Source organism: Vicia villosa, linkage group LG5 (assembly GCF_029867415.1).
Source record: "Vicia villosa cultivar HV-30 ecotype Madison, WI linkage group LG5, Vvil1.0, whole genome shotgun sequence".
NCBI lineage: Eukaryota > Viridiplantae > Streptophyta > Magnoliopsida > Fabales > Fabaceae > Vicia > Vicia villosa.
The window spans coordinates 142656861-142800610 of record NC_081184.1 but is presented as its reverse complement, the minus strand read 5'-3'; the positions used below and the strand labels follow the sequence as shown (position 1 = coordinate 142800610).

The 143750-nt window shown below is 34.5% G+C and overlaps 13 protein-coding genes and 1 long non-coding RNA gene across 20 annotated transcripts; 10 read left to right on the top strand and 4 right to left on the bottom strand.

The window, feature by feature from the left end:
* The first annotated feature begins 1099 nt into the window (after nucleotides 1-1099).
* Nucleotides 1100-4155, top strand: LOC131607616 (phosphoribosylformylglycinamidine cyclo-ligase, chloroplastic/mitochondrial-like). Its single transcript, XM_058879595.1, has 8 exons — nucleotides 1100-1718; nucleotides 2277-2371; nucleotides 2467-2568; nucleotides 2666-2725; nucleotides 3128-3300; nucleotides 3381-3483; nucleotides 3570-3728; nucleotides 3891-4155. Exons 1-8 carry the CDS (start codon nucleotides 1403-1405, stop codon nucleotides 4059-4061), a joined length of 1179 nt encoding a protein of 392 aa, XP_058735578.1. The 5' UTR covers nucleotides 1100-1402; the 3' UTR covers nucleotides 4062-4155.
* Nucleotides 4156-13686: 9531 nt separating this feature from the next.
* LOC131602868 (uncharacterized) lies at nucleotides 13687-17609 on the top strand. The gene is made up of 8 exons (XM_058875088.1): nucleotides 13687-13809; nucleotides 13924-14171; nucleotides 14334-14445; nucleotides 15175-15336; nucleotides 15566-15612; nucleotides 15787-15889; nucleotides 16641-16707; nucleotides 16799-17609. The coding sequence occupies exons 2-8, from the start codon at nucleotides 13980-13982 to the stop codon at nucleotides 16845-16847; spliced, it is 732 nt and encodes a 243-aa protein (XP_058731071.1). The 5' UTR covers nucleotides 13687-13809; nucleotides 13924-13979; the 3' UTR covers nucleotides 16848-17609.
* A 109-nt stretch (nucleotides 17610-17718) lies between these two features.
* LOC131602867 (ABC transporter G family member 5-like) lies at nucleotides 17719-20027 on the bottom strand. Its single transcript, XM_058875087.1, has one exon. It carries the CDS (start codon nucleotides 19896-19898, stop codon nucleotides 17949-17951), a length of 1950 nt encoding a protein of 649 aa, XP_058731070.1. The 5' UTR covers nucleotides 19899-20027; the 3' UTR covers nucleotides 17719-17948.
* An 8837-nt stretch (nucleotides 20028-28864) lies between these two features.
* Nucleotides 28865-35227, top strand: LOC131602866 (histone deacetylase 14, chloroplastic-like). The gene is made up of 9 exons (XM_058875086.1): nucleotides 28865-29019; nucleotides 29206-29444; nucleotides 30475-30549; nucleotides 31052-31153; nucleotides 32281-32352; nucleotides 32522-32578; nucleotides 33212-33463; nucleotides 34391-34572; nucleotides 34693-35227. Exons 1-9 carry the CDS (start codon nucleotides 28977-28979, stop codon nucleotides 34991-34993), a joined length of 1323 nt encoding a protein of 440 aa, XP_058731069.1. The 5' UTR covers nucleotides 28865-28976; the 3' UTR covers nucleotides 34994-35227.
* Nucleotides 35228-37422: 2195 nt separating this feature from the next.
* LOC131602865 (uncharacterized) lies at nucleotides 37423-40932 on the top strand. Of its 7 annotated transcripts, XR_009284157.1 has the most exons (6): nucleotides 37423-38057; nucleotides 38664-38734; nucleotides 38823-39069; nucleotides 39540-39579; nucleotides 39851-39957; nucleotides 40448-40926. It is a non-coding gene; the product is annotated as an uncharacterized LOC131602865 (long non-coding RNA). The 7 variants fall into 7 exon arrangements; XR_009284154.1 differs by adding an exon at nucleotides 39667-39723 and having other exon boundaries at nucleotides 37423-39069; nucleotides 40448-40932; XR_009284155.1 differs by having other exon boundaries at nucleotides 38664-39069; nucleotides 40448-40930.
* A 5141-nt stretch (nucleotides 40933-46073) lies between these two features.
* Nucleotides 46074-47085, top strand: LOC131607615 (NAC domain-containing protein 104-like). Its single transcript, XM_058879593.1, has 3 exons — nucleotides 46074-46321; nucleotides 46505-46728; nucleotides 46821-47085. The coding sequence occupies exons 1-3, from the start codon at nucleotides 46156-46158 to the stop codon at nucleotides 46992-46994; spliced, it is 564 nt and encodes a 187-aa protein (XP_058735576.1). The 5' UTR covers nucleotides 46074-46155; the 3' UTR covers nucleotides 46995-47085.
* Nucleotides 47086-53161: 6076 nt separating this feature from the next.
* On the top strand, nucleotides 53162-56438 carry LOC131607614 (cation/H(+) antiporter 15-like). Its single transcript, XM_058879592.1, has 3 exons — nucleotides 53162-53639; nucleotides 53759-54757; nucleotides 54876-56438. The coding sequence occupies exons 1-3, from the start codon at nucleotides 53430-53432 to the stop codon at nucleotides 56205-56207; spliced, it is 2541 nt and encodes an 846-aa protein (XP_058735575.1). The 5' UTR covers nucleotides 53162-53429; the 3' UTR covers nucleotides 56208-56438.
* Nucleotides 56439-58989: 2551 nt separating this feature from the next.
* On the top strand, nucleotides 58990-70428 carry LOC131605637 (uncharacterized). Its single transcript, XM_058877972.1, has 11 exons — nucleotides 58990-59142; nucleotides 59247-59369; nucleotides 68363-68444; nucleotides 68549-68767; nucleotides 68880-68970; nucleotides 69058-69184; nucleotides 69301-69404; nucleotides 69492-69612; nucleotides 69700-69870; nucleotides 70042-70101; nucleotides 70183-70428. Exons 1-11 carry the CDS (start codon nucleotides 58990-58992, stop codon nucleotides 70426-70428), a joined length of 1497 nt encoding a protein of 498 aa, XP_058733955.1.
* Nucleotides 70429-76711: 6283 nt separating this feature from the next.
* LOC131605636 (uncharacterized) lies at nucleotides 76712-78533 on the top strand. Its single transcript, XM_058877971.1, has 5 exons — nucleotides 76712-77108; nucleotides 77210-77403; nucleotides 77461-77707; nucleotides 77777-78412; nucleotides 78520-78533. The coding sequence occupies exons 1-5, from the start codon at nucleotides 76712-76714 to the stop codon at nucleotides 78531-78533; spliced, it is 1488 nt and encodes a 495-aa protein (XP_058733954.1).
* A 500-nt stretch (nucleotides 78534-79033) lies between these two features.
* On the top strand, nucleotides 79034-80881 carry LOC131605635 (uncharacterized). The gene is made up of 4 exons (XM_058877970.1): nucleotides 79034-79244; nucleotides 79334-79889; nucleotides 79959-80194; nucleotides 80304-80881. Exons 1-4 carry the CDS (start codon nucleotides 79034-79036, stop codon nucleotides 80879-80881), a joined length of 1581 nt encoding a protein of 526 aa, XP_058733953.1.
* A 38426-nt stretch (nucleotides 80882-119307) lies between these two features.
* LOC131602864 (small ribosomal subunit protein eS12-like) lies at nucleotides 119308-120685 on the top strand. Its single transcript, XM_058875084.1, has 5 exons — nucleotides 119308-119418; nucleotides 119509-119553; nucleotides 119842-120139; nucleotides 120271-120336; nucleotides 120423-120685. The coding sequence occupies exons 2-5, from the start codon at nucleotides 119546-119548 to the stop codon at nucleotides 120480-120482; spliced, it is 432 nt and encodes a 143-aa protein (XP_058731067.1). The 5' UTR covers nucleotides 119308-119418; nucleotides 119509-119545; the 3' UTR covers nucleotides 120483-120685.
* A 3966-nt stretch (nucleotides 120686-124651) lies between these two features.
* Nucleotides 124652-126774, bottom strand: LOC131602861 (uncharacterized). Its single transcript, XM_058875082.1, has 3 exons — nucleotides 126368-126774; nucleotides 125179-125317; nucleotides 124652-125089 (listed from the first exon to the last, which is right to left on the bottom strand). Exons 1-3 carry the CDS (start codon nucleotides 126737-126739, stop codon nucleotides 124905-124907), a joined length of 696 nt encoding a protein of 231 aa, XP_058731065.1. The 5' UTR covers nucleotides 126740-126774; the 3' UTR covers nucleotides 124652-124904.
* A 200-nt stretch (nucleotides 126775-126974) lies between these two features.
* Nucleotides 126975-130649, bottom strand: LOC131602863 (ras-related protein RABC1-like). The gene is made up of 6 exons (XM_058875083.1): nucleotides 130417-130649; nucleotides 130275-130343; nucleotides 129928-129993; nucleotides 128763-128884; nucleotides 127894-128022; nucleotides 126975-127600 (listed from the first exon to the last, which is right to left on the bottom strand). Exons 1-6 carry the CDS (start codon nucleotides 130550-130552, stop codon nucleotides 127493-127495), a joined length of 630 nt encoding a protein of 209 aa, XP_058731066.1. The 5' UTR covers nucleotides 130553-130649; the 3' UTR covers nucleotides 126975-127492.
* Nucleotides 130650-133954: 3305 nt separating this feature from the next.
* Nucleotides 133955-138517, bottom strand: LOC131602860 (mitogen-activated protein kinase kinase kinase 3-like). The gene is made up of 11 exons (XM_058875081.1): nucleotides 137932-138517; nucleotides 137255-137575; nucleotides 136788-136875; nucleotides 136574-136636; nucleotides 136289-136449; nucleotides 136127-136202; nucleotides 135630-135689; nucleotides 135417-135524; nucleotides 135097-135321; nucleotides 134728-134831; nucleotides 133955-134611 (listed from the first exon to the last, which is right to left on the bottom strand). The coding sequence occupies exons 1-11, from the start codon at nucleotides 138327-138329 to the stop codon at nucleotides 134347-134349; spliced, it is 1869 nt and encodes a 622-aa protein (XP_058731064.1). The 5' UTR covers nucleotides 138330-138517; the 3' UTR covers nucleotides 133955-134346.
* Nucleotides 138518-143750: the final 5233 nt, after the last annotated feature.

Here is a 143750-nt window from a genome sequence, read left to right as displayed (position 1 = left end):
GCTTAACATAGCGCTAAATTTGACCCGTATCGGAAAATGGTTGATTATTTGACAATTGGTTCAAGACCTTTGAAAACTTGTTGTGTAGAGGTTTTGATTCTATCAATTATGTGATGAGTTTTCATTAACTCTTGCCTAAGTTCATTATTCAACCCTTATTGATCATTAAATTTGAGGATTAACTTCTAATCATTGACTTCTAACTTAATTTTATGCTTCTTTTACCATTTTGTGCTTTATTTTATTATGCCTTATCCATTATCATGTTTATGTTTATATTTCCGAAATATAGAGGTATTTTGAGGTTTTCATCACAGGTTCCTAAGAAGACATGAGGTCTATAAAGAAATTGTCTTATTGAATAATGAATTTAAGTTGGATAGGTAGGGGTGGCAAAACGGGTCCGACTCGTTGGACATGTTCGTTTTATCCGCACTTTTGTGCGAGACGGACTAAGGTTTTAGGCCCTTACCCTCTAGTTTGATCGACTCGCCCTGTCCCATTTTTTTATGAGTGCTTTTGGGGACATGTGCATTAACATAAATTATATATTTTTAGACTTAAAAAGTGCAATACCCGCGGGCTTAGCCCGCTCCACCCTCATTTTTTTACGGGGTGGGTTAAGGTTTTAGGTCCATACCCTCAACTATGACCGCCCCGTTTTCTTACAAGCTTTTGCGGAACAGACATAAATGAGACGGACATGCTCGTTTGTCACCCTGGATACAAATTGTATTAAATTTTTTATTTATTTCTAATAAAATAAAATAATAAAGACCTTACATTGAATCCTAATATTTGAATTAGTTGAGAATGCTGAGGGGGCTTGACCCACTTGATGCCAGAGCTGTTCCCCCGAACCGGACTAAACCGGTGGTTATAAACAAAAAAAAAAAGAATGCTGATATCTATGACATGTTGGCCAAGATTAATACGATAGATTTTCCCATCTCCCATATTGATAAGGAAGGTAATCAGTGTGCGGATCTCCTTACTCTTCTAAGGCTTCAGTTTCTTTTTCCCACTTAATTTGGCATTCGTCGCCCAATTTTCTGCTACCTTTGTTAAACCACAATTAGTTAGATTTGTTTAACTTTCGTTTTGACGGCCCCACTTTTTCCTTTCATCTTTTAATATTATTCGGTAATTGCATAAATAAATAAAAGTTACTGATACTCAAATAAATTGAATCTCCGTTTGATAAACGCTACCATACATACCCATCTTCATCTCAAAACTCCCACTCTCCGCCGCTTTTTCACCACACCACCATCCATCTTCTCAACAGCCGCCATCTCTCCCTCCCGCCCTAGCCATCCATCTTCTCAACAGCCGCCATCTCTCCCTCCCGCCCTAACCAACCTAGGGTTCTCTCCTCGTTCTATTCCATCGCTCTTTAACAATGACTTTCGGAGCTTCCACTGAACTTTCAAATTACCTTGCACTACCATCAGTTAGACCTAATTCTCGCAAATGTCAATGCACCGCCGGAGTCACCTTCACTTTGCACAATGCAACAGCCGCTTACAACGGCGTATTATCAAATTTGAAGTCGAATAGGAACGATAACAGAGTTGTTTCTGTTAGGGCTGACGGTAAAGGTAAAGGACTTACGTATAAAGACGCCGGTGTTGACATTGATGCCGGTTCTGAACTTGTTCGAAGAATTGCCAAGATGGCGCCAGGGATTGGAGGCTTCGGTGGTTTATTCCCCCTCGGTAACCCTTTTTTATATTCGACAAAATTTGATTTTTTTTATTTATATAAATTGTTTACTTTGTTGAGTTAGTAAAAATTGATTTGTCTCTAGAGATAATTATTGCCTCAAGCTAAATTTTGGAGATTTTGCATATATAATGATTAAGCATCAATGTGCATGCGTTCATTTTAGGATATGTTTGGATTGACTTATTCTGGTTTATTCACTGACAAAGACCCTTGCAAGTTGCAAGACTATTTGAGGTGTTTATAGAAACAAATTATGAGATGTTCATAAGTAATTTTCAGTTTATTTCTGTAAACCCAGGGTTAAAGATAACTTATAACTTAGGCAAATATATTGACTTTTTGTTATTATAGAAATGGCTTATATATAAGCACGAAGGCGATAAGCCCTTAATTTAGTTGTTAATTCAAACGGGGCCTTAATCATAAATAATTTTAATGCCTTTAAATTCAATTTTCGCCACCATGGAAGTAACCAAGCTCTCGATCACTTTTATTTGTTTAGTTTCTTTTTGTTGGATATTGATTTGGCTTGTTTTGATTTTGAGCAGGTGATTCATATCTCGTTGCTGGTACTGATGGTGTGGGGACAAAGTTGATGCTTGCTTTTGAAACTGGCATTCATGACACTATCGGGATTGATCTGGTAAACTTTTTGGAATGCTGATTTTTTTTGTTTTATATACTGGAATTGTATTTCTGTTGCTTAGGGAACAAGATTAATTGTTGTTTTCTGTTTAGGTTGCAATGAGCGTCAATGACATTGTTACTTCAGGGGCAAAGCCTTTGTTTTTCCTTGATTACTTTGCTACTGGCCACCTTGATGTGGATGTTGCTGAGCAGGTAATGGGTGTGCTTCTTGCTAATCTGTTTTGTTTCAATTTGAAGTTTCATTGTGTCATAAAAATGCTTATTCCTTATTTAATTTCCACCTTTTCAGGTTATAAAAGGAATCGTCAATGGTTGTAAGCAATCTGATTGTGCTCTTCTAGGTGGAGAGGTATTGAAATATTTGTGCTTTTTTCATTATCAGTATATAATTGGATATCCTGTAGTGTAGTTTTGCCAAGCCTCAGTCTCTGACCATTAAAGTTCTTGTTTTTTGTAAGCAATCTAGTTAGGTGCTTCTTCTTTTATTGTGCATTACTTATAAGACATGTTCAATTGGTTCTTCTTGTTTTATTTCCTGCTTCTGGAATCTAGATTTATTCTAATTGACATTTTGTTCAATCCATGTTACATTATTGCAATCTTACATTGCCATAAAATATATTAAGCTCACAATTAGCTACACAATCTCTTATCTCACATCCTCAGCTGCGTGTCAGTATAAATATGGATGAAGATAGTGTACTTTTCACATATCTCCTCTCGACTTTCATTTATTCCGTGATCTTCTCAGACTGCAGAAATGCCTGGTCTATATAAAGAAGGCGAGTATGATCTCAGCGGCTGTGCTGTTGGCATTGTAAAGAAGGAGAATGTAATCAATGGGAAGAACATTGCCGTTGGTGACATTATTATTGGTTTGCCATCCAGTGGAGTTCATTCTAATGGCTTCTCACTTGTAAGAAGGTTGGTTTTCTCGTATGAAATCTATCAAATTTTATAAAATTATTAGTTTTTGAAATGTACTAATATTAATATCTCAACAGAGTGCTTGCTCAAAGCGGGCTTCAATTGAAAGATAAACTTCCCGGCGGTGACATTACAATTGCTGAAGCTTTGATGGCTCCAACTACTATCTATGTCAAACAGGTCATTTATCGTTCTTTTGGCTTTCTTTACCTTTTTTTAACTCCCTTCCCTTTTGATCGGTAAGACAACTTTTATTCTTGAAACAGGTGCTTGACATAATCAGCAAGGGAGGGGTAAAGGGAATTGCCCACATCACCGGTGGTGGTTTTACAGATAACATACCTCGAGTTTTTCCCGAAGGCCTTGGGGCTCTTATATATGAAAACTCATGGGATATGCCTGCAGTGTTCAAATGGCTTAAGGAGGTAATTCATATTTCTTACTTTGCCTGAAAAAAACAAGTTAGCAGAGTTAACAGCAAAGACTTTGTTCTTAATTTTTTTTTTGGTCAACAGTAATATATTTTAAATTGATCTGCAAATATTTTGGAGACAATATTGCACATAACTAATAACCTCTCACATTAGGCTGGGAAGATTGAAGATTCTGAGATGATGCGAACTTTTAATATGGGCATCGGGATGGTCCTTGTAGTTAGTCCAGCGGCAGCGAATGAAATTCTTGAAAACAGAGTTGAAGCTGGTAAAGCTTACCGCATTGGTGAAGTTATAAGCGGAAATGGTGTAACCTACAGTTAATTCAGTATAAGATTTAATTATGTTGTACTATCTAATACTTTTGTAGAAATTTTCTGGTCAGAGATATGAGAATTTTATAATTCATGTTGGTTTATCTGGACCTTAATAACTTTCCGTACATAAATGTTAGTTACAGAACTAGCAGCAATTTTGTGGTTTTGCAGGTAGTTGAGTTGTTAGTGAAACATTTTTGTTTTGCTTAAGTGAAATTCATTCAGGTTTAATGCTCTCATATTATGTGTGTATGTAAACCTAAATTGGAGGTTTTTTTCTCTTCCAATTCTAGTTAGTACTCTTATTAATAATTAGAAAACTGCTACAATGTTTTTGCACTGTTTTCTATTTTTAAGAATATGTAATTTTCTTGATTCCTATTTGTGCTATATGTCCCAATGAGAACAGTGATAATAACCTCATTTGTTGTGTAAATAACATTTAATGTATTTGGTTCAATTTATGGATCTAATAAGTACTTGATTCCTATTTGTGCTATATGTCCCAATGAGTACTCATATTTTTGTATAAATGATCCTTCACAAAGCTTCTTGGTTCACTCATTCATCACTTAGGTGACTCATTTTGAATAACATCTCAAATGAGGGTATTATTAATCATTCTATAATAAGATAAACTTGTATTTTATTTTTCTCTCAATTGAAGGAATTTGATGCAACAATACGGGTTTAGTAGAATTTAATGAAATTTCAATTAAATGAAGTATAAATATTGTTATTTTAATCAGTCACCTATCAATATATAAAAAGAAGAATAATAATTTATAACAAAGAAAATTCTTAATATTGAATCCAAATCGAAGAAATAGAAAAATACACAATAAAATATTGAAAATAAATAAAGTAAAGTATATTAAATATCGTTAACATAATGAAATCAGTATTTTTATATGAGTTTAAAGGTAGTGCACTGACAGTGTAAACAAACTTTACACATTCGTCCAATCAAACTCTTTACACTTGCCATGTCATATTAATTTTTTTTAATTAAAATTGTGTTTTAATTGGATACATGGTTGTGATTGGTTGACAGTGTAAAAATATTTTACACTGTCAGTGCATATCCCTTTTTCTCTTTTTATGGCTCTGTTTGGCATGCCACTTTTTGAGCTTATGTCTTATAGCTTATAGCTTATAAGCTCATATAACAATAAAAGACCTGTTTGGTAACCGTCTTTTCATTACGAGCTTATAGCTTATTTTACTAGCTTATAGCTTATTTTTCAGACGCTATTTCAAATAGCGTTTTAGCTTATAGCTTATAGCTTATCATTTTTTCTTCCATTTTTACCCTTATTATTTTAATTAAAATCCACTTTTACCCTCTATAATTTATTTTAATTTAAAATAAAATAATTATATATTAAATGTCCTTTATGTCATTTTAATTAATCAACTAATTGAACCGCTAATTTTACCAAACACTTCAATCAACTTATCAGCTATAAGTCATCAGTCATCAGCTATAAGCTATAAGCTATCAGTCATCAGCCATCAGCCATAAGCTATCAGCTATCAGCTAGCTTATCAGTCAACCGCTATTTTTACCAAACAGAGCCTATATCGTTTTCTCGGGAATTTTAATGCGACAATACAATTTAAAAGCAATTGTTATTATTTTAAGTAAATGAGGTTTTAAAATTGTTCTGAAAGTTGTTTCATAAGGTAAAAACGATATCAAAGTAAAATGTATTATAGCCGTCATAAAATGATTAGTTATACACATTTTATTAATCATTTCATATTATTACATATCCCTCAATAACATTATCCATGTTTAAAATAATTTTGTGATATTAAGGTACTCTTATTATTTATTCAACGATCTCTCAATTTAATAAACAATGTGATTACATTATAATTTGACTGTATGTAAATATCAAATCTAATATTATCTCTAAAATTTAGCTTTTAATAGATGATCTTCTAGGTCTAAATGTTAAAAGTGATTCTCACCTGCGTCTATGTTCACAAATTATGTTATAAACGATCAAGACATATTTTAGCATAAATATATATTTTTGGTCTAAACCTAAGAGTGCTTCTCAACATAAGATTAGATTGACAACCATGATCAAGACATAACCGACAATATACACAAGTATAAAGATCGATATGATTGAATAACTAAAATAGGTATAACGACACGATCATAAATAATACATATATATCATAATAATATACAAATCTAACTACAATAAAAAAAAAGCTTAACTACTTATAACAATGATAAAATACAGAAGGAGTAGAAGTAGAACGATATCATATAATCTCTCAATCTTTTCCTGAATCCATTTCAACATGCCTTCGGCATTACAAGTGATTTAGAGATATGAAATATCTTCAAGTTTGTTCTTTCGTTCTCTTCAAAGTGGGAGAATCTTAAAATGATCTTGTTTTTTTGAGGTAAAACACTTGATAAGGATTACATTCAAAAAACTCTAGTTAATTCTCTAACAAGTTCTTGTTTAAATGTTTAGTCCATTTGTCTATTTTTCATTAATAATTTGTTTTAAGAAATGAAATGTTTTAGCAAAATGACGCAAGACCAAAATAAAGGGGGTGCAAAGAAATATCAAAACCCAAAGTCTCCCAAGGCCCAAACATACCAAGAAAGCTGAAAAAGCACCATTTAGTCGATTAAACCTAAAAGGTTAATCATGTAATCCTTTTAAAATTCAAAGAGTGAAGACCCATTTTGGTCCCTCACAAATATTACACGAGTCAAATTAGTCCTTCACAATAAAGTAGACCCAATTTAATCCCTTATAAAATTTAACCAGATCATATAAGTCCTTCTGGAATATTTTTTCAAATCGGTTTTTTCCTAGTTTTAAATTGTGACTGAATTGCCACGTTGGGTTTTATTTTATTTTCATTTTTAAAATTTTTATTTTTAATTTCATTTTTAAACAATTATAAATTAATAATATAAAAAAGTTAAAATTGTTTCTTATAAGGAGTTGAACTCAGGCCCATGTGGTTAATCTTAAACAATTCTAAATTTAAAATAAAAAATACAAAATTTGTATCAATATGGTCTCGAACCTAAGTCTCTTCAGATTAAATGACGGTCAATTTAATAGAGTAGAAATTGATTTGTCTATTTGTAAATGATAGTCACTTTACTAACAATAGAAATTGATTTGTCTAATTGTTATTGATAGTCACTTTACTAACCGTAGAAATTGATTTGTCTTGTAAATGATAATCACTTTATTAACAATAGAAATTGATTTATCTAGTTGTAAATGATAGTCACTTTACTAACAATAGAAATTGATTTGTCTTGTTGTAAATAATAGTCACTTTACTAACAATAGAAATTGATTTTTCTAGTTGTAAATGATAGTCACTTTATTAACGATAGAAATTGATCGGTCTAGTTGTAAAGTGAAAATCATTTAACTTGAAGGGACTTAGATTTGAGATCTCATAGATAAAAATTTATGTATAAAATTTGTTAATATTAGTAGAAATCATGAAAATTACTTATTTAAAAATTACTTTATAAGAAATAATTTTGGCTTTTTTATATTATTAATTGATAACTGTTTAAAAATGAAATTAAAAATAAAAATTAATTTTGTATCTAAAAAAAAAATCCAACGTGTCATTCCAGTCACGGTTTAAAAGTATGAAAAGAACCGGTTTAGAAGAAGGAAAAAACCGATTTGAGAAAAATATTAGCAGAAGGACTAATATGATCCGATTAAATTTTGTAAGGGATTAAGTTGGGTCAATTTTTTTGTGAGGGACTAATTTGACTCGTGTAATATTTGTGAGAGACCAAAATGGGTCTTCACTCAAATTCAAATTTTGTACCAAGTAATTGATTAGTAACTCATAATCGATTGACATTAATGCCTTAATTGATTAAAATCCCATTTAGTCGATTAAAACTAGTCTATAAATAGGTGAGCCAAATTCTCTTCTTCTTACCCTATATCAAACCTTCTTTTCATTTATTCATTGTCTTCTTTCTTTGCGTTCTTATGTTCTTTGGCGTTGTTGAGTACTGTTTTAGTGTTTTTCATCATCATCACTATAATGGCACCAAAGAGAAATTGAACCTCTGACAGGTCCTCAGACCCATCCTACGTCTCAAATGATTTATCCTTTTCAAGTGCAAGAAGAAAGGTTTCTCAGAAAATTTGATGCTAAGAATCTCACTCCAACTCACTTTGTGGATGAGAGTTTCGATGAAAATTTCAAAATTTTCAATGCTTTTGTTCAAGCAAACTTGAAGAAATTCATCTATAATAAGCCCAAATATATGTTTCTAGAGCTGACAAAAATATTCTACACGCATCTAAGATACAAAGATGGAATCATTCGAACTGGGGTATATAAGCAAGAAATCACTCTTTTTATGGAACAATTTTATACTATTTGTGATCTTTTTTGCTCCAACTCTTTCTACAAGCCAGAGGTTCCAAAATTAGTTAAATATTTTGACTACCCTTTCTCCTATCAATATCTTTTATCAAATTCAAATGAGGGCCACAAATTTCCCCTCGACCTGTATTCTCATCTAAAGAAAATTTAATCTTGGGCAAGTCTTAAAAAATGATGTTATTTAGACTAGGCTTCTAGAAAAACATGTTAAAGCTAATGGGCTAGCCGGTTAATCTATCATATGGTAGAGAGCTGAAGAAAAGGGAAGGTATGGTTGTCATACGATCACTTGATTACCAAAATTTTGGAGCATTTTAGATTTGATCTAGAATAGGAAAAGTCGATGGAAAATGCAATCAAAATAGGAAGTCACTACCTAGGGAAGATGCCATATGATCACCACAATAGAGTCCTAGTGCAGAGGGGCATTAGAGAATAAGGAGGTACGCAAAGTCAACAAGCTCCAACTCAGGAACTAGTGCCCCGACAAGGAGGACTTTCAAATTTGGAGGATTTCAATTATGAGCTCCCTTGAGCTCCACCTACTGAGTCTCTCCTCAACACCAACATCCAGAATCAACAGGCTCGCACTAGATTGCAAAATTGTACAAATGCCACTATTGATTACATGTCTTTTAAGCTTGTTGAAAGCATAATGCCTTTGCTTACTGAACTGTTTACTGATGATGATGAGGACTTTGAGTAATAGTTATCTATTGTGCTTGTGTTGTTTGCATTGTTTCCTTCTTCTCTTTCTTTTGTTTTCGCTTTCAATACTTTCCTTTTGTAACTTTTTTCTTTTCCTTAACGAATGATGCATTCTTTTGAACCTACTTTCCCAATGAAATTAATATTGATTTATCTCTTAAATGATTAATTTTGATCCATGTACTTACTCTTTTTATATCTTTTTGTTTTCCCACCTTTTTGATGATGTCATAAGGTAAAGGTATACTCTTTGAGGGAGTAAAATATATTTTCTTTATTTGAGAAAAGAGTTTAATCACTCTAATATTTTATGCATCTACTTTCTATTTTACAACCTTTCAGAAAGATGCATTATTAGATGGTCTTGTTGGTTTTGATGATAACAACACCTTATGTCAAACGAAACTCAGTGAAGTCTTTATCCATCAAAATGATTCAACGATCAAGATATTCTTTACGAGGTTAAAATCCAATCCACCTCGATGATGATCATACCTTATGTCAAACAAAAATCGGTGAAGTATTTGGTAACAATTGTCCAACAATATATGATGATGGCATCCAATCAAGAAGTTATCTCATGGATCATCAGTTATAAAAGCAAAGTTCCTTTAAAGTATTAAGTCATTTATAAATCTAGCAAAGGTATTTGAAGCTCCAAAGGTGTGAAAGAGAGAAAATTTCAAATCTCGCCTGATCCTACGCTTAGCCCGTGTTTGATTGATCACTTAAATGTAAAGGTATAAAATTAATTCTCAAAATACTAAGGTAGCCTATACACACATACACTCAAAGACTTTTTAAAGCCTATCTTATTTTACAAAAACACATGAAAACCTTTTTATACGCTTGCTTAATTGATTAAGGACTTGTTTAATCAATTAAGAGTGTTTTTTTTACACTGGTTAATTGATTATTATATTAGGGTTAGTCAATTAACACATTTGTAATGCCTCTAATTGATTAGATAAGCCTTTAATCGATTAATGACGGTGGAATTAAAAAACTTTCCATATTTGACTTGTCTAATCAATTACTAGTTAGGGTTATTCAATTAGAACATAAAAATCCCATGTATAATTTCCTTTTTGAGCAAAATATTTTCCCATAATAATGAGGTTTATCATCATTTCAATTTACACAAAAATTAGAATTTGAAATCTTTTTTTCTCACTTTCTACTCCCTACGCCTACTTTTTCTATTCTTTCATCAAAGTTGCCTTAGTACCGAGAGGTTGAAAAATAATTGTGAGAATCTTGTTGCATTTGTGTTGTACTAATACAATATTATACTCAAGAGGATATTTTATCTTGATTGAATTAGATAAACAGGTTATTGTGTTTCTTGTCTTTTATTTTCTTTTGTCAAGTTAAGTTCTTGACTTATTGCATAGAGAGGTATTTTTGCTGAAGATCATTTATTTTTGTTGCCATTATTATTTGTCTCCACACATCAAATTTCTTGATGTGATTGAGCCTTTCAATTTCACAGCAAGTTGCACCCACTGAGGGGCAAAGAGATTTTGTTTTCAAGTGAGTACCATGGATTCTAAATGGCAGATTGAGAAGTTTTCTGGAGACAAATTTTTTGGGTTGTGAAAAGTGAAGATACAGACCATTTTAACTCAAGAAAAGTGTATCGAAGCATTAAAGGGTGGGACATCGACGCCAACATATCTAACATAAGCTGAGAATACCGAGATGGTGGACAAGGTCATAAGTACCATTATATTGTGCTTTGGGGATAAAGTTCTGAGGGAAGTTTCCAAGGAGAAGACATCGACTTCGATGAGGCCAAAACTTGAATAATTGTATATGACCAAGTCTTTTGCTCATACGTTGTGTCTGAAATGACAACTCTACTCATTTAGAATGATATTTAACGTTTCAATAGTGAAACACTTGGCAAAATTTCACAAGATCATTGATAATATAGAGAATGTTGAAGTGAAAATTAAAGATGTGGATAATGCTATACTTTGTTGAACATATTACCCATATACTTTTAACACTTCAAAGATGTCATTCTTTATGTTAATTAAAGTACTATTACTTTGGATAAATTCTATACGACTGTGAGATCCAAATAATTTTCAAATGTGAGAGATTTGAAAATTGATAATAATGATGGAGGCTCGTGTCTTAAGAGGAGGACAAGAACATATAAAGATGTCCAAGTTAAAGAGGCTTGACAAGTCAAGGTTAGAATGCTTTATTTGTCAGAAACCCACCACTTCGAGAGGGATTGTTCTGAAAGGGAGGAAAATAAATATTTTGTTCTGATTGATGTTGCCTTTGATGAGGATAGTTATGCGAGCATTGGTGCATCAATGGTGTCAAGTTTGGAGACTAAAAATGGTTGGGTAATGGGCTCATGTTACTCTTGTCACATGTCTCAAAGAAAATAATACTTTGAGACTTTGAAGTTGTAGGGAGACAGAGTAGTTCACCTTGGTAACAATAAGACTTGCAAAGTTCATGTTATTGGTATAATTAGACTTAAAATGTTCGATGGTTATGAGTTTCTTCTTTACAACATGAAATATGTTCCAGAGCTCTCGAAAAATATTTTTACCCATTAGTATGTTTGATGATCTAGGCTATTACATTAGAGTTGAACATGTGGCATCGAAGATTTCACATGGTGAAATGATAATAGTTAAAGGCTCTAAAATATGTGGCTTATATATTTTATAAGGTTCCAATATTGTTGTTCATTCATCATCAGCTAATGAAGACTTTTATGAAAAGAACAAGCTATGTGATTTGAGGTCAAGGCATGGTGGATGCCTAAAGGTTGTTTCAAATAACTTTAATGAGTTTTTGCATAAGGCAATGGATAAAAATGCATTTTACCATTGAGTTGTCATGCATTTTCTAGGGTAAGGCTGATGACAAAGCAACTTGCCTAAGCGACACATATTCATTAATAGGAGCAGTGTTTGAAATACCTATGGATGTTTGGAGTAGGAAGACTATTAAAACTTGTTATGTTTTGAAGGTTGTTAAATCTTTGTTTATTGATCAAATCAAGCCAATTCATCTTGATGGTAGAGTTTTGGATAGTGTCTTCAACGAATATTCAAGAGGTAGAAAATGTTATGAGCTGTTAGAAATGGAGCTTGAAAGAATGAAGTTAATCAATCATAGATGTATTACGTTTAGCGATTCCCGCGAGGAGAAGATGAGTAAAGACATGAGGATGTAGCTTTTAGAAACTATGGTGGAGAAGACTCATTTTGAGGCGAAGGTTCCTACTATAGATACTAGTAATAGAGAGAAAATATTATAGAGACCTCTGGTTATCATTTGACTATTGATAAACTAATGAGGTATATGTACCATCTAAAAGAGAAGAACAAGCTGACCTTGAGTGTTATGCTTTGAATGTGGCTGAAGAGTTGTAAAACTAAAAAATAGAGAGGTTTAAGGAGGCATTAAAAAACAAGTGGAGTCAAAGATGGTTGAAGAATCATACTTGTGGGTTTGTTAGACTTCTAAAGCAGAAAATGGTAATTGAAAGCAAATGGATGCAAGTGGCAAAATCAAGGTTCAAGCAAGGGTTGAACTTGATATAAATTATTCAATAGATGTTGAATTAGTCGATAACAGCAAGATGGTTGATGAGTAAATTAACATCCTCACAGTTTGAAGTCATAGTGAAGATTGTTGAAGTATGCCTCAAAACCTTTCGCGATGAAGAGAAATCAAACACGTTTCGAGATTGCATAAACTAAAAATTAGTTTGGAAGTCGACAAAGACGACATAACCCCAAGAGAGGATGATGGCGGAGCCACACCATCAAGGTGGTCGCTGGTAGCAGCGCGTCAATGGGTTCGGGTCCGACAGAGCTCAAGTCCGGTTGTCTTTCATGTGTATTAGACTCATTATTTTGTTTCAGAGATCCGTTCGTTAATGAGTTATGTTTTAGACGTGTTATGGATATATTAGATTTCAACAGTTATAACTATGTATCTCTATCCTTTTTTATTTTAAAAATCTTCAGAACTTTAGAGCCTAAAATATGAAAAAGAGTTTAGAAATCTTAATGGTAATTTTAGAAAGACTGATAAATTTTTTGTTTGGATTGATACAATATGATGAAATGAAACAGAAGGAAATGGAATATAGTTATGTTTCATTGTTTAGATTGATTAAAAAATGATGAAATTATGTGGTATCATATGAAATGCATTCCACTTTATTCTATTCCATCACTTTTCATCATTTTTGTACCCTTCGATTTGAGCAGAACGACATCTTTATTTCATTCAACTCCGTACCGCTCCGTTTCATCCCGCTCCGCTCTATTTTGCTCCGTTCTTTTTTTACGTATGTATGGCCTTAAGAGTGTATTATTAAAATTTGGAAAAAGTAACTATATTGAAAAATACTTCTTAATTTCATTGAATAGATTCAGAAATAAAGTAAAAAATATTTGTTTATGGAATTAGGATAATAATATTCTTGTAAATCGTAATTTTTTTTAACAACTTTTAAAACTTTTAAAAGTATATATAAGTAAGGTCTACTCATCTTCCGGCTTCTTCCCTCCTCGAATCGTACTGTACATCATTACCTTCCCCAATTTGTGTTTTCTCACCTTAACACTAAACTATTAACATCGGTAAGCCAATTATAACTTATTATTACGAGAATCAAAACCCTAGATTTTTATTTTTCGATTCATTTCATATGTTACCAACTTCAACATGAAGCTTTTTTCTTGTTTCTGTTACAGTGGAACAATCTCTAGTAGCCAGCTAATGAATCTTCACTGCATCAATTTATCTGGCAATGCCGTTTCAACACTTTGAACCAATCTTTGCCGAACCCAAACTGGAGTTGAAACCTCACACTTCTTCCCCTTTGCGTCCTTTTTTGTTCCATGCTTATGCTCCTGATTCTTCCCACTTAGTAATTCATGTCACTGATTTCCACTCTCATACTTGGGAAGCTCATCTTTCTGTTTCATTGCTTGAGGACATTGTGAGTATATTCTATCACCATTTCTTCATCTATTTGGTTATACTGTGCCAAAACTTTATTTTTATTCAAATTCAATGCATTTTGTATAATTGATTTTAACTATAATTTGTGAAAGATCTCATTTTTATTCGTAGTAGTAGTCACCTTTTGACCTTTTTGCAGAGGGATATTATTGGAATCGGGGGCTCTTGGTCAGAGTTTATTGATTATTTTGTAACTTCTCTCAAGTCAGAAGATCTCAAGCTGGTTCTTGAGGCAGATTCAAATTCTGATGGTAAACAATACTCTTATCACTTCTGCTTTTTGCTTCTATCTGATGAAATTTTTTAAGTCAAAATGATGTTTTGTAAGTGTGAATGAATTGACTTTCTTCGGAGAAGTTTGAATAGGAATTATGAATTGATGAATACTATGAGTTGAAATTTGAATTAATTAAAATTTGCTGTATAACCTCTTGTGGAATGCATGGAGTTGGCTGTACTCGTTGAGTTGTCTATATGACAGTTGCATCTTTGTGGCTCTTATGGAGATGGTTTTGATGACATTAATTTGAGACCAGTTTCAACGAACAGCTTAACTAACGCTTATAGCAAAAACAGTTATCGTATAAGTGTTTATGTACAAGCTATTTCTATAGCAAAAGATAAAATAAAGTCAAGTTGTTTTCATAGGCTGTCCTTGAGAGCTTATGGACGTGTCACAAGTTGTTACTATAAATTCTATCAAGTTGTCTCACAAGTGTTTATATGTTAGTAGATAAGCTCAAATAAGTCAATCCAAATAGACTCTTGCTAATTGCTTATTGAATCTATAGTGTTGGGTTAAAGATATTATAATGTCCTCATCAACTTATTTTGGTACAAATATCTTATGTGGACGGGCCTCTTTGATATATTGCAATTTATAAATTTTGTGATGCTTGCCATACTATTTGTTTTGAGGAATCATTTTAGGGAAGCGTACTGATTGTTCACTCCCATTTATTTTGTGTTACTTATTTCAGGCGTTAGTTCTGCTAAATTAATTGCTCAAAAATCAAAAGGAATGCCTCTTATTACCATTCCTCTCACCAAACTTGTGGACTCCAGTGCTAGTGAAGCTGTATCAAATTTATCCTTGGGCCTCTTTAAGGCATTCAAAAGTATAAAATGTTCTCTTGTAGATGGTTAGATCCTCCTCCTTATATTATGTCAATCTTTTAAATCTTACGAAATGTCTTGATTTCTGTTTGGTTCTTTCTAACTATGTTCAAAAAGTGAAATTTTATTAAGTTGAATTACTAGGCTCTATCTTTAGATGAGCCTTCCACAGACGTGTGCAACTAATATATAACTTCAATTGGATCTAAATGGCCCTATGCCGGTTTTAACTGTTGCATCTTTTTGTGCCACCAGTACAAGAACGCTCTGTCCAGTTGACAAACATGATGGCGGCTGAGAAGGTACAATATCCAAATTGAGTTGAACTATTATGCTTGGGGTATTTATTTTTATTTGGTTGATTTCTCAAATCATAATTTTTTGGTAGGGATTCCTGGGAGTTTATATGCTATTTTACTTCTTTTGAGTTACTCCCACCATTATCTTATTATGAGCACTCTTTTTCGCTCTACCAGGAAAGAAATGAAACCACACAACTGGATCGACGACAAAAGTTTCAAAAAATTAGCGACTCAGAGAAAGCAGGTGTTTATAATAATGGGGCGCAAAACTCTCCAGGTGTGTTATGTATTATGTCATTCAGAGGGTTTAAGATTTTACTGATATTCTGTGGTATATGTGGTAAATCTATATTATGAATTTTGTTCACAAAACCAAGAGTGTGTGAAAGAGATACCATATTTTACAATCTCTTCAAAATAGGGAAGAAATAGAGAAGAAATGCTATTTGGTTACTAATTTTTCATTTGTGCCCCTTGTTTGCTTTTAATTTAGTGCTATGTTAAGGGGCATTCTTGTACTTTAGAAAATAATCAACATTTCCCGCTTCACTATTTCTTTTCTTTTTCTCCTATATCAAACAATGCCTCAAATTTTCTTTATTTCTCACATATCTCTTATCACACTCTCCCTACTTAGTTCTCTCTTCACTTCCTCTTTACAACCAACCATTCCGTAATTAACATATTTAAACTATCGAATTTGTCCACCATTTTCTAGATCTGCATCTATTTCTGCGTTTAAGAAAATGATGACTACATTAGGTCTATCTATTGTGTGTGAAGAAAACACTAACCAAAGGTTAACCGGAAAAAAAGAAGAAATGCTACTTCTAGCACCATTTTGAATATATTGTAACATGAAAAATAATATCCGAGCTTCTGCTTCTGTTTTATTGGAGCTTCTGCTTATATTTTAGTGTTGTTCGTTAAGCAGAACTCTCTAATATGTGTTAAACATTTTGCTTCACCACTTTATATTTTCAAGGGTTAATGAATTTATATTTTTTCATGTTTCTGTTGACTTGCAGGTAAGCAAACAGCTCGGGATACAGGTGCTGCAAAAGTTAAGAATCGTGCAATGCCAGCATATCGTAGGCAAGTGTTCTTACTATCTTGCAAATCATAATTCTGGTAACACATTGCGGCTATTATGATAGTATACTCACTCTCACTTTTTTCTTTGCAGGGCCAAAGTAAGAGGGGCTGTCTTGCGCGATAGTGATCCTGAGTCTTAGTCCTTAATTTAAACCTGCTGTTCTATAGGAAGTTGAAAGTTTGTCAAGACTCTATGTTTATTTCCTTTTCAATCTATTACCTTGTACTATTTATTGTATAGAATGGAAATGACATATTACTAGTTAGTCCGGTCACATAAATTTCACTTTTTCATTCTCTTGTCAATTATGCAAATGAAAATTGCTCATTTGATGTTTGTTCCCCTCTCTGCCTGTTTTGGTTTTGGGTAATCCTAAATTCTCCAACTACTGAAGACAATTTTGTTTATGGAGTCGTTGGACACTAAATATACACACCTCTTCAAACGAAGATTCAAACGAAGATTCAAATCATTGTTCGTTGCATTTGGAAAGATTGGTCCCGTCTGCCTGACTCAAACTCCTTTGGTAAATCTAAACTAATCTTACATTATGATGATGAGCTCGTTTTAGTTGAAGCTATTGACACAAATATTTTTCAATTAAAAATTAATGCTTTGTTTGTTCAGTTTGAGTATATGATAAATCTTGTTTCTTAAAATATGGGAGAAGGTAGAAATTTGTAATAAGCAGTACTCCACCCTAACTTTTAAAAAAAATCAGAATTAAAAAAATATTTCTGGTTATCTTGAGAAGTTATCACTTAAAATAAAATACTTATTCTAACTATAAACCACTACAAAAACTAATTCCTATTTTAAATAAAACCCCTAAAAAATAAATTACTTTTCTATACCATGTTACATGTAGTCACATTTTCAGTATAATGGCAAAATCACATTTTAACTGTTCTTTTTTGAGAACAAAGCTGGTGAATTGCCAACTAGCCTGAAGTGAAAAAGAAAATTAGGAGGGCTGAGATGAAGGAATCTTGATTTAGAAGAGAAAGATAATAATGTGAATTAAAGAAATCATATAAAAACAAAAATCCAACACAATAATATCATGTTAGTACAATTTGTTGACACTGGCAGAATCTACAATTCTTTACACTTTTTTTGGTTGATATTATCTTCTTTGGTTGCTATCATAGGTAAAATCCAAGACATGTGAACTCCATAGAGAGAGAAAATGAGAAAGAGAGAGAAGGAGTAACAACAATTCACAAACTCACCATAGCCTCTAGACCCTTCTCTCTGAGCATTTGTATCTCAGAATAACATAAGAAATGAATCTGTAAACCATGATGAAGCCAACAGTGACACCAACATTCTTCCATCTGCTACCTTCCCCTCCATACCCTTCTTCTTTAAGCACATCCTCTCCCTTCATCACACATGTACCAAACATGTACTCCAAACACTTTTTTGAATTGGAGAACTCATTGATCAGAAACCCTTCAAAGGGATACTTAAAAAGTGATATATAATGCATGAAAATCCAGTAATTAGGAATCTCATGGTTTGATATGAAGTAACCAGAGAACAAAAAGAAAGAACCTATAACACCATTAATCACTGAATTTCCAACAATGAAATTAGGCACAAGAGCACTGAAACACACCACAACTGAATTAGCTGTATAAAGAATAAGCCATATCAGTAACAGAAAGTGCAGAAAAGCAGTGAAGTTTGTGTTGAGACCAACAAGCCAGTATAAAGGAACTGTGAACAAAATGGCTAGGATTAGAAGAAATGGCAAGTAAACTAGTCCATTTGCAATAGCATAAGACGACACGCGGTAGCTTCCGCAAGATGTTTCTTTCATGAGAATTTCCCTTTCTTGTAGAAAAATTGGTAGAGCTTCTATGCTGCTTGATAACAGAAAGGTTAATATGAAAGCAAATAGACCAACCTTTTCTTCTGTTCCTTTTAGATCATCTTTGAGGTTACAAAAGATTGATCCTAAAACTAGTCCTGAAATTAGCATCTGAATCGTCCTACATGCAAATAGCTCTCTTGTACGAAATATGTTTTTGGAGAATCTATGAGTTAGAATCATAGTTTCTCTCAATCTAGAATTCGCAAAATCATAAGTGAAATCCACTCCAGTTCCTTTATTATTGATGGTATCTTCATCAATTACTTTAGATTGTTGAAATAGCTGCTGCAAAGTGAACTTACCAATTTTACTCTCACCTGGTTGTTGTTCATTATCAGCACCTTTCTTCTGTTGCATTGTCCCTTGCAATAGCCTCGGTGTTTCGGTTTCCACCTGACATTGTTGTTGCTGCTGAATTATATCAATGGAATCAATAGCAAATTCAACTACATTAACATGAAGAGGAAGCTCTAGACCCATTAATCTCAAATTCAAACTCAGTAAATCAGCACTTCCATGATGTAGCACAGAACCATTAGCCAACAACAACAATGAATTGAACAGCTTCACAATTCTGAAACCAGGTTGGTGAATACTTAGTATTATAGTTCTTCCCCTAGTTTCAGCCATAACCTTAAGCATATCAATAATTTGCAAAGCTGAAGTACTATCAAGCCCAGAAGTTGGTTCATCAAGAATCAAAACTTTTGGATCATGCACGATTTCTACACCAATAGAAACTCTGCGCCTTTCCCCGCCTGATATACCTCGAACTCGATCGTCGCCAATTCTAGTCCCAGCAACATGATCAAGTCCAAGCTCTTGAATCAGTAACTTGACCCTTGAACATAATTGTTGTTGAGGAAGTTTCAGCCTTAGCCTTGCACTGAACATCATGGTTTCTTCAACCGTAAGTAAGGGAAACAAGGTATCCTTTTGAGTAACATAACCTGATAGCTTTCTGAACTGAGATTTTTCAACAGGTTTCTGGTTCAACAACACTGACCCTTTTTGTGGAGTGTGTTTACCTGCTAAGATCTCAAGTAGTGATGACTTCCCAGCTCCACTTGGTCCAACAATTGCCAGAATCTCCCATGGTTTTGCATGAAAACTCACATTCTTGAGTACACGCCTCACTCCACTGCAACTTTTTTCACCTCTTGTTCCTTCTTCCTCATCTTCTGTTTCTTGGCCATTAGTATTATCTAGCTGTGGTGATTTGCTGAAGATTTTAAAAGGATGTTCTGTTTTGTTTGTGTGGATCTTGTAGTTTATGCCAATGGCTTCAACCTCACAACCTTGCACCTTCATTTGTTTCACAGGTTGTTTTTTGTTTCTTCTTTCTCTCTACAATGGTTGGTTTGGTTTGCAATGACACTGAGGTCCTCGAAGTTTGTATATAAAAGTTCACGTGCATTTCTTGCTGTTTCTCTACCAATTTTATATATTTTGACACAACACAAGGATGCTTGTGTAAATTTACTAATTACTATCAATAATAACTATTACATACTAACAAAAATAAATAAAGGATAGTCAATACTATGAGTGATAATTTTTTGTTGTTTATTGGAGTATTTTACATTAATCAGAACAGTTTAAGGATACTAAATCAGCACTGTAAATGGTTTTGGTGTCATGAGAGAATAGTAACATTAGATACTGATGTGAAGTTAGGATTCACTCATAGCACTATTCTTCACCTATGTCTAGGTGTCTCTGAATTTTTTTTTATAATCAATTCAGAGTTGCTATTCATACACTTAAAAACTGACATCGTATCCTACACCACCCAAAATACATTAAGCATGTGTATTTGTTTGTAACAAGAAAAAGGAAAAATTAATTAAGAAACATGATGAAAAAACAAAACCGTATATTTATACGGTGTAGGTGTCAATTAACAATGTAAGAATAACATTTCTCTAATCAATTTCATCCCATGTCGGCATGTTCAAGTTCAAGTACAATTTTTTGTTAAATATTTTACCAAGTACAGATTTTTGGTTTACTGCATGAAAAATGATTACTCCATTGTATTGAATGTAGAGATTAGAAAACTAGGAAAAGCTAAATCATGTACTCCAATTCTTCTTAGAGTCACAAGTATGGAGAGTGAGAAGGATTTGGGAACTTGTGAAGTGGTGGTGGTCCCTTGGTTTCTCTAGAGGGGAATCAAAACCCTGTTAAACTATGAAATTTGATAAGTTCATCAAGTATCATCTTTGTCTTCAAGTTCAAGGATCAACTACATGCAATCACATCTTCTGCCAGACACATGTTTTTATTTTGGACTTCTTGATAAAATCATTTTCACAATAATACTAGTATGATCGCGCGCACAAATACAAATGTCTATCATATTTCATCACGGAGATACACACAGGAGTAATAACTAGAGATCCTGAATTCAAATTCTATAAACTAACCCGATTCACCGAATAAATTCGAACAAAACATAGTAATAAAATTAGCCAATTAATAAGATAATAATGGTGATAAGGATGAAAAATCCACACAAAAAGTTAAAAGAACCCGTGAGTTATTTCTGTGGTGAATATTATAGACCCCAAAGTTCTCATTTTCCATTTGCCAACAACTTATTATCACATATAGTATAGTATTACTAAAATTGATAACAAACAAAATCTAGTTTGATAGATAAAAGTGATTGAAGAAAAAAACACACTAAGCTAGCCCGTGAACTCTTTCATCTTTCACAATTCAATTATTCAACACCTCCAAAGAAAAAAAAGTCTTCACAATAAATGTCTCATCCATTCTAAATTACTTAATAGTATTGTATTTGAGTTTTGTTTTTTATTCATTAAGGAAGTTTGTTTAGTTGTGCATTGATGGTCCAAATGAATCTTCCTGTCTTTAGTAATATCTTTTTATGATTTCTCCTTTTCGCTTTCCTTTCTCTTCCAATGATGGGAAAATGCTTTGGCCTTTTCTCTTGTCTTTTAGTGAGAAAAATGTGTCATGCTTTTCCTATGTAGGATGTGATTCTCAATACGATTAATCTACTACGATTTCCCTTATTCACATGATCCGATTTAAATCAAGAGTGCAAGCAAATGTTTCTAGATGCATTATGTCCTTTTTTTTCTTCTTAGTGAAACATTTCACTATATGAATAATCAATAGGGCGAAACATCTCAGCAGTGAATTCATTTGTTGTTTGTTTATCTCTTAGTCCGGGGACTAAAATTTCATTTCTTAAAAGTGGGCAAGTAAAATGATGTGGATTCGAACTCGCGTTTTCGCGTTTTTGCAGTCGGATGTCCTTACATAAAAGTAAATTCATTTGGTGTTTTTTTAAGCAAAAAATTTAATATAAAAAAATATTTTTTTGTTAGAAATTTTTTTAATTAATTAATTATAGATGAACATAATCACTTATTTATAAGCTTTTCTTATAAATAAATTGGTCATTATGATAACTCAACAATATATTGGTTGAAAACCTAGATAGGTCAATCTCTTATCTTTGTTCTTTAATTGATACCATATTTGGTCAATCACATAATAACGGTTATGATTTTTCTCAATCTTAACAAATAAATTAGATGATTAACCTAGAATCTTTTATTATTAAGGGTGTGTTTGGTTTAGAAGAGAAGTTGTAAAGAGAGAAGTAGGTAAGAGAGAGTGAGAGAAGAGAGAAAAATGTGTGAAATAGAGTAGATTTTAAGGTTTGTTTGGTATAAGAGAAATATAAGAGAAATAGAAGAGAGAGAAGTGTACTTATTTTTGAAAAGACATAAATAGCCTTAAATAAAAAATAAAAAAATAAAAAATAATAATGGTAAAGATAAGACAAGGGGATAAATAAGGAAAAAGAGAAGTATGTTAGGCTTTGTTTGGATTGATGGAATCGGATGGAGCGGAGCGGAATGGAATGGAATAAAATGATATTCCGTTGTTTGGATAATTTAAAAACGGATGGAGCGGAGCGGAAAGGAGTGGTATGGATTCCATTCCATTCCATCACTTACCACCATATTCCTTCCCCTCTGATTTGGGCGGAATGAATAATTTGTCTTATTCCGTTCTAAAATTTCCAAACAATGGAATAGTACATTCGTTCCGCTCCGTTCCACTCCGCTCCATCCCGCTCCGCTCCATTCCATTCCGCTCCGTTCATTTCGTGATATCCAAACATACCCTTAGTGTTTTCTCCAATTTCTTCTCACTTTTGGGGTGTGTTTGTTTGGAGAGAAGTTGTGAAGAGAGAGTTTGAAAAGAGAGAAGTAGGAGAGAAATGTTAAAGTTATGTTGTTTGGAATGCAGAGAAATAGGAGAGAGAAACCAGAAAAACGTGGGTCCCACTCCTTTTTCTAATCTCTTCTCTTGTGTAGAGAAATAGGAGAGATACTCTATCTTACCATTTATACCCTTTATCCTTATGTTTTGTATTATGAGTGGTAATGACCAATTGAGACTAAGATGCACTAAAAAATTAATAATGTGATAGCGAAACCATTGAAAACAATCTTTAATTTTAACAAAAAATATACCGAAACCACCACTTTAACATAATCAAAATATTAATTAATTAATTAATTAAAAATAAAATATTACAACAACTCCATAAAGTAATAATATAATTAATAAATAAAATTATTATAACAAACATTTTTAGTATTTGTTTTTTTTTTATTATAAAGAATAAATTTTTGAAAAGGGTGTTTTTGTCAAATCATAAAATCTTTAAACTTCTCTCTTCTCTATTTCTCTAATCTTTCTCTTATACCAAACAATACTTTAAATCTTCTCTATTTCTCATATATTTCTTTCTTCTCTTACTCTCTCTTATCTATTTCTCTCTTCTCTATTTCTCTTTACAACCAAACACGCCCTTAGAGAGAGAAGTTAAAATGGATGGGTCCTACGTGAATTTAATCACTCTTCCTTCTTTCTCTGCTCCACCAAACAGGAGAAGTGTGACACACTTCTTTTCTTACTCTGTCGCTCATATCTCTCTTGCCTCTATTTCTTCTGTTCCAAACAAAGGCTAAGAGTCCCCGGTCGTCAGGTTTTAATGTTAAAGTTTAAAATTTATATAAGAAACATAAGAATTAATGTCTAAATATGTGTAAGTAAAAGGAACACCATTGCACCTTGTGTATTATTGATTAAGTGTCTCAAATTTGAGCACCGATAGAAAATACAACTAAGCTATTATTTTCAAGAATAAGCTTTACTAGAGGTTTTTAGAGAAACAAATTTAGAGAGAATAACAACTTAATTTTCTTATAAAGGATTAAAATCGTTGAGTTTTAAGTTTGAAGTTGATCAGATGAACTTGATGGCTTTTTACTATAGATGGTAGCATTAAGCATGTACTAACAAGTATCAAAGCAAATCTTCAAAGATGTGAGCTCAAATGATGCTTCAATAGGTGTAGTACAAAGTATTTAACGATCAGCGTGTTAAATGAAAATTTTCATATTCATATAGACCAGAGGATCTTTACTCTTTATAGAGGACATATTTTCTTTAATATTTATAAAAAAAAAATTCTACACATGTAACAAGCATTAAACAATAAAATTATTCTCTTACATTTTGTTATCATCAAAATCAAATTTAAGAATATTATTCTTCAAATTAATATTGGTTCAACAATCTCCCCCATTTTTTAACCTTTTAAGAGAAGGTAAAAATTCCAGAGACTCATACCAACAATCTCCTTCTAATACTATGTCATTGAAATAAAAGTAAAATGTTTATGTAATAATAATATTTTCCTTATAAGCACTTAAAGACAATCTCTTAAAAATACATTTAAAATGTAAACAGCTAAACACACATTTAACAATTTACTTGGAGAAAATTATTTCTCCATTTCATCAAATGCTTTTCTCCCACTTTTATCTAAGATAAAAAGTGTGTAAAAGATATTTGAGAAAGTTACTTAGATCTATTATATTAAGTTAAATACAAAAAACCATAGAAAAAAAACTTGACACAAAATAAGAAACCCAACAGAAAAACAGGGGAAAAAGTTTAATTAAAAAAGATAAAAAATCAACTTAGGATAACATATGTACTTAAATAAATGAAATGATAAAATAGATGAAACAATGGGTATCCTCTATGCTTGAAGATTTTTTTTAGGTTGAAGTTGAGTGACAATTTTGTTGATCAAGTGACTCCAAATATAAGAGAAAAAATTGTGATATTTGAAATTCATGATTAATTCATAAAAAAAATTATTATTAAAAACATTTATGTTAGTTTCGAAAAAACATAAAGAAGTGACAATAGAATGATATAAAGAAAACGTAAATGAAAATAGATACACAACAAAAATAAAGGAAATAATGAAAAATAAATATATAGGAGATATAGAAAGTGACCCACAAATTTATAGAGGTTTGACCTAACTATTATGCTTATTATTCTTGTCACTTAGAGTTCCCTCTTACTGAAATCAAACTTGAGCATTTGCACGATAAACTCATGAAACTTTAATACAAACACAACGCTTTACACTGACTTATCTTATCAATCTTCTCCATAGCTTTTTTCAGATTTAACTTGCAACCTTTAAATCTTTTACAAAAATAATTTACAAATGAATCACACTCTTGAATAAAGAAAATTAAGCACAACACCAATTACCTTACAACTCTCACAAGAGTTTTTTCGGTCTTTTAGCTCTATGACAATTTTCGTGAAAAAGCAATTTAAAAATAAAAAGAGATTAAAATAAAAATAGAGAGATTTCTATTCATAAATTTGGTGTGTAATGTCACGAGGAGAAACCTCCTTTACATAAAAAATTGTTTGGCTCAAAAAGAAAATAATCCATAAGTCAAATTAATTGATTTAATCAATTAAACCTAATTGGTGTTAGACGATAGGACGGATCTAGAAGAGGGAGGTTGAATAGATCCCTTATTTAATTTGGGCTTTTAAAGAAAATGTTTTTAAATAGTGCGAAAGCTCCCGGAATCAAACTCGTCTAAAACGATCCGTTATTGGAAGAATCGGATATGCGACACCGAATGGAGTAAAATTGATGAGATTGAATCAATACAATATCTACTTAATCAAATGCTTAAACAATATCACTAAGTACTTATTACTTCCAATGACTTGTTTAAGATAAACTCAATAGTTTGTGTGTTTGTCAATTTATCAAACACTTGGTGTGCAAAATCCACCAAGTCCAGTTTTACTTAATTGATAGTGATGATATGAACTAGATAAGAATCAAAATGAATGTTGTGAATTTTTGAAATTCTTTTCAATCACTATAAGTATAGTAAAACATATTTAACAAGCTCAACCACACAAACTTTAGCAGTTGAAAATAAAATTGCCGAAAAGAAAAATAACACATGATTTGTTTTGGCAGTTCCCCTTGTCGTCCTCGCGTAGGGTACGTCTGCCCCCAATTCTAGAATATAGGATTAGGATATATGATATTAAGTTGCAAAGTTTTACAAGATAAGAAATAGTCACCAATACTCAATTTACAATTGATGAATTATGAAACTATCCTCTTCTCTCCCCTAGATTTAAGATGAACCAAGTGTGCCAAACTCTTCGAACAAACCTCCGGTTACCGCTACTTGTTTGCATGAACACAATGTTCCACAAACCTTTCACTCGAATGATTTTGAAATTTAGGAGTCAGTGAGTCGAGAAAAAGTTTATCGACGTGCTCACAATAAGAAGAAGCTCGTGTAGTCGAGTTGCTATTCAGTGTAGGCTTAACTTTCTTTGGAGCACCCTTTGGCTTTACCGCTTGAGAAGGCGGCTTCATGTTGGTTGTTTTATGATATCCAATCTTCCATAATTGTTCTTTGATGTGGAGTTTTATGTTGTCATCGGCCTTCGAAAACCTCTCTTGTATCGCTTCTAATTCCGAAGTAATAGAGATATTCGATTTTTCTCCTTCAATGCAACCATCATCATCAAAACTAAGTTTTTTCCAATGAGAAATAACGTCGTCTATTCTTATTGGCTCACCTAGTTTCATCTTCTTAGCAATAACACAAGCACACAGGAGGCCATATGTTTTAGAAATAGTGCAAAAACATTTTGCGCTATTGGAACCTACGGTTTCACCTCGTTTGGCCTCGTGGAAAATATAGTTCAATCCGGCCCGAGACACATTGCCGATCAAATGAGAATAAAAAAATGTTGTCCTTAAAATGATGTTACAACACCATAATGCTCAGACCAAATGTGGTTTGTATCTCATTGTGTTAGTTTTTAATCATGAGATTTACTGTGTCCCAATCTCGACACAAGTCACCCTTACTATTAGCCAACTAATTTTTCAAAATAGCACGTGCCGTCTCAACTCTGTTGGTGGTTGTATTCTCAAGGTGTCAGACATTATCAGTCTACGCACAGGCAAACTTTTCCTTCATCTTATCAAGAATGATGCTTTCAACATATTTCACTAAATCAGGATACTTTTCACACACTTTCCGAAATTGAATGACGGAATCGGCGTATAATTCTTTTGTCGAAGCATTTACAATACGAATCCATGCATATATTATTTGCTCAACAATCACACCGGACTTCACCGATTTTCCATCTTTGGTCTCTACTTGTTTCGTCCCTACCGCATGTTTAACCTTACTTCTCACATTATATGTTATGTGATATCGAAAAAATAATGCATTAGAAGAAGGAAATACCTTTGCCACCGCATTCATGAACGCGGTATCGCTGCCCGTAACAATTTCCTTAGCCATCTCGACTTGTTTCTTCAAAAGTGACCGACACACCTCTAATGCCCATGTAAAATTATCCTTTTTTTCGCACTCCAAAAAAGCAAAACCAATCGCATATGTCTTCTTGGTGGATATAACACCGACCATCTCAAATAACAGAAGTCTATACTTGTTGGTCTTGTAGGTAGAATCGAGAATGAGCACTATCGAAAATGTGTTGAACAACTTTATCGAATTCGGATGAGTCCATAAAATATCTCGGACCGTAACTCCATCGTTGCAAGTTCTGTACCGTGACACGTATTTGTTATCTTCCAACAATTTCAACAGTTGTTGCATCTCACTTCGCCTTATTATTACGATACTGAATGGTATACACTTGCCTTATATTTGATACGTTGTCGGGTTCCTTCCGTTTCAATATGGCAAGTATATTTTTCGGATGGACAAGATTCAAGGACATGTCACTAATACATGCCTTCTCTTCCGGTTTGAGCCGACATACACTAGGATGACCTTGTAAATTTGTGCACAAATCATGGTTATGCTAACCACAAATAACACTAAATTTCCACTTCTTGCTAGCCAACATATAACCACGGATTTTAAAAGGACACTCACATTTTCTAGTACCCGTGTCGTCTCTTTTAAACTTCCTTAAAGGAGTATGGTATTGTCGCTTCTTTCGCGCAACATTTTTACAAATGGGTTTCTTATTTATGTATCATTATCATATCTTCCTATCACCACACCAAAACCAAGGTAGTTGCATTCCTGCGAATCCATGTGAGCATGCTTTCACGATCATCAAATTCTTGCTTGTTATTAAAGTCAACGCCGACATCTACCGCCTTTACGACGACCCTTTCAACATTCGGAGAAACATCGACTAAAGGAACTAATTATCTTGAGATATTATCTGGGTGCACCATACCTATTTGTAAACAATAGCACAAATAGTACAAAATCACAAGACTGCTAAAAAAACAGCACATACATGTTCCGTAGATGCATCTCCGGAACGTATTCATCTTTAACGCGTTCCATAGATGTACATATAGAAGCAACATTACATATTTTGACTTAAACTTGATGCATAATATGAGCAATGCAATGGACAAAGATGAATATTTACCTGAAATTCAGTCTTCTCTTGCTCTCTTTGATTTATTGCACCAAAAAGTTGGAGTTTTGGAGTCAAATATGATATTGATGATGTAGGATTTTTAGATTGTGGAGATGTTAGTGTTGAAGAAGAAAATCAACAATGAGAGAGTGATCATGTTGGTTCAAACTATATCAAATACTTCCGTAAATACATCTACGGAAAATTCTGGCGCTAAGCCATTCCATAGATGTACCTACAGAAAAATTCCTGAACTAAATTAATTTGAAATTTTCCTAACGTTCATTAGTTTAAAATACTTCCGTATATATACCTTCGAAAAATTTAAATTTTTAACAAAAAAAAAAAAAAAACCTTCGAATGGGTATCTACAAAAACATGAGACATTATAATTTCTCTAAACTAATTTGACACTTACTACTCTTTTCCTTAATTTGCATTTGGATAATCCACAGTTTATGCGCGCCTTAAAAATAATAACAAAAAAGAAGAAATTTGTTTTTGCGCTGGCTGAAATTGTGGTTAACTGAACTCACTCATCTCTTCTCCTCCGCCATGCACCTCCACAGCCTTCCTCGCTCTCCTCCTTTCTCCACCGGTACTCTCTTCTCTTTCTCTCTCTGAACTCGCAGTTTTTTTTCTTACTATTCTATTACACAGACGAGGGTTTTTACTTTTCATAACGCCAATTTCGCATTCCGCATACTACATCAAAATTAATATCATGCTAAACGAATTTATCATTACCAAAATCTGAAATTGTTCTTGCGGTATGATTTATCAGGGAAAGCTATCTTTCTCCTTGGTCATCATGGAAGCAGATGGAAGAGTAATTATAATGGATGTGAATTGGAAACAAGACTCTTCCGCAATAATCGTAGAGACAAAGGCGCGAAGAAATGTTTAGGAGCGTCTATATACTGTTCTAGCGATGTTCCGAATGGTTCTTCTCTACCTTCTATTGAGCAATTGAGTAATGCTCGAGTTATATATTCCGTTGCTCCATCCATGGGCCACAACCAGGTTATATGCACTTTTTTGACCTCTATTTGTATTGATATTGTTTTTGAATTCGAAATAACTAAGTTGTTTTCCCCAAATTCTTTTAGATCACTTGATTTTTTATGTTTTTGCATACTTCATACTTAGCACTACTGATACTTAAGAGTGAAGTAACAAGCCGACGTCGTGTCTGGTTTTCATATTTTTGTCAGTGTTCATAAGTTTGTTTATATGGGAATCGTGCATTTCTACTATAGTACTCATATTTGCTACTGATGTGTTAATAACTGTGCACTGCTATGGAGATATTTAAAAGGAAATAAAATTGAAGGGCTGATGATGATTGATAACTTATCATGTGTATTGAGATTTGTTGGAGAGATCTCAAGCAAAAACTTTGCTCAAATGTAAGCTTGAGGTCTGTCCAAACGATTTCAAAACAGACAGTTAGTCTTAGAAACAATTTTTTTTAAGATAAATGAGAATGCATAGCATGGCTATGGGGTGGGAGCGGAGGAATTGTTTGTATAGGCTGTGGAGATTAAGTGCCTTCCTAATGGCAAAAGAATGATGAAAGAAAAAGAAGCAGAAGTAAAGAACATCAGCTTGACTGAGCTCTTAATGTCTTTGCATGTCTGGCCAAGATAATCCACTTAAAAGTATCATGAATACAAAGCGACATAGAAGCCAGGAGCATCTTTGAGACTTTGACTTTTTCTCAATTGTCATTGCTGATGATATATATGGCGGCATTATCCATTGCAAATAAATTGTGCAAAACTCCCTAACTTCAATACTAGTGCTAATTTCATCTACAGGCAAACACAACACATGCACCCATTTCTGGGATTCCTTTGTTACACTTTGCTTTTATGAATCACAGCTCTCTAAATATAATACAGCTGATTATTTATGCTGTGAAATTATCTTATTCTTTTTGCTTCTTTTGGTTAGAAGTACTATCTAAGAGTATACATGTTGTCACTTGTTTCTATGTCATATCATATTATGGTGATTGGTAATATTAATATAGCTATTCTACTTATGACAGGAGTCTCATCCAGAATCACATTTTAGAGTTCCTGCAATTGTGAAAGCTTTGGAAGAAATGAAACTCACTTCCAAGGTACTAAAACTCAAAGGACAATGTTTTTATATGTTTTGGTGACATGTTCTTACGGTGTTATTTTTCTAATTTTAATATTATATATAGGCATTGGCATTTGGTAACTTATTTATGTCTAAAATTCACTAAAAAAAGAACTGTTGCATTCAAATATTGGTTTCAAATTTGAACACACTAAAAGAAAGAATTCACTAAATAGATTACAAATTTTCCCAGTTCAAACATAAGCTATTTTATTGTCCAGAATATATCACAATATCCTTCTTTTTTTTTTAATTTGAAATATTTTATATTTGTTTGAAAGACAAATCAACCTTCATGAGCAATCTGTGGCTATAGGTTAATGCACATGATTCAGTAAGAAAAAGCTTGCCAGTTTTAGAAAAAGACCATCTTATTTGGACAATTTGTGTTGCTGTATTATGATTAAACCATACTTTAGGGTTACTAAATAGTAATTAGTAAATATTTTCATTTCCATAATATTTTTTTAATGATTCAGTTCCGTGGCTCCGAGGTCATTGAACTTCAACATTTTGAGCCTGCTTCGACCGATGACATTGCAAGTGTGCATGCAAGAGCCTATGTTTATGGGCTTGAAAAGGTAACGTTTTTTGTTAAACAAATTTCTCTGCTTCATTCATTTCATGTTGAGTGGCTGCGTTTTGTAAATTATGGTATTTTTTAATTATATATTATTCTTTATAAATTGTGCTTAGCAAAATTGTTATTTTAGGCAAAATTACTCCGAAGGTCCCATAATCTCGCGCTTCCTTTAATGCCCCACATTTCTATCCAATTCGCTGTTGTACTTCCAGCAATACACAATACTTCAGAAGAATTAGTTGGTTAAAGAAAAGAGAAATAATGGTAACAGAGAAAGAAAGAGCCGCACAAAAGTGCGGCAGCTTGGAAAAGTTGACGAGAAGTGAAGAGGCCGTCTGCAGCATCTTTCTTTCTGGTTTTCGATATTGGTTATCAAAACCATTAACCATTTTTTCCTTTTGTGTATTGGTAGTCTGGTTCCGGTACATGCCTTATAGTGTACCCGTATCATCCACCTAATTACTGATTCCAATGGGGATGGGATGATTACTCTTTGCAGAACTAAGGATGGACCCAAGGAGTTAAGTGGGTCTAACCTTATTAGTTTGTCTTTATTGTTCATAAAATCTATTAATCAGGGTTGCATATGTTTCTTTAGGAGAAATAAGAATGAGCCCCAAATAATATAGTGGGTTAGGCCTTATATTTAGTTTTGGTTAGGGTATATAGTTAGAGAAAAAATATAATGAGTGGAGGAATTTCAGTTATCATATTAAAGGAGAGGCATGCCTCTTAAATACCAGGTGATTCCTTTCTTTTTTTCCTCTGCTTTAGCAGTAAATTTTCCTATATTCTTTCTACAATTCTAGGGTCTGAACCATTGGCTATCAACTCTATTTTTCCTATAACGTTTGCTTCTGAATCAGTTTCTAACAATTCTTTTACTCCATGCATGGTTTAATTATGATTTAGTGCACAGTGATGTTAAAACATCAAAGGCCAGTGTAGTTATGCTTAAACACTACTAATGTCTTCTAAGTGCTGGCTAATTTTTCCTTAAGTATCCTTGTTTAGTTCAAAGTTTCACATCACTAGCCATTCATTATTTGTATATTAATCCGATTTTACCATGACACTGAATTCATGTTTTGAAGTTTGACATTTTCCTCTTCTGAATCTTTACAGGTTATGGATCAAGCTTTGGAGAAGGGCCTTATTCTCATTGAAGGTTCTGGACCAACATATGCTACTTCCACTGTTAGTACTACAAGCTTTTTCTTGCTTTCCCAAGCTCAATATCAGCAGAAAGTTATTCTATTCTAGTAACTTTGTATTAGTTCGTCATGGTAGAAAATACAATTATTAAGTGGACTAATCGTAATAATTCCCATGTTTTTGCATGCTTATTGTGGTATTCATGGTGCAGACCTTCCAGGAGTCAATAGTAGCAGCTGGTGCTGGATTAGCCTTAGTCGACTCAGTGGTGATCTCTCAACCTGGCATATCCATCTCTTCGTGATAATCTATGTGTTTGTTTTGGGTTGGGGTAAGTGAGTGGGGACGGATATGTACAACATATCTGCTTCTAGTAACTATGTGCATATTGGAAACTATTTTTGTTCTCGGTTAGAAATTTGGGTGTTCGGTTTCACAGAATATTGACTGAAAATGCTTGGTGGCAGTGGGGAGTCGCCAATAAAACAAATTTTTGAAAAACAATTGTGTATTTAGCTTTTTAAATGTCAATACATTCTGAGTTGTTTGAGATTTAAAATAATTATCGAGGTACTTTTAAGCTTAAGTTTTAGAAACATGGTATCAATACCTCTATAACCAAGTGTTCAAGAGTTTGCTTCTTGCTGCCCTATTCATCGTAATTAAATTGTATTTTAGCACAAGGTGAAGGTCATGTATATTGGCCAGACTTCAATCCCAAACTGTTTTCCTGTGACACAAATGTCTTAAGAGATATGAACACATTCCAAGGCCTCCACCTAATAGCTTAAGCTTTTAGGATTGTCGGTCTTTGACATAAATGTTTCGAGAATTGTACAAAACTAGAGATTACACTCATTATTATGATATAAATTTCTCTTATTCAATTTCACACGTTCAGGTTGCAGCTTCAAAGACAACGAAAGATCCACCTACTGGTTTTGCTTTGATAAGACCACCTGGGCATCACGCTGTTCCAAAAGGACCTATGGGATTTTGCATTTTTGGAAATGTGGCCATTGCAGCTCGTCATGCTCAGCGTGTTCATGGACTGAAGCGCGTGTTTATAATTGACTTTGATGTTCATCATGGGAATGGAACAAATGATGCTTTCTATGATGATCCAGACGTATTTTTCCTCTCCTTCCATCAAGTAAGCTACAAGTTTTGTTAATAGCTCTGATTATATTTTCTTGTGTTTCTTCATTGGTGTTCTTAAAAACCATTCACAAAAGGGAAATAACAGAAAAAAGGTAGATGGTTTAATATCCCGGATTCTTTGAGAGGTCTGTGTGTACTTCACAAAACTCTACTCAAAGCATTTCTCTCCTTATTCTTCCCTTCTTCCCCTCTATATTCTCACTCTTCTCTGTAGAACTCACTTCTTTCCCACTTCCTCTTGCAAGCTCAGCATTTTGTATAGGCTCAAACGTTCAAACCCACGGCATCCATATTTTCTTCAATTTTCAACATATAGATAATTTTCTTCATTTTCCCTTATTATATCCATGTTATTGTAACATCTCCCTCATATTTGATTTAACTTTAAGCATATATCATATACTAATATACTCAGAAGTGTACTAAGAAAATAGTAAGGAAAACATTCACACAGTCAGACAACATAAACTAGCATTCATAAATTACATTACGTAGAGAAGACTTAATCAAGTATCTTAGCGTCTCTATTCCTTGCACCAAATTCTTGCCTATTAGCATGTAGAATAAAAATCAGACACATTACCCCCTCCACACTATTTGCACTAGCACATACCACTACCAGCATACAAAATGATAATATAACCAGGCTTACGACATTTGGAAGTTCTGTTTTTTCAAAATGGTCCGTATAAGAGATTATGTGAATAAATACATCAGTTATAAGTGTGCTAAATATAAAATGATAATGTAACCAGGCACATAACATTTTGAAGTTCTGTTTTTTCAAAATGGTCCTGTGTGGGAAGGGGGTTGGGTAATTGTGCAGGGAAGTAGATTATGTGAAGAAATACATGAGTTATTTGTGTGCAAAATACATTTGAGCCTTGTTATATTTAATTACTTTAATTTAATTGCTCAGGATGGAAGCTATCCAGGTACTGGTAAATTTGATGAGGTGGGATCTGGGGATGGTGAAGGAACCACACTTAACCTGCCTCTTCCTGGAGGTTCAGGCGATACCACTATTAGAACTGTGTTCGAAGAAGTTATTGTACCTTGTGCTCAAAGATTTAAGCCAGACATCATTCTTGTGTCTGCGGGGTGAGTTTTCTTTGAATCATTGTCATCAAAGCAAAGATGGAATAAACAATTTCCCAAGCACATAAGTTCTTGCCAATGTTGTTTTTACATTTCAGACTTTCATGCGATTCTGTTTGTCAGGTATGATGGCCACGTGTTAGATCCACTAGCTAATCTTCAACTAACAACAGGAACGTATTACATGCTTGCGTCCAGTATTAAACAACTAGCAAAAGACTTATGTGGTGGTCGATGTGTATTTTTCTTGGAAGGAGGATATAATCTCAAGTCACTTTCATACTCAGTGGCAGACACATTTCGTGCTCTTCTTGGGGACAAAAGCTTAGCATCTGAGTTTGATAACCCAAACATTTTGTATGAAGAGCCAACAAAAAGGGTTAAGCAAGCACTTCAAAGGATAAAACACCTTCATTCCCTGTGATGTAGAAAATCAAAACCTTACATTAAAAATATTATTTTATGTGGGTTCCATCCCAAGTTGATGTCTATTTTCCTTGTGAGTGCATTGTCCCACTTGTCACATAGTGACATAGTTGAATCAAATCCATCATTCAAGATTGCTGTGGTTCTTGAATAAGAACTTCACTCTTTCCATAACACTTTTCAATATAACCTTATTTTGTTAAATGATTATGACAAATTCTTTATCTGAAAACCAATTTTCTTATATTTCATTGTTATTAAGTCAAAGGATATTCTCATTCCAAAAACACTTGAGAATTTTATACTTGAAATGTATCATTTTTTTTCTTTCTTAAAGCCTTGCACATCCAAAAGTTATTAGAGTATGTTTGTTTCAAGTATGCATTAACATGTTTATTTCAAGTATTTAAAAGTTACTCCTTAATACATTTTATTCTGATAAATTTTATTCACACTTGGTTTCCTATATTTATTGATCATTTTAATTTCTCTTACCATATTTTTAAGTTTTCTATATCTGATTATGACTCCCACCATTTTGCATGAAAGAGCCAACAATAAATAGTGAGCAAGCATTGCAGATAAAACAGGTTCATTCCATGTGAATTGTGATGTTGAAAATAAAAACCTGTGATGTCAACTTTGTCTACCATTAAAATTTTTATTGGGGTCCCTGCAAAGTATATGAATTATTGTTGTTAGTATCGGAAATGATTCAAGTCTAATTCTTTTAGAGTGTATTTGGATGAGGTAATTGTGAATTTTTAAGGAATTTAAAATTCTAAGCAATTTAAATGATTTAATTGAAATCCATTTAATTTTAAATTCTTTTGATTGGATGGAGTATTAAAATGATTCATTGTTAAATTTTTTAGATCACTTTTATAAATTTTAAAACTTTTGGGTTAAATTTAAAATATAAAAATAGGGACTAATTTGCAATTTTTGAAAATTTCAAGGGACCAATTTGAAAATTATTAGAGATTTATTTGCAATTTTTGAAAATTCTGGGGGTGAATTAAAATTCTTCATAACATATAAGGACCATCTTGCAAAATTTAAAAAATATTATCATAACAATTTAACATATAAGTTATGGAGCAATTTCAAATTCTTTATTTTTTAGTATCATTTAAACTTTCTTAAATTTAACGAATAAAATATTTCATAAATTTACATCATTTTAACAAAATTCATATTTGTTATCCAAACTATGGATTTTGATCAAGTCATTTTAAATTCCTTCAAAAAATTATTTTTCCTCAGTAAAATGTTTTATCCAAACACACTCTTAGTCTCTATTCGAATTATTTATAGACATTTTCTTAATTTAAATTCGACTCATTTTAAGGATTGCTCAATTCACAAATAAATAGAAGTCAACTTATTTTTAGATATTTGATTTTTAATTTTTTAATTTTTTTAAAATATAAAGATTGAATTGTATTAAAAATTATTCCAAATATCAATGTTTAAATGATAGACATTTTAAGGGTATATATTAGCTTTCTTGAAACCTTTTGGCTCTGTTTGGTATGACGTGTTTTCGAGCTTATAGCTTATGTCTTATGTCTTATAAGTTCATATGATAATTTAGACCTGTTTGGTAACAGTCTTTTCATCACGAGCTTATAGCTTATTTTACTAGCTTATAGCTTATTTTCCAGACGCTATTTCAAATAGCGTTTTAGCTTATGTCTTATAGCTTATTATTTTTTCTTCCTTTTTTATCCTTATTATTTTAATTAAAATCCATTTTTAACCTTATAATTTATTTTAATTTAAAATCAAATAATTATATATTAAATATTTTTTATGTCATTTTACATTTATAAGTTAATTGAACCGCTAATTTTACCAAACACTTCAATTAGCTTATAAGCTATCAGTCTCAACCATCCGCTATAAGCTATAAGTCACCAGCCATCAGCCATCAGTCATAAGCTATAAGCTATCAGCTAGCTTATCAATCAACCGCTATTTTTACCGAACAGACCTTTGTCTATGCATATATACGTGGTTCAAAAATTTAATTGCCTTCATTTATACTATCAAGCTTGTAGTTTTATGACAAATCCAAGTAATTTCGTCTCTCCTTTTTACAAGGTTAAATATTTTTCTAACCAATCGTTAGTTGGTCCAGTGGTGATTGGCGCTGGACTTGGTAGGGAGAACCACGGTTCGATCCCCCGCAACTGCGATCGTGCCAGAACTCAAAAGCATAATTCAAGGAATTTTACATCAGGTTTTAAAATAAATTGATGTGAAAAAATTTTGATTTTGGGATTTTACATCAGATATTTAATGGAGTTGATGGGAAAAATAACTCAAAAATTAAAAAACCACTACACGGTGACATTACCGTAAATAAAGTAAAATATTTTATAAGGGAAAAGTCTTTTTAAATGGGCTTTTCCATCGGTCCAATTAATACCCGATGGGAAACGTCTTTTTGAAAGGGCTTTTCCGTCAGCCCAAGTAAAACCCGATGGGAAAAGTATCCCACTTTTTCCACTATTTCCAACTCGTTTTTCCACAGCGTCGTCCTCCTTCCCCGTCCTCAACCGTACCTCCGCTCCGACCTCCCTCCGCCATCGTCTACCGAACCAACCACCGCCTGCCTGTTGCCCCCTCGACTGAACCACCGTCAACGTCGCTCGACCGGACCGTGCGCGACCAAGACCACCGTCAACACGTTCAGCCGGACGGCGCGCGAACCAAGACCGCCGTCAACGCGTCTTCAACATTTTCCAGCCAGCCACCATTCCCATTCCAGGTATCGTATTCAACTCAATATGCAGCACCTTATTCACGTCACAACCACGCCTACAACCATCATAATAAATCAACACCGAGCAGCTTCAACGCTACAAACGTCAACAAACCCAACATCGAACACCGAACGTAGTGACACCGCGATTCAACTGCTCGCAACATACATCAACGAAACTGTTTTTTCTGAATCAGATATGAGATGAAGTAGAAAAAGAGAGAGGACCGAATTTGTGCGTACCTGGTATTTTTAGCCTCGCCAGAAAACCGTCGGACGTAGCTCCGACGAGGTCAGTACTTTTTGTTCAACATTTGGTTTGATATCATTGTGTTCCTTACAAATTACTGAGTAATAACCCCTTATTAATTGTATGAAACCTTTACTGTACACCATTTAATTTCAAATCTGAAGTTTAGGGTTTATAAGTTTAAATGTAAATTGATTGATGTTGATGTGTTGTTTGAATTTTGTTGATATAATCATGGTAAGGACCTGAGAACGATTCAGATTTTGTTTTGTTCTCGTAGAGGCTGAGAGAATTGAATCGAGTGAAAGAGAGGAAGCAGGGAAACAAATTCTCTTTCGTTGAAATTTATTGTCAACTGCAGTCATTCATCTTTATTTAGGGCTTCAAATGGTGTTTCTAGTAGCATTGAGAATTGTGGAGGATATTATGGTTTTACTTGCGACTTTGGTACAATGTCTAGCTCTCATAAAAGCTTAAGTTTTGAGTTAAAGTCAGGAATGGTTTTATAAATTTCTATAAACATCCTTTTGTTTGAGCTCTCTCTTCCTTTAAAAATTATGCTTCTTATCATTGTGTCTTTCCTTTCATATTTTTTCTTCTATTATTTGTTTGAAAGAAGATTTTTGCTAATGACATGTTACCTATTAGGTGAAGTATCTGTGGCTCCTTTTTGATTTGGTTGTGGGTCCTGATAAACTTATGGAAAATGGGCCTTACAAGTGAGTAGGCTTATATATTTACAATTTAGTGGCTGGTCTTTTTATGCTATAAAATTAGTTGCTTCTTTTTCTGTTTGTTGTGAAACAGGTATGTATTCAGCACTGAAGGTCATTTATTGCCTACTACTCCTCAAATCTTTCTTGTGAGGGAACATTGTTTATACTATGGGGCTTATTGTAGAAGTGGTGATTTGAGACAAACTTAATTTGTGTTCGAGACAGAGAGAGAAAAGCATGAATCAGATGATAGTAGATTTTATGGGAGCTGGACTAAATCTTCATACTCCTCAGACTACACTACTTCTGAAGCAAGTGCTTCTTCTAGTTTGATCAAGGTACTCTATACTATTTTCTCCCATCATTGTCTCTCACGGATTCATGTTCACTTCACTTGGACCTTATATTTCTCTCCTTTCACATTATTCATCTTATTCATTAGCAAGCAAAGTAAGACCAATTTCAACTACTTGATTGTACTTTCTCTTAAATACTCAATTATGTACGTGGTTCACAAGAAACAAGTTCAAATGATGAAGTATTAGACATTGATTTCGAAGTAAAGAACAATTGTCTTTCTCGATTCGGTTTCTTTGATTTTGATGACCAACTCGTTCTCTTTTAACCGCTAAGTTGAATTTCATCTTTGAAGAAGGAGCCAATTCGATCCCGACATAGATTTCTCTGGATTTTTTCCATACTTTATCGATTCAATCCTTGGTCAACTCAGTATGATGTTTGAATCAAAATACACGTTCATTTTTTTACTATGTTTTTAAACTTCCCTTCATGATGCTTTGCAAATTAGGTGGAATGATATTTTGCTCATAGGGCTCTGTCTCAATCAAGTAAGTTAATCACAAAATCTATCTCTATAAAAAATTTAGGATTTGAGATTATGATTTATTGTATTTTAATTTAATATTTTTTGTTAGTTGTTTGTTTCTGTAGCAGCTGGTATTGTGAGTTGTTTTCTTTCTTATTCATCGTAGGTACTAGAAATTTTCATTGTTTTTAGTTTAAGTTTGATGTGATTAGCTTCCCACATGCTCTAATTTCAGTTTGAATTGTTATTATTATTTTTTTCAATTGTTATATTTCTAAATATTTAACTTGCAGATTTATAAAAGAATAAAAGAAATGGATATGCTGGTTTGGATGCTAGTTTAATTGACGATGATGCTTTCAAATTGGAAACTACATAAGATACATATGATATATGCATAGTAAGGCTTATAATAACTTGCTGCAACAATTATTTCATATATCTTCTCTATTTCATTCTTTCTCAAATTTTTGTAATTTGAATTGTAAAAGTTGTTGACTAAATTAAATCAAGCCTAGAAGATATGGTGCTATTCTTCATGATTAAGAAAATGCTTCCATTGGACCCTTAAAAAATAATATTGAGATCTATCTTAGTCTTATATGATAAGACTAAGCATATACTTAGCTAATAAGATAGAGTTAGCTAGTATCACCACCACTGTTTATTTTAAACCGCCATTTAGTTACTTAATTTACAAGGATTTGTTTTTTTTTTAAGCCTATATAAATCGACATCCAAACAAGATATAGTGATATCAGAAACTTGAATAATATTAGTAGCGAGTTATTCATTCTGTTCATTCTCTTTAGTGTGCAAAAGAGTTTTTATTATATGTCCCATTAGATATCAAAAGTGAAAAGTATTCATTTCTCACATGTATATTTCAGGTGATAAAGTTGTGAGGCTTACTAAACTTGCGAAACTTTCGTGTTTATATCACTGAAGAAGTCAACGAAGGGGGAAAATAAATTTTTGTTTCGAGCTAGTCTTTTAACTTTGGTGTTGTCTGCTGATGTTAATTAGTGTTATTGTTTATTCTCAGCAAATGTAATTTTGGTGTTGTCTTCAGAAGCTACAACTCGTCTTCTCGTGGATTCATGTTGGTATTTCAAGTGCGCTAAAGGACCTAAATGTTTGGATATTTGTTTTGTTATTTTGTAATAATCCACCGTGTGTAAACTTTCTTATAATTTTGTATACTTGTGTATCTTAGTAAAATTTGAAGAATATATATATATATATATCTTAGCTATTTGGTGCAATGAAATTATACCTGGTTAGAAAAATATGAAAATAGTGACCTAAATGTGATCGGTTAAAATAGGAAAAATAGTTATTATACGCTTTAAAGAAGGAAACATATTACATCGGGCAAAATAGAAAATTGATGTAAAAACTTATCTATTACATCGGGCAAAGTGGAAAACCGATGTAAAAACTATCTATTACATCGGGCGGACAGGACAACCGATGTAAAATATGGCATATATTTTTTTTATAAAATAATTGCATTATTTTTCACATCAGACATCTGAATTCAACCGATGTGGTATGTTAATTTTTCACATCGGGTCTTGACCCGATGTAAAATGTCTTTGACTTATTACATCGCCTGGCTTTACATCGGGCCCAGGCCCGATGTAAAAAGTACTTTATGCACTAGTGCCAAAAAAAAAAAAAAGTTTAAATATTTTTCTAAGTGTGATTTTTTTAGTTCGACTATTGGACATAACCCCTGTTATGTGTGATAAAGTATTCGGAGTTTGAAATTTGTGGTTCGAAGTGGATATAAATGGAGTATTGAATTGGGAGAGAATATTTCATATATCTGTTGTATGATAGTACAACATTGGATAATCCTTGACCAACTTAAAAGTGAATAATCTAAAAGTTTCATCTATGTTGGTTAGTAATGTCAAACAACAAAACTTAAATTTGATTTATATTCTATTTGGGGGCGGAGAAGCGACGAAAGTTCTTAATACTCTCTTGTTTGAAGTTATTTAGGTAGATAAGTTTGTGTGGAAGTTTGAAAAGAATAAAAGGTTTCTAGTGCGTAATGTATAAAATATGCTATTTATATTTCACATCTAAAGATCGGTGAGAAGTGAAAGATTTTTTGAAAAATTAAGACTCCTCAGAGAGTTAAAAAAAAATTGTGGCGTTTATGTAGGAATTGTGTATAAACTAGAATGTGTTTACAAAGGTGTTTAGTGTCCTATTTATTGTGGTGTATGTGGAGAAGGAGTTGAAGATGTTAAAGCATCTATTTTTACATTTATCCAAGAGTATTGAATGCTGGGAGAAAATGGAACTATGACTTATGTTGCAGCAGCTGCTAAATGATAACGTCTCTCTTGCCACGATATTATTTTTCCCGTTTTTGCAAGTCTTAAATCAAGATCAACAGACCATTTTGTGGAGTATCTGAAATGGTTGGAACAATTAAATCTGGAGCTACATAGAAGACTATCCAAACACTATTTGTAATCATGCTTCTTATTTGTTATTAGGAAGGAGGAATGTCCAACAATTTTGATCGAGCAATATCATCCAAAGTCAAAGATTTATGTATATTATTTGGAGTGAACCTTCGGCTGGACGTCTCAAATGAAATTGATGCTTCATTTTCTAATTATTGTAACAAGGTAGGAATAAGTGTTTGCATAGATGGTGAGGACAACTTGTTGCAACTTGAATGGAATAGTTTTCACATATTACCAAGGTTGATATATGGGAAGTTTTACACTTTCTGTCATCTACCAAATGAATACATGATCTTGATTTTGATGAAGTGGATTTCGAACAGAATACTAAAAACGCATTAAAAAGTGTGAATAAATTAATGATGTTAGTTCATACTTTGGCATAGATGATCTCATCTCATCTCTTATTAGTTTTCACAATTTTATTAATTTATCAACATATATTATCGTATTAGTAATAATGAAATAAATCTTTTCCCTCAAAGAAAAAAATAACAGACAGAAATACAAAGCATGACCTCACCATTTTGGATGAAAAGCCAACAAGAAAGGGTTATACAAGCCGCATAGTGAACGACTAATAAGTATATGTAGCTTTTTCTCTCACATTTTTAAATTACGTCCTCCGAAATTTCACTTTTAATGTTTTTAATTTATATGTGGATTATAAGGCTTATACAAGCCGCATAGTGAACGACTAATAAGTATATGTAGCTTTTTCTCTCACATTTTTAAATTACGTCCTCCGAAATTTCACTTTTAATGTTTTTAATTTATATGTGGATTAGATACATTAATAGTCAAATAGTCAAATGTGCTATAAAAAATAAAATTTGTTTATAATAATGATAAAAAAATGTACATTGTTTAAATTTTACGATCTAGGGAGTGTTTTTAATGTTTGATTTTTGTGTTTTTATTTTATCAATTATTAAAAAACTCAAAGTCCTTTAAATTTGAAATCTACTAAATTGTGTTCTTTTCGTATCAACTTCGTTAAATCTATTATATTTTTCAAGTTTCCAACTATTAAGCATTAATTAAGTTAATATATAATTGTTAGAATCTTGATTTTTTTTTTCTTTTCTACTATTCGTGTTCAAATTTTGGAATTCAATTTTTTTTATAAACAACAAATATATTGAAACGAGTACAAGAGATACTCAATCCGATTATAAAAGAAAATTGATTTATAACAGCACACGTAAAGGGTTAACCATTCAAGTAGCTACAGACAAGTTAAACTGATCCGAATAACCGGTATAAAACCAATCCCATGCCAATGATTTTGCCACAAAAACTATCTCCCGACTCCCCTCCAGTGAACAATATATCGTTTCTTACTAACCAAATAATCCGTACAACATACAACCAAATGATTTTACTACAAATATTATTTCTATCCCATCTATTTATGACCGAATAAAACCATAAAATATGATGAGAGATGGAAGAAATAGTAGGAAACAAATTTACCCGTACCCATTCCATGATGAATTTTCAAACTTTCACAACAACATAACAAGATGAAAATAGATGAATGTGAGTTTTTTCTAGACCCGAACATAAGGGACAAACAAGATTAAGTCCACCTGATAAAAAACCTCTCTTAGCCACCTCATCCCTTGTTTGGAGTCTATTATGAATCAGCCTCCAACCAAAAACTTGAATCTTTGACGACGTCTTTGATTTCCAAATAAGCTTCAGAGCTTCTAAATTTCTAGCACTTAAGACTAAGACCTGATCCAGCCCATTAGATAACCTTTCGAAGGCCGATTTAACTGAAAAACCTGCTGCTAAAGGCCACCAAACAAACGCACCTTGTAACAATGAGTTAGGCGATGTATGCTGCAAGATGGTATGCAAGCACAAATCTGTCAACGAAACAGAGTTGTCACAGAATGACCAAACCTATGAATTCTTGTCCATAAAACCTGCTTATGAAATCCTCACAAACAGTTCCTGCAATGCCTTAAATAACTGAGTAAATTGGTTATGCAATGGTTCGTTACCTATCCAACGATCCCTCCAAAAATCAGTATCGGTACCATGATCAAACTTGCACGATAAGCACATACGAAACCAATTGGCTCTGACTCCCCAAACTCCTAACATAATACATAAGTCCCTCCACCACAATGAGTGTTTTGAGTTTACGCTAGAGGAGTCGTCGGCCCAGATTTATAACTTTATGTCTCCATATTTGAAAGTTAAAACGTTATGCCATGAAGATCCCTTCTCGACCAAAATCCTCTAGCCCCATTTACTCATTAGAGCTCTATTGAATAACTCGCAATGCTTCACGCCAAGACCACCCACATATTTGACATACAAATAGTCGACCAAGCCACCCAATTTATCCTTCTTAAGTTTTCTTGACCGTTCTTTAAAAAAGAACGTTGAATGTTAATGAGTTCTTGAATAATAACTTTAGGCGCCTTGTAGAACGAGCAGGTAAATAGTGGAATCAAATTTAGAACCGAATTGAGCGAAGATACTTGGCCTCCAAGATTTAAATGTTTGCCTTTCCATGATACCAATTTGCTCCTTAACTATGCCAAAATCAATGCTTAGGAGGATCGTCCTCTTGGGTTACATTCTATTTGAATATACCAAGAAAACAAAATGTAGGTGGACTGATAACGCAATTCAAAAAATCAGAAGCCGCCTGCAGAAAGTTATGTGCAACATTAATGCTGATTTCTGCTCTTGCTAAAATTAACTTATAAGCCAGAACAAAGCTCGAAACCATGGAGCAACGATTTAATCGTCTCCAAATTCACTTAAATTGGCTGTCCTAAAAGATTCAAATAATATGCTCCACGTACTTTTAGATTTTAAAATCTAAAATATGTTAAGTGTGTATGTGTGTACTTTTCTTTAATCTCCACCGGTTTAGTTCGGTTCAGGGGTCAGTTCTGACATCAAGTGGTTCCAGTCCCCTCCCGATCGCAGTTTGCGGAGGATCGAACCGTGGTTCTCCTTACCAAGTTCAGCGTCAATCATCACTAAATCAACTAACGATTGATCATGTATTCACTTTTAGAAAGATGAGATTCTAACTATTAGACTATTGGAAGAAAAAATCAAATTAATTATAACTTTAAAATATCATTATGATTAATAAATAAATTTTAGTAAATAATAGTACTAATTTTACTATTATAATCAATTTAATTAATAATAAAAATATTATAAACAACATATAATTTAACTGTGACATTTAGTCTTTGTTGGATAAAAATAATTAATAATTAATAAATTCGTTGATAGTTTATAGTTGATGATTGATAGTAAGTAGTTTATAGATGACGAGTGATAAATTGTAGTTAATGACTTATATTTTATAATAAGTTAATTTGAGTGTTTGATAAGTTGACGGTTACAACCGTTAAATATAAAATATTTTCTCAGTTGATAAAAATATATATATATATATATATATATATATATATATATATATATATATATATATATATATATATATATATATATATATATATATATATATATATATATATATATATATATAAATAATATCATTGTAATTTTTTTGTAAAATTTAATTTGATATTAATCCAAAATAATTAATAATAAAAATAAGTTTATTAAATGTGTGGAATGGGTGTGTGTCCCTATATATATACAAAAGTGTCCCATTTCCTATATATGAATCTCCATGCAAAGGAAAACCTACATGTTATGGATTATGCAAAGCTAGACCTATAGGCAAAGGGGTGAAGAAATTATTGACCGTTAAAGGAAAAGTAGGAATCATACATTAATGTCGCAGATAAGCTCAATCCTTGTTAGCTTAAATAGTCATAACAACAATAAATTTGATGTTAACTTAAATGATGAATTACATCTTAGCTTCAATTGTTGGCTTCCTTTCTTGGACAGCTGCTTTCTTTGACGGCCCCACTTTCTTGTAGTGGTATTCCACGCAACGCAGATTTTCTTTCGCCAACTCAATTCTTTTTATGAATCATAATCTCTATCTCTCTAATATTGCTATATATATAAGCTGTGATTATGGGAATTCTCCAAGAACCACATATTCATATTCATTACAGTGAAAAACATAGTCAAACTATATATACGAAAATATGATGGGGAGTGAAAGTAGTGTGAAGCTTCCACCTGGGTTTTACTTTTCTCCAACAGATGAAGAACTAGTCCTTCATTTTCTATATTCCAAGGCTTCTTTACCATATCATCCTAACATCATACCTCAACTTCACTTGTCTCAATATCATCCTTGGGACCTATACGGTATGTCTTACCAATAGATAGTATATATCTCATCACTTGATAATATATGTTAGCCATATGCATCCATAGATATATTTACTAATAAAAAATTAAGTTCATAATGTCTCTCTTTATATTTAAAATATTTGTAATTTAGCATGCATGTCTTATATATCTAGATATTTATGACCATATATAATACAGGTAAAGCATTATCAAGTGGAAATCAACACTACTTTTTCACCGAAGAGAAGGAAAATAGAAGCACTGAAAATGGATATTGGAAGGAAATTGGAGTCACAAAACCTATAAGTAAATTGGGAATAAAGAAGTATCTTGTGTTCAACCTTGACCAAGGAAGTGAAACCAGTTGGGTAATGGAAGAGTATCATATTTCTGAATCTGAATCTTGGGAAAGACCAAATCATGTAAGTGATTGTGTTTAACTTATTAATTACCTATTCAAAAATAGAGAAAAACTTCAATTAATTTGTATTAACTTTATGATTGTGTGAGACAGGATGAGAGTTGGAGCAAATGGGTTTTATGCAAAGTGTATGAAAAGAATATGTCACAACAAGGTGCAAGCTGTTGTCATAGCGATGATGATAATGAATCAGAGGTGTCATGGCTAGATCAAGTTTTTATGTCGTTAGATGATGATGATTTTGATCAAACAAACCTACATAATTAATTAACTAATTAGCTTCAATATATTGTATATATTACTTGATATTAATATTAAAGATTAAATATCTTTTTGTTCTCCATAAATATTTTATTTAACTTTTTTAGTTTTTTTCTTTATAGATTTTGGTTTCAAGAAATTTTCTGTCACAACTTGTGTTTAATAGAATTATTTACAAGATATATTATTTAGTTTTAAATATGAATATCTTAATTTTTTTTTAAAAAACCTTTCTTAAAAAGATTGATTTTAATTTGGCCAGTTTTAAAAATATAGATAAAGTTAAGATTTAAGGGAAAGAGATAAAATAGAGAAAAAGAAAGTAGAAAATTTAAAAAAACACATCAAAATTTATATTTATTTGACTTTAATTACGCAATCTAATCTATTTCTTTACTTTTTATATTTTATTTTTCACTACTTAATATCTTATTTCTTAAAATAAACAACCTAAAATCAATTGTTTTATGAAATTTTTAAAAAATTAAATAAGTTCACCCCATTTTATGTTTGAAGTCACTTAATTAACAAGTGGTATCAGAGTTTAACTCTCGCAATTCTCGTAATAAAACTAATCATCTAAAGAGATATGAATGACTTCAAACTATTTACTAAACAAACTTTCATCCTTTCTTCAAAGACATGTTTATTGGAAAACGAAGATAAATATTTTTATAGAGAGGATGAATTGGATATCTGAATTGTTTTAAGAAATAGTATGTTTGTCCCTACTCATCTAGCTGGTGGTGCCATGAAAAACAAATCTAAAGAAATTTGGACCGAAAGGATAAATAAAATGTATAACATAATTTTAAAAGCAAAAACTATATATTGGCACTACCGCTCTCAATATTGATGGATTTTTTTCCGAATTTCTTACTATAACTTTGTAAGAGAAATATGGGATACCTTCAAATCACTTATAAAGTTACAATCGAGATAAAAAGTGCTAGAATGAATATATTGACTCATGAGTATGAATAATTTTTAAAATAAAACCTCGGGAAAATATTTAGGACATGAAAAAAAAATTATTCATATTGAAAATCATTTGAGAACTTTAGGAAAAACTTTTTTAAATGAAGATTTAATTAACAAAATTGTTAGATGCCTAAATTGCGGCCAAAAACCTAAAATGTTTGAATATAAAGACTTGTCTTCTATGTGGATTTGTTTCTCTTGTTTGGAAAATTGTAGAAACATAAAATGCAACTATAACTTTTAAAGGTGTGTCCTTGCCTTAGTACCTCAAGCATTATTCTTGCTTATTTTACATTCTACTGATAAAAAAGTAAAACTTTAAAGTGTGAGATCAAATGAGTTTTCACATCTTCAGTTCCTTTAATGTTGTTATTTAAATTTGATTTCACATATTTTTGCTCTCTACATTAGAATTGAACTAGTTTCTCTTTTATAATTTCTATATGATGATGCTTATGATTAATCTACCTTTAATCTTTTGTGATAATCAAAATCACACAAGTCTTTATAACTTGCATAAGACATAGAACTGAGTATATTATTTTTGTATCTACTAATGCTAAGCTCTACCAAAAAATTTATAAGTTAATGCTTGATCAATTTGAAATGAGAATGATGTGAGAACTCAAATTTTTTCGTTAACCTAAATCAACTAGCATAATGATGGAGTTTATAATTTTAAAACTAACTAATTCACAAGAATTTCACAAAAAAGAATTTAATAAAAAAAATGATGATGGATGAAGAAAGAGATTAACAAATATATTTGGCTAAAAGAGCATTGAGATCAAAACTTTGTGTATTATATAAAATGGATATCAACACTTTTGAAAAAGTGATAATAAAGTTTAATTGTTATGTTTCATTACAATTTGAATTATTGCTACATTTTGATGTTATCCATGAGATAATGGGAAGGAGATTGATATATCAAATGTGAGTATGAATCTTATATTAGAAGAAAAAGTAAATGTTTAATATTTTATAAACGAGAGGATTAATAAACCTAATGTTTTAAGGTTTTAGGTTAATATATGATATTCAACTCATTTAAAATGAATGTTGAAAGTCTGATGTATAATGAGCATTGACCCCCTCATAATCCAATAGTCATATTAGAGCCTAGTTCGACCAAGACTCCTCGTATTAAAATTCTTTTTGACCAAGATGTTCAGGCGGCGTGTTTCTTTGAATACAATCAACGACAATGCAAGTAGATATGGATGAAACAATTAAATTGCATTTGAAGGGAAAATACTCATAAAAATGGATGGACTCCCACCTGAGCATAAAATATTATTGGTATATCAAATATGAGTATGAGTCCCAGATTTAACACTTTATAAACGAGAATATTCATAAACCTAATAAGTTAAATTTTTTGGTTAATATGTAGTGTCTAACACATTTAAAAGAAGTGTTTAAAGTTTGATGTGATGATCACTACACTCCCTCGAGACCAAATAATAATTTCAAAAATCATTATTAAAGTTCCTTGAGAAGACTAATTTTGACAACCTATAACATAAATATACATTACTAAAACTACAAAAAAACTGCAATTAGCCAGGTGAATTTCACCTTGCAAAAGCTAAAATCACCCTGCAATGCAACAATTGCGGGGTTGACCAAATACCCCGCAAAAACGTTAGTCGCAACTTGTTGCAAGGTGATTATTAATTTGCAACTTTGCCAGGTGACTATCACTTCGCAACTTTGCCAGGTGAATTTCACCTCACAACACCTGTACCAGAATTGAGCAGAGCAAAGCACACGCGTCAGAGTAGAGCAGAGCACGATGTTCAAAAAAATAAAAAGAAAGTTGCGAGGTAAATTTCACCTGACAAATTTTGAATAGATAGAAAGTTGCTGAGTGAGTTTCACCTGGCAAGGTTTTTAATATTTATAATAATATAATATATATTTATATATATATATTTATATATATATATATATATATATATATATATATATATTTATATATATATATATATATATATATATATATATATATATATATATCATATTTATTATAATATATTTTTGTTTTACAAAAAATAGTAAACTAAAATCTATTATATTATTTATTTATTTATGAAAAAACAAAAAAAACTGTATACCTAATTCTAAAAATTTCACCTACAGGTTTCTAACAATTTAACATACACATATTCTAACAGTTTAACATAATTATACACAAAATCATATCAATTTTATCAAAAAATTTCTAAAATATTATACACAAATCTAACCATCACTACTTACATGATACAAACTTCAATAAAAAATGCATAATTTAAACCAGTTCATATAATCCAATATAAAATAACAAAAAATTTAATTCATATGTGTGCCTTAAATAATGGATTTGATGAAAAAACTAAAAAGAACTTTGAAACTAGCAAGTAATTTGAGTCTTGAATGTGTTGATTCGTGTTAAAAATGAAAGCTTTGAGAGATTTTGAGGGTTTTGAAATGTGGAACCATGGCTAGGAGAAAGAGAGAATGAATGAATGAAATTTGTTGAATCTGGAATGTGAGAAAGGAAATTGAAGTTGTGGTGTTTAAAGAAAACTTGCAAGGTGAAAAACACCCCGCAACTTTTAGAATCGTTGAGACTTACTAGGTGATTTTCACCTCGCAATGTTTGTGTCAGTCAAACGCCCACCTGCCACACTGTGCCATCAGTAATTGCTAGACATAATTTCCCCCCAATTTTATTAAAATATAGTTACGGGGTGTTTTTTACCTAGCAACTTTTGTGGGGTGTTTTTCACCTAGCAACTTCATTTTCAAAAATTTCAAATTGCGCCATCAGTAAATACTAAACATAATTTCCCTCCAATTTTTTTAAAACATAGTTGCGGGGTGTTTTTCACCTAGCAACTTTCTTTTCAAAAATTTCAAACTTTCAACCGTCTTTTGCGAGATGGAAAAATATTTATTTATTTGTGAGGTGAAATACACCCCCCGCAAGTGCATAAATTTGCGAGATGACTAACACTTGGCAAACTCACCCTGCTAATATGATGTTTTCTTGTAGTAAAGTTTGATGTGATGATCATTACACTCCCTTGAGAAGACTAATTTTGACAACCTATAACATAAATATACATTATTAAAGTTCAAAACATAGTCAAAGTCACAATTTTATATAAAAAAATGTATCTCAAAAATGATTTTTATGAAAATCTATTTAAAATAGTTTCAAATTTAATTTTTTTTTAAATTTATTATTCAATAAAATGTCTAAAATAACACTTTAAGAATAACTATTTAAACCAATTTTTTATTTGATGCTTTTTAAAAAAAAAATTTAAAATTTTTTCATCAAAAACATTTATACTATAAACTTTTTTAAGCATATATATTCGAAAAATTAAGATTATTTAGAAATAGCATGCAAACATGCTGCACCACTGCCTTTTTTGGATGGCAAAATCAGTCCTCTTAAAAATTACATTCATTGTCCTATGTGAGATAACATTGTTATACATGAGCCTTTGCACTCTCAATAAAAGATCCACTGCTTTTGGTGCTAGAAAATTAAAAGTGTAAAAGACAAATAGTATGAAAGCATGTTCATTGTCGAAACACACTTTCTCATGCTTGACCACTTTACTTGAAGCGGCTTTGAGAGCTGCTTGTCCCACAGTAAAACCTGCAGTCCTTAGTCCCACCAATGGGGAAACTCCGATCAAGTCTACACATGCATGTTTCTCTCCTACCCACTCATACACTAGATAATCGACTGACATAAGAGTCGATCTCCCCTCTTGTGAGTTAGTCAAGAAACTCACAAGCACCTCTTTCTTCACAGATATCCTGACACGCTTAAATATATCAAATATGGTATTCCTAACAAAGTTATGTCGGTATTTGAATCCTGGAAACTCCTTGCAATGAATAGCCTATTCCCCAAATGTATTTGAGGATCCCTTGCAACAAACAGGGCAAACCTCATCAACAGGAAATAAGAAAATCATAAGTCAGTATTTAAGGATGGTATGGTACTCTACTGGAGACATATGTTGACCTATATCATTAATAGGAATAGCAAGGAGAAAATCTTGAGCATGTGCTACTTGCAAACAACCAAAGACTGTTTTTTGCCTTATGATCATGTCAAACTTTACATCCATGTCCTAAATACTTTTAATAAAAAGGGCACTCGCCAAAACATGTTATGCTTTAGGGGGGGCGGTGTCCTTTCTAGTAAAACCACTAAGGTCAAAATCTTGAATCACATCAATAGGACCATTCAAATCTCTGTCGAAATTAAGGACCATCCAAGACTAGGCCTTAGAAGCTACAAACGTGTATGAGGCGTCTCTACTTTTGAGTGCAAACTCAACCCCCCAACTCTAATAGGCAAAGAAGCCACGGTCCATTGAAGGTTCCCAAAAAAGGACCTTCATCAAGGTACCAGACATGAAGAATAAGTGGGTGTAATACATAGGTAAAAAGGAGCGGCCCTAACGAATCACCTTGCTTCACTCCAGTGGGTGACATAATATGCTCATCCCCAAAGTATAATCTTGCTGCCTGACCATGGAGAAACTCAACCCACAAGAAAATAGATGAGCATCTCACCCTCAACTCTCGCAGAAAAAACTGAAACAAACAAACCATATATTATCTATTAAACAAACACTTTAACTCCGATAAATATAACATTAGAATAAATTTAATCTCACTTTTTGTTATGCGACAAAATGTGAGTTAAGTTAGTTAGATTTTTTTGTTGTTTTATAAATAAATATTTACAAAAGAAAATAGAAACATAATAACTCGAACTCAAAATCAAAATTTTATATAAAATATCTTCATAATCAACCAATATGACAACAAAGACTATTAATATAACAATTGAGTACATTCTTCAAACATATTTTTTATAATTAAAATACAGATTTTCTATAAAAAAGAATGTATAATAACACACACCAAATGGAATAAATCCCAATCCCACAAGTAAGAATTAGTGAATTGCAAATTAGGATACACTTCCCAATTGTGCCTCCACTAATTAACTAGCATTATTCATTAATCAATTGTTCTTAAAATAGAGATCAATATGCACCACATAAGCCATAGAAATCAACTAGAGTTTCCATTTGGAGTGGACAACCACCAAAACAAAACCAACATCTACTTTTCCTTTTCCAAGAAAAAAACACAAAATTTTCTTTTCATTCTTGCATTCTCTCAATTTCCAACTTTCATATTCATCTTTCAACTTCCACGCAAAATTCGTTGACAATATTGCATGCATAATATTCAACTTGTTTATGCCTTGCTAACAATAAGGCAATGCATATTTTGAATCATATCAAAAAAATCTTGAACATATACAATGGAACTAAATAATAGAAGAAGTGAACAGTGATGACAAAATATAGATCTATATAGATACATATACAATAAGTGATTGGATTGAGAGGGAAAAAGAACAGAAAAATGGCAATTTTAAAGAACTTAACCGTAGATGAAATGGTGTGCTATTCACCAACTATGATAACAACAAATGGGATATGGCAAGGAGATAACCCTTTGGATTATGCTCTTCCTCTCTTCATCCTTCAAGTTATTTTAGTTGTTGTTGCCACGCGAATCTTCGTCTTCGTACTCAAGCCTATTCGCCAACCACGCGTCATAGCAGAAATCTTGGTTAGTTTTTTTCTATCTATGTACCATGCACCGTCAGTGTAAAAAGTTTACGATGAATCATATTCACACTAAGAAGTTATTTTTGTTACATATATGTATATGTTATGTTGTGTATGCAGGGAGGGATAGTGTTAGGTCCTTCTGTTCTTGGAAGAAACAAAACATTTGCTGATGCAGTTTTTCCTCTAAGAAGTGTGATGGTGATTGAAACAATGGCGAATGTTGGTCTTTTATATTTTCTATTCTTGGTTGGAGTAGGGATGGATGCATCTGCAATAAGAAGAATGGGTAGAAAATCACTCACCATAGCAGTTTCTGGTATGGTGTTACCATTCGGAACGGGAGCGCTATTTTCGATCTTTTTGATGAAAGACGGTGAGAAAGCCACAAATGGAAGTGCTTTTGTGTTAATTCTCGGCGTTGTTCTTTCTGTCACTGCATTTCCTGTTCTTGCTAGGATCCTTGCAGAGTTAAAACTGATCAACTCAGAGTTGGGAAGGGTTGCTCTTTCAGCTGCAATCATCAATGATGTTCTGTCATGGATGCTTCTGGCTATAGCCATTGCTTTGGCAGAAGATGAGAGAATTTCTGTGGCTTCTGTAATGGTTGTTTTGTCAAGTGCTGCATTTGTCGCCTTTAATGCTTTTGTCGTACGGCCGATAATCATGTGGATAATAAGGAAAACGCCAGAAGGCGAATCGTTTAGCGATTTCTATATATGTTTGATACTAGCAGGTGTGATGATATCAGGTTTCATCACAGATGCTATTGGAACTCATTCTGTTTTCGGTGCTTTTGTATTCGGTTTGATTATTCCAACCGGTCCACTTGGTTTCGCTCTTATTGAAAAGCTTGAGGACTTTGTTTCGGGCCTTTTGCTTCCTCTCTTTTTCGCAATTAGTGGATTGAAGACTAATGTTGGTCTCATCACTGGTGTTACTAAATGGGCCGTTATAATCATTCTTGTTGTTTTGTCTTGTATCGGTAAAGTCGTTGGAACTTTGATTGTTTCTATTAGCTATCAAATGTCACTTTCTGAAGGTGCTGCTCTTGGCATGCTCATGAACACGAAAGGCCTAGTTGAAATTCTTGTTCTTAACATCGGTCGAGATCAAAAGGTATTTATTTATTGTTATCTCATTCGTTACGATATGTATAGCTGCTGGTTCAGGGTTCAATCTGTGTACTGCTCAGTGCATATGAATTGATTAATCTAAACTAACGAATCCGTCGCAGGTTTTGGACGAGGAAGCGTTTGCGACAATGGTGGTTATAACAGTACTAATGACTGGAATGATTGTGCCTGCAATATCAATTATATATAGACCATCAAGAGGGATGATATCTTACAAAAGAAGAACGATTCAAATGTCGAAAAAAGATGCAGAGTTTAGAGTACTAGTGTGTATTCATACCCCAAGAAATGTTCCAACTATGATAAACCTACTTGAAGCCTCAAATCCAACAAAGAAATCACCAATATGTATCTATGTGCTCCATTTGGTTGAGCTCACGGGTCGAACATCGGCGTTACTCATTGTTCATACATCGAAAAAATCAGATCATACTGCTCTCAACAGAACCGAAGCTCAATCCGATCATATAATCAACGCCTTTGATAACTACGAACAGCACGCAGAACATGTATCAGTCCAACCGTTAACAGCAATCTCCCCTTACTCCACAATGCATGAAGATATATGCAGTTTAGCTGAGGAAAAACGCGTCGCGTTTATAATCATCCCTTTTCATAAACAACAAACAGTCGACGGAGGAATGGAGGCAACAAACATGGCGTTTCGTACAGTTAACCAAAATGTGTTAGCGAATTCGCCTTGTTCAGTTGGAATTCTAGTAGATAGAGGCTTAAACAGTTCAAACCGTTTAGTTGCCGATCAAATGTCACATCATGTAGCAGTTTTGTTTTTCGGAGGACCAGACGATAGAGAAGCGTTAAGTTACGGTTGGAGAATGTCGGAACATTCAGGAATAAGCCTAACCGTTATGCGTTTTGTTGCTGGAGAAGACACGGCGATGAGCGAAAGCAGTACTAGTCATAACAACAATGCAGATAAACAAAGAGTTCTAACCGTTGAAACAGACGAAGACGGAGAAACTGATAAACAACTCGACGAGAGATTCTTACATTGGTTCATGATGAGTCATGTAAACGATGACTCAATTGCGTATATCGAAAAAGTAGTTAACAACGGGGAGGAAACGGTTGCGGCGATAAGGTCAATGGGAGATGTTTTTGGACTATTTATAGTTGGAAGAGGACAAGGAGTTATATCCCCACTGACTGCAGGACTTACTGATTGGAGTGAATGTCCTGAGTTAGGTGCAATTGGTGATTTGTTAGCATCTTCTGATTTTGCAACAGTTGCATCAGTTTTGGTGGTTCAACAATATGTTGGTGCTGGTTTAGAAGATGGATTGGGAACACCTGTGTTAAATGAAGAATATGGTGGTGGTGGAAATCAATCAAATTTCATGCAACCAAGGGGGAGTCAAACTGTTACTTCACCAAGGGGGCATCAATCTGTTTTTAGTACAGAAAGGTGTTGATTTCGATTTTGGTTATGTATTCTGGTGTGATAGAAGCATGGTCCTGGATAGAACATTACGGCAAAAGTTGATCTATGTAGCCGAGTCCATTTAATGGGATAAGGCTCGGTTATTGATGTATTCTGGTGTGATAACAAAATAGTTTCAACTAACTTTTTCTTTTTTTTTGAATTGGGTCTTCATGCTAGTAGTGGTTTACTTTTGAAACTTTTGTACAAAATGTACATAGATATGTACAATTTCATTGTTTAGCAGTATATTCTTTTAGGTGAGTATAAGTGAATTTCATGTAGTTATTGTCCAATAATTTATTTTGTTGTTTAAAGAACAGTTCCATGTGTAACTAATTACTATCATTAAAGGATATAGTCTTGTGCCTCAACATGAAATTAAGCATGAGTAGGTCATATTCCATTTGAGTTTGAACATGAAATAGTACTAACAAACAAATTTTGTATTATCTAATATTATCATGTATACTCATACATGATATGTATTACTGCTTTAATTAGCTGAACTCTGCCCATGATAAAGAGAGTAGTTCCCTTCCAAGTGGATAGTTCTAGCTTGATCTTGTCTACAATGGGCTGGAAGTGAACATCTTTTGGTTTGCTCTTGAATATTTGAAAGCCTAGGTAAGTGAATGGTATTTGACCCTGAGTGAAGTCTAGTAAGTTTTTACTTATTGCTCATATATAGAACTTGCTTTTGACTGTAATATCTTTTCTTCATGCTTCCCCATAATCCTTGAATATATGCATTATTTTGATAAGATTTAGATTTAGTACCTTGACCGAAAATCATACTGTCATTGACGCACAGTGCATGAGTGGGGATACGTATCTCTTTGTTGATAACTAATTAAGAAAGCAAAATCTCATTCTCTAATCAATTAGGTCTTGTATCTAATCAAATATGGAGCGAACTCGCAACCTAATCGATTAGGAACCTCTTAATCGATTATGCACCAAATCTAGATAATTTGCTTCCTAGTTAGCTAAGTCTAGTCGATTAGCACCGCGGGCTAAGAGAGCAGCATCGGCATATAGATTATTTCCTTTCTTAACCAAATTTCTTTTCCCCTATATAAAGGAGTCTTTCTGTTCTCTTAAAGATTTGTCCTTCTACTAATGAGTATGAGCAAAATTTCCTCTTTATATTTGTCGCTTCCATTTGATCTTTTGCGAGTTCCACAATCGTTATGTATTTTATTATCAGTGTCATCCAACTTAAGGTTAACTTCTCTTCTTCCATTGCGTTTATTTCTTCAGTTATATTCTTGGGCTGACCAACATTTTGTGTATGACAGTTTTATCGTGATCTCGCAATTGGAATGGGCCAGTTTCAACAATAGGTATGCTTGACCATTTTCTTCTCTTGAGACGTGATGTGTCTCTACCTTCTTGAATTTTGCCATACCAGTCAAACTGCGACAATTCTACAATCCACTCAGTCATTCTTCTTGCAATGTCTCGTTTGTGGAGTATTTGTCCGATGGAATACTTGGTCCTACTCCTCACCATAATGATGCGCGGGCGATGAAATAATCTACTATCTTCATAGTCGTTATCACAAGTGTCAAAGTGATCTTTTCTACCTTATGATATCACACTTCTAATTACAGTAACACCTTCTCGATGAAGTAGACAGTGTCTTGAGAGGAGTCGTTTTCTCTTACAGAAATGCTCCTATAGCTTTTGGGCATAGATAGATGTATACGAAAATGGGGTTCGCACTCTTTTGGGTGGACTAAACAAGTGATTATGATTACACTTCTTTAAGGGTCCGTTTGGTTCAACGGAGGGGAGGGGAGGGGAGGGGAGGGGAGGAAATTTAATCGAGGGGAGGGGAATGGAGGGGAAGGGAGGGGAGGGAATTTAACTAAATATATGTTTGGTTCAAAGAAGGGAAGGGGAGGGGAGGGATTTTTAACAACAAGTATGTTTGGTTCACAAGGGGAGGGGAGGGATTTTAAAATCAATTTACCTTTTTATCCTTATAAATATTATTATTTATTTTTAGTAAAAATAATCTACTATCTACTATCTACCCATTAATAAAATGTTTACCAAAATTATTTTTTTACCCTCCCAACCAAAATAATTTGCACTGCACAAAGGTTACAAAAGTAATTAACAAAAGAAAATATCAAACCCCCCATTTGTATGAATCTGATTGGTCTATTCCATAAAGTTAGTACTAACATTTGCCATTTGTATGAATCTGATTGGTCTATTCCATAAGGATAGTACTAACATTTGGACTCTTCTCATTGTCATTTCCCTCCCAAAAAATTTGATATCTTACTCCTCTGCTCCGCTCACTTTTCGTTTAGACAAAAGGACAAACCCAAAACCCAAAGCACAAACGTTACAATCCTCTGCTCTGCTCGGTTTAACTTTGTCCGCCGTTTCAATACTTCTCCGCGTGTTCCCTTCCTCTGGTACCATTTATTCAACCTTCTCTTACCTTTCGTTTGTCTGTTACAATTGTTTTTGAAGGAGAGTACAGCCGGTGTTTCTACAAAGAACATCATAGTTTTCCTTGCTCAAATGGTGTTTCTACTGCATTTCATTCTCCGAACATATATTTGATGCTACAACACATATTCCACTACTTTTATGTTTTATGTACTTTGTGTTTTATGTTTTATGGCTGCAAGATATAGTTTTTCTCTCATTTTATGTTTCGAAATCCTCTGAACTGGAAAAAAGTCTATAAACTATGCTCTGGAAGTTTTTCTTTTATCTCTTTTATCTCTTTTATCTTATACTTTCCATCTATGGCAGCGAAAATGTCAAGACCCCCCATTTTTATTCAAGATTTGGTGAAGGGAAATCAGGTCTGGAAAATGCACATTAGGGTGGTTGATTTGTGGGTTGTTAGTGAGAAAAATGGGAAACAACACCTTGAGGCAGTTATTGTGGATGAAAAGGTTGCATTTTTATCAACTTTTTAACATTTTCGGTATTTTAATGCCTTTTTTCATTTGCATCATTTTCTTAGTTCTTGCTAAAGTATTGTGCAACCTTTAAACAGGGTGACAAGATTCATGTCACCACTTGGGGGAGAGACTTCCAAGATTGGATTGAAGTGGTCAAGGAGCATGAAACGTATTACCTTTATAATGGAGAGCCAGTTGACAATGATGGCCCTTTCAAAGTCTGTTTTAACCCACTTAAACTCATTTTCAATGGAGGCACTACCATGTCAAAAGTGGATTTTGAAGGATAGAAAAACACTTAGAAAGGGGGGGATTGAATAAGTGTGACTTTAAATCTTGGACAATAAAAATAAAATGCACAATTATTTTTATCCTGGTTCGCTGTTAACGAAGCTACTCCAGTCCACCCCCGCAGAGATGATTTACCTCAACTGAGGATTTAATCCACTAATCGCACGGATTACAATGGTTTTCCACTTAGTCCGCAACTAAGTCTTCCAGAGTCTTCTGATCACACACTGATCACTCCAGGAACAACTGCTTAGTTCACTCCTAAGACTTTTCTAGAGTCTACTGATCAACACGATCACTCTAGGCTTAGTTCACTCCTAAGACTTCCCTAGAGTATTCTGATCAACACGATCACTCTAGTTACAAACTGCTCAGCCAACTGCCAAGACTTCCTAGAGTATACTGATCACACGATCACTCTAGTTCCTTACAACTTAATGTAATTCTAAGAGTATTACAAATGCTTCTTAAAAGCGATAATCACAAACTGTGATATTTCTCTTACAGTTTAAGCTTAATCTCACTAAGATATTACAACAGCAATGTAGTGAGCTTTGATGAAGATTCTGAGCTTTGATTGAATAGCGTTTCAGCAAGTTTATTTTCGTTCAGAGTTGTTAAGAATTGGTAACCTTGCTTCTCATCAGAACTTCATATTTATAGGCGTTGAGAAGATGACCGTTGAGTGCATTTAATGCTTTGCGTGTTCCGTACAGCATTGCATTTAATGTTATACGCTTTTGTCAACTACCTCGAGCCTTGTTCACGCTGTGTCTACTGACGTTGCCTTTAGTAGCTTTAACGTTCCTTTTGTCAGTCAGCGTAGTCTGCCACGTGTACTTCCTTCTGATCTGATGTTTGTGAATATAACATTTGAATATCATCAGAGTCAAACAGCTTGGTGCATAGCATCTTCTGATCTTCTGACCTTGAAGTGCTTCTGAGCGTGATACCATCTTCTGATCTTCAGTGCTTCTGATCTCATGTTCTTCTGATGCTTCCATAGACCCATGTTCTGATTCTACTTCGACCATCTTCTGATGTCTTGCCAGACCATGTTCTGATGTTGCATGCTGAACCATTTGAGACACAACTTCTGAGCGCTGAATTATGCGTACTCTTTATATATTTCCTGAAAGGGAAATTGCATTGGATTAGAGTACCATATTATCTTAAGCAAAATTCATATTATTGTTATCATCAAAACTAAGATAATTGATAAGAACAAATCTTGTTCTAACAATCTCCCCCTTTTTGATGATGACAAAAACATATATAAATGATATGAATTTGCGATCAGAAAGAGTAGACGGCAAAAGACAAATTACACAGCTATAGCATAAGCATATGAATATGTCTCCCCCTGAGATTAACAATCTCCCCCTGAGATAAATAATCTCCCCCTGAAATAAATACTCGAAGAACTTTAATAAAAGACTTCCCTGATTATTTCGGTAGAGACGATCATATAAGCTTCTGCCTTCAGAGAATTCATAGCTTCTGACTTCTGCTTCCATTGGACAGCTTCAGAACTTGAATTTCTTTAGATCCTTAGAACACTCACAGCTTCTGATTCCTGCTTCCATCGTGGACAGCTTCAGAACTTGAATTTCTTTGATCTTCAGAACATTCACAGCTTCTGACTTCTGCTTCCATTCAGGACAGCTTCAGAACTTGAGTTCTCTGGATCTTTTAGAGCATTCACATCTTCTGATTTCTGCTTCCCTCGGATAGCTTCAGAACTTTGAATGTCTACCAACATCACTTCATGCTAGATTTGTATCAGAACAATGTTGAATGTACCAGAGCCTCATCAGAGCATCTCTACATCCTGAAATGTTGCAGAACAAAAACTAAACGACAAAAGTCAGCATGAACGAGTTAGAACCTAAAATGTATATTCAAATACATAATATGTATCAGAGCCAAATGTATCAGAGCATTTAGGCTAAAAACGTGTATCAGAGCAAATAATGTATCAGAGCCATAACATTATATGTATCAGAGCAAATAGAATTTTGTCAGAACAGGATAGACAATGATATTCAAATTCTATTATCAGTGCTTCTGATCGTGCTTCTGATTCCTGAAGCTTGACAGCACTCAGCTTGCTTCAGTTTCCACGAGCTTATTCCTTTTACAGAATAACGCTTCTTATGGTTTTGCTTCTAGTGTTTGCTTCTGAAGATTCACTTCACTTCTCTGTACCTGCAAAACACTTAAACCATATAGAACTTGCAGTTCTTGTTAGTGAATGTGTGGGAGCTTTACCCAGCAACTGATAGATTTAATCAAATCATTTATCATTTATCTTCTCCCCCTTTTTGTCATAACATCAAAAAGAATATTTCAAAAGATTTAGATGCATAAAACGACAAATGAGGTGACTAGCACAGTTACCTATGGTCGGTGTCCCTTCAACTGCACGCACGTTTATCCACGAATAGTAATGACAGGTTTACTATCCCGAGATAAAAACGTAACAGCTGTTTTGCTTTAAAAGAGGTTCTGAATCAACTTAGACAATGAAACGTTAGTAATAACCGAATCATAATTTCTAAAAGATTTTAATCAGAACTTCTGATATATAAAAAATAATCCGAGTTCATTTCAGAAGTTACTCATACATAAGAACTTCTCATCTTCTCATTCTGGGCATAAATCCATACTGATGTTCTTCAGAATGAACTTAAACCTATCTTCAGCCAGGGGTTTTGTAAAGATATCAACCCATTGATGGTCTGTATCAACAAAGTTTAAAGATATAACACCCTTCTGAACATAGTCCCTTATGAAATGATGTTTAATCTCAATATGTTTAGCTTTTGAATGAAGAATAGGATTCTTAGATAAACATATAGCAGAAGTATTATCACAGAAAATAGGAATGTTACTCTCAAATATCTGATAATCTTCTAACTGACTCTTCATCCAGAGCATCTGTGTACTACAACCAGCAGCAGCGACATATTCTGCTTCTGTTGTTGATAGAGCAATAGTTGCTTGCTTCTTGCTATACCAAGAGATCAAATGACTTCCAAGAAATTGGCAACTTCCTGAAGTACTTTTTCTTTCAATTCTGTCTCCAGCATAATCAGCATCACAGAATCCTACTAAGTTGTATTCTTTAGATTTTCTGTAAACTAAACCAACATTAGTAGTACCTTTCAGATACCTTAGAATTCTCTTAACAGCAGTTAAATGAGATTCTCTAGGATCTGATTGGAATCTAGCACACAAACAAACACTGAACAGAATGTCAGGTCTAGAAGCAGTCAAATATAGAAGAGATCCAATCATACCTCTGTATAACTTCTGATCTACCTTCTTACTTACCTCATCCTTACCTAGGATGCATGTTGGATGCATAGGAGTTTTGGCTTCTTTGCAGTCTAGAAGATTAAACTTCTTCAGAAGTTCCTTCATATACTTGGTTTGATGAACATACGTTCCTTCTGATGTTTGATTTATTTGTATTCCAAGGAAATACTTGAGTTCTCCCATCATGCTCATTTCAAACTCAGCCTGCATAGACTTAGCAAACTCCTTTCCAAGTGTAGCATTAGATGTTCCAAAAATAATATCATCTACATATATTTGACAAATTAAAATATCCTTTTCAAAGGTTTTACAAAAGAGAGTAGTGTCCACTTTTCCTCTAGTGAAACCATTATCTAGAAGGAAAGAACTTAAGCGTTCATACCAAGCTCTGGGAGCTTGCTTCAATCCATATAATGATTTCTTTAGTTTAAACACATGATTCGGAGACATAGAGTCTTCAAAACCAGGAGGTTGATGGACATAAACTTCTTCATCTATATAACCGTTTAAGAAGGCACTCTTAACATCCATCTGATAAAGAGTGATGTTATGTTGAGTGGCAAATGAAATTAATAGACGAATAGACTCTAACCTGGCCACTGGTGCAAAGGTTTCTGTATAATCAATCCCTTCTTGCTGACTATAACCCTGAGCCACCAGTCTGGCTTTGTTCCTTACCACTTCACCTTTCTCACTGAGCTTGTTTCTGAAGACCCATTTTGTACCAATTATATTGAATCCATCTGGTCTAGGAACAAGATCCCAAACATCATTCCTTGTAAACTGATTCAGTTCTTCTTGCATAGCAATTATCCAGTCTGGATCTTCTAGAGCATGATCAACAGAAGTTGGCTCGATCAAAGATACAAGACCTAATTGACAGTCTGCATTGTTCTTAAGGAATGCTCTTGTTCTGATTGGATCATCCTTCTTTCCAAGAATGACATCTTCTGAATGACCAGAGATGAGTCTAGATGATCTTCTGACAAATGGTTCTTCAGAAATGCTTAGATCCTCCAGAGAAGCTGATACTTGATCTTCAGATTCTTTGCTTCTGAGAAGCTCTGCTTCTGATGCATTGCTTCTTGGCTCAACAACTTCTGATATGTCAATATCATAACCTGCAAAATTATCAACTTGCTTTGGTTTTTCAGAACCAAGCTTATCATCAAACCTGATATTGATTGATTCTTCTACAATCAATGTTTCAGTATTGTATACTCTGTAGCCTTTTGAGCGTTCAGAATATCCAAGAAGGAAACATTTCTGTGCTTTGGAATCAAACTTACCAAGATAATCTTTAGTGTTCAGAATAAAGCATACACATCCAAAAGGATGGAAATATGAAATGTTGGGCTTTCTATTCTTCCACAATTCATAGGGAGTCTTATTTAGAATAGGTCTGATAGAGATTCTATTCTGAATATAGCATGCAGTGTTTATTGCTTCTGCCCAGAAATGCTTAGCCATATTGGTTTCATTGATCATGGTTCTGGCCATTTCTTGCAGAGTCCTATTCTTTCGCTCTACAACTCCATTTTGCTGTGGAGTTCTAGGACAAGAGAAATCATGGGCAATACCATTTTCTTTGAAGAACTCTTCAAAGGATCTGTTCTCAAATTCACCACCATGATCACTTCTGACCTTTATGATTTTACACTCTTTTTCAGATTGAATCTGAATGCAGAAATCAAAGAACACTGAATGAGTCTCATCCTTGTGTTTCAAGAATTTTACCCACGTCCAGCGACTATAATCATCTACGATGACTAATCCATATTTCTTTCCTCTGACAGATGCTGTTTTGACTGGTCCAAACAGATCAATGTGCAAGAGTTCTAATGGCCTTGAGGTAGAAACAACATTCTTAGACTTGAATGCAGGTTTGGAGAACTTGCCTTTCTGACATGCTTCACAAAGAGCATCTGATTTGAATTTCAGATTAGGGAGTCCTCTGACAAGATTCAGTTTGTTAATCTGAGAGATCTTTCTCAAACTAGCATGACCTAATCTCCTGTGCCAGACCCACTGCTCTTCAGAAACAGACATAAGACAAGTCACCTTCTGACTCATAAGATCTTGCAGATCTGTCTTATAAATGTTGTTCTTCCTCTTGCCTGTAAATAGGATTGAGCCATCCTTCTGATTTACAGCCTTGCAAGACTTTTGATTGAAGATTATATCATAACCATTGTCACTTAATTGACTGATAGATAAGAGGTTATGAGTTAATCCTTCTACAAGAAGTACATTAGAAATGGAAGGAGAGTTACCAGACTTTATAGTTCCAGAGCCAATTATCTTGCCCTTCTGATCTCCTCCAAACTTGACTTCTCCTCCAGACTTAAGCACCAGGTCTTGGAACATAGACCTTCTTCCTGTCATGTGTCGAGAGCATCCAGAGTCCAGGTACCATGACATGTTGTGCTTTGTCCTTCTTGCAGCCAAGGATATCTGCAACAGGAATAATCTTATCCTTAGGTACCCACATTTTCTTGGGTCCTTTCTTGTTAGATTTTCTCAAGTTCTGATTGAACTTGGGTTTGACATTATAAGCAATAGGAGGAACAGCATGATAATTTTTAATATGAGTTTCATGATATTTCCTAGGTTGTGTCACATGCTTCTTGGTGTGTGTTATGTGAAAACTTTGTGCATGTGAAGTGTGCCTAATATCATGAGAGTGGCCATACTTGAACTGATCATACAATGGCTTGTATGTGATTTTCATTTCATCAACAGGTTCAAGTTTGTATGGGGTTTCACCCTCATAACCAATGCCAACTCTTTTGTTTCCAGACACAGCATATATCATAGAAGCTAGCTGACTTCTGCCAATACTTCTAGATAAGAACTTCCTGAAACTTAAATCATATTCTTTCAGAATATGGTTTAGACTAGGAGTGGATTTTTCTGAATTAGAAGGAGATCCAACATCATTGGATAATTTTAAAAGTTTATCTTTCAATTCAGAATTTTCCAATTCAAGCCTCTTTGTTTCAAATTCAAATATCTTTTTCAGCTTTTTGTATTTAATACAAATCTGAGACTTGGATTCCAGAAGTTCAGTTAATCCGGAAACTAACTCATCTCTAGTAAGTTCAGAAAATACCTCTTCAGAATCTGATTCTGATGTAGATTCTGATCCGTCATCTTCTGTCGCCATCAGCGCACAGTTAGCCTGCTCATCTTCTGAATCATCTTCTGACTCATCCCAGGTTGCCATAAGACCTTTCTTCTTATGAAACTTTTTCTTGGGACTTTCCTTCTGAAGATTTGGACATTCATTCTTGTAGTGTCCAGGCTCATTGCATTCATAGCACATGACTTTCTTCTTGTCAAATCTTCTGTCATCAGAAGATTCTCCACGTTCAAATTTCTTTGAACTTCTGAAGCCTCTGAACTTCCTTTGCTTGGTCTTCCAGAGTTGATTTAGCCTTCTGGAGATTAAGGACAGTTCATCTTCTTCTTCAGATTCTGATTCTTCAGGATCTTCTTCTCTAGCCTGAAAAGCGTTAGTGCATTTCTTGATATTGGATTTTAATGCAATAGACTTACCTTTCTTTTGAGGCTCATTTGCGTCCAGCTCTATTTCATGACTTCTCAAGGCACTGATGAGCTCTTCCAGAGAAACTTCATTCAGATTCTTCGCAATCTTGAATGCAGTCACCATAGGACCCCATCTTCTGGGTAAGCTTCTGATGATCTTCTTCACATGATCAGCCTTGGTGTATCCTTTGTCAAGAACTCTCAATCCAGCTGTCAGAGTTTGAAATCTCGAAAACATCTTTTCAATGTCTTCATCATCCTCCATCTTGAAGGCTTCATACTTCTGGATTAAGGCAAGAGCTTTTGTCTCCTTGACTTGAGCATTTCCTTCATGAGTCATTTTCAAGGACTCATATATATCATAGGCTGTTTCCCTGTTTGATATTTTCTCATACTCAACATGAGAAATAGCATTCAGCAAAACAGTTCTGCATTTATGATGATTCCTGAAATGCTTCTTTTGATCATCATTCATTTCTTGCCTTGTCAGCTTTACGCCTCTGGCATTTACTGGATGTTTGTAACCATCCATCAGAAGATCCCATAGATCACCATCTAGACCAAGAAAGTAACTTTCCAGTTTATCTTTCCAGTATTCAAAGTTTTCACCCTCAAATACCGGCGGTCTTGTATAACCATTGTTACCGTTGTATTGCTCAGCAGAGCCAGATGTAGATGCAGGTGGATTTGTCGGAGTTTCACCAGCCATCTTTTAAATGAAGCGTTTTTCTCTTCCTGAATCTTTTCTAAACACGGTTAAGTGCTTGCACCTTAGAACCGGCGCTCTGATGCCAATTGAAGGATAGAAAAACACTTAGAAAGGGGGGGATTGAATAAGTGTGACTTTAAATCTTGGACAATAAAAATAAAATGCACAATTATTTTTATCCTGGTTCGCTGTTAACGAAGCTACTCCAGTCCACCCCCGCAGAGATGATTTACCTCAACTGAGGATTTAATCCACTAATCGCACGGATTACAATGGTTTTCCACTTAGTCCGCAACTAAGTCTTCCAGAGTCTTCTGATCACACACTGATCACTCCAGGAACAACTGCTTAGTTCACTCCTAAGACTTTTCTAGAGTCTACTGATCAACACGATCACTCTAGGCTTAGTTCACTCCTAAGACTTCCCTAGAGTATTCTGATCAACACGATCACTCTAGTTACAAACTGCTCAGCCAACTGCCAAGACTTCCTAGAGTATACTGATCACACGATCACTCTAGTTCCTTACAACTTAATGTAATTCTAAGAGTATTACAAATGCTTCTTAAAAGCGATAATCACAAACTGTGATATTTCTCTTACAGTTTAAGCTTAATCTCACTAAGATATTACAACAGCAATGTAGTGAGCTTTGATGAAGATTCTGAGCTTTGATTGAATAGCGTTTCAGCAAGTTTATTTTCGTTCAGAGTTGTTAAGAATTGGTAACCTTGCTTCTCATCAGAACTTCATATTTATAGGCGTTGAGAAGATGACCGTTGAGTGCATTTAATGCTTTGCGTGTTCCGTACAGCATTGCATTTAATGTTATACGCTTTTGTCAACTACCTCGAGCCTTGTTCACGCTGTGTCTACTGACGTTGCCTTTAGTAGCTTTAACGTTCCTTTTGTCAGTCAGCGTAGTCTGCCACGTGTACTTCCTTCTGATCTGATGTTTGTGAATATAACGTTTGAATATCATCAGAGTCAAACAGCTTGGTGCATAGCATCTTCTGATCTTCTGACCTTGAAGTGCTTCTGAGCGTGATACCATCTTCTGATCTTCAGTGCTTCTGATCTCATGTTCTTCTGATGCTTCCATAGACCCATGTTCTGATTCTACTTCGACCATCTTCTGATGTCTTGCCAGACCATGTTCTGATGTTGCATGCTGAACCATTTGAGACACAACTTCTGAGCGCTGAATTATGCGTACTCTTTATATATTTCCTGAAAGGGAAATTGCATTGGATTAGAGTACCATATTATCTTAAGCAAAATTCATATTATTGTTATCATCAAAACTAAGATAATTGATAAGAACAAATCTTGTTCTAACAGATTTACCGGAAATACCATCTCACAGCTACACTTTTCACCCTATTGAGAGATTTCTCAAAGGAGACTTCAAGCATGACATGCTGTATGGTAGGATACCAATTTCAACTCTTTACTTTATGTTATTTACTTCAATCCATAGACATGAATTGGTTCACTTTGATTAAGAATGCATATTATACTTTTCAGATGTCATTGGTGTATTACAAGATGTTGTGAAAACCCAGCAAGGAGGTGGCGGTAGGAAATCTTGCGTCAATATCACTTTGCGTGATGTAGAAGGCAATGTGATTGAACTGGTGTTATGGGAGGATTACGCCAAACAGTTTGTAACCTACACTACCCCTAACAACTTTGCCGGTCCTACTATAATTGTTTTGACACATTCATGGTGCAAGACTAATGCAGGTATTATAAGTAGACTTTTTGTGTTAGGGGTATATAGTGGTTTTTTTTTTATTCCTTTATTGATGCATGTTGTTCCATATTTACAAATAATTTACAACACTTTATATTTCAGTTTCCGGTTTACCATGTCTTTCGAACGCATGGAGCGGTTCTAAACTTTACATCAACTTGGAACATCCACAAGTTGATGAATTCAAAGCTAGGTAATATGCTATTAATCCCCAAGAAAGATAGAACTATGTGCATTCTGTTACAACCATTAATCTTGCTTTCCTATCATGTTTCTTCAGTTTTGGATCCAACCTCCCTGTTGCTTCACAATCTCTCACTTGCGATTCATCTGGTCATTCTAACAACAATTTTTGGACCAAATTGTCTGAGGTCAAGAGTATCCGCGCAGTGTCTGACTTTGGAAGGGTGTGACTTCTAATACATTGTTTCAATAATTATTTCTATTTGTAGTGCTCTTCTATCACATAGCATTGTTTATAATGTTCCTTAGAATGTGTTTCCTGTTTTCTTTCTTCTAACAGGACTGCTTTGCAACCACCATTGGAACTACCACCTTTTTTAATGCCTCCAGGTTTGGATGGTATTTTGAATCAAGCGGAAAAACGGATGCTGAACGCGTTACTAAGTGAGTACCATATCTTGCCCTTCCATTAATTGTGTTACATTTCTATTGTAACATTGTATTCAAACTGATTATTACGCCGTCTTTTAGGTTCAAACTTGAAGTTGAGGTGCAGTACGACAACCACACGGGGGTCTTTGTTTTTTGGGATAAGGATGTTATTCCTTATACTAATCACACTGCTACCGAATTAAGAGAAATCATGAAGAAGGTTACAATCAGCTACGAGTTTTGCTTTGTATTGCATTATTTCACTAAACTATGAACATGTCTACTAATGCTTTGTTGTTTACTATAGGCTGGAGAGGACAATCCTAAGATTTGGCCTACTCACCTTGATGCCCTGTTGAATAGACAAATGGTGTTTCGTATCAAATATCAATCACAATTCCGGCGATTCTCTATTGTGAAGATACTGAACGAAGAGGGCCTTTACAATAAGTTTGACGCGTACCTCGCAGCGAATGAGGTTAGCAGCATAGTATTATGCATTCTTTCCACTATATCTCTAAAAATGTTTCCACAGTTCATGTGTTGCAGCCCTATGTTTGCCACATTATGTTTCTGATGAAATGTTCATTTCTTACACAGTGACTAAAATCATATTTATATGTACTCTTTTCCATTATGTCTTCATTAGGTAAAACCTGCTGCTGATTTGGAAATGGACACAACTTCGCCATCTCTTAATCCAAACCAAGTAGGTTTATGCCATTAGATGTACCTTATCTGATACTGCTTGGTAACTCCTTCGTAATACGGTTTTTTCTGCATATTTTAGGACACACAAACTTGCGAACAATCAAGCGTTGCTCAACCAGAATCTGCTGCTGACCATAAGGGGAGTCCAGAATCTGCTGCTGACCATAAGGGGAGTCCTTCCGCAAGCTGCAGTAGTACTCCTGCCAAGAGGGTCGCTACATCAACCTCGATCAATGATCTCATTCAGGCCGATGAGCTCACTCCTAAACAATCGGCCACTAAGTCCAAGAATGGAAAAAAGACAAAGCACCTCAAAAAGGACTAATATGGTGGGTTTAATATGGAAGTTTGCCTCTTTTTTGGATGCCTAACCAGCCTATAACTCTTTGTAATGTTACAAACCAACTGGTATAACAGTCTTTTGTTGGCCACTGTCAATTTGAATTAAAGCATGCCATGCCTAATGGTTCTAAACTCCTTAACTCTTATTTATGAAACTTTTGTAATGAATCTTATTTGTCTAATGCCTAATGTTATCTGCTATTTAATCCATGGTATTCTATTTATAATGCCTATTTGTATTACATTCTGTTTATAATCCACTACAATTTTAGACACTTCACCAACTTATTATAATCCACTACAATTTTAGACACTTCACTAACTTATTAATGCACCTACCATTATGAGGTTTATATTCCACTACATTCTGTTATATTCATGTTTATTGTTTGCTTAACAGAAGAGGTTTTTTATTGCTTCATAATCTTTATATACATGTTATACATATAATCTACATAGAATATAGATGGCAGCTCAATGCTTATTTTTTCGTATGTCCTATTTACCGATTTATGAGACGTAGAAGGTAGGATACAAGACTATACTGTGGCTGTATGCAATTGTACAATTATGCATTTTGTAAGAGATAGGTATCTTCATGCAATAGGACAACATGGATGAATAATAGGAAGATGCATTCCATACCTTATTTAATACTCTATACAGCTGCATACCTTTATGAAAAAAGGTATATTCTGCCCAAGTTAGAGACCCTTAGCAGCTGCATGCCCTCATTGTGATACCTTGCTTATGGCCGACCTACGAATTATGAGCATATCTTCATTAAGGGAATTCATTGTCACACAAGTGATAACAAGGCAGTGTTGATTTTGTTTCAATTTTTATAAGGGTGCTGCAAGTTCATAAACTACATTAATCATAGTTGTTCCCAACCATAAAATTGCAAATTTATAGCTATCAAATGGCATGCCATTGTTCTGCCTTATTGTTCACATTCAAAATGATGGAAGATACACTTATAAATTCATGTTAATGCATATTGATGCTTTTATCCCAACAGCCTAACCCTTTAGATATATCAAAAATGTAGGTGCCTCATAAAACACCACTACATCATAACCTTTAGACCAGCCCTTCAAAAAACATATATGCATGAAAGGTAATTTGGTGTGCAATTTTTCCATCTTTTATATTTAACTTTTTTATTAGACTATAACTATTTAACATTATGCCATTAAGATGTTGCTACTCTGTATACTTATGATCTACCAGTTGAAGGAAGTACCAAACTGAGCGGTTCTTGTCTTTGTCTTTTGTGTAAAACAGCCTTTGAGTCGTGTAGGGCCTGCACATTTCCTACTAGACTGATTGATATCTTGGGAACAGCCACCATCCCCTCCATTGTGTAGCTTGCTGCGACACAAAACCTGTGTCATTGTACAAATACCATCATTTAAGGTATAAATGGAGATTGTTGTCACTTCAACCATAAATGCTTGATGCTTCATTACACGGTAGGTCAATATGTATGCTTTAACTTTTGCTGAACATATCACTTTTACCATTTCCAATTTAATGTCTTGTCAGTTTTGCTTAGCATTTATTATGGTCTACTACTCATAGATGTTGACTAAACAAATACAATATCTCTGAGGTGCAGACTTACATTTTAGTAATGGAGCGGATTACACAGTCATTTTGGATTTTGTTATTTCTTTCTGATTAAGAACTTTTCATTTATTAGCATTAGTATTATAACAGATTAGCAATAAAAACCTAAAAAGATATGCCTGATAGGGAATACTTATGTGCAATTAAAAAACCATTTCACTTTTCATAGATGTTTTTTTATACTATGTGCAATTAAAAAAACATAATACAAAACACCATTTCACTTTACAAAGTTGCTGAAATGATGATGCTTATGGGATGCTTGTCTTCCATATGAGGACAGAATTCTCTTACTCTTGACTCCTAAACTAATCGGTTTGACAGGTAACAGTATTCTTTGATCTTAAAATATATGCAGCCAAGAACATCAATGGAACTTAATAACAGATTTGGATGTTTTGTCTATAACACCACATACTTGCATGACATTTCTAAGCAGAACAACTATGCATCCATTGTTATACAACAAATGAATCTACCAATTTCAACTGCCCAAATATAGGATGAGTCTTTAATTTGAAATTGATAAAAAAGTAATAGTGGTTGATTTACTCACCTTAGGCAGAAATGCAGAAAAGGGGCAGTTGCAGTGATGCTTATCTCATATCAGGATAACACTAAGAAGCAGATAAATGATAAGCATTCCTCTACAAATAGTCGATTTATATCGTTCTGTATATAGGTCCAACCTTACAATAAATTCAGTGGGTGTAACTCATTTATGATATTCCAACCACCAAATTAGGTGTGTTTAATTTTTAAGACAATGTGCCTGTCATGAAAAGGTTATATATATGACTCTGCATTAACTCCCTTGGAACAGCATATGCATGGTAATATGGTTTGCACTCCCACAATATGCTCATATTTATAGATTAATATCATGTGGATTTAAATTGCACCTACTAACTCTATTCAAATTAATTTTGGTTGACTGTTGTAGCTCTCTTTAGGTTCCAAATTATGGACCCGTTTGACAGAAAACGCAACGCGAAAATGGCACGATCAAGAAGGACAAGGCTTTTGAAAGAGAATCGTTCCAAACGTCAAAAATACAGCCCTCACCAACAGTTTCCTCTCGAGGCAACTATTAACACTACACTGTCATTCACGCCGAGGCAACCTCTGTCCGAATTGACTCCATCCTTTCAAAACAGTACTACAACAACGAGAATTGATGGACAGTCACAACATTTGAGTGTAGGTATTGAAGGTTCGGGACCGAGTGCAACAAGACACGCCTTTAAAACAAATATAAGGTCCCGAGGGATAGATACATTAGCAACAAATCTATTTTCAAAATTTGCATCCAGCTCTACGACGAGTGAAAATGCGGGATGTACTCCTTCCTCATTAAAAGCTAATAAAAAACGGTGTCCGGATGAAAACATCGTCGGTGAAGCTGGAGGTTCTTCTACGATACACATGTTAGTGCAATCGCTATGTATTTCACGCTAACTTATTTACCAACTTAGCATTGTCCCTTACTTGCTTATCAAGATAACACATTTAACAATTTATTTAACTGTGCTATTGATGTCTGTTCATATAACTTGTGTGACAAGGTAAGCTTCAAACAAATGACTCATGGTTCATATGTGGAACACATGCCCCATGGAAGTGGAAAGTTTTTTGGTTAACTACAATTGTTTACACTGGGCCTCAACATATACCACCATTGATTCAATGTGTGTAGGCCTAAGAATTACATCACTGTCGATTAGGTTAGCTTGCAAGTTGATTACATCACTGTTTTTATAAGGTTTCCATGTTGATTTTGTTAACAGATTACCACAAATTCCCAGACCGGTGAGAGGTAGGCCTAAGAATCACTACGGAGTTCCAAATATGGCTATGAACTTAACCAGAAAATTTCCTATACTTGAAAGAGAGGAAGGGCATCACACGGTGAATCTGAACCTTGGTTACACCGGTCAAATAAGGTACATAAGTAGCTTGACGTTTATAAAAGATGTTGCTTCCCACCTTACCTGAAGTAATATTAAACTTATTTCATAGTTTCACCTTAACATTATTTGTCTTTCATTGTTTAATCAATGCTCTTTTATATGAGGCAGTAATCAAACAACGGCTGAACAACAACCGTGCCATACAAACCACACGTCGCATGCAATAGCACAGCCGAGGTACGTGCATTTCGCAACACCTTCATGTTTACAACTATTTTTTAAGAGTTTTGGGCCAACAGAGTTATTTTTTTTCCAACTACCTGTTCATATTCAATAAATTAGGTATCCGAAATAGATAATAAGTTGTTGCTTGGTCTAGAGACACCTCATTTAATACTTGGTGCGATACTGCTTATAATTTCACTTGGTTTGGCTGAGTATAAATTCACAGATGTACCTGTCAAAATCACTAGGTAATCTTAATTAGTTCAAAACAATTATAACAGTGTATATAAAATTAGTTGACTATGAAGTTTCAGTTCATGCATGACAGTGAAGTAACACTGGAAAACATTTACATACCTCATGGTAGACTTCAATTTAAACAAGAACACATGTCTGAAAGGATGCCTGTTTGAGGTCTTGAATCCATATGAATTATGTGTAGGAATCCATTATATAATTCTGTTATTCAATAAGTTCTTAATCAGATATGATTATTATATGGATATGTGATGTTAAATCAAATTGCCCAATTCTTGGACTGGAAAAGTACCTAACTAAACTTGATATCAGTTGTGTTTATGCTCCAAAACGACGTAGAGGCAGGCCAAGAAAACATATGCGTGATCCAGAGTCAGGACTGAATTTGAATACACAGCGACCAACACAAACCAGTAGTCGCCTGCACCCCATTCCAAATGATGCACCCGGACCAAGGTACGAAACATAATGTCCTTCATTTTATACAATGCCTACTGTATAAGTATAACTGATGTATCCATTGTTTCGACAGTAATGTCATTAACACACCGCGCCCTGCTCGGCAAATAGGAGAGATATCCAAGAATCATGTTTCTCCCGAGGTCACGCAAATGTCACAGTCCACGCCCAATCACCATCGCAGAACCGAGCCAACATGTCCTATTTTTACACCTATGGTTAATATGGATTTTAATACTGACTCCGACGACGACAGCGACTACGACCCATTTGCAGGTATGCTTGATACGTGTTCTATCACTCTGATTGTAAAAGGTTAAGCCATTTAACCAAGTAACTGTGAATAGAAAGCCAATTTCAATTAAACGCCATTGTCTGTTTTTAATAATTTCTGCTGTATGTTTATTACAGCATACCTATCCGACGAGGAAAACTGTTCTGACTCAGAAGATCTTGAAGCGCCTTTTACAATCAATGACAATGCAACTGGACATTCAGAGGGTAAATTGACCTTCTCTGCCACATGTTTACCATTACTACCAAACATTACCCATTTATAATCCTTTTCTAACTTTCCCAAATTCTATGCTTATGTAGATTATTACGATATCGGTTCCCCTCTTATCGAATGTTGTTATTGCAAAGCAAGGATGTGGTATCAGGAAAGGATGCACAAAAGTACACATTCAGCTAACCCAAAGTTTATGATGTGTTGTGGTAACGGCAAGGTTGAATTACCAATGCTAAGACAACCTCCCGATATACTTGCAAAACTTTTATTTGATCACGACAGTATAGTTAGCCGGAAGTTTCAACAACAAATCCGACTATACAATATGATGTTTGCATTCACATCCCCGGGAGCAAAGATAGACAATCGTTTTAACAATGGTCGCGGCCCTCCAACAATGAGGATCCAAGGTCAAACGTGTCATCGGATTGGAAGTTTGCTCCCTCCTCAAGGGCAAAAGCCGAAATTTGCACAATTATATATATATGACACGGAAAATGAAGCCGAAAACCGTATGCATGGACTTAGGTAATTATCTATGAATACTCACTGTTACACATTTCTGCTTGAGTTAGGCTATTAGTTTCATTAATACTCACTGACACTTTTTTTTCATGAGCTATATAATCAGCCCTATGCATACTCATTATCATGTGTTTTACATTTGCGGTATCATTATGCTTATCAATGCTAACTCAAGCACGTTTCCTACCAGACGATCCAACACATGACAAATTTGATGTTTTATTGACAGGAACAAAGAGAACATTGATTCTGATGTAGTAAACCAGCTGTCCAAAATGCTGTACGAATACAATCCTCACGCAAAGAGCTTTCAGATGGCGAAACAATGGTTAGCCAATGGGGAAACTCAAAATCTCAAACTACGCCTCATTTCTAACCGATCGACCGATGGAAGGGTGTATAACCAACCTACTGTGTCTGAGGTCGCGGCCTTGGTCGTTGGTGATATTGACACGGCGGAAATGCGTGATATCATTATGCAAACAAGAGGTGGGGGACTTCAAAGAATCAACGAATTGCATGCAGCTTACATGGCATACCAGTATCCTTTGATTTTTCCTTATGGTGAGGACGGTTATAGACCTGATGTAGCTCACAGGGACTTGCCTGGCAACAATAACAGCATACGAAATAGGCTCACAATTCGGGAATTCTTGGCATACCGCATTCAAAGTAGGTCCAATGAAGCTAAGACTTTATTATCTTCTAGACGGTTGTTCCAGCAGTTTCTGGTCGATGGTTACACAATGTTAGAGTCTGAGAAACTAGAATGGTTACGTAAAAATCAACCAAAACTTCGAGTTTCCAAGTACAACTCTTTGAACGAGGAGGGAGACCAAAGTCAGGCCCAAGGGAACAGCATAGGCAAACGAGTGGTATTGCCTTCTTCCTTTGTTGGAGGACGTAGGTTTATGGATCAATTGTACTATGATGGAATGGCTATATGCAGTAAAGTTGGATTTCCTGATTTGTTTATAACCTTTACTTGTAATCCAAATTGGCCAGAGATTCAAAGAGTACTTAGACCTCTTCATTTGAAACCTCAAGATCGACCGGATATCATCTCAAGAGTCTTCAAAATCAAATTTGATCAATTGCTTACAGATTTAACCAAAAAAGGTGTTCTTGGCAAAGTACTTGCCTGTGAGTTTATTCTCCCCCTTAACTTTGATCACTTCATATTGTTTATCATTTATAACCGTAGTTCTGAGTTTTTTTGATTGTTTTTGCTTTTCCAATTGTAGATATGTACACCATTGAGTTTCAAAAGAGAGGATTGCCTCATGCCCATATATTGATCTTCTTGCATCCTTCAAACAAATATCCAGGTCCAGAAGACATTGACAAGATCATTAGTGTTGAAGTGCCCGATCCCGAAACACACCCTCGGTTGTACAGTTTGGTCAAAGCTCACATGGTTCATGGTCCTTGTGGTTTGGCAAATCCCAAAACACCTTGCACGAAAGACGGAAGGTGCACCAAGTTTTACCCTAAGAAATTTCAACCTACGACGATCGTGGACCAAGAAGGGTATCCTGTTTATAGGAGAAGAGACAACAAACACACCATTGAAAAAAATGGACTCATCTTTCATAGTGGTCATGTTGTTCCTCACAATCCAAGTTTGTTGTTGAAGTACGAAGCCCACATTAACATGGAATGGTGCAACCAAAGTACTTCTATCAAATACCTCTTCAAGTATATAAACAAAGGTTCTGATAGAATTTCTGCAATCATACAAGGCCAAGATAAAAACAACGTCGACGAAATCAAACAATATTTGGATTGTCGATACATCTCCCCAAGTGAAGCATGCTGGAGGATATTTTCCTATTCTATACATGGCAGAAAGCCAGCCGTAGAAAGATTGTTTTTCCACATGGAAGGTGAAAACTCTGTGTACTACAAAGACTATGAGCAGGTTGGTGATGTGTTGCTTAAACCAAGTGTAACAGAGTCTATGTTTACAGCATGGTTCGAAGCAAACAAGACTTATGAAGAAGCAAGATTACTAACTTATGGGGACTTTGTTTCTAAATTTGTTTATCATAAACGAAGTCGCTCTTGGAAACCAAGGAAACGAGGGTATACCATTGGTCGACTCATTTGGGTTCCTCAAAGCACTGGGGAGTTGTTTTATTTAAGGATGATGCTCAATTGCAAAAAAGGCCCTTTATCCTATCAAGACATCAAGACGGTTGACGGTAAGAAACTAAAAACATTTCGAGATGCATGCTTTGCAATGGGGTTTTTACAAGATGATCGCGAATTTGTCGAGGCCATCAAAGAGGCACATCAGTGGGGTTCAGGTCATTTTTTACGCAAGTTATTTGTTACCATGTTACTATCTTCATCGATGAATAGACCGGAACATGTTTGGAGAAAGACTTGGATGTATTTATCAGATGGCATTCTTTATGATCAACGAGTATTCGCAAGAGATCAAGGTATTTATTCTTTACTAAAAACATATTCGGTCTTTCGGTTTTTTTCATGGAGATCTATCTTCAGCCGTTTGCATATCTATTGGATTCCCGTTTTCTACTTATTACAGACTCTTATAAGTAGAATTGCCCAACTAGGTTGCCAAAGGGTATGTTTACTATACTGATTTTATTGTAGTTACATACTAAGAGAATAGGTAATTTCACATATTGACATTTCCAGTATCATTTGGGAATTAATAATACTCTATGATTAACACTGCCATAATATTGACACAGCTCAAAAGCACATTCTAAATGCATGGAACCTCACGACAATAGGTTCTTTCCATCTAAACTGGTAGTGGTTGCGGGAGTTTCACATATTGCAGCCACTGTTTCTTTAAAAGTTGGGACAATTGCAACTTGGCCCGTGTTTGGTTTATATCATATCTCATCTACGCAAATTTATGCATATAGTTCATGTTTACAATCACTATTGCTTTACCAAATTTTACAAGTATTATTTCCTTTATGTTAAATAATACAAAGGTATACAGTATATACAATGTTCATGATGTCTGTTCAGAAATTTATTCAGCATTGAAACTTTGTTTTTCATTATTCGGTATCATAGGTCTGACAATGTGTGATGCCGAGCTAAAAGAACGAACACTCATGGCTATTGAAACACTGTTGCAAAATAATAATCGAAGTTTGAAGGACTTCAAGACCATGCCATATCCTAAAGACTATGTCGAAACCTTTACAGGAAATCGACTCCTTTATGATGAACGGCAATACGATGTTCTTGCTCAACAACAACTGTTTGAAAGTCTCTACGCTTCTCTTACAGGTAATTGCATAGTGTGTTATTACATTTTAAAATTCATCAACGTCCTATAATCATTAACAACTCTCTTTGGAAATGTCTGTTTGATTTAGATGAACAAAGGAGCATCTTTGAGGAAATCATGGCTGCTGTAGAGAAGCAAGAAGGAGGAGTTTTTTTTTTATATGGCTACGGTGGCACTGGTAAGACCTTCATGTGGAACACTCTATCAGCAGCACTTAGGTCTAAGAAAAAAATTGTTTTGCCGGTTGCTTCAAGTGGGATTGCAAGTTTGTTGTTACCAGGTGGAAGAACTGCTCATTCTAGATTTAAAATTCCTGTCCCTACTTTGGAAAATTCCATATGCAACATTGAAAAACAAGATCACCTTGCTGAGCTTCTAAAGATGACAGATCTAATCATATGGGATGAGGCTCCTATGGCTAACAAGTTTTGCTTTGAATCACTTGACAAATCCTTGAGAGATATTATGAGTGCGGACACAAATGCATCTAAAAGAGTTTTTGGAGGAAAGGTTGTTGTCTTTGGAGGTGACTTCAGACAAATTCTCCCTGTTATACCGAGAGGTACTAGATCTGATATCATTCATGCAACAATCAATGCGTCTTACATTTGGGATCATTGTAAAGTCTTGAGGCTTACAAAGAACATGCGTTTGCAAGTTGGTCAACCTACTTCTACAAATGATGAGATAAGGAGTTTTTCTGAGTGGATTTTAAAAATTGGAGATGGTACCATGTGCGAGCCAAATGATGGCTATGCTGATATTTGTATTCCAGAAGAGTTCTTAATTTCCAACTTTTCAGATCCGATTAAGGGAATTGTTGAAGATACGTACCCTGATCTCATTCATAACTATCTTGATTCCACCTATCTTCAGAGTCGTGCAATCTTAGCTTCAACAATCGAAGTAGTCGATGATATCAACCAATATATAACAAACCTTCTTCCAGGTATTCAAGTTTTTTTTCCGTTAATAATACCAACTTTTTTAATTTCAAAATATAAACTACTGTTGGACATACATTTTATCTAAATATTCATCTTTTTCAATTGTTGTAGGAGAAGAGAAAGAATACTTTAGCAGTGATTCTATTGATAAATCTGATGCAAATAGCTTTGATGCATATGAGCACGTAACACCCGAGTTCCTAAATGCTCTTAAGACTTCGGGATTGCCTAACCATTCAATTAAGTTAAAAGTTGGTGCCACTATTATGTTAATGCGCAACCTAGACCAATCTGAAGGTTTGTGCAATGGTACCAGGCTAACTGTTACCAGGCTTGCTGCTCATGTCATTGAAGCTAAGATCATTTCTGGAAAAAATGTTGGTAACTTATTTTATATTCCTAGAATGTCTTTGTCCCCTTCACAGTCACCATGGCCATTTAAACTGGTGAGACGCCAATTTCCAATTATTGTTTCCTTTGCCATGACTATTAACAAGTCTCAAGGCCAATCGCTTGACAATGTTGGTTTGTACTTGCCAAAAGAAGTTTTTTGTCATGGGCAATTATATGTGGCTATCTCAAGAGTGAGATCCAAAAAGGGATTAAGGATTCTTATTCATGACAAAGATAAAGAACCTATGCTCTCTACCACCAATGTTGTATTCAAAGAAGTGTTCCATAACATTTGAAGGTATGTTTTTAAAAATATAAACTTATTCTCCCATGACAACAATGCCGAAATAATTTACTTCTTTACTTCCACAGTATATGATTTTTGTGTTTCCGTGCTATTTCAGGTCCATACATCCTACTCATTTTGGATAATCATGTTGCAGCTATGTTTCCCTTTGTATTATTCATTGCTAAATGTTTTGGAGATTCCTTTGCAGTTGTTTCTCGATTAATACATGCAAAAAAATTGTATAAACAATCAACTATCATTCATATGTTGCGACTTTATCAAAACTCATCATATTGGAACAACGTCTTAAGTTCATAAATGTTATTTTTTTTTATGTACAACTATATCATTTGAGGCTTTTTTTTTTTTCGACAAAAAATTAAATTATTACCCGTGCGACAGCACGGGTCTCTTACTAGTTCTAAATAACAATAGTAATGAGAAAATTTCACCAAATAAAAACTTGTTCATTCATAAACCATAATATAACCGTAAACAACAACACACATTAGTTGAACTATATATCTTCAACGCAAATCAAACCATTATCTGATCTTATGATTCATCTAACCCAATAAAACAATTTCTATAATTAAAAATAAATAAAATAAGATTAGAATATTAAAAAAAATAAACAGATAATATTTGAGTTAAAATTTTTATTTATAACATAAATATATTATATTTGCATATATTGTATATTGTTATTATTATTAATAGTATAATAAAAAAAGCCTTATTACTATCATATATAAGAACCGATATAACTATAAGTATGTTATTATTATAAAAAAAATAATAATATCAAAAAGAGAACTTCAACAAAATAAAAAGGAAACTATAATTCAGTATTTAATAATTCAGAGAAAAAAATAATACAGAGAAAAAATCTAGTATTTAATAATTCAATAAGGAAAATCTTGGAATTAAAAAAATAACAACCGCACAAATAACAACCGCACAATAGAAAAAAATAAACGTGAAATAATACATAGAAAAAATCTAGTATTTAATAATTCAATAAGGACAATCTTGAAATTAAAAAAATGATTGAGGTTAAAATAGGGAAAATAAAAAAATTATAATTACTAAATCTTCCCTCCCCTCCAAATCCCTCCAATTTGGAGGGGAGCAAAAAGTGAGCTTTGGAGGGATTTTGCTCCCCTTCCCTCCCCTCCCCTCCCCTCCCCTCCCTTTATAAAAAATGAACCAAACACATATTATTATAAATATCACCTCCCCTCCCCTCCCCTCCCCTCCATCTACTCCCAACCAAACAAACCCTAAGTTTTATGAATGTTGTGTCGCACTGGGTTGTTCACGTGAATGTCGCTTATTTCCTCAATAGTTTGTAAAACGGAAGCGCGTTATGGGCTCATTTGGAGATAAATAGATACAAAGCGACCAACATATCATTCATTTTTTGGATTCTCTTTTTGGTTTTTGGGGTTTCCATGTTACTACTACTTGGCATTTAGCCAAGTTCACTTCTATCCATATTTCTATCAGATGATACCCTAAAATTTTCCCAACCGTACTCAAAGGTGCATTTCTCGTGATTCAACCACATCCATGTTTTCTTACTTTCTTAAATATGTATTCTATGTGGGTTGTCTGCTCTTGTTTGTCTTCATACTTGACAATTATGTCTTCCATGTAAACATCCAACATATCTCTTATATGATCGTTGAATATCTTGTTCATCGTACACTTGTAAGTTGTCCAAACATTTTTAAGACTGAATGACATGACCTTCTAGCAAAAGTTTCTTTCGTCGATCGTGAAAGTTATCTTGCTTTTGTCAAGTGGATCCATGTATTTAGTTGTATCTCAAATAAGCATCCATAAAGAATAAATGTTTAAACTTATATGAGTTGTCAAGGAGTTTGTCTATGTTCGAAAACAGGTCAGAGTCATTTGGTCATGTCTTATTCAAAGTCAAAGTAATAAACGCCTATGGGCCAAATTGAGGGGGTGAATTACTTCGACATATACTCATTTGTGAAAAAGTTAACTACTTTTAGACTTGTCATATCTTTCACAGCCATAAATAATTGGTCCATCCATCAATTGGATGTTGTTTTGAGTTTACCAGAAGGTCCAGTAGGACCAATCTAGTGAAAGCAGTGACTCGTTTAAATCGCTTATATCCTAGGCGTATTGTAACACCCAAGGCCGAAGAGGGGAGTGTCCGCCGAACTCACATCGGAATGAGAGGAATCCTGAGGTTGTACAGGGATGAGACTGCATGGTTGAAGGAAAACTTATTGAAGGTAAAGAAAAACACAAGAAAGGGGGTTTGAATTGGATTTTCAACAAGATTTTTCTTCTTAGGAAAATTGTTCACTATAGTCAATAAGATAGTTAAGAGGGAGAAGAAAAAGAACATGTTTGGTTATCCAGATTCACCTTAGAAAAGGCTATTCCTATCGACCCGCCAAGGAGATTTCGCCCTAGAAAATGACTTAATCCACTAATCTTAAAAGATTACAAACAACCTTTAAGAGTCTAGAAAGACACCTTAGCCCTCTCAAGTATACAGACTAACAACTTAGTCACTTGAGGAATACAAATCTCAACATATTTACAAATGGTAATGTTTACAAGATATTGCTTCTAAAAAAGCAGATTGAAACATCAACTCTTAAGCTCAAATGTTAACACAATCTAATGAGCAACAAATCTTGTGTTCTAGAGATTCTTAGAAGCTAGATTTCCCACAATGGAGTGTTTAGTACAGTTTCTCTAAGATATTTCTTTCTCTTTTTCTTTTTGAAGTTCTTCTGCTGAGTTTGAAAATAAAGCTTTACAGCATTTTTATTCTTCGTGAATTAGCAGTTTCTTCAAAGGATGGTGTCTTATATATATATATATATATATATATATATATATATATATATATATATATAGTCCCGTGAAAAATATGATCGTTGAGAGAGCACAACATGTAGCTTTCCTTGATGTAACGACTCCAAAAAATTGTGGGGAACAAAGAGCAAGGCAGAATCGTACAATACATCTTACAATAGTGGAAATAGTGATATAGTGTTGTATCATGTTGCTCCTATTGCAAGTTTCTGATCATTCTTCTTTTTTAGATATACAGAGATCATGTAACATAGACTTTCCAAGAGAAAAATATTCTTCAGAGCTAGAAATAAGTCTTCAAAGTTGAAAGCAGCAGCCTATCTAAACGACGCATTCTGAATTCTGAGTTTGAAGAGTAACTTAACTTCAGAACGTTTGTAAATCCTTTTTATAATGAGTCATTCTACATTCTTCAGAACTGCTGATGTCACTTCAAAATTGAGATAAATAGTTCTTCTTATGTGTGATGACGCTGATTTTGATGATTTTCTGGACAACAATCCTAATCAACTAAAATAGTGAATATGCACTCTTAAGAAACTATTAGAGTACAAAGTTGTTGCATAAAAAAATATATGTATTGTTATCATCTTAACTTAAAGATTGGATGCATAACCAAATTTTGTTCTAACACTTATGAGGATTGATTGGTATTACCTATACCAACAAGATATGTTTTCTTTTCGGTAGCCTAACAAATAAGAACTTCATAGTTAAGGAGGCTTGACTTGGAGTAGTATTTGGATGGGTGACCTTCTAAGAAGTTTATCGGGAAGCGTGTGAGTGAGGACAAAGCATACTAAAAATACTCGTATTTGTTTGTGGGGTAAGTCGGTACTCCAGAAAACATTCTGAGGCATTACACGTACTACCATAGGGAAGAGCATATGATATCCAGGGCCAATATACATCTAACGAATCCTCGTGTTCATATGTTAAAGATAGTGGGATGTTACAATTGTTCCTCTATATAAATGTAAAGCATGTCATTCTGAGGTACATAATTTCAAATTCAAATGTCATCCATTCATCTCACTCACATACTTACTTGAATGTTGGAGTGCTAACCTTGGAGGTATGCCCCTCCTTCACCGCACCATAAGTTCAAGTCCTTTATTACGCATCACAGCCATCATTCTTTGATTAATTCCAGTTCCATAACAGAACAGTGGTGCCGCCTGTGGGAATTGACTTCTGATTCCCGTGTTTTCCCCGATCAAACATTCTCACTTTTGACCCATGGATTCGAAGATCTCCCAACCTATAAAATTAGAGTTCTTGAGATCGAACATTGGATCCACTATCCTCAAACTATTTTGGTAGCAGATGAACTTTGATTTTTTAGAATTTCCAAATCATTGATCTCTAAATCTTCCAACGATGGTTGGATCTAAATCCACTTGCTCATCCGCTCTATGCAAAGCAAGTGTTGCTGCAGTCGTCGTTTAAGGTGCGAGAAATCAGCCGCCTGCTCCTCAAGGCAATGTGGATCAAGTTGTTATAAACACTCGTTGCATCCAAATCTACTCCAACTTCTTCATATCGCAAGATTTGCTCTACAAATCCAACAAGACGAGCCTTCACTTTGGCCTCTAGTACCACCACAAGCCTCAAGGCCATAAGCATTGTCTAATTTTGATTTGTTGCAAGCTAACCTCAAAGTATAAGACCCTAATGAGTTTCTAAACAGTATGTATAACATAGTTCGACAATAAAACTTGCATGCGATAGAAAAAGATTGCTTCATACGAAAGAAAGATTACACAGTGTGTCTCCGAATGGGAACACCATGCAAAAAGTTGTTTCCAAGAGAAGTCAAATTATCGTTCCTGAGTCGGCCGCGTCACGTAGAGATGAAACTCCAAGTAAGCCATGTTCCTCTTCAAGAACATGTGGAGAAAATGCCAATGAAGAATATGCAAAGGCATCCTCCTTGCGACCGCATTTTATCCAGCCAATTACCAAAGTCAGTAAAGAAACATCCCAAACTGAAGAAGCACGACGGGAAACGAGATTCCAATTAGCACGAGCAATTCGTTGATGAACATTTGAACTACTTCCGCGCTGATAAAGCTGCCAAAGTGTAAATTATTTTTACTATTTGCATATTTTTATTGAGTTTTTTTATTCAATTAATCTTGTAGTCATTGCTTTGTATGTGTTGACGAGATCATATATCGAACCTACAATTGTAAGGATTCCTGATCCTAAATCTGTAATTCTGAACTCGATTAACCATTCGACTTAGTAATTGATTAGGAATAAGAAATTATAAGTTATAACTAGAGATTCAACGATTTAATTTGCCTGTTTTAATTTTGAATTGAACTAAAGAATTAGAGATTTGTAGTGTAAAATAGTGAGTTAGACTCCTAGAGATTTGGTATAACAACTTGTTTAATCCGTCATAATTTCTGAGTAATAAACTTATGAAAAATAGATGTTTGCATCAACAATGACATACATGGGGTTTGAAACAAAGGCTTATCGCCTTTAATCTGGTAAATTTTCCAATATTTTATTCACACATTTTATATTAATTCAAACCTTGAAAACTCCCAATTTTATTACTATAGCACTCTAATTGTTTTGTTAAAATAAAACAATTTTTGTGGATACGAATATTTTTTATTTCTCGCAACGAGATTTAGTATACTTGCTAAATATCTATCAAGTTTTTGGCGTCGTTGTCAGGGATTGCTGAATTATTTCAACAAGGTATTTTTGTGTTGTGCTTTTCATTTTTAAATTTATGTTTTTTTTTATTTTATTTCTACTCTTATTCAGTTTTTGTTTGGTGTTGTGCTACTAAGATATTTTATGAATGTTAATGTGAGGTTCAGGCTCGACATTGATACCGTTTGATACAGAAATTGATAAGATGGCAGGAGTAAATCGGAGAGCACCTAAAGCAAAACAGATAGCCAAAGAGAAACTAGAAGAAGAGAAAACATTTATTTCTTCTAATAACAAAAGCGATCAAGAGAAACAAAACATGGTTGTTCCATCAAGAGAAACAATAGGAGACTATTGCATGAGAACTGACGATGGACAAATTTCTTTAGGATTTCAACCTGATAACTTTATTACTTTTGGTATTAGAGTTATGTACTTTTGGGTTTGAGAGATAACTCGTTCGATGGACAGGCTATCAGAGACTCATGGGAGCATCTGGCTTGCTTTTATGAAACAAGTTCGATGTGCAAACTTGAGGAAGTAACCGGTGATCATATCAAATTGAGTTTGTTTGGATTTTTAAATATGTCTAACCTAATATGTCCGTAAATAGACTAGGCTATAGATCTATGTAGGTCGGTCTAACATACTCTCTTCCCTAACCACAAAGCAAGTGTATTACACTTGTGATGTATCACATTATTTAATATAACCAAATTTTTATTGGGTGAAATACGAGTGAATATGATAGTTCTAGGCCCACACGGATTAAACTCAGGCCCAAATGGTTACAAGACTTTGTTACAAATTGATAGTTTAATTTTATTATGTCTTCTTTATAATTTTAATTGTTGTTGGGCCAGGCCCATCTGTAATGATCCATTAGGTCAAGAACTCCTTCTTGTATTTAATGGGTAAATTGTTATTGAATGAAGTAGAGAAATTAACACAACTTTATTTCCTTTTATTTTCTTATGCAAAAGTAGTTTTGTTTCTATCCTTTGAAGAACCCTAGATCTAGAGATTAATAGTTGCTGAATTCACTCTATCAAATTGGTGCTTTCATCTTGAATCCATGGCACCACCCAATCCTAAAGAAATTGTTGAGGAAGCTGTCCAAACAGCCCACCATCACCTTGATAATGCTATGCAAGAAACTCAAAACCAAATGGATGAGAGGTTTCTCAAAACTCATACTGAAATGGACCAGCTACACACTCATATGGACAAAGAAAAACAAATATCTGAAGCTAGGTATGAAAACATCATCTCCTTGCTCACAAAGTTAGCCTCTCAAGTTGATAAACAACCTTCTGGTGCTGTTTCCGGCAGCGGCACTGTTCATGGCAGCGGTACTGTTCACGGCAGATTTGTGCCAACACCTACTGTAGCGTCCGCAGCTACTGTTCACAGCGGAACTGTTCATTCCGCCAGCTCATCAGGTACTGTTTTAAACCCTACTCTTGTGTCCACTCATACCTTTTCCGCACCTCATTCATCTCCTACTTCCATAAGAACACCTATACCCTCATCCTTATATACTACCAGCACCCATACCACATTGCCTCCCCCACTTTCAACCCCCTTCCAATCCAACCTACCTTCCCCATATCATAGACTGTTTTCCACCCAATCCTACATGGATCCCCCATTTTACCCTTCTACTTCTATTTTTAATACCATCCCTTCTTTTCCCAACCCCCAAATTTCCCATATACCATATCCCCAACAGCCCCAAAACCCTTCTATCCCCTCTTTCCGTACCCCAAAGTTAGAGCTTGCAATGTTTGATGGATCAAACCCATTGGAATGGCTATTCCAAGCCGATCAATTTTTTACATTCTATAATTTACCGGCATAAAATCGTTTAGCTATGATGTCATTCTATATGAAGGGAGAGGCATTGGCTTGGTTTAAATGGATGCACCAAAATCATGAACTAATTAATTGGCCTACTTTTACTAAAGCTTTGGAACTAAGATTTGGGCCTTCTACCTATGCTAATCACCAAGCTGAGTTATTCAAACTCAAACAAACTCATTCAGTTGTAGAATATCAAGCCCAATTTGAAAAGTTAGGCGATCAAGTGGTTGGCCTTTCTCGAGAAGCTATTCTTAATTGTTTTATTTCGGGCTTAAATCCGGATATTCAAAATGAATTAGCAATTCACAAACCAACTTCCATCTCTCAAGCAATTAGGCTTGCAAAACTTATTGAATCAAAAATTCGTGAGGCCAAGCCTAAATTTCAGAAATCCTTTCCCCCCTACACCCCCAAATCCACAACCCAAACCACTACTATTTCTGCCCCACCAGCAACCAAACCTTTTCCACCAGCCCAGCCCCCCAAGTTACCTATCCGAAAACTCTCAAGTGCTCAATTGCAAGAACGCAACGCTCAAGGCTTATGTTTCAATTGCGACGAAAAGTTTATTCCCGGCCACAAGTGCACCAATGGTAAATTTTTGTTACTCATCGAAGATGACGAATTGCCTACATTAGAACCAGCAGCTGAGTGTAATAATTTGGATAAACCTAAACCGGAGGACACGTATTTTCAACTTTCTCCTCAAGCTGCCAATGGGAAATTTTCCCCTAAGACTTTGAAATTCCAAGGTTCCATTAATGGTCTATCAGTGGCTGTTTTGATTGATACAGGTAGTACACATAATATCTTACAACCGCGAATTGCTCACCACCTTAAACTTCACACTCAGCCTATCCCCAACTTCTCGGTAATGGTGGGAAATGGATCAAGATTATCATGTTCAGGAATTTGTCCAAAGGTACCTATCAAACTCCAAAATAATTCATTTTCAATCCCTTTTCACTTATTTCCTATAGAAGGGGCAGACGTGGTACTTGGAATGGAATGGCTAAGGACTTTGGGCCCACTCATGGCTGACTTCTCAATACCTAAAATCTCTTTCACTCATAACAACAACGACATAACCATCACCGGCGATTGAAACACCCTCATATCCCCATCATCTTACAACAATGTTTGTCATCTCTTACAAACAGATTCCATTGCCTCACTACACCTTTTACTTTACCACCCTTATGAAGACCTTGACACAACTAAAACCGTTTCATATTCCAATTTCCTTGACCCACTTCCACAAACAAACCTTCCACACCAAATAATCTCCATCCTCAAAAACTATTCTACCATATTTAACCATCCTAAAGGCCTTCCCCCACGCCGCCCACATGACCACCAAATTCCCATTATTCCCAACACTGCACCAATAAATGTCAAACCTTATCGGTATCCGCACTCTCAAAAGGACGCTATGACCTCTATCATTCAGGAAATGCTGGCAGAAGGAATTATTAAACCAAGTAACAGCCCCTATTCTTCTCCTGTGTTATTGGTTCGAAAAAAAGATGGTTCATGGCGATTCTGCGTGGATTATAGAGCCCTAAATGCAGTTACTGTGCGTGATGTAACACCCCGAATTTAATTAAATTGGTTAATTAAATTATTGAAGGATTTAAATATTTGATTTAGTCGAATTTGGATTGTCGGTGTTATTTAAGGGCGTATTTTGAATTATATAAATTGAAGTCGGATAGTCAGGAAATAATATTAAGAATAATATTATTTATAAGTCGGAATTATTATATTGAAGAAATTATTATAAGTGATATAATTGATTATTTGAGTTATATCTCTTATTGGGCCTAAATTGATTTTTGGAGGATATTAAATTAAGAGAGGATTTAAGCACTAAGCCCAATTGGTTTTATATTAAGGTTTTAGAGATTTTAGAAAGGGGGAGTTGTCACAATGAAGAAACAAGAATAGAGGAGAAAGATTCAAGACTATGGAGAAGAAGAAGAAGCTTGAAGATTTTTCATCCATGGTGTCAAGTAAAGATGCAATTAGAGACCCATTGAGTTGCTTCCATTGATAAGGTAAGAGTGGGGTTCTCTTCCTATAATGGGGCTTATGAAACCTTGTATGTTGGGGATTAGGGATTTAAATTGTTGCTATTATTTGTGTTAATCAATTGCTTGAAGTAATTTTGCGGTTAAGTTATTTGAATGCTGTGTTCCTAAATCTCTATGGGTAAAGGAAATTTTATGTTGAAACTGTGCTGAAAAAGTTGGAAAACGAAATTGAAATATATATAAAAGATGCCCTCCCATTGTGGTATAATGCTCCCTCTCATTTAAATATGTCTTGAATTAATTGAGGGCAATCATATCATTAGTTATTGTATTTGGATATTGTATATGCTGTTTATGTTTTAGGGGTGTGACTGCGGTAATTCAAATGAACTGTGAGGTTTATATGATATAGTGCAGCTCTAACTGTGATATTATCTTTGTTTGTTCCAGTATGGTTTGTTGACTATTATTGTTTGTTTTATTCTAAGTTATAATGTTATTAAGTGTTTATAATGCTCACAGTAGATTGTGTTGGATGCTATGATCAATGTTTTAATTATTTTTGTATTAAGTACAATAATACAATATACAAGTTGAGTCTATGATCATTAACGTAGAAAGTTTTTGTATATTGTGTTAGAATTGGCACACTTGTGCCATTGAACAACTTGACACAAAATCTTATTTAAAAACACTCCCGTTCGACCGCAATAGCGGAATTAAACGGTATAATTAGTTGTCCGGAATTTGATGAAAATTTACGTGGTAGCTAAGTTTAATTAGTAGATCAACGTGGTGGTGTTATATTGTTGAAATTGTGATATTTTACGAATCGACCGAAATTGTGTTTGATTTAAATATTCTTTATAAATAAATTATAATAATTTAATAGAATTGTCGATAGAGTTGTTAGAGTTGTCAATAGAGTTGTTAGAGTTGACAATAAGTTGTTAGAGTTGTTTTGGGTTATTAAGAGTCATACTTTTATTTGTTTAGTGTAATTTTGACATGTTTAAAGTTGTTAGTGTATGATGTCGGTGTTTTCTTTTTCGTTGAAACTTTAACAATTCATATCTTTTGAACCGTAACTTCGTTTGAGTCTCCGTTCGAGGCGTTAGAAAGCTAGCGCGATATTCTTTTTAATAAAAATGGTCTTAAGCAATAGAATGCTAGAAATTTGAAATGGAGTAGAAATAAAAGTGAATTAAATTAATATAGTGTGATTATTAATCGGTTGATTAAATTAATAGTTGAATTAATTTTCAATGTGTTTAATTGATTGGAATACAATTTGGAATTAGATCAACTATTTGGTTTGTCGGTAAATTACGATATTTTGAGAATTTATCCGTGTATGTTGAGAAATATATATTATTATGTCAATGATGTTGTTTTGATATTGATTCTCTGTGGGTAGTTGGATAGCATTAATTTTAATGATTAATTGCTTGATTTTAAATGTGTATGTTCATATATAATTGGCAAAATGAGAATTAACATGAGATAGTATGGTTACTAGTGTTAATTGGATTTTGTGAATCGTAATTGATTAATTGACCTTTTATATGTGAATGATATGTATGTGTTGTGAATGTTGTGTACAATTGGTGGATAATTCATCGAGTTGAATTATTGTGATATGCTAAATATTAAGATGGTAGAGATGATCTTAATTGCATATGTATGTCAACATTGTACATGCATTCATGTCATGGTGTGCCTTGAAACAAAGGTGGTTTGCTTTGAAACAAAAGCGGGGCTTGAATTCTAGAGTGAATTCGGAAAGGGGTAAACTATATGTTTACATTTGGTGGCTTTGATCTTGTCCGGATCTGAAGCGTGGCTAGATTCTATATGAATCGGAAGCGGTGGAACTTTGGGTCCACATTGGGTACCACATGCATAGAGTCACATGTCTTGCATTGAGTCACATTGAGGTTAGGTGATGTTTGAATATATGCATTTATGTGATTGTCATGTGTACATGAGATGTGATAATTGAAATTGGTGATGTTTTGATATATAATTGGTTAAACGTGTGAATATGTGATAATGATGGATTGTGTATATATTTGGGATAATAGTATTGAATCTTTGAGTATTATACTATTGAATTTTGTGCTTACTTGAATATGTGAAATTTATTAGATGATACTATTTACATGATTATGACTTGTTGTGTGATGAAAAGTATGTGAGATTAATGAACTGTAGAAGTATGATGTGTATAGTAGCTATTGATACTTGTGATGTGATGATTTTATATGTCTGAATCCTAGCATGCAATTTATCATATGCCCACTTATATGATTTGATATCTCACCCTTTTCTCTTGTTTCGCCGTTGCCTTTATATTGGCAACGTGCAGGTATTCAAGTATGAAGATTTAGTTGTCGTTACTCGAGTCGGTTGTCGCTCTGATACGTAGCACTCTGGGGGGAACGATTTATATTATTATTGATGTTGCTATTTAATTGTTTCATTTTGGTTGGACAAAATGTTAAGTTAACTGAAGATATTTTATTGAATACATTCTTAAGTGATTCCGCTGTGTTTTAATAAAATAAGTTATTCTATTTCAAAGGTGCTATGTATCCGCTTTATGGGACGAGGTGATTTGTTTTGTTTAATTATGTGACGCCTCATTTGTTTATTGAGAAATTTTGAAAACTCTGATTTTTTTTATATATAATTTCCGGGTAGAAATGGGGTGTTACATTAGTGGTATCAGAGCCTGGTTGGTCCGTCTGGCCAAGTTGTCGAGTCTGTTGAGTTGTGCGACAATTGAATGGTGTCAGTGTTTTAGTCTTTAGTACATGACACGTGTGTGAAACAGTGTCCGTACTTGTTTGTTTTGTTGCAGGAATTGGTTTGTTTCCAAGTGGGGGAGAAGTTTTACTTCTCGATGATGTTTTTGTTGTAAAAGATGGTCCAGTATGCTGTCGACAAGCGACGATGCAAATGTTGTTGAGAGTTTTGGATGTCACCCGGATTCGGAAACGACGTGAAGTTAAGAATTATTTTGGAAGCCAGAATTTAGAAAGTGGCAATGTTCAGCACGGTTGAGGACAGTGAAGTTGTCGGTGCGTTTAACCTTTGTGTCTGATGCCGGTGTTTGACAAGTGTTAAAGTGATGAGGTTGCGGTAGACTTTATGATAGATTCGCATAAGTGATTAACGGACGTAGTCGATGTGTGAAGTGTTGTGAATCGCGAACCCTAGTTGGAACTCGAGAATGCGCGTAGCTTGAGTTTCGGATATCTGATTTGAACTCTGTTTGAAGCGTCAGAAAGATAACGAGATGAAATGTATTATAAGAATGATTGTCGCAGCCGTAATAGATTTGAGTTTGACGTGATGATGTTGGGATAGGGTGCAGTTGTTGTCGAAGTTATTTGAGGAGTTTGGGAGATAACATAAAAATTGTCGATGCTTGACGTCGATGTTTGCAATTTGGATAACGTCAGAGATTCGTATCTTGAGTTTCGAGTATCAATTGGACGTACCGTTTGAACCTACAAAGAGGTGAAGTTGTATTCTACCTTTATGGAAATGTGTAAGCCTGTTGAATAAGAATGGTTGTTATCGCAAATGTCTGAAGTGAAGTTAAGCAGAACTTGTTGTTGATGATTAAAATGAGAAGACGAGATGTTGGTATTAAAGATGTTTGACGATTGTGTGTTGCTAAGTAATTGTGAATCAGATTTGGTATTATGTTTGGACGTCGGTGTCTCATCGACAAGATCGATTGAGTAAGAAGTTATAGGAATTGTGAAAATCCAAAGTGAATTATTGGATTATGTCATGTTATTGGATTTAAGTGGAAATTCAAAAAAAAAAAACGCTCTTATGATGTAACAACGATTTATACTCCACTATGGTTGTCGGATACTAGTTGACAAATTGGAGAACTGATCACCCTCAATCTATTGTTAATGGTAAACGAAAATCGTGTTGGATGTTATAGATTTGTCTTGTTGTCCTAATAGGGTGGAAAGGATTTTTATATTTTTATCGTGAAGTTAGTCGCTCATCAGTTGGCGTAGCTTGGTAAGAGGAATCACTGAGTAAGAATTAGATGAGATTAACAATCGGTGTGGTACGTTTTATGCAAGCGAGTGTCGCAAAGTGAAAGATTGGAAATATCAAGTGAACAACGATGTGAGGATGAGTAATGAGGAAAGTCTGTATTGGATTGAGAATTGTGAACCATATAAGTTGACAGAATTATTATTTTTTTTAGGATAGTGATTTAAAAGAGAATTATCAGAGTTGAGCAACGGAAGCTTATGTGACACGGTTATTGTAAGACTTGAGGGAGTATGAAACTATATGCCAGAAGTCGGTAAAGATGAGTTATTTTGATGTTTGGATTGATGGACTGTTGGAATAAGTGTGATACGCCAGGAATACTGCATTAAGTCGTTGATTATTGCAAAACTGGTAAGAACTATAATGTGTTTGTGTTCATGAGAATCGTTGTTGTGACGAAGAGGTAGTGATCGAAGTGTTACCAAGCGCTATTTGGAGATTTGAGATTTGGATACGAGGTTTGTGTTTGGATGGTGTTGAGCGATTTTTCGAGGACGAAAATATTCTAAGTGGGGGAGAGTTGTAACACCCCGAATTTAATTAAATTGGTTAATTAAATTATTGAAGGATTTAAATATTTGATTTAGTCGAATTTGGATTGTCGGTGTTATTTAAGGGCGTATTTTGAATTATATAAATTGAAGTCGGATAGTCAGGAAATAATATTAAGAATAATATTATTTATAAGTCGGAATTATTATATTGAAGAAATTATTATAAGTGATATAATTGATTATTTGAGTTATATCTCTTATTGGGCCTAAATTGATTTTTGGAGGATATTAAATTAAGAGAGGATTTAAGCACTAAGCCCAATTGGTTTTATATTAGGGTTTTAGAGATTTTGGAAAGGGGGAGTTGTCACAATGAAGAAACAAGAATAGAGGAGAAAGATACAAGACTATGGAGAAGAAGAAGAAGCTTGAAGATTTTTCATCCATGGTGTCAAGTAAAGATGCAATTAGAGACCCATTGAGTTGCTTCCATTGATAAGGTAAGGGTGGGGTTCTCTTCCTATAATGGGGCTTATGAAACCTTGTATGTTGGGGATTAGGGATTTAAATTGTTGCTATTATTTGTGTTAATCAATTGCTTGAAGTAATTTTGCGGTTAAGTTATTTGAATGCTGTGTTCCTAAATCTCTATGGGTAAAGGAAATTTTATGTTGAAACTGTGCTGAAAAAGTTGGAAAACGAAATTGAAATATATATAAAAGATGCCCTCCCATTGTGGTATAATGCTCCCTCTCATTTAAATATGTCTTGAATTAATTGAGGGCAATCATATCATTAGTTATTGTATTTGGATATTGTATATGTTGTTTATGTTTTAGGGGTGTGACTGCGGTAATTCAAATGAACTGTGAGGTTTATATGATATAGTGCGGAATTTGATGAAAATTTACGTGGTAGCTAAGTTTAATTAGTAGATCAACGTGGTGGTGTTATTTTGTTGAAATTGTGATATTTTACGAATCGACCGAAATTGTGTTTGATTTAAATATTCTTTATAAATAAATTATAATAATTTAATAGAATTGTCAATAGAGTTGTTAGAGTTGTCAATAGAGTTGTTAGAGTTGACAATAAGTTGTTAGAGTTGTTTTGGGTTATTAAGAGTCATACTTTTATTTGTTTAGTGTAATTTTGACATGTTTAGAGTTGTTAGTGTATGATGTCGGTGTTTTCTTTTTCGTTGAAACTTTAACAATTCATATCTTTTGAACCGTAACTCCGTTTGAGTCTCCGTTCGAGGCGTTAGAAAGCTAGCGCGATATTCTTTTTAATAAAAATGGTCTTAAGCAATAGAATGCTAGAAATTGGAAATGGAGTAGAAATAAAAGTGAATTAAATTAATATAGTGTGATTATTAATCGGTTGATTAAATTAATAGTTGAATTAATTTTCAATGTGTTTAATTGATTGGAATACAATTTGGAATTAGATCAACTATTTGGTTTGTCGGTAAATTACGATATTTTGAGAATTTATCCGTGTATGTTAAGAAATATATATTATTATGTCAATGATGTTGTTTTGATATTGATTCTCTGTGGGTAGTTGGATAGCATTAATTTTAATGATTAATTGCTTGATTTTAAATGTGTATGTTCATATATAATTGGCAAAATGAGAATTAACATGAGATAGTATGGTTACTAGTGTTAATTGGATTTTGTGAATCGTAATTGATTAATTGACCTTTTATATGTGAATGATATGTATGTGTTGTGAATGTTGTGTACAATTGGTGGATAATTCATCGAGTTGAATTATTGTGATATGCTAAATATTAAGATGGTAGAGATGATCTTAATTGCATATGTATGTCAACATTGTACATGCATTCATGTCATGGTGTGCCTTGAAACAAAGGTGGTTTGCTTTGAAACAAAAGCGGGGCTTGAATTCTAGAGTGAATTCGGAAAGCGGTAAACTATATGTTTACATTTGGTGGCTTTGATCTTGTCCGGATCTGAAGCGTGGCTAGATTCTATATGAATCGGAAGCGGTGGAACTTTGGGTCCACATTGGGTACCACATGCATAGAGTCACATGTCTTGCATTGAGTCACATTGAGGTTAAGTGATGTTTGAATATATGCATTTATGTGATTGTCATGTGTACATGAGATGTGATAATTGAAATTGGTGATGTTTTGATATATAATTGGTTAAACGTGTGAATATGTGATAATGATGGATTGTGTATATATTTGGGATAATAGTATTGAATCTTTTGAGTATTATACTATTGAATTTTGTGCTTACTTGAATATGTGAAATTTATTAGATGATACTATTTACATGATTATGACTTGTTGTGTAATGAAAAGTATGTGAGATTAATGAACTGTAGAAGTATGATGTGTATAGTAGCTATTGATACTTGTGATGTGATGATTTTATATGTCTGAATCCTAGCATGCAATTTATCATATGCCCACTTATATGATTTGATATCTCACCCTTTTCTCTTGTTTCGCCGTTGCCTTTATATTGGCAACGTGCAGGTATTCAAGTATGAAGATTTAGTTGCCGTTACTCGAGTCGGTTGTCACTCTGATACGTAGCACTCTGGGGGGAACGATTTATATTATTATCGATGTTGCTATTTAATTGTTTCATTTTGGTTGGACAAAATGTTAAGTTAACTGAAGATATTTTATTGAATACATTCTTAAGTGATTCCGCTGTGTTTTAATAAAATAAGTTATTCTATTTCAAAGGTGCTATGTATCCGCTTTATGGGACGAGGTGATTTGTTTTGTTTAATTATGTGACGCCTCATTTGTTTATTGAGAAATTTTGAAAACTCTGATTTTTTTTATATATAATTTCCGAGTAGAAATAGGGTGTTACACGTGACCGTTTCCCTATACCTACAATCGATGAACTTTTTGATGAATTGGGTTCGGCAACTATTTTCTCTAAGATTGACCTACGATCTGGCTACCACCAGATTCGGGTGACTCCTAAGGATACTCACAAAACTGCGTTCAGGACGTTTGACGGGCACTATGAGTTTTTGGTAATGCCATTTGGCTTAACTAATGCTCCTAGTTCTTTTCAATCGGCTATGAACGATTTGCTAAGACCCTATCTTCGAAAGTTTGTGTTAGTTTTCTTTGATGACATCCTAATTTACAGTTCATCTCTTTCTGATCATGCGCATCATTTACAACTTATTTTAGATCTGCTTTTATCTAACCAGTTTTATGCAAAATTATCAAAATGTGTGTTTGCTGTCCCTAGTGTTGATTATTTAGGTCATATCATCTCAAGTGAAGGTGTAACCCCAGATCCAGCAAAAATTCAAGCTATCCAAGAATGGCCGAAGCCACGTTCACTCACGGCACTCAGGGGTTTTTTAGGCCTCACCGGCTTTTATAGAAGATTCGTGCGTCACAACGCCACTCTCGCCGCTCCTCTCACCGATTTATTACATTTCACTAAGTTACAATGGAATCCGGCAGCTGACTCAGCTTTTACAATTCTAAAACATAAAATGACAGAAACACCGGTACTTGCCCTTCCAGACTTCACTAAACCTTTTGTGCTTGAAACAGATGCTTCTGGTGTAGCGGTTGGTGCTGTTTTGTCCCAAGATAACCACCCAATCGCCTTCTTCAGCAAGAAGCTTTGCAACCGCCTACAGGCTTCCTCAGTGTACGTCCGCGAGATGTTTGCAATAACAGAGGCTGTCAAGAAATGGAGACAATATTTAATAGGCAGGAAATTTCATATCTTTACAGACCAAAAGAGCCTAAGGAACCTATTCACTCAAACAATACAAACACTTGAACAACAGAAGTGGGTATCTAAGCTACAAGGTTTTGAATTTGATATTCATTACAAACCTGGAAAAACAAATCAAGTGGCGGATGCGCTCAGTAGAATTCACCATGAAGAAGAAGCCTTGTTGTTGTCTATCTCCAGACCCGTTCCTCGTATCCTCGGTCAATTAAAACAGTTTTACAAATCAGACCATGAAGGAAAGAAAATCATGACAAAAGCCCATACTGATTTTTCACCACAGAACCATTTCAAAAGCAAAGATGGTTTACTCTATTTCAAAGAGAGGATTTTTATACCTGATGTTCATCAGCTGAGAAACCAAATCATTACTGAGTACCACTGCACCCCAGAGGGCGGTCATTCGGGCCTGAAACCAACACTAGCTCGATTAACTTCTTCGTTCCTGTGGCCTAGCATTTACAGAGATATCAAAGAATTTGTTAAGAGTTGCACAACATGCCAACAAAACAAATACATGACTACAAAAAGACAAGGGCTCATTCAACCACTACCAATACCTACTCAAGTATGGGCTGACTTAAGTATGGATTTTATTACGCACTTACCAAATTCTCACGGGCACACAGTGATCTGGGTTGTGTGCGACAGGTTGACCAAGTACTCCCATTTCATTCTCTTCCCTCTAGGTTCTCTGCTAAAGACATAGCGCTTCGTTTTTCTGTAGAAATCTGTCGCCTCCATGGAGTTCCAAAATCTATTGTCTCTGACCGCGACCCACTGTTTCTTAGTACTTTCTGGAGGGAGCTTTTTCGGGCTCAGGGCACGACTTTGAAATATAGTTCAGCATACCATCCTGAAACGGACGGACAGACAGAAGTGACAAACAGATGCTTAGAGACTTATTTACGTTGTTTTACTAGTGAAAACAAAAAAAAATGGTTTAACTACTTACACTTAGCTGAGCTTTGGCATAACACCAACCACCACTCGGCCATCAACATGTCTCCATTTGAAGCCCTTTACGGCCGTCCTCCGCCTTCTTTCCCTCCGTACACCGCGGGTTCCACTAGCATTGAGAGCTTGGACGAGACCTTGCAACATAGACAACAACTGTTAAACACCCTACAGAGTAACTTACACAAAAGCAGAAAACAGATGGAGATTCAAGGAAACCGAAATCGTAAAGACTGTACCTTCCAAGCAGGAGACCTTGTCTTATTGAAACTCAAACCCTATCGGCAACACTCAGTCCACCGCCGTTCCTCTGAAAAACTTTCGAAAAGGTATTTCGGACCTTTCAAGGTGCTCCACCGTATCGGCACCGTCGCATATCACTTAGAGCTACCATCGTCTTCCCGAATCCATCCGGTGATTCACGTCTCTCAGTTAAGGGCGTTCCACGGAAACCATCATACAGACGCCGTCGCGATTCCACCGGAGTTTCAACCACAAGATGAGATTTCCATATCCGAATCCCCTTTCGCAGATCTGCAGACAACACAAAAGCAAACATCAGTTCACTCGGATGTTTCCACGGATATGGGGGTGAACGAGTTCAAAGGAGACTTAGTTACTAGTACCATGCATGTTAATGGTGTATCGGCGTTGGAACAGAGAAGCGATGAGAAAGACAATTTAGTTTGTGAGAAGAAGGGAAAAGAGAGCGCAAAAGAAGTTGTTTCAAGTCTAAAGAAAGAGAAAAGTTTTAAGAAGGCAGAAGACAAAGTGGAAAAGGAAGTTGTCATACCCCAAATTTGTCCTACCCTTTAATTTCTAACTGGCTCTGACTTTTGCATTCATGTATATATCTTCCATTAGGTCATCTAACACTTTGCATTCATTCATCAAATAAACCTCTAAAGCGTGGGATCTAAGGTTTCACAACATCCAGGGTTTCTACATTATGCAAACTTGTTCACAAGAGAAGTTCATTGTTCATGGATTAAAGCACTCTCTGTATGCTTGGGATTATCAGATAAGTCCTGAGGTTTGGGCCTTATGATCGTCTGGGGGTTTTGCTAATCATTTGGGCTATTCATCATTTACGGAGTGGCTTCATTATTCATTGTAATACAATTCTTTCCATTGGGCTTCACTCGGATTCTTTGAACTTGGACACTCCCCGTTGATTGGGGATTGATGCTCACATCCTTGTGTTTGATCCTAGAATTCACTTTGATTATTTGTGTTACAAGCGAATTTTGTGCAAGATTCCAGTGAAACATGGTGGACTTTGTATGTCTTTATAAGTTTGAAAAACATAGGGTGAAGCTTGGATTTTTTGGCTAATATGGAAGGCTAACTCACTGACCAAAGGTTCACATTAAGTTTTTGTGGTTCCCCATCTCATGGATGCTAAGGCTCATTTAATATCACAAGTCGGAGAAAGGTTTGAAAATTCAAAAAAGATCATTGGAGGGAATTCTTCTCAAATACAAAGCCATTGAATCGCATGGAGACGGCACTTGGAATTCAAGAGAGTACAAAAGAACACAATTCAAATCCTTTGTTTTTTAAAGCATGTCTCAGACCCCATTATATCAATCCCATTTCAATATCCATTCATCACACATCTTACACATACCATGAGACTTAGAAGAAAATCATTTCTCTACATAACACTTCAAGTCATTCTAATACACCATCTACGTTACACATCAAAACCATATCCATTACAAAAATCAAACTACAAAAAGGATTACACAAAAATATTGTTAGCCTATTGTTCCTAATCTTAGGCCCCACTAATCTTCATTCATGATCAACTCCTTTCTATTAGCATCTTTAAACTCAGTACCAAAATCCAGCTTTAACCTCCACTTTTTCTTCATGAAACCTGCAGCATTATAACCATAACACCAATTCAGAATTAGCATAACAGAAAAACACGTTAATAACTAACCTCCTAACTGTGTTAACATCTCCTAATAGTTTCGAAACTAATATAACCAGAATCACTAACCATTCAATACACATCCCAATTCATTCCAAAACAGCCCCGTTAACATTCATCAACATAAACCATACATTCCCTATTCAAAACCAAATGACTAACCTTCAGCTCATATTTCACATTACAAACAAAACATAACAGGCTGTCAGTCTAAACATCCATACCAAAAACAGTCCCTACACAATTACCATATAAACTCCTAACAGCTACAAATTTTATACCTCTATCCATTTCATATTCACATAGAAACAACCACAATAAACTCAAACCAAAAAATCACATAATAATATACCAATTCAGCCCTTCAAAACCATCACCCTACATACATAAAGACTCAGAACTTACACCATCCCTAACTAAAAAAAAACCAACATTCAATTTCAGTTCTAACCTAAACCAACAGTTTTAACTACTAAAATCTCGTAATGGGATTGCAACTCACCTTTGAAGCTAGCTCGAACATCGATCCAAGCTTCGCCGCTTTCATACATGCAACTGCCAGCTCATCATCTCGGGTTTCAGCAACTAGTACTACAGTAAGGCAGCCACACACATTTGTTCCACTCTTGAAGCAGCTCCCCGGCACCACAGTTTCTCCATATCCAGCCCCATTATGTTCACTTGAATTCAAATTCCCTGCATCACAAATAAACCAGCCCTGCACTCATTAACAAAACCGGTTCAGACAAAAAGAGATACAAAGCAAAATGAACTATCAACAAGACAAAACAGAAAATACCAATTCTAACTGTCAACTAGCTTGTAACCACCAAAATAGAACTAGCTAACAACCTCTAACCGAATCCCAAACTGACCTAACCAACTTGTCGCACCTATAACTAACTCCCCAATACTCAATAACTAACTCATAACTGACAGATCCTCACCCTCCAAAATCCTTAACAGAATTTCAATCCTAGGGCTACCAATCATTCTCCTCTAACTGATTCAATCTCAATCTCTAACTGACTCCTTCTCCCTCTCAGCCTATATAATGCCCCTTCCCTCATAATCACCTTTTAATCTGCAAATAACACAAAAAGAAACTAGCAGCAATCAGCTAGTGAGTCAACACCCATTCAGATTCAATAGTTCAGCCCAATTCAAAAGGATATCAAGCATCAATACCTAAAGTCAAGTTACAGCCCTACACCGGTTAAAAGAGTGGCAGCCCTGCATACACACAAGTGCGAAAACGCGTCAGTTCAAATTAGTTTCCAGCTTTCGACCAATACTAGTTACCAAACCTGCATAAACATACATACAAAATTAGAAATGAATACCCACCACTCAACACATAACTTGCAGCCCTGCAAACAAAACAATCCACACATTCAAAGCAAATTCAATAAAAGAAACCTACTGCCTTCTAACCAAGCTACCCAAGCATTTCCTAACAACCTCTTAACCTCCTAACCAACTCTATAACTGTCAACAACCACCAAAACAGAATATAACAACTCATTCTCAATCTCCAACTAACTTGAAACAGAAGTAACAAACTTCTAACCGCCAGATCCTCACCCTTCAATCCATAACAGGAAACTCTCATCCAAGGGCCCTCAATCCTCACTCTCTAACTGAAATCTCCTCCCTCTAACTAACTCTTCAGCCTTCAAACCTCTATATAATCCAATCATCACCTTAAGATCCTCTCTCTCTCGATCCACACCATTCATCCACCTTCCACTCTTCATTCTTCTCTCAACCTTCATCTCTCACACTCTGCTTTCTCTGCAACCTTCCTCCATAACGTTCACCACCTTCACTCTCATCCATCTCTCACCACTCCCTCACGCTCATTCACCCTTCATCACCACCATCACTCACCTATCGACTCTCACCATTCTTCAACCAACCTTCCTCACCACGCCAAATTCACAGAAATAACAGAAGAAGCAGATTCAGGACGTAACAGAAAATTGTGACAAGAAAACTCACCGCAAAGTCTTCATCGGAGTTCTTTCTTCAATCGCCAAGAATCGTTCTTCGTCACTCAATCTTCATCATCACGATTCATCATCGCGTCACAACCGCTTCATACAATCTTCAATAATCTTTCTGCAATTCCATTCATCAATACACAATCTCTGCAAATCACGCAACAACATCATCATCACTCTGCAATAACATCATCATCGCTCAGCATCAATAACTGCACCGCGCGATTGAGTTGAAAATTAAAATAGAAGAGGAAGAGAAACGCCAAGATCCGGAGATTTTTCGTACCTAAAGGATCAGAAGCATCATATCAGTATCTCTCTGTTTTTAGATGCACCGGATGGACTATGTTCGGTGAACATTCGTACGTATCAACTTCTATGCATTCAAAATTGAGTCGGAGAGGAGATGATGTTGAATCTGAGACGAGACGACTGAGAGCGTGAGGCGTGGTTCATGAGAGAAGAGGGAGGCCGAGCGAGGATTGACGCGGATTGAGATGAAAAAGAAGGAGATGTGTTCTACTCAGTAGTCCGTGGTGATGAATGAAGGTCTCCGCCGGAGAAATTGAGATCCGGCCGCCGCCGCCGTCAGGGTTGCTCGTGAGGAGAGTCTGAGAAAGAACTCCAAAGGTCACACAAGTCTTAAACCTAATCTCATTTCTTTTTTTATTTCTTTTTAATTTCTTTTCTTTTATCAATTAATTGTTTTTTTAATTAACATGATAATGGATCAATAATCATCTTGGGCTCAGCAAACTGAATCTGGCTTCACACCCCACCAGGCCCACGCACTCCCACTTTTCTGCACAAAAATGAGCAAAAACAATTATCATGGGCCTCTATGTGTGGGCCTGCGCCAGTTACGGACCTCACCACCATTTTCAGCATACACCCCCCTTGAGCCCATTCTTAATTGGCAGATTTTAGGTCTTTTTACTTAGTTTTTTTATATTTTTAGATAATAAAGAGACAATAAAATCAATAGAAAATTTGTTAGACTTTTAGATCATTTTTAGGAATTAATCTTGGTTCCTCTAATTGATAATTTTTCATATTAAAAAATTCATAAAAATAAGTAGATTTTAGGTTAATTTTGATATTAATCTTTTGAACTCATTTCTTTCATAAAAACTATAAAAATAATAGTACTTTTAATTCACTTTTGTGCTATATTTTGACTTGTTCTTTTTCACGCTATCTTCGCATATTCCACTTAGTGCTTTAATTTTCATGCTTCTTTTAAATCCTAACCTTAGGTAGAAACCATGATAATATTAGGTAGAAATTCCCTTCATACTTAGGCTAGTTTCTTTTCCTTTTTTAACATAAAACATCTAAAAATACTTGAATAAACTCCCATAAAAAACACCAAGAAAACTCATAAAAAATGACTAATAAATACTTTGACTAATAAAAAGGGAATGGAAGCTTGTAACTTCTCTTGCTTAAGGGATGTTCAAGTGCTTGGGGGCTCCCTTGCTTAAGGGTTCCATTCAGGCGTAAGTTCCCAACCTCTAAAAAACACAAACCAAAGAGTAACTCGAGTTTCCCTTGCTTAAGGGATTTCCTCGAAACACTCAAACTCTCTCTCTTCTCTCGCTTTCTTAAGGGCACCGTTATTTCCGCTCCATTGCATCCTAGGCTGTCCCCTTGTGCAAGAGCGCGAACGTTAACGCCGCCCAACTAAAAAACACAAAAAACAAACAGAAAATATGGAGCCGAACTACGGCGCTCTGATTCCTGAAAAGGATACGTAGGCATCAGGTCGCGGGGCTTGAACGAGCACACTTGTAAATATTCCTTCTTTTCCCCGTATTTCTTTTGCATTCATTCGCATATAGACATAGACATAGATACACCCTTTAGATAGAAACAAACATAGGTGGATACCATCGAGTACGATGGGCGCGAGGGGTGCTAATACCTTCCCCTCGCGTAACCGACTCCCGTACCTTGATTCTCTGGTCGCAAGACCTTGTTCCTTCCTTTGTTAGGTTTTCTGATATTCCTTTCCCTTATGGGATAAATATATTGGTGGCGACTCTGTTCATTTTTCGCGAGCGTGCGACAGCTGGCGACTCTGCTGGGGATTACCTAAGCAAGTCGATCCTAGCCTTTGTTTGTTTATTTTATTGGGTGTTTATTTGTTTTTATGTCTATATCTTGTATATATGTTTGCATGTTTATTTTTCCTGCTTGCATATCATGTTTATTTCTGTTCGCACATTATGCATATGGATTATATTTTGTGTTCCTTGGGGTCTTCTGTTCTGTTTTGCAGGTGGGGGGTTTGTGTGAGGTAAAAGGCCCACTACCCAGGCCAAGTGACACATAGGATTAGCGTGGATGCTCATGTTGACTACCGTAGCGCTTGCTATGGATGAGTTCAATATGGGGTACCACAACTGGGCGAGGTTCTTTCATGGAACACTGTGTCTGGCACGCTTGTTGCCTCAAACACTTTGTACCCCATGGGAACTGTAGACCCTAGTGACCATTAGGGACCACTTGTCCGTGTCTAGACTTCATACCCGTGAGATTGGGGTGGGACAGGAAACCTTGACTCCTACATACCATTACTTCTTCATACTCGAGGTTGGACCTTTATTTGGTCTATTCTCCTGGTGCTTGATATTCTGGTATTCCAAAAAGGCGTCGAACCTTTGATCCTGTGACATTTGGCCTGTACAGAGGTTTCATATCAGTTATTCAGAGGATTGTACAGTGGTTACTAAGATTATATGGACCTTGATCCCATGCCTTTGCATTGCATACCATCATTGTTTCATCCACTTCATTTGTGAGGGATCCTAAAGTCTATTTTCGAAAAAAGGAATGAAAAGAAAAAAAAAGAAATAGAAAAGCAAAAAAAAGGGGAAAGAAAAGAAAAGATATTCTATACAAAAAAAACAAAAAACAAAAAAACTTTGATTCCAAAAGAGAACAAAAAAATGTGAAAAGACTTTAGGATCTCTCATAAACGAAACATGCATTCATACTATCATGCATTTCATGGTTCTCTCAGATACTTATGGGACCCTTTCTCTTCAGATTTCAAGATCGACAACAAATTTGACTTCTCACCGCCACTACTCCAAAATCAACTATGGAACAACTCCGTGAGGAAATGGATGAGATGAGGGAACAAATGGGTCATCTTATGTTGGAGATGCAAGACTTGGTCCATAATCAGGATGCACTAAAGGAGGAAAATAGTCAGTTAAAGACTCAATTGAGCTTGGTCATGGAAGTTCTGAAGACGGTATTAAGGAAGGAAGGTGACGTTGTTCCTGTTGCTGCAACATAAGTTGTTGATTCCTTCTCCCCAATAGGATCTCTTTTCACTCATGGAATGCCTCAGGGAGCCCTCCCTCAATTTCAAGTGTCGTTACCTCCACGTCAATCTGTTCATGTCCCAAGAATGAATCAAGGAGGCCAAACGTGTGGGAAAAAGCCTAAGATACCTCAGAGGCTTATCAATCCAATCCCGATACCTTATGCTCAGTTACTTCCCCGTTTGTTGGAGCTTCAGTTGGTTGAGCTACGAGATTTGGCTACGCCTGAAAAGCTTCCTCCCAACTTTGATGTCAATGCTCGATGCGAGTTCCATTCTGGGGCACCTGGCCATGATGTTGAGAATTGTAGGGCACTGAAACATCAAGTCCAAGATCTCATTGAGTCAAGAGTGATTTTGTTCACCCCCGAGGGTATGATTGTTCAAGGAAATAGGGTTCCAAATGTGGTGGAAGGAAATGTTGGTTCATACTCCTATGCTGAATCTACTTCAAATCAGAAGCATAATGCACCATCTTGGGTTCCAGGTTTCCCACCTCATCAATCCCCATTTGTTTCACAGCCAGATCAAAAGAGGAAGACACCTGAACAGAATGGGTATTGGAATCATTGCCATCAGCAGGGTCCACAAATGCCAAGGAGACCACCAAGAAGGATTGACCCAATTCCTATGACCTATAGTCAGCTGCTTTCTCATTTGCTCAAGGATTCTTTGGTCCAACTAAAGGAGTTTAAGCCCCCTCCAACGTCGATTCCTCAAGGATATGACTTAAATGCAAGGTGTGAGTACCATTCTGGGACATCTGGACATTCAACTGAGAATTGTAATATTTTGAAACACAAAGTCCAAGATCTCGTTGACTCCAAAGTAATATCATTCACTCCAAATGGCCTGCGCATAAAACGAAGAGTTCATGCCTAAGTGAATGCCCGTATTCCAGAAAGTATCAAAAAAAAAAAAGAAGAATAAGCCCAGAAGGAGTCAAGTCTCCTCAACTATGGCAATCATCATTTCCTTTCTGTGTTCTCATTTCAAGTATTTCCTGTTTTGTAGAAGGCTACTTCCTTGTTTGAACTCGTTGGTATGATAATAATGAAAACACCACAAATTCTCGAGCAACTTTGTCAGAATCTTTTTCAAAAAGTAATCAAGAATGTTTTGTAGAAGCATCTCTCATTCTCAAGGTTCTTATGCTCAGTTGTATCCGTGGAGGTTGGTGTTTCAGTTGGTGTTTGAGCTCTCCTTGCAACAAGCAACTTCTCTAAGTTTGGTGATCACGCAAAGTTCCTCCATGTTTGATGGCAAATACTTCTTCAATGAATATGCTTGGGGCTCCCGATCGAGGGATAAGCAAGACGTACTCCTATCTTGAGCATTTCATCATTTGCATTGCTTGAATCCCTTAAAGCATTACAAATTCCTGGGTGACTTTGTCAGAATCTCTTTCCATGTGGTAATCAAAAGTGTTCTACACAATGCTTCTCATTCTCAAGGTTCTACTTCATATCTCAGTTGTCTCTTCTCAGAATTTCCTTCTCAGTGGCCTCCGCTTGTTAGCAAAGACGAGAAGAATATGAGAAACAGATGGATGTGATTTTATTTGCCTTGTGCCCATTCGTTTCCCTGCTTGTTGGAATTCCAATTGGTTAAGATTCTATTATTGGGTCTTCTTCACCACAAAAGATCTCTTCAATTTGATAACCGTACAAGGTTCTTCCGTTTAAGATGGAGATTACTACTCTAGCAACTGCTTGGGGCTCCCGCACGAGGGATAAGCAAGACGTACTCTTATCTTGAGCATTGCATCACTCGCATTGCTCGAATCCCTAAAGCAAGGCAAAAGTTTACGACTCATGGGTGACTTCGCTGGAGTTCTCTTTTGGAGTAATCTGAAGTATTTGGAAAGAACTGCAAAAAGTATTCAAGATCAATAAGTCCAGACGGAGTCAAGTCTCCTCAACAATGACATTCATTTAGTTTCTTTATTGCATTCTCATTTGTAACATTTCATTGTTTGTTTAAGCATTTATAGCATGTAAAAACTTGTTAATTTCTGAATGAAAATCATAATACATTGTTTATGTTCGTCTTGAAGCAATCCATTCGTTATCACTCATAAAATGTTTTTGGCATTACGATACCAACTTTACTAATCGCTTGCTTAGGCAAAGAGCGGAGGGAGAATGATGAAAGATTAAAAATGCAAAAAAAATCTCCAATTGTGTGCTTTTGAATAAAACCCTACTGAGGATGTACAGGCATTATTTCAAATCCCCAAACACCGGAGATATAAGGGAGATAGACCCTCGTCAACCCCTTTGAGCCTTGAAGTAGGAGTTTCTTTTCTAATCATAAAGACCCTTATTTTAACCTTGGGGCAGGGTAGCGTTCATTTAATTTGATCGAGTGTTCAAAACTCACCAAAAGGGCATGCATCTAAGGATACAACAATGGCTATCCTTCAAAAGGTTGAGGAATGTCAAAACCGCAATGATTATCCTTATTCCATCAAGGGATCAAGAGATGACGATACCACAAGGGTAATCCTTCATCAAATCAAAAGAAAGAGGCAGTCGCAATCACCTCCAACGAATCAAAGACTATGAGAGGTCACACGACTTGTTCAAAAAAAAATAGAGCAAAAAAAATGGCGAAAAAATAATGAAAATAAAAAAAAAAAAGATGAAAAGAAAATGGCAAAAGAAAAAAAAATAACGATGAAATTGCCAAGCAAGAACAAAGTCGTGTGATCAGAAGAATAAAAGGTGAGTGACCGCCAAGTCCAAAGAACCTCATTGATTCCTCAACCATTTCAAAACTCCTTGAGGGATGAACACTCGTGTCGAGTTAACTGAACATAGGAATGGAGAACATCACGAAGGGGGTGGGTACAAATAATTTTGAGCCTAAAAATCCTTTGTTTTCTAAAAACCGTGAACCCGGCCAAATTACAACCCTTAAAAGTCCTAATTGAAGTAGGGTTTATTTTTGAAAGCGCACTCCCAAGAGATAGCGTTTAACTGACTCCCAATGAAGCGAGACTCATATCCATGTTGGTATCGTACTTTTGCTTTATCTTCCATACACAAAAATCGAGGTTGTGTCAACTAGTGATTCGGTCACAAGAGGTCGCAACCTCATTTCATAAAAAGTTTCTTTAAACTTCAAGACTAACATAGGCTTTGCATTAGAATCATCATTCTTAGAATTAACATTCTTTTGCATACAAAACATCTGCTTAACGTCAAGGAAGTTACCATGATGAGAATCAGTGAGTAACTTGATCACGCCAAAGTACAAGAGACTTGAGAACTCCGAGGAAGAAAAGCTAATCATCTCAAATGTCGACCATCAAAGGGCAAGTTATCCAAAGAACTCCGTTGGGCATGAACAGTTAATGCTCTCCTTGATTACCTTGAAGGGAAGAGTTTGAAGACTCCGTTGAGCGTGGTAAAGTTGTTTCCATGTTTGTTTGACTTCAAAACAAAGAAAGCTTGAGGATTCTAGTAAGATGTACCTAATCAGGGGCAATTGAATCGAGGTTTGACCTCTCAAATTTGGCATATCTGGGGCAATCAAGTCGAGGAATCTCTCTCAAATCCAACCAATCTGGGGCAGTTACGTCGAGATTTGACAAATCTCTCCAAAGATCCATTGGGGCAAATTCCTCCATAAGTCACGAAGCTTGGGGCACAATTCTGAGTTTTTTGTCGCTCCATGACCATAGGAGTTTATTTCTCCTAGAATCTTGGTCTCTCCCCAAGCGTGGAGTTTATTTCTCCCGAGAGTTTGTTCCATTCCTCAAGCATAGGAGTTTATTTCTCCTAGGAGTTGTCCTACTTCCCTAATCAAGGCTCCTTATCTGGATTTCTCATCCCCAACATGGTGAATCAAGGGAATCTCCTTAAGCTGAAAATCCTCCAAGCAGTGGCACATGGTGAGAAGTCAGAAATTATTCTTCAAGTCAAAGAAGGTACATCTTACAAATCAAAGTCCAATATCTATTGGCACCTCTACATGGTCCTTAACACTAAGGGGATTCTCCCTGGTGTTTACCTCACTAATGCCTTTATTTGGCACTCTGCATATAGTTTCACTGCATATAACATTGCATCCTCAAAAGCGTAGCATATCCATCAAAATGGAGCATTACGCCATAGAAAAATTCAAACATGCATACAAAGCATAAGCCAGATAATGCAAATCATCCCTCAATCAAGACAATGATACATCCCCACATAAAAGGTCCTTACAAACTCCAATTGATATCTGCTACTCCATTACAAATCTCCTCCACCCACGGTGCCGATACTCGGTTTTACCAATCCCCAATCCCCAGTCTAAGTGTTTCCAATAATCTTCCCGTGGATCGTAGGTCCGTTGACCTTATCCTCATCCTTTGCATTCCTGTGGATCGTAGGTCCGTTGACCTTATCCTCATTCTTTTCATTCCTGTGGATCGTAGGTCCGTTGACCTTATCCTCATCCTTTTCATTCCTGTGGATCGTAGGTCCGTTGACCTTATCCTCATCCTTTTCATTCCTGTGGATCGTAGGTCTGTTGACATTATCCTCATCTTTTTCATTCCTGTGGATCGTAGGTCCGTTGACCTTATCCTCATCCTTTTCATTCCTGTGGATCGTAGGTCCGTTGACCTTATCCTCATTCTTTTCATTCCTGTGGATCGTAGGTCCGTTGACCTTATCCTCATCCTTTGCATTCCTGTGGATCGTAGGTCCGTTGACCTTATCCTCATTCTTTTCATTCCTGAGGATCGTAGGTCCGTTGACCTTATCCTCATCCTTTTCATTCCTATGGATCGTAGGTCCGTTGACCTTATCCTCATCCTTTTAATTCCTGTGGATCGTAGGTCCGTTGACCTTATCCTCATCTTTTTCATTCTTGTGGATCGTAGGTCCGTTGACCTTATCCTCATCTTTTTCATTTCCTGTGGATCGTAGGTCCGTTGACCTTATCCTCATCTTTTTCATTCCTGTGGATCGTAGGTCCGTTGACCTTATCCTCATCTTTTTCATTCTTGTGGATCGTAGGTCCGTTGACCTTATCCTCATCTTTTTCATTTCCTGTGGATCGTAGGTCCGTTGACCTTATCCTCATCTTTTTCATTCTTGTGGATCGTAGATCCTATCATTCCATCGAACCCGTATTTACAAATCACAGTTTCATACAACAATCATTCCCTTTGAGAACCTTGTATTGGCACCACTGCTACGTTACAAGCTATCTCCATTCGTCCAATTACTCACTGTAAATTCTTCCACCAGAAAAACAAAAATTTTCCTTTCCCCAGCAGATATCAAAACAAAAAATAAAGATAACACTTACACCTTCTTTTCAGGACAAATTTATGGTTTTGGTATTTAATCTTCTTAAACCTTGAATGTTCGAAAGGCTAACGCCAATCTCACCTTCAAGTTTAAGATGATTAAATAGGGGCAGCTGTCATACCCCAAATTTGTCCTACCCTTTAATTTCTAACTGGCTCTGACTTTTGCATTCATGTATATATCTTCCATTAGGTCATCTAACACTTTGCATTCATTCATCAAATAAACCTCTAAAGCGTGGGATCTAAGGTTTCACAACATCCAGGGTTTCTACATTATGCAAACTTGTTCACAAGAGAAGTTCATTGTTCATGGATTAAAGCACTCTCTGTATGCTTGGGATTATCAGATAAGTCCTGAGGTTTGGGCCTTATGATCGTCTGGGGGTTTTGCTAATCATTTGGGCTATTCATCATTTACGGAGTGGCTTCATTATTCATTGTAATACAATTCTTTCCATTGGGCTTCACTCGGATTCTTTGAACTTGGACACTCCCCGTTGATTGGGGATTGATGCTCACATCCTTGTGTTTGATCCTAGAATTCACTTTGATTATTTGTGTTACAAGCGAATTTTGTGCAAGATTCCAGTGAAACATGGTGGACTTTGTATGTCTTTATAAGTTTGAAAAACATAGGGTGAAGCTTGGATTTTTTGGCTAATATGGAAGGCTAACTCACTGACCAAAGGTTCACATTAAGTTTTTGTGGTTCCCCATCTCATGGATGCTAAGGCTCATTTAATATCACAAGTCGGAGAAAGGTTTGAAAATTCAAAAAAGATCATTGGAGGGAATTCTTCTCAAATACAAAGCCATTGAATCGCATGGAGACAGCACTTGGAATTCAAGAGAGTACAAAAGAACACAATTCAAATCCTTTGTTTTTTAAAGCATGTCTCAGACCCCATTATATCAATCCCATTTCAATATCCATTCATCACACATCTTACACATACCATGAGACTTAGAAGAAAATCATTTCTCTACATAACACTTCAAGTCATTCTAATACACCATCTACGTTACACATCAAAACCATATCCATTACAAAAATCAAACTACAAAAAGGATTACACAAAAATATTGTTAGCCTATTGTTCCTAATCTTAGGCCCCACTAATCTTCATTCATGATCAACTCCTTTCTATTAGCATCTTTAAACTCAGTACCAAAATCCAGCTTTAACCTCCACTTTTTCTTCATGAAACCTGCAGCATTATAACCATAACACCAATTCAGAATTAGCATAACAGAAAAACACGTTAATAACTAACCTCCTAACTGTGTTAACATCTCCTAATAGTTTCGAAACTAATATAACCAGAATCACTAACCATTCAATACACATCCCAATTCATTCCAAAACAGCCCCGTTAACATTCATCAACATAAACCATACATTCCCTATTCAAAACCAAATGACTAACCTTCAGCTCATATTTCACATTACAAACAAAACATAACAGGCTGCCAGTCTAAACATCCATACCAAAAACAGTCCCTACACAATTACCATATAAACTCCTAACAGCTACAAATTTTATACCTCTATCCATTTCATATTCACATAGAAACAACCACAATAAACTCAAACCAAAAAATCACATAATAATATACCAATTCAGCCCTTCAAAACCATCACCCTACATACATAAAGACTCAGAACTTACACCATCCCTAACTAAAAAAAAAACCAACATTCAATTTCAGTTCTAACCTAAACCAACAGTTTTAACTACTAAAATCTCGTAATGGGATTGCAACTCACCTTTGAAGCTAGCTCGAACATCGATCCAAGCTTCGCCGCTTTCATACATGCAACTGCCAGCTCATCATCTCGGGTTTCAGCAACTAGTACTACAGTAAGGCAGCCACACACATTTGTTCCACTCTTGAAGCAGCTCCCCGGCACCACAGTTTCTCCATATCCAGCCCCATTATGTTCACTTGAATTCAAATTCCCTGCATCACAAATAAACCAGCCCTGCACTCATTAACAAAACCGGTTCAGACAAAAAGAGATACAAAGCAAAATGAACTATCAACAAGACAAAACCGAAAATACCAATTCTAACTGTCAACTAGCTTGTAACCACCAAAATAGAACTAGCTAACAACCTCTAACCGAATCCCAAACTGACCTAACCAACTTGTCGCACCTATAACTAACTCCCCAATACTCAATAACTAACTCATAACTGACAGATCCTCACCCTCCAAAATCCTTAACAGAATTTCAATCCTAGGGCTACCAATCATTCTCCTCTAACTGATTCAATCTCAATCTCTAACTGACTCCTTCTCCCTCTCAGCCTATATAATGCCCCTTCCCTCATAATCACCTTTTAATCTGCAAATAACACAAAAAGAAACTAGCAGCAATCAGCTAGTGAGTCAACACCCATTCAGATTCAATAGTTCAGCCCAATTCAAAAGGATATCAAGCATCAATACCTAAAGTCAAGTTACAGCCCTACACCGGTTAAAAGAGTGGCAGCCCTGCATACACACAAGTGCGAAAACGCGTCAGTTCAAATTAGTTTCCAGCTTTCGACCAATACTAGTTACCAAACCTGCATAAACATACATACAAAATTAGAAATGAATACCCACCACTCAACACATAACTTGCAGCCCTGCAAACAAAACAATCCACACATTCAAAGCAAATTCAATAAAAGAAACCTACTGCCTTCTAACCAAGCTACCCAAGCATTTCCTAACAACCTCTTAACCTCCTAACCAACTCTATAACTGTCAACAACCACCAAAACAGAATATAACAACTCATTCTCAATCTCCAACTAACTTGAAACAGAAGTAACAAACTTCTAACCGCCAGATCCTCACCCTTCAATCCATAACAGGAAACTCTCATCCAAGGGCCCTCAATCCTCACTCTCTAACTGAAATCTCCTCCCTCTAACTAACTCTTCAGCCTTCAAACCTCTATATAATCCAATCATCACCTTCAGATCCTCTCTCTCTCGATCCACACCATTCATCCACCTTCCACTCTTCATTCTTCTCTCAACCTTCATCTCTCACACTCTGCTTTCTCTGCAACCTTCCTCCATAACGTTCACCACCTTCACTCTCATCCATCTCTCACCACTCCCTCACGCTCATTCACCCTTCATCACCACCATCACTCACCTATCGACTCTCACCATTCTTCAACCAACCTTCCTCACCACGCCAAATTCACAGAAATAACAGAAGAAGCAGATTCAGGACGTAACAGAAAATTGTGACAAGAAAACTCACCGCAAAGTCTTCATCGGAGTTCTTTCTTCAATCGCCAAGAATCGTTCTTCGTCACTCAATCTTCATCATCACGATTCATCATCGCGTCACAACCGCTTCATACAATCTTCAATAATCTTTCTGCAATTCCATTCATCAATACACAATCTCTGCAAATCACGCAACAACATCATCATCACTCTGCAATAACATCATCATCGCTCAGCATCAATAACTGCACCGCGCGATTGAGTTGAAAATTAAAATAGAAGAGGAAGAGAAACGCCAAGATCCGGAGATTTTTCGTACCTAAAGGATCAGAAGCATCATATCAGTATCTCTCTGTTTTCAGATGCACCGGATGGACTATGTTCGGTGAACATTCGTACGTATCAACTTCTATGCATTCAAAATTGAGTCGGAGAGGAGATGATGTTGAATCTGAGACGAGACGACTGAGAGCGTGAGGCGTGGTTCATGAGAGAAGAGGGAGGCCGAGCGAGGATTGACGCGGATTGAGATGAAAAAGAAGGAGATGTGTTCTACTCAGTAGTCCGTGGTGATGAATGAAGGTCTCCGCCGGAGAAATTGAGATCCGGCCGCCGCCGCCGTCAGGGTTGCTCGTGAGGAGAGTCTGAGAAAGAACTCCAAAGGTCACACAAGTCTTAAACCTAATCTCATTTCTTTTTTTATTTCTTTTTAACTTCTTTTCTTTTATCAATTAATTGTTTTTTTAATTAACATGATAATGGATCAATAATCATCTTGGGCTCAGCAAACTGAATCTGGCTTCACACCCCACCAGGCCCACGCACTCCCACTTTTCTGCACAAAAATGAGCAAAAACAATTATCATGGGCCTCTATGTGTGGGCCTGCGCCAGTTACGGACCTCACCACCATTTTCAGCATACACCCCCCTTGAGCCCATTCTTAATTGGCAGATTTTAGGTCTTTTTACTTAGTTTTTTTATATTTTTAGATAATAAAGAGACAATAAAATCAATAGAAAATTTGTTAGACTTTTAGATCATTTTTAGGAATTAATCTTGGTTCCTCTAATTGATAATTTTTCATATTAAAAAATTCATAAAAATAAGTAGATTTTAGGTTAATTTTGATATTAATCTTTTGAACTCATTTCTTTCATAAAAACTATAAAAATAATAGTACTTTTAATTCACTTTTGTGCTATATTTTGACTTGTTCTTTTTCACGCTATCTTCGCATATTCCACTTAGTGCTTTAATTTTCATGCTTCTTTTAAATCCTAACCTTAGGTAGAAACCATGATAATATTAGGTAGAAATTCCCTTCATACTTAGGCTAGTTTCTTTTCCTTTTTTAACATAAAACATCTAAAAATACTTGAATAAACTCCCATAAAAAACACCAAGAAAACTCATAAAAAATGACTAATAAATACTTTGACTAATAAAAAGGGAATGGAAGCTTGTAACTTCTCTTGCTTAAGGGATGTTCAAGTGCTTGGGGGCTCCCTTGCTTAAGGGTTCCATTCAGGCGTAAGTTCCCAACCTCTAAAAAACACAAACCAAAGAGTAACTCGAGTTTCCCTTGCTTAAGGGATTTCCTCGAAACACTCAAACTCTCTCTCTTCTCTCGCTTTCTTAAGGGCACCGTTATTTCCGCTCCATTGCATCCTAGGCTGTCCCCTTGTGCAAGAGCGCGAACGTTAACGCCGCCCAACTAAAAAACACAAAAAACAAACAGAAAATATGGAGCCGAACTACGGCGCTCTGATTCCTGAAAAGGATACGTAGGCATCAGGTCGCGGGGCTTGAACGAGCACACTTGTAAATATTCCTTCTTTTCCCCGTATTTCTTTTGCATTCATTCGCATATAGACATAGACATAGATACACCCTTTAGATAGAAACAAACATAGGTGGATACCATTGAGTACGATGGGCGCGAGGGGTGCTAATACCTTCCCCTCGCGTAACCGACTCCCGTACCTTGATTCTCTGGTCGCAAGACCTTGTTCCTTCCTTTGTTAGGTTTTCTGATATTCCTTTCCCTTATGGGATAAATATATTGGTGGCGACTCTGTTCATTTTTCGCGAGCGTGCGACAGAAGTAAGTTATGACTTAAACTCCAAAGCAACTGAACCTTATCTCTCTGCACCACAAACAAGGACATCACGTGGGTCATTTGTGAGTTCCAATGTCCTGAATCCATCCACACCGCCCGCTACTTTGGATTCCACCCAAAACAAATCCCCATCGTTCCCTCTTGTTACCGTTGAGACATGTGATGCTACAGTATCTACTTTCCCATCTCCCAAGGCTCCTTTACAGCCTGTTTCCCATGCGGTTGATGCTGTATCACAGCTGGATTCACCAAAAATCTTACCTAATATAGCTGTCCCACTTATTCAAAATTTCCCTACCCATGCTGCAGCGAATGGGCCATTTATGGACTGGGCCGCATGTTTCAACACTGGATCGGATCACACATCACATAACCTTGAGGACAAGGTTTATGCTGGGCCGGATAGTAATGATAGTTCTAGGCCCACACGGATTAAACTCAGGCCCAAATGGTTACAAGACTTTGTTACAAATTGATAGTTTAATTTTATTATGTCTTCTTTATAATTTTAATTGTTGTTGGGCCAGGCCCATCTGTAATGATCCATTAGGTCAAGAACTCCTTCTTGTATTTAATGGGTGAATTGTTATTGAAGAAGTAGAAAAATTAACACAACTTTATTTCCTTTTATTTTCTTATGCAAAAGTAGTTTTGTTTCTATCCTTTGAAGAACCCTAGATCTAGAGATTAATAGTTGCTGAATTCACTCTATCAGAATAACGATAATCAAACCATGATTGAAAAAACAAAATTATTTTCACCTTAGAAAGAAGTTAAGATTCGCCTCAAACTTGTTTAATCTAAGATATCGAATTGAAATCATATTCCTTATTTATATTCATATGAGTAAAATTGTTGAATTAGATAACAAAGAGAAAAAGGATGACAAATTAAATTTTTTTAGACTACAAAGTAAACAATTATAAAAACAAGGGATTAAATAAATAATGGTAAAATCATAAATAATTTAATATAATTAATAAAAAATAATATTTTAATTGAATGCTGCTGTTATTCACTAATCTGTTCTTATCTATATCATAAACTTTCGATAGTCAAACATTATTTGGCAAGCAATACCGATTAATACACATGTAAAAAATTTAAGATAAAAAAAAGCAGAATTTTTTTTATAGAGTAGAAAAAAATAAAAGTTGAGAATTTCATTGAATTTTTTTTTTTTTAAAAAGGATTAAATATATTTTGGGTTCTTCTAAATATTTTAAATTTCATTTTTAGTTCTTATTAAAAAAACTATATGCAATTTTTTTTATGCATGTAGATTTAGTTTTTGCTATTTTTTAAAATTTTAAAAAATTATTTAATTATCTTTTAATTTTTAAATTTTTTTCATACATATTTAAAATACTGTAAAATGTTAATTTATCAAATTTTAATTTTTTTTAAATTAAAATAATTAAATATAAAATTTTAAAATATAACGATAAAAATAATGAAAATCTCAACTTAAAATTTAAATTTTAAATTTTTTCAAAGAATAAAAATACATATTAATTTAATAACATAAACTAAAACTAGTGCGTAATAATTTTGAGAAACAAAACATGTCATTATTTATACGAATCAAAAATAAAATTTTATAATTTTATAAGAATCATATTTATAACCTTTTAAAAAAGCTAATTGCTTTTTTTATTTCTTTTAAAAAAATATAATAAACTTTAATTAATTTTATATGTACTAGAGAATAAAAATACCAGGGACAGTTAGGACTTTTCAAACCAAGTAGGGTTTATGGGTTCTATTTTATAAATGTATAAATTACATTTTCTCACGTTTCCGCACCAGCTACATCAGAAAACCTAGTGATTTCGGCTGCATCATCGTCTCCAAGGTTACTCTTTTCCTTCTCTCAATCTCTTCTGCATCCATCCATTTCGCAACCTAAATTCTCATTGTTTTGTTGAATTTTGTTTTTGTTCAGGAAGTCAGAAGAGTCTCTTTGAAATCAACTAGCAAATATGTCTGGGTATGCCCTAATTTCCTTTAATCTTTACATGTTTCAAACCGATTAAGTGTTTTCGTGATTCAATTAATGCGAAATTTTACTTTTTAATGGTGGATTAAGTATCTATGATAGTTTCAGTCCAATGTTAGCAGTTTTTTTGTTTCATCGTTGATGTTTTTTTCTCGTATGGACTAGATTTGATTACTTTTAAATGTCGTTTTAAATCTAAGGCTATTGAAAAGATTGGATCTGATAATCATAATATTGAGGGATTCTTTGATAATTTGCTTGAAACTTTTGGTTGTTCAGTGAAGAACCCGTTGTTGCAGCCGAGCCCGTTGTTGCTGCACCTGGAATTCCAGGGGAGCCAATGGACATCATGACTGCTGTTCAGCTTGTGCTGAGAAAGTCACGTGCTTATGGCGGTCTTGCAAGAGGTCTTCATGAAAGTGCTAAGGTGATTGAGAAGCATACCGCACAGCTTTGTGTTCTAGCTGAAGATTGTGACCAACCTGATTATGTCAAGCTGGTGAAAGCTCTTTGTGCTGAACACAATGTTAGTTTGTTGACTGTTCCAAATGCAAAGACCCTTGGAGAATGGGCTGGTGTAAGTTCCCTGCTTACTATAGATTGTCGATCGTGGTCACAATTATCGAATTTGGATATTATTGTTGTCTTTAACCATGCTTTCAGTGTTGTATCAATTTATTGTGTATTGATTTGTGTTTCTTTTTGCAGTTGTGCAAGATTGATTCAGAAGGAAAAGCTAGGAAGGTAACTGGTTGCTCCTGCGTGGTCGTCAAGGTATGACATGCACATTTGAAATGGAAATGTTTGGAGTCTGTTAACATCTTTCTATGTATGTATGCTAATTTATTTGCATTTTGCAGGATTTCGGCGAGGAACATGAAGCATATAATGTTGTTTTGCAACATGTGAAATCTAACTGATTTGCAGTTTGATTAGATTTGTGGGTCTCGAATATGAAGTTTTTGTATAAGTCCTAAGATTTTTGTTTTTATGGATTATCTGCCTAGTGATTTTGATGGTTGAATTTATACTTTGCCCATTCTCATTGCTGCCTGTTACTCTTTTTTGTTGAGACTGAACTTGTTTGTGACCCATTCTCTATTTATACTCTTGAGGCTGGAAACTTACTATCATGCAAACCTACTTGAACTTGCCGTAATAGAATTTTGATGTTTTTCATTGTTTAATACAATAGTTATTTATGCAACCACTTGTTTTTTGAGAAGGCAAGTCAAACATTAGCTATTTATGTTTGTATAACACTCCAATTTGTACCATTTATTTTTCGAGTGAAGTTTAGTAAAGGATTAAGTAGTAAAATGGATGATAGTTGTTTCTTGCGGCATTCATTCAAATTCAAATTCATAAAATGAATTATTATGTTATGAAATTGTGATGAATCAAAGCTCAAATGATTGTTAAGATCAAAGCTACAAAAATGTAGGTTATTAATAAATTGTGGTTTAGTATTATATTATTTCTGATTGTATGTGGATAACTAACTGTATCCAACATTTACATTCTATTCTCAAGTTAAAAAAACCTATCTTTCAACATTGTATATGTAGATATTCTGGTATTTTTTCAACAATTCTAATAAACACTTTATTATTTAACACTCGACATGTTTGTGTGCTCTTGAGACTTGAAAGTGTATTCTAGGTTCTAATCTCGTAAATGGTGTAAATGATCCCACTAGTTTAGTCAGGTCACATAGCCAAATGTAAATTGAAAAAAGAGATATAGAAGAAGAAAGGAGAGAGACTACTTTACATAACTTACATCAATCTCAGTTAAAAGTTTATATAGAGTAACTAATTAATGCTGACTCAACACCTTTAGTTACAACCTTTAGAGAATTAATTTTTCTATGTTTTTTAACATTTCATTGATTGAAAGTTAGTTACATCAATATCAATTAAGAGTTTATATAAAGTAACTAATCATTGCCCGACCCGTCACATTAAGTTACATCCTTGAGATTGCTGACTCATTCAGTTACAAGTCCTTATTGGGACTCTTTATAGTCTATACTCTATTATCTTCTCTTCATAGGTTTGGTCATGAGTTGTCAAAAAATGGGAGTGATGTAGGGAGAGATTGGATTCACAAGACTTTTGAGGTTGTGTTGGCAAGACTTCTATACTTGGCCTATGTGCTAGACCTTGCTACCACCAAAACACAAGTTGGCAAGACTTCTATACTTGGCCTATGTGATAGACCTTGCTACCATCAAAACACAAGATTATGTACTAAGTATATGCATGACCCACAAGTGGATTTTCTATCATCAGGAATTGCACCCAAATCAACATTTGAAAATGCTTTGAGAGAAAAAGGCATGAGAGTAGAGGCTAGTTTGAGTAAAAGTCCATGATGCAAAGAGCCTTTTAGGTATCTAAGGATCCTTTTCATAGTAGTCCAGTGTCTTTCTAGAGGCTGAAACATGAACTGACAAGCTTTGTTGACTGCTTGTGGCATACTCACTGCTCCTACTATGAACCTGTAGAAAGTAGAATCACTAAGATATTCAGAGTCATGCCTTGAGAGTTTAAAATTTGAGATTATAAGTGTAGATAGTCCCTTTGCTTCTAACAAATTTGCTTTTGTGAATAAATCTCTTAGCTACTTAGTTTGAGAGAAGAAGAATGATCCATTTGTTTGGTGACTAACCTCTATATTTAAGAAATACTACAGTTTTCCCAACTGTTTGAGAGCAAATTGATCGTTGAGTTTGTCTACTAGGAACTTGATATGAGACTTCGAATTTCCTGTGACAATTGTGTCTTCAACATACACAAGCATCACAATGATATATGTTGGTTGGTGTGATTAGTGTAAATAAGAAAAGAACATTGTTGTGCCTTTTAAACCAGGCCCTTGGTGCTTGTTTCAAACCATGGATAGTTAGGTTGAGTTTGCACACCAACTTCTTGTTAGAGCTCTCAAAGCCTGGTGATTGATTCATGCATACCTCTTCCTCAAGAATGCCATTGAGGAAGGCATTATTGACATCAAGTTGAGTGATAAATCACATTCTAGATATAGCCAAGGTGAGGAACCTAACTTTAACTAGCTTGACAGAAGAGAAGGTTTTTGTGAAATCAAATTCATGGATGGAATCCTTTTGCTACCAGTTTGGATTTATATTTGTTGAGAGTACCATCAGGATTCATTTAACCCTAAAGACCCAATTGCATGCAATAGCTTGCCTATTAGGTGGAAGAGTGGTTAGGGTCCATGTGTGATTGTTAGAGGAGCCTCATGTTCATTGGTTCATGTTCATTGGTTCATGTTAAATGAGTCTTGGTTGCACGATACCATATTTTCTTCTTGTGGCCATTGCACAAGTATTGTTGGGGGATGAAGGAAGGGTAATGACACTGGTTTAGAGGTAGAGACAGGCTGAGTGGTTGATGAAGGGTCAAGTTCTTGTGAGTTAGATGAAGTAATTGGAGTAGGTTGCTGAGCTGGTGATGTATGAGAAATATGGTGACTGGATTCAGGTGAGTTTGAGGTAAGATGATGTATTGGACATATATAATGTAGAGTGTTGAGTTGATGATGAAGAATGGGATAATTGTGGTGTGGAAATTTGAGTTGCGGGATTGGATGAAGTTGATTTGGACATATGTGGTTCAGCTGATGGTTCAGATTAAGAAGTTATATGATTAGTTTGCTTTGATTTAATATGAAAAATATGGAAGGTGTGGATGATAGGGTGAGACTGATAACATGATCAATATTAAAAGAAGGAAATAGCTGTGAGTAAGGAAACCTGACCTCATTGAAGAGGATGTCCTTTGAGATGTAAATCCTACCATTGGTTACCAGGCATTTATAACCTTTATGGCTAGGTGAGTATCCAAGGAAAATGCCCTCCATGAGTATGGCCTTTGATGGAGGTATATGGCACAACTAAAAACTCTGAGAAACTTTTAGTTAGGTATCTACTTGTAGAGCATGAAGAGAGAAGACTTCATGTCTAAGACACCAGTGGACATTCTGTTGATTAAAAAAGCTTAAATTAAACAAGCACAATCCCAAAATTTGAGAGGCAACCCTGCTTGGGCAAGAAAGGTGAAACATGTTTCAATCACATCTCTATGCTTGCACTCAATTCAGCCATTTTAGTGATGTGCATGAAGACAAGCAAACCTGTGAGCTATGCTCCATGTTAAACAAAGTGGTGAGCACTTGAAACTCACCACCACCATCTGTTTTTATTACTAAATTGTACTTCAATAACAATGAGAAAATGCGTGAAAGTGAGCAGGACATTTGATTTTAACTTGATAGGATAAATCCAAGTGTATTTAGTGCAAGAGTCCATATAAGTGAGTAAGCATTTCTAGCCTGAAGTAGAAAGTATAGGAGTTGAGCCCCATGCATCAAAATATAACAAGTCAGAATATAACAAATCAAAAGAGGAATGATAAACTGAAGTATGAGAATTTTTCCTATGCAGCAAGAACTGCACAATTCAAGGCTAGTTTTATGAGGAGCAAAAATGTTGCACAAAGAAAGAGTAGTTTTCAAGGCTTCATGATATGAGGATTTTCAAGTCTGTTGTGCCACACATTGTACAGAGAGTATCCCACATTATTATGCTGAGTAGATTGATCACAAGTTAGAGAGTTGATAGATGGAGCTGAAGTCCCATGAAGAGGTTGCAAATCATCAAATCTGTAGAAGCCATCTTTACCTAAAGACCCAGAACTGTAGACTGAGCCTGAGATTTGACCGGGCATTTATCAACATCAAACTCAAAGAATACATTATTATCTTTAGCAAACTTGCTAATAGAAATAAGATTCTTAGTGATGTCAAGAACAAGCCCTAAATTGAAGTCTCAATTGTGTGAGATCTCTGTGAGGTAAACGATAATGTGTTTGCCCTATAGAGATTATAGACAAACCTTGGCCATTGCCAAGAAGGACCTGATTAGAATCAGGTAGGTCGACTCCATCAAGAAGGAATTCTGAGTTGTTTGTCACATGATGTGTGGCTCCAGAATCAGGATAACACTATTGATTGGAAATATTGAAGGAGTTTATCAAAATTTTATTGCAATAGTAGAACAACAATAGAGCCGAACAAAACTAAATTCTGATAAATACTTTTCCGTCCAACATCAAAGACAACAGCAAAATAATTATAGCACTTGATTTACATTTCAGAACCTCAAGAGTTAAGATAGAAAACAAAAATGCAAAATAAATAAGGTATAAGATATTATATACTATTACATATGTAATAAAGGACCAAACCTGAGAAAAGTTTCATATAGCTGGCATTGCTATGTATTGGTTATACAATAAGTATACAAATCGTGTAAGGCCTTAAGATAGTGTAATGAAATGCTGCAGAGAACTAATCAAACTTGGAGGCCAGTGCTTTGTGTCTCTAACATATGAAAGATCTGTAAAGTGAGGATCAAGAAGAGTTGCAATTGTAAACTGGTTTTCAGCAAGCAATGCTGCATGCTTATCTGAATATAACGCTGCTGCAAGAGCTGCATGTACTTCTGCTTCAGGAAAACAAAATAGAATGAGAGAAAAGCGAGAATTTTCCGTTTTAAGCGTGAATCTACGATGAAAACGCGAACATTCATACCTGGATACCCCTTTAGTGATATTGAAACGTCTTCCATCTCTGCAATTGCTTCTTCTCTGTCACCAACTTCATATAGGGCTAGTGCTCTCCCTACCCTTGCATACTCTGAGAATGCCAAGTCTTTGTAGCTTTCAATCACCTGCAAAAACAGGTAGCATGAATACCAAAATACAAATCTGTCTGACGCTTAGCTTCTGACATGTGATGTTGAACCGGCAAATTTTGAGGCCTCTAAAATCAGTTATATTAAATATTTCTGATATGTCTAGTGATTCCAAAAAAACAAACTACTCTTACATCAGCATAACAATTCTACATTTGTTTCAAACTGAACTCTAGTAAGTCTTTGACTCTTGGCATAAACTTTGACTAACAAAACTTATAATTGAGTCACAATATAGCCATTGTGTGACATCTTTGCATAGATGTTCCTTCTTCCAATCGCATCGTTTGTTTTGTTCAGATACCGAAAGTAGCATGCCAATTTGCTTTACGAAATTCCAAAAGTTACTTCATATAGTAGCAGATTTAGCGTGTATCTATCTATCTATCCCTACATGTGATGTGCATACAAACACACACACACACACACACACACACACACACACACACACACATATATATATATATATATATATATATATATATATATATATATATATATATATATATATATATATATATATATATATATATATATATACACACACACACACACACAACCTTTACACGCACACGCATTCATATGTGTATGTATATCTATGACATTCAACTTCTTTACGGTTTATTTTATAGCGTGTATTTTCTTATAAGCTCCACCAGTAGCCTGTTGTCAAAGGTTGTTTACAGTTTACCATCATTCCCTCTCCAATTTTGGACATAACTTATATGATAAGCGCATAAGATGAACATCAAAACACCCCTTAGTTGATTTCTCAGTAAAAACGAACAAGAGAATGACAATTTAACCTATTATGGTGACAGCTACAAGTTTACAAGGTTACATTCTACAACTCAATCATAGTTTGGATAAACAACTTAATTAAACACTTAGGCTATTCATATAATCTCTTCACAAAAGGAAGAAAAAAGAAGCAAATAATGAAAGACATGAACATACACAATACAATAATCCATCATCAAATTGAAGATAAACAAGTAAGAACCAAATGAAAGGAAATTGGGTAACCTGAGAAAAGTATTGAAGAGCGCCATTGAAGTCACCCAGAGCTTGTAATTCCCTACCTTTCTCCAACAACTCAACACCCTTAGAAACTCTCTGTGAGATTAAAGCACTGGCATCTCTTTCAGAACGGGTTACTGGATCATACTCTGTAGAATTTACACTGTCATCTTCAGCAAATGCAGGAAAAGGGAGGAAAAGGAAACTAGAGAGAGGAAGAGAGAAAAGGAACAAGCGTCTGTTTGGAAGTTGAGATATGGAAAGGGATGGTGGAGGTGATGCTTTGGTCTGCTGGAGATTCTGTATTTTGATAGTTTTGGGATTTGGCAATGGAAGATGGGAAATGGGTGGTGTTGCTCTGCAACATGCACCTACCATAATTGTCAATTGTGAGTTGTGACCAAATATTCAAGGAATGCTTTTTCTTTTAATACATAGATTTGTCAGGTGAGATATTTTTTGTTATCTACCTCATTAAAAATATCAAATGCTTAAAAATTGCATTTTGCATGCTAGTGACATTTTCAAAAAATAATTTCACTTTGAATTAGATTGCCTTTTTATATTGATTTAAGTTTAAAAAATGTTGTATTATATATTTTTTGATTGTTATTTTTTCTTCTATTACAATTTTATATTTATTAATTATTATAATCGCATAGGTCTTAATACTACTTATAGTCTGTTTGATTTAGCTTTTGATCAAGCAAACGCACGTCTGGACATGGTTCTACCGTGATTTTAGAGAAGCTCCAAAAGGTAGCTTCTTTGAAAACGTGTAAACCCACCGCTACACCAAACCCGCTATTAGTGGTACACATCTTTGTTCATTTGACTTGATTGGGATCATCTGTTTTGATTTTAAAAACAAAATAATTGCATGTCTTCATATGAAATTAATGTGACTAAAAGAAAAACAAAAGTCTAAAGAAATTGCAGACAACCTTCGTTACTATATTAAATATACATATTCAAGATAAAACAAGAACCTAAAAATTTAAAATGGATTTCACTTATGCTAAAATAAACAGCAAATTATGTTAGAAATCCATGAAAATGGATTCTGCGCGCCCTTTTCTGTGAGACTGTGATTCCGAAATTGCAGCTTCTGAGTGAAACAGCTTCTTAAAATCAGCAACAGCCACTTGTGGATGCATCAGACTGGGGTAGGTTGTCCTTAAAAATGTTCTTCTTTACCCCCTTAGATCCTTCGGCTACGAGGCTAGGTGTATCAAGAATCTGCAAACAACCAATGAAAAGAAATCACTGAGTCATCATCATATATTGTTCATCACAAGTTAAAGAAAGGAATTCAACCCGTATCTCAATTCAGTTATCGTCTCTTGTATAAAAAAAACACTCCTTTCCCAATATTACAGTGTCATTTTCTCAATTAAACAGTTCCGCCTTCTAATATGCATGTTTGTATGCACATAGATAAACTACGCAGAAGACAGCTAATCTATGCTGCACACACTTATTGACCAAAGTTAGGTTTGTAAATAAATGGGCACGTATATCAATTAATGTACCTTCAAAACAAGCTCTTCAAAGCATTGCTGCACGTTTATTCGAGTTTTAGCACTGCATTCGATAAATAAGCAACCATATTCCCTAGCAAAGTCTATTCCTTCTTTCTTTGACACGACTCTATCCTCCTCCTGAAAATAGACACACATGTCAAGTCCTCTAATTTAATGCAAGAGAAAAAAAACATCAGCAAGCTATGATATGATGCAGAAGTCGGAACTCGGAACTAGAAAAAAATGTGATATGCAGCTGGCTAGACACACTCCTCAACAGTAGAAGCTAAACTAGAGCTGTAAACTGAGAGGCCAAAATGGAGTCCATGCAATTCATGATTTGTATATCCTTAAATACCATATAAAGTTATGCAAATAAGCCTCCCTCCTTGTCTTCTTTTAGTTTGTTTTAATATGCTTTTATCTAATGATATCCATTTTTTTTCTTTTTAAAAAACTATCATTTCCTGGAGGATAAGCAATCATGCTAGAAGCACCAGATACCAAAAAAACACAAGTATATTAAATCGAACGACAGGAGGAAACTCCTACCAAGAGTGCTCATATAACTAAAACAAAAACTTTATTGCATATCAGATGGGCAAGAGGAAACTTCTAATAAAACTTTGGGGATTTGTTGTGCTTTATCCAAAAAGTTAGTTAAACAAACAGAAGTGTCAAAAACTGTCTCACCCTCCTTTTGCAGAACTTTCTAAAATGAAAAGACAAAAATTGGTGGAATAAACTCCTATTTTCCGCAATCTGTGATTAACTTAAAAATACTTTAAACTATTTACCCTGCCAAAGTTTTCTAAGATAGATAATACAAATAAATATTAAGAGACAGCGTACGACAGTAAACTTGTTTAAAGAAATACCTTATCTACTTTGTTACCAACAAGCATCTTCATGCAGTCTTGATTTGTCGAATAAAGGTCAATTTCCTTTGCCCATACTTCAGATAGATCTGTAAATGTTTCTCGCCGGGTTACGTCGTAAACTGCATCAGTTTTAGGAACAAAATATCAGGTAATCAGCTAATCCAAAACCTAATTTTCAACGCCCGTCAACTTAAAGAAAAAGACATCTCCCAACTCCAAAAAGCATTCAACAGAATGCATCTAATAGAGATATGGAAGTCATTTTAGAAGGGGATTTTATCACTAACAAAGAAAATACAGTTTGGTCATTGTAAACCACAGAACAATTAGATGAAAGATTAATATTAACGAACAAGGTGTTTCAAGGATCTACTTGCTGATATTCAAATTAGAGTCCAACATATAATTTTACCAAGCAAGATAAATGATATAATATCAATAAACTCTGGCTTCTTGCCCCCCTTTCATTGTATTCACTGGTATATATACAATCATCATTTCAGCTACTAATAACTTATATCACCTAATTCCTAATTTATACAAGTAAAATAGGAATTACAAATATATACAATTATTATAATTATTCGGCTGATTCTATGTATCACATTAATGACAATAATATCATTGACTAACATCCCCCCTCAAATTGATGCGGCTGATCAAGAAGCATCAATTTGCACAGTAGAAATTGGTATGAATCGATACTAAATTTGGCATGAATAGATATAGAAATAAAAATAGAAGTGGTATTCTAATAATCAAAATCATCATCAGGTCACCAAACATTCCCGGCCGAGGTCAGAAAAATGACAAGATTTCCAATGTGAATTAACTTGCAGCTAAGTAGATAATAACGTGCTTTAACTTTCCGAGGCGGCAAAAAAGCTTAAACTATGAAGAAGTTTTGGCCTAAACAGTAGTAGAAAAACAACTAACTCAAGACAAATCACATAATAGATATCATTAATCATTAGTAGAATGAGCTTAACAAAAACATATCAACTCTGTGACGGGCTAAAAAATGATGACAAACCCAGAATAGCATTCTACTATTCATCTACTAGTAGTACTGGTCTAGGTTACCATCAAAATTCAAGGCATTTCACATAATGGAATAACAAATGTTGAATTGGAAAAATGCAGTCTGAAAAAAGAAACTTACCCATTATGATTCCTTGCGCTCCTCTGTAGTAAGAACTAGTGAGTGTTCTAAATCTCTCCTGACCAGCTGCATTATTCAGTAATAACAAAGACTTACAATTTCAATCAAATATGGTATTGGCATGCTCTGTAGCACAGATAGCTCTAGGAAAAAAAGTGTGTCCCGTGTCCATGCCAGTGTCGGACACAGACACATGTGATCCGACACAGACAAGTGTGATTACGTTCAATTTATTTATTTATGTGTCAGTGCTGTGATGATGATAGCCAAATCAAGAATTAGGATCTAACCTAATAGGCAAGTAATTAAATAATAAATAGTGAGTGAATGATAGTATAATAGTATACCAGTATCCCAAATTGCAAGCTTGAGCTTTTTACCGTCCATGGTGAGATATTTGACCTTAAAATCAACACCTGTTGTAATAAGAGAGATGAATCAGAGTGTTTACAAAAGTGAATGAATGAATTGAGAAGAAGGAAAACGGACCAATGGTGGGGGAGAGATCTTCAAAATCATCGGATGTGAATCTGAGAAGAAGACTACTTTTGCCAACACCAGAATCCCCAATCATTAATAGTTTGAACAAATAATCGAATTCTTGCTGTCCAGAACTCGAATCCATGGAAACCAATCAAGAATGAATCTCAGGCAGGTCGGCGATGCAGTATGTATCTATCACTTTCTGTTTCAAGAAAATATTAACGTGCATTTGCTTAACCAACAAGCATCCCTCTAATTATGTATTATTTACTTTTTCTCAAAATATATAAATTTTATTGTTATGTAAATTAAAAAAAAACACTAATTTCTTTTTATTAAGTTATTTTAGGCCTTTAACACATTATTAACACATTATTAAAATAAAAAGTGTAATTAATTTTGTATGTGAAATTAAAAATAATTTTACAAATTGTACTTTAATATTGAAGGGATAAATTTAATAAATTAAAAGACGGTGTGATAAGTATAAAACAAAAAATATTAATATTGTTAGATATATTTTGGTATAAATAATTTTTTATAAAGTAATTTATAATAAAAAAATAAAAATATTATATTTCGATAAACAAACTCAATTTATAATTTTACAAAGATATTTGATAAAGCGAATTCAAATCTATGAAATCCACTTATTCATGACATCCACTTATTTATGACGTGAAATTTTAATCATTAAAATCTTATAAAAATTAAAAAATATGAAAAAATACAAAAATAATTAATCAATAAAACTAATTAGTATTAACTTTTAAATTAATTAATGCTTATATACCTCTAATTTAATTCATAGTGTGACGTGAAATTTTAATCATAAAAATCTTATAAAAATTAAAAAATATGAAAAAATACAAAAATAATTAATCAATAAAACTAATTAGTATTAACTTTTAAATTAATTAATGCTTATATACCTCTAATTTAATTCAACACTCTGTTTCATGGATTATATTTATAATTCTAGAAATGTTATTCAATATTACTGTTGAAAAAATAATTCCCATCAATTTGTTTGGCAAGTTATTTAAGTTCCTAGAAATTATTTAAAATTTTATTTTATTTATAATTTTAAAATTTTAAAAATACATATAAAAGTATTAAAATAATATATAAATAGGTAGTTATAGGTAGTTACTTTTTACTCTCATGGGAATGTAAAATTCTCACCATTTAACATGAGAATAAATTTATAAAATTTCATGAATAAATTTTATTCCAAGGAATACAAAGTACCTAGGAATGATTTCTTCAAACTTTAAACAAACATGAGAATCGAGATTCTCAACCTCTCATTCCCAGAAATCCTATTTGAATCCATCAAACAAACACCTCCTATTTAATGGTGGTAATTGACTTATCAAATATAATTAAGCATATTATAATAAGAAAATTTCTTTGTCAACCTCCCTACCTTCTAGTCCACCTCTGGTGAAAACCCCATACTACCCCTGATTTCGGAAATGCATTTCCGAAAATGCAAGAAAAAGGTGTTTTCGGAGATGCATCTCCGAAAACGCCTTTTTTCTTGAAAAAATTGTCTTATTTCGGAAGTTCATTTCCGAAAACAGTATTTCGGAAGTTCATTTCCGAAATGCTGCGCGTTATGCAGATTTATCAAAACACTCCCCCTCCCCCATTCATTTACCCTAACTCAAATCAAAAACAAGCAAAGGCGAAAATTTGTGCAAACATACTTCCAAGGCTGCATCAAGGCTCCAATCACATTGCTATACAACATTCAAAAGCCCACAAATCACTCAATTTGTAAGTTTTAAATTTGTTAGATTCATTATTCAAATGCATGTTATTTATGGTTTCAATTGCATAAATGATATATGGACTGGTTGTTAGTAGTATTTAGGTTGTTTAGAAGCTTTTTGAATAGGTTTTATGTTTGATTTTGGGGTCTGCCATGGAAGTTGCAGAAAATTCCATCGCAGGGGTGTTTCGGAAGTTCATTTCCGAAAACACCTCCATCCCAGTTTTCGGAAATGAACTTCCGAATTGTATCAGAAGTTCAAATTTGATTATATATAAAATAAAATAAAAATTATTATATTTAATTAACTTTCTTAATTAGTATGAAAGTAGTTAATTAACTTTCTCGAGAGTATATCTAATTAATATTTTTAGTGTGTATCCTTGTCCAAATCCAAAGAATGATATCAACGATGTATATGATTTTTTTTTCCAGTAGTCTAGTATATAAATATTTAAGGTTTAATTTATATGCCTTAAGTTTGAACACATGTTTGAAACTAATATTTGACCCAATAAAAAAATTTAGACTTAAAAGATAGTGCACTGAATCAATTGTAAATAAAATAATATTCGTGCAATATATTAAATTTCAATTTTTATAGCATTTTTCTCCTTGAATCACTTCCTCAAGATTCATTTTCAAGGGTAAGAATTGCATTTTCATTTTAACACACCAAAAAAGAATAGTTTTGATCCAAATGATAGATTCCAGAAATTGAATCTCCAAAAGCATCGTTCGTTGAAGAAATTAAAGGATTTTGTAAAGGAAGAAAAAGATTAGAACCGCCCCTTTTTTAAAATACAATGGATTGGAAAAAAGGAAGAAAAGATTATGAGGATTTTGTATGAAGTATCAATCATGTATTAGTATCTTTTGCCTTTCATAAAAATTGTATTATTATATTTTATTTAATTTTTACATGATTTTTAAGAAAGTGCATTTTCAATTTTAGAGATATATGTTTAAATTAATTGTAAAGGAAATAGAAATAACCCACTCACAAAAACTTTGTTGATGTATAAAAAAAATGTTAGAATTTTTTTTTTTTTTAATGTTAACACAACAGTTGTAATTTTTCGTAGTGGTAGGAAACACCTCTAAGTTAGGGGTCGAAAATATAACCCCTTTTAGTTGATCTTCACGCACACACTTCTGATTTATTTTATTTTTTTTTCCAAAACACCCTTCGGCTTTATTAATTTAATTTTAACTTTTTTTAAATAAATTAAAAGGCAGTGTACTAATTTTACAGTATCGGTATATCACTCATTTTCTTAAAAAAAAATTGTGGCGGAAAGTGATAAAGCTAGAAAAATATATGAATAAAATAAGACAAGGTGTAGAGAAAGAATGTTGAATTTGAGTGTGATCATTCAACTTGGCTTTATTGGAGAAGTGACTCTCTTAGACTAAAGATGGAAAAAAGATTTCGATAAACCCTAACAAAATTTCTCAACATTTCTCTCACATAATTTCTTTATCTACCTCAATTATTTTTCACTTCCTTAGTCAACTTCTCAGATTTTTCCATCTTCTCTCCTTTGACATAATTTCTTTTCGGGTCATTCGTGACATAGCAACAAGAAAGTTTCACAATTATTTGTTCTGTCGGCAGAAAGGTACTTTAGGAATTCTTATTTTTTTATAAACTTTATGAATGAATAATACTGGCATTTAGACCACATAATCCGCCATCTGTACTAGTACAATTAAATTTAAAAATTAATAAGATAAACTATAATGCATATAATTAAAACAACAAATTGGTCAAATATTTTGAGCATTCTGTTTACGATCCTGTGATGACGAAGCCAAACCATACACGTATCCAATCTCAAGTAGAATTTCTAATATAAAATTAAGAGTTGGGTGTGATTTTTTTTTCTTCTGTCATTATTAACTAACAATATACAACATGAAAGTTACTACAAACACAGTATATTTTCTTTACAATAATCAAGAAATTGGTACAAGTAACAAGGTCTCCCCAGTACAATAATCAGAGTTTAGGTCCCCTCATTTCTTGTGTGATTCAGTTCTAATGTATAAAGAATAGACTAGAATCTTTTAGTTTTGTGCTTCAGAGCCCAAATTAAAATGCAACCGTGCGTCGACGCGACGCATGCTGGGAAAACCTGTTGGTATTTACAATCAACTCAAATGAACCTCATTCTTGGAGATCCGCCAGGTGGTGTATGGGCTTTGTATCTAGATGTTTCGTGCCTAGGGTCAAGAGTAAATGTTGGATTTGATCTCACTGGATAAGAGGGTGTGTCATTCAAAGTGTAACTATTTTGTCCCATCAATGTGTAAGATGGATGAGGAGGAGAATAGAAACAGCTCCTATGATCTAGTCCATACTGTCGCAATGGACTTGAAGAGGGAGATACTGGTAAAGATGTGATCATTCTTGTGTGATCTCTGAATAAGGGAATTACAAATGATGTTAGTCAAATAAATACTACAAAAGTTATGAAGTATATATTAAAATGCAAATTAATGTCCAAGTTATATTCAACATCAGTTGGATATTTTACCTTGGACTCCTTGTTGCACGTGGAGCTGCAATAGCTGACTTCGTTGCATAGTCTCCATCAAGTGATGTTATACTTCTTCTATTGGAATGAGGCTCTAAAACAGGCTGCAAAACAGACAAATAATTAGAAAGTGCAATCCAGCTCAGCAATATTCAGTATCATGCTCAAAACAATTGTATATTTCTCATTATGCATGTTATCATGTACTCGTAACATCTTCAGTTTATCGTCATACTTTATAATGATTACTATTAAAGCTGCCCTCCTGACAGGTTATCGTCATACTTTATAATGATTATTTATAACCATGATTTGTAAGTAAGAAGTATGCAAGTTTTAAAAGAAAACAAATAAAGTTGAACACTTTACCGGTGTTCGGCTTCCATCAAACATGTAAGAGGAAACATCTCTGGTTGCAGCTCTTGTTGCTGATTGATCTCTAATGAAGGGGTGCTCTAGTAATTTCTGGGCTGTTGGGCGAGCTAATGGGTCCCGCTGTAAACATAACATAATGAAATTCTTCGCATCATTTGACAGATGTTCAGGAATTTCAGGCATGTCTTTGCTGTTTCCAATTTTAAATATTGCAGCGACCTGTCAATACAAAATAAAAACAATTTGGGTCTTTCAAACTCATCAAACAGGATCATACATATAAGGGGCTAGATCTGAAATATCCAAAATCTTACCCCTTCATACTGACTCCACGGAGGCTTCGACGCTGCCATTTCAATAAGTGTGCATCCCAAGCTCCATATATCAACTGGAAGGCTATAGCCATTTGTGTTCATTACAACCTAAGAAAGACATTGGAATACAATAGTTATGGTGAGATAGAAGAGGGGAGAATCTGCTTACTTTGAAAGAAATTTCATGATTCAAGATAAAAAAAATAAACTCACCTCAGGTGCCATCCAGTACGGACTTCCTTTGAATGAAAGCATTGAAGCAGCAGAAGTTATCTGTTCCAGAAAAATAAAATCTCAGAAAATTCACCACAACTCAAACCATTCTAAACATAAATTATTTTCTTAAGCACTCAAGATCATATTTTCTTCATACCAGTAAAATCCTATTCTAAAACATAAAACACTACAGAGAGTGAGTCATTTTGTGTGTAAGTGCAACACATCCCTCATATGTGAGAGTCATAAGTGTGCTTGCTCTCATGTCAGCCATGTGCATCCAAGAGAGAGAGGGAGATATCTTCTACTGAGAATTAGTAGATTTGCAACTTTTTAAGCTTGAGCAAGACCGTGTGTAGTTCAACAGCACTCAACTAATTCTACATCATGAGTGTAATTAAACTATTTTTCTGTGCCAAAAACAACAAATGCCAATTACTACTTTTGAAGTGAGCTAGCAGCAATTTGTTATTTACAGAATCAAGTGAACTTACATGCTTAGCCATTCCAAAGTCTGCTAGTTTGATTTCACCATTAGGATCAACTAGTATGTTAGCCCCTTTGATATCCCTGCCAAAAAAAAACAATAATAAATTGAATGAGAATAAAGTAGCTTAGAGGTCATATTATAAATGGAGTAAGAATAACCAAATTACCTGTGTACTGTATTTCTTCCATGTAGATAGGCAAGTCCAGAGACAATCTGCCTGGTATAATTTTGAATAACAGGCTCCTTGAACGGTCCATATTCCTGAAGTAATTTATGGATAGAACCACCAGAGACATATTCCAAATAAACAGAAAGTGACTCCTCTGCCTGAAACCATGGCGTATATATTAGATATAAGGTCATTATTGAATTTCTGTTTTGAGTATGGACAAAGCTATAATAGGTACATGCATGGCTTAACCAATTCTAGACTTGGAATATTTTAGCATACCAGTTCACTCCCATGGTATTGAACAATGTTTGGGTGTGAAAGCTGATTAAGCAAATTTATCTCCTGCAATCAAATGGAGAATGTGTCATTACCGTAAATTGCAATAGAACTTATTAAAGTAAAATTCAATGCAATTGTGCAAAGGTAAACTGCAAAAGTATTGTATTAACATGGAGGTATCATGTTTAAATCTTCAAAAAAATACTAAAATTACCTGGTTAAGTTGTTTGAGGCACTCTTTTGAATTTTGATCGTCACAGCCAACCCTGACTTCTTTTATTGCACACATTTGTCCATTTTCACTATGATGCATAAAAGTAGAGTAAAAAATGTTTCAGTAATTTGACCTTAATATTGACATTTGGGGAGAGAACAAAACAAGGTTATGACTTATGAAGTGTTATGATAACCATATTTTAACCTCGGATTTTTAATTGGCAATAACATCTAACAAGTTGTGTTTTAATGTTTAGTTTATAATTTTAACATATCATATCCTCCTCATACATTATATGATTACGGACAACAGCAGAAACCATAATTCTACCTTGAGATATTTAACAAATGAAAAATATGCATATACATGATAATAAGCTACTTGACCGTTTGAGGTTACCCCGAAAGTGTATTGATAATAAATTTCAATCATAAGAAGTCTAAAAAGAATAACAATATAGTTACCTATTGAATCCAAGATAAACATGCCCAAATGTTCCCCGGCCTAGAAGCTTTCCTTTCTTCCACTTGGACAGGTTAGGGGTAGTGTTTTCGAACGATCCACTTGACCGTGTGTTGCTAAGAGCAGAAGAAGGACTAGTAGGAGAACCTGGTGGAAGAGGCAACGGATGACATTGACTCCTTCCATCGTCTTGCTTTCCAGTAGGTGAGTCTAGACTCAAAACCTGCAACCTTGGATGAAGAGGTGATGTAGGACTTGTAGGTCCTCTTGACGCAGGACCTGGACTTCTTGACCTCGCATTGAACTTCACCTCATCTTGTCCTCTACACAATCAAATGGAATGGATTCATTAAGCAGCAGATTGAGTGGAGAAACACACTGAAGAATTCAGATTTTTTCAGTTCCATAAATAGTAATCACTTCTAAAACAAGTGAACAACAACACTACATATACTATAAATTCATCAAAACTAACATCTTCAATTTCCCCCAAATAAGTCAATAGAGGAAGTCTAAAAGGGATAATTGAAACTAAGAACCCCTAAATCTCCAATTAACCTAAAACTAGATCAATCAACAATTCAAAAAATCAAACGGAAGAGCGATCAACTAGGTTGAAAAACGAAGAACGAACACAAATTTGAAAAAATCGAATCAAAACAAAAAGTGAAGAAAAAACCTGTTATTAGAAACGAAGTGAGGAGAAATCGGATGATCATCAAAAGAGGTAGACGAACTAACACTAGAGCCAGAAACAGAAGGAGATCCCAAAGCCTGATCACAGTGAGCAGGAAGAGGCAACGGGACTCCTTTCTTTTCAGTGGCGGCGCCGCCATCAAATTCCCTACTAGTCCTCGGTGAATTCCGGTTGAAAACCTCATCAAAACTCTTCGGCTTCTGTTTCTTCACCTTACTCTTCTTACTATCACCGTTCCTAATCGCGTTGATCGGCGATTTCATGAAATTGAACTGAAGAACTCCACCGCGTGATTGTTCTTCTTCATCTTCTTCATCATTATCGTTACCGTCACGCTCTTGTTTGTTCTTTGATGACTTTCTACTCCACCACGCCGGCATTCTAAAACGGTTATTATTTCTTCTTTTTTACGGATAGAAGAGAAAAAAAAAGCAATAACAGTTATAGTATATGAAGTAGAGAAGAAGAAGAAGAGAGAGAAAGGGTTTATATTAAGATGAATGATGATGAGTAATAAGGTGAAGAAAACGACAAAAGGAGGAGGGACCATACAGCTAAGAAGGAATAAGGAGAGGTTGGAGTAGGATTAGTGATAGATTAATGGTGCTAGTTGTGATTAATTAATGTTGATTAGAGTGGATTAACGTAATGAAGTTAACAGTGTTAACAACCAACCAACCATGTCTATTTCATGCTTTATTTATTGTCCCTTTTGATAAAAACAAATGTGTATTGGTTTGGTTGGGTGGTGTTACCAGTAGTAGGAACGAAATGTTGCTGATTGTGCTTTATTACCGTTTCCACGCGCTGGACCCAGAATGGCCACCAACAAAATGGAGTATCATTTTTTTCTATTTGAAAAGGGAGTACTATACTAGTTGTTAATAATATATTGAAGAGTTTGTAAATTTATGTGGTTTATTGACTTGATCCATGTGATTTAGTCACGTTAATTAAGTTTGCTAAGTAGTAGTGATCGTTTACTTGGTTTTTGATTTTATTATTACTACTGAAATCCTGCTAGATACAAACCAACTCGTGGCTGAACCGTGTGTATTGGATTAGATACTCTTTTGTAGTGTTTAAGACTCTATTAAGACTATTAAGACTAGGTGGTGGGAGTATGCTGAATGAAAATCTTATCTATAATATAAAAAAAAAAATTAGATGTATTTAAAAATATTATTTAATTTTTTTGTCTTTGATCACTACCTCATCATTTTGGAGGTATTTTATGTCTAAAATTTATTTTTTGCAATTAAATTATATTTTTGGTTTTAAATTATACTTTTTCAACTAAATTGTACTTATGATTCTAAATTTGAATTTTGCAATTAAATTTACCATTTTGGAGTTATTTTGAAAGGTTGATTTTGAGTTTGAATTTACATTCTCTAATCACATTTCTCTCACCAGGTGTATTATTTAAGTAAGTGTTAGTTAATAAATTAATATTAAAAATAAAATTAAAAAGTAGAAAAAAAATGTTGTAAAATGTATATGTGTAGTAGTGTATATTGTTTAGAAAATTGGAGTTTGAGTATTTTATAAGTGAGAGGACTCGTACACCTATCATCTTAAGATTTTAGGTGATGTAGTATCTCTTTCACTTGTTTTGGTGAGTCTTTGACTTTTAAGTGGATCTTTGATCTAGTAAGAATGTTTCCCCCCTCGTGATGATTCATCACTGTTATCAGAGTTTAATTCGAGAAAGGGACTGGTTCATTGTATCAAACGTCTTTCTGCCATGAAAGTGGTTAGCCAGTGTCTCCCGTTGAAGTGTCCGTCAAGAGATAAGGGTGTATGTCAATAGCGGTACAAGTATGTGGATGAAAGAACTTTCGCTTAACGGGGAGCATAGTGGATGAACTTACACTTGAGGGTGAGATTATTGAGAAACAAGTGTGAGTTATTAATCTCATATTCCTTAAGGCTTTGTTTGCGAGTTTGGAGGGGAAGGGAGAGGAGGACTTTGGAAAATAAGAAGAATTGAGTGAAAAGAATAAAAAGATTTTGGGTATTAGGGTTTTGGAGGGTTTGATTTTATTCATAATACCAAAAACCCCATAAAATGGGAAACTCAAAAATTATATTTAAGGAGGGCTTTAGAGGGTTTTAGAGGGCTTACATAAATTTTCCAAATATCTTTTAGGTTGTTATACTATTCTAAAAATTAAATATTTAGTAATAATAATGACTTTTTTATCATACAAAGGCTTTTTTTTCAAAAAATGTCAAATATTTTTCTATAATTTTTTAAATTTTCATTTTCGGAAGTCTTCCCCTCCCCTCCTCTCCCCTCTAAACTCGCAAACATAACCTAAAGAAATTGAGGTTGAACACTTTATAAGTAGTATGATCCATATACCTATTACCTAAAGGTTTTTGATGAATATATGGTGTTTCTCTCATTTGTTGAGTGAATTTTTTTACCTTTCTATGAATATTTCACTCATTGTGAATGTTTCTCCCTCATGATTACCCATAAAAATTGAAAAAAATAGTGGATTATGCAAGGATAAATCATACTCTTAACCTGTGACATAAAATTTTGATGATTTTAAACTAAAAAAAATTAAATAGTATTTATGGTATTTTTATCTTACCCAAAAAAAAATAATCATAGATAAATTATATTTATCCATGGCAATTTCATATAAAACTTAATGTACACCTATTTATTTCATTAGTCTTTCAGTAAGTATAAGAAAAAATTAATTTACATTTAAGAGAATAATTCTTCTTGGCTAGGTCTACAATTTTAACTCATTTCTATATAATTAAAGAAAAAAAATACTTCTAATTATTTTATCATGGTTGAACCATGACTAATCTACATAGAACCTTCAAAAAATTAAGACGATCTTAGTGGTACTTTTCGCATCTCATCTAAGGGATGACAATTCACTTCTATATATTCATTCCAAACAATTTTATACTCCCTCTCGTCTTATTTATAAAAAAAAATTACTATTTAAGTTCATTGAAAAGACAATATATATGACTCATATATTATTTAAATACATTAACTACTCAATGAATCTAAAAAGCAAATTATTTTTATAAATAAGACCATAAGGAGTACTATTTATTAGGTTTTTTTTTCCAATTATTCTCATTTTTCTTTTCTAAATCATTAATAAAAATAGTTATAAAATATTTTTTTCATCTAAAATTAAATATATTTATTAATTTGTATAAATTGATAAAAAAAAACAATTTTAATTTAGGAAGATGAGATGATAAATTTTATGTATTTGATTTTCAGAATTGATATAATGAAAATTAATTTTATTATCGGTTATGTGAAATTGAATTAAACAATAAATTTTTAATTTTAAAATTATATTTAAATTCAAAAATTATAAATTTTAATTTTAAATTATATAAATTTTAATTTTAAATAAAATATATTTCAAAGACAGAATTTAAAATAACCAAACACGTCCAAAATTCAAAATCAATTCTTAATTTTTAAGATTGTTTTTTACTCTTCCAAAAAAAAAAAAAGTTAAACTAAACATACCCTACAACCGTGTAAAAAAATATTATACTTATATGTATTTACGAATTAAATTTTTATTATATACTTATGATATTACTATTAGAATAGAAAGGGGGTTGTATTTTTAATTCCAAAAAGTTGCAATCTCATGGTAATCCTCCGCGTAAATGTTGTGTATATTTGCGTCAGTTACCTCGTCACCACCCACCTCAATGTGACGTACGTCTTTCTCCAACAAATACGCTACTTGTATCATCTGTGTACTGTACTATTTATTTTCTAATTAATCTCTATTTAATCTTGTTTACATGTTTTATATCACTTTTGTGTTTGTTTCAGCTTTTTAAATTTTTATTTTTCTTAAGGAAACTATTAGTATCTATTTTAAAATAGTGAATGAAAATTTTCATTAGTAACTAGTATTAAATCAAAGTATATTATCTTTTCCGTGAGTATGTTTGTTATATCTATATTATTATTTTTAATTATACTTTTGTTAAATAAATATAAAAATATGTCAACTCAAATCATCTCGTGCTAAAGAAAATTCGGAATAATTGACGTCTCAAAATATCTTCCATTTATACTCTTCACCATAAGAAGATTTTTTCTATCGGCCTAAGACACAAATTTCCATTTGTAAATATTGAGAACGCACTGTGGCATAAATGTTATAAAATTCATTTTCTTTGTATTTTTGGAAAGAATAAAAATGAATAATGGTACCATGAGGTCTAATTTTGTTTTAAATAATTTTTACTATAAAATAAAATAATTAAAAGACTTAAATGCCTTATTTAGATGTTTTTAATTTTTGGTCCTTTATTTTAAAACTCAATTTTTTAATTCAATTTTATTTTACTCAAAACATTAATTCCATTTTTCTGGACTCATTAATGGCATGTCAAAACTTAATTAAATAGTAATTTATTATATTTTATTCAAATTTGTCCATATGATACTTAACTAGCAACAACTACTAAGTCTTATTTTATAAGGTAGGGTTAGGTACATAAATCAACTTTATGTACTATTAAGGACCATGTGTTATATCCAAAATATTAATTTTGAGATTTTTTAATAACTTCTCTTATAATTTTTTTAGGTCTTTCTCTTTCTCGAATTGTTTGTTTTCTCTCCATCTAGCATACTCTCCTTACTACATAATTTACATGTCTTCTCTCTACATGTCTAAATCATTTAAATCTATTTTTCACTATAGGCGCTACCCCAACACTCTCTCTAATAGCTTCATTTCTAATTTTATCCTATTTAGTCTTACCACACATCCACCGCAACATCTTCATCCCTGCTACACTTACTTTATTCTTGTGTTGATTCTTAACTGTCTAACATTCAATCTCATATAAAATTGCAGGTCTTACGGCAGTCTGCTAAAACTTTCCCTTTAGCCTACGATACATTCACATCACACAAAACACCTGATGCCTTTCGCCATTTCAACCATCCCGTATGAATTCACTGGTTTACATCACATTCTATTTCTCCATCATTCCGTATTACGGATCCAAGATATTTAAACTGTGTGACTTAAGGGATAATATGGTTTTCAAATTTCACCTCTAAGTTAGAAACACTTCTTCTTTTGTTAAACTTACATTCTATATACTCTGTCTTACTTCTGTTTAGGCGAAAATCATGTGTTTTTAAAGCTCGTCTCCAAGTTTCCAACCTCTCATTTTAAGTCCTCCTTTGACCCTCCGAGAAGAACTATATAATCTGCAAAAAAACATGCATCTTGGTGCTAGCTCTTGGATGTGTTCCATGAGTACATCCAAAATTAAGGTAAAAAGATAAGGGCTTATGTTGAACTTTGATGCAAACCAATTGTAATAGGAAAATTGTTTGTTTCTCCACCCTGTGCCCGAACACTAGTCGATACCCTTTCATACATATCTTGGATAGCTCAGACATATACAACCTAAACCCCTTTATTCACTAGGACTTGTCACAAAATCTCTCTAGGAACTCTATCATACACTTTCTCCAAGTCAATAAATATTAAGTGCAAGTCTTGTTGGTCCATCTGATAATGCTCCATCACACATTATGATAGATAAATCGCTTCTATGGTCGACCTTCCCAGCATAAAAATCTTTGTTCAATCAATATTTCTCATAACTTCATGGTATGACTCATAAGCTTAATCCTCCTATAATTTGCATAATTTGTATATTCCCCTTCTTCTTAAAGATTGGAGCTAAACTTCTATTCTCCAGTCAAACAACATACGTTTGACCTCATAACTTTATTAAAGAGTTTGGTGAGCCACTCG

Coding starts and splice junctions, on each gene's coding strand:
- LOC131607616 (XM_058879595.1), top strand. CDS start 1,403: ATGACTTTCGGAGCTTCCACTGAACTTTCAAATTACCTTGCACTACCA. Junction 1,719..2,276: donor CGGTGGTTTATTCCCCCTCG/GTAACCCTTTTT, acceptor GATTTTGAGCAG/GTGATTCATATCTCGTTGCT. Junction 2,726..3,127: donor GTGCTCTTCTAGGTGGAGAG/GTATTGAAATAT, acceptor TGATCTTCTCAG/ACTGCAGAAATGCCTGGTCT.
- LOC131602868 (XM_058875088.1), top strand. CDS start 13,980: ATGCCGTTTCAACACTTTGAACCAATCTTTGCCGAACCCAAACTGGAG. Junction 14,446..15,174: donor GGCAGATTCAAATTCTGATG/GTAAACAATACT, acceptor TACTTATTTCAG/GCGTTAGTTCTGCTAAATTA. Junction 15,337..15,565: donor AAAATGTTCTCTTGTAGATG/GTTAGATCCTCC, acceptor TTGTGCCACCAG/TACAAGAACGCTCTGTCCAG.
- LOC131602867 (XM_058875087.1), bottom strand. CDS start 19,898: ATGAAGGTGCAAGGTTGTGAGGTTGAAGCCATTGGCATAAACTACAAG.
- LOC131602866 (XM_058875086.1), top strand. CDS start 28,977: ATGCACCTCCACAGCCTTCCTCGCTCTCCTCCTTTCTCCACCG. Junction 29,445..30,474: donor CATCCATGGGCCACAACCAG/GTTATATGCACT, acceptor TACTTATGACAG/GAGTCTCATCCAGAATCACA. Junction 34,573..34,692: donor ATCATTCTTGTGTCTGCGGG/GTGAGTTTTCTT, acceptor TCTGTTTGTCAG/GTATGATGGCCACGTGTTAG.
- LOC131607615 (XM_058879593.1), top strand. CDS start 46,156: ATGATGGGGAGTGAAAGTAGTGTGAAGCTTCCACCTGGGTTTTACTTT. Junction 46,322..46,504: donor TCATCCTTGGGACCTATACG/GTATGTCTTACC, acceptor TATATAATACAG/GTAAAGCATTATCAAGTGGA. Junction 46,729..46,820: donor CTTGGGAAAGACCAAATCAT/GTAAGTGATTGT, acceptor TGTGTGAGACAG/GATGAGAGTTGGAGCAAATG.
- LOC131607614 (XM_058879592.1), top strand. CDS start 53,430: ATGGCAATTTTAAAGAACTTAACCGTAGATGAAATGGTGTGCTATTCA. Junction 53,640..53,758: donor GCGTCATAGCAGAAATCTTG/GTTAGTTTTTTT, acceptor TTGTGTATGCAG/GGAGGGATAGTGTTAGGTCC. Junction 54,758..54,875: donor ACATCGGTCGAGATCAAAAG/GTATTTATTTAT, acceptor AATCCGTCGCAG/GTTTTGGACGAGGAAGCGTT.
- LOC131605637 (XM_058877972.1), top strand. CDS start 58,990: ATGGCAGCGAAAATGTCAAGACCCCCCATTTTTATTCAAGATTTGGTG. Junction 68,445..68,548: donor GACTTCAAGCATGACATGCT/GTATGGTAGGAT, acceptor TATACTTTTCAG/ATGTCATTGGTGTATTACAA. Junction 69,871..70,041: donor CGTACCTCGCAGCGAATGAG/GTTAGCAGCATA, acceptor TGTCTTCATTAG/GTAAAACCTGCTGCTGATTT.
- LOC131605636 (XM_058877971.1), top strand. CDS start 76,712: ATGTTAGAGTCTGAGAAACTAGAATGGTTACGTAAAAATCAACCAAAA. Junction 77,109..77,209: donor TCTTGGCAAAGTACTTGCCT/GTGAGTTTATTC, acceptor TTCCAATTGTAG/ATATGTACACCATTGAGTTT. Junction 77,404..77,460: donor TTCATGGTCCTTGTGGTTTG/GCAAATCCCAAA, acceptor TTTTACCCTAAG/AAATTTCAACCTACGACGAT.
- LOC131605635 (XM_058877970.1), top strand. CDS start 79,034: ATGTGTGATGCCGAGCTAAAAGAACGAACACTCATGGCTATTGAAACA. Junction 79,245..79,333: donor TCTCTACGCTTCTCTTACAG/GTAATTGCATAG, acceptor TGTTTGATTTAG/ATGAACAAAGGAGCATCTTT. Junction 80,195..80,303: donor TATAACAAACCTTCTTCCAG/GTATTCAAGTTT, acceptor CAATTGTTGTAG/GAGAAGAGAAAGAATACTTT.
- LOC131602864 (XM_058875084.1), top strand. Junction 120,140..120,270: donor CCCTTGGAGAATGGGCTGGT/GTAAGTTCCCTG, acceptor TTCTTTTTGCAG/TTGTGCAAGATTGATTCAGA. Junction 120,337..120,422: donor GCTCCTGCGTGGTCGTCAAG/GTATGACATGCA, acceptor TGCATTTTGCAG/GATTTCGGCGAGGAACATGA.
- LOC131602861 (XM_058875082.1), bottom strand. CDS start 126,739: ATGGTAGGTGCATGTTGCAGAGCAACACCACCCATTTCCCATCTTCCA. Junction 125,318..126,367: donor CTCTTCAATACTTTTCTCAG/GTTACCCAATTT, acceptor CTGTTTTTGCAG/GTGATTGAAAGCTACAAAGA. Junction 125,090..125,178: donor ATCACTAAAGGGGTATCCAG/GTATGAATGTTC, acceptor TTCCTGAAGCAG/AAGTACATGCAGCTCTTGCA.
- LOC131602863 (XM_058875083.1), bottom strand. CDS start 130,552: ATGGATTCGAGTTCTGGACAGCAAGAATTCGATTATTTGTTCAAACTA. Junction 129,994..130,274: donor GCTTGCAATTTGGGATACTG/GTATACTATTAT, acceptor TGAATAATGCAG/CTGGTCAGGAGAGATTTAGA. Junction 127,601..127,893: donor TTGAAGAGCTTGTTTTGAAG/GTACATTAATTG, acceptor GGTTGTTTGCAG/ATTCTTGATACACCTAGCCT.
- LOC131602860 (XM_058875081.1), bottom strand. CDS start 138,329: ATGCCGGCGTGGTGGAGTAGAAAGTCATCAAAGAACAAACAAGAGCGT. Junction 136,203..136,288: donor GGAAGAAATACAGTACACAG/GTAATTTGGTTA, acceptor TTTTTTTGGCAG/GGATATCAAAGGGGCTAACA. Junction 134,832..135,096: donor TTGATGGAAGCCGAACACCG/GTAAAGTGTTCA, acceptor TCTGTTTTGCAG/CCTGTTTTAGAGCCTCATTC.